Source organism: Cheilinus undulatus, linkage group 16, assembly GCF_018320785.1.
Source record: "Cheilinus undulatus linkage group 16, ASM1832078v1, whole genome shotgun sequence".
In the NCBI taxonomy this organism is placed as follows: domain Eukaryota; kingdom Metazoa; phylum Chordata; class Actinopteri; order Labriformes; family Labridae; genus Cheilinus; species Cheilinus undulatus.
The window spans coordinates 234705-378883 of record NC_054880.1 but is presented as its reverse complement, the minus strand read 5'-3'; the positions used below and the strand labels follow the sequence as shown (position 1 = coordinate 378883).

The 144179-nt window shown below is 41.4% G+C and overlaps 6 protein-coding genes across 9 annotated transcripts; 4 read left to right on the top strand and 2 right to left on the bottom strand.

The window, feature by feature from the left end:
• Window positions 1-29822: 29822 nt before the first annotated feature.
• hsf1 (heat shock transcription factor 1) lies at window positions 29823-44003 on the bottom strand. The gene is made up of 14 exons (XM_041809033.1): window positions 43614-44003; window positions 40575-40683; window positions 39942-40078; window positions 38316-38440; window positions 37561-37636; window positions 37360-37421; window positions 36848-36926; window positions 36655-36773; window positions 34544-34719; window positions 34119-34287; window positions 32049-32154; window positions 30810-30863; window positions 30388-30445; window positions 29823-30300 (listed from the first exon to the last, which is right to left on the bottom strand). The coding sequence occupies exons 1-14, from the start codon at window positions 43731-43733 to the stop codon at window positions 30137-30139; spliced, it is 1554 nt and encodes a 517-aa protein (XP_041664967.1). The 5' UTR covers window positions 43734-44003; the 3' UTR covers window positions 29823-30136.
• Window positions 44004-45516: 1513 nt separating this feature from the next.
• bop1 (BOP1 ribosomal biogenesis factor) lies at window positions 45517-74448 on the top strand. Its single transcript, XM_041809287.1, has 15 exons — window positions 45517-45640; window positions 58785-58997; window positions 59100-59159; window positions 61646-61800; window positions 63157-63274; window positions 63354-63668; window positions 64215-64376; window positions 66008-66088; window positions 66431-66500; window positions 69342-69474; window positions 69589-69772; window positions 70596-70887; window positions 71006-71090; window positions 73222-73329; window positions 73849-74448. Exons 1-15 carry the CDS (start codon window positions 45533-45535, stop codon window positions 74000-74002), a joined length of 2238 nt encoding a protein of 745 aa, XP_041665221.1. The 5' UTR covers window positions 45517-45532; the 3' UTR covers window positions 74003-74448.
• Window positions 74449-75491: 1043 nt separating this feature from the next.
• wdyhv1 (WDYHV motif containing 1) lies at window positions 75492-101852 on the top strand. The gene is made up of 6 exons (XM_041808126.1): window positions 75492-75598; window positions 94170-94269; window positions 100118-100168; window positions 100452-100600; window positions 100701-100825; window positions 100909-101852. Exons 1-6 carry the CDS (start codon window positions 75537-75539, stop codon window positions 101028-101030), a joined length of 609 nt encoding a protein of 202 aa, XP_041664060.1. The 5' UTR covers window positions 75492-75536; the 3' UTR covers window positions 101031-101852.
• A 4718-nt stretch (window positions 101853-106570) lies between these two features.
• On the top strand, window positions 106571-127338 carry lrp12 (low density lipoprotein receptor-related protein 12). The gene is made up of 11 exons (XM_041808960.1): window positions 106571-107312; window positions 113959-114015; window positions 114092-114227; window positions 119689-119891; window positions 120580-120827; window positions 120961-121110; window positions 121194-121415; window positions 121642-121908; window positions 122923-123125; window positions 123253-123385; window positions 125998-127338. The coding sequence occupies exons 1-11, from the start codon at window positions 107246-107248 to the stop codon at window positions 126916-126918; spliced, it is 2607 nt and encodes an 868-aa protein (XP_041664894.1). The 5' UTR covers window positions 106571-107245; the 3' UTR covers window positions 126919-127338.
• LOC121523430 (coagulation factor V-like) lies at window positions 126948-137723 on the top strand. Its single transcript, XM_041808333.1, has 5 exons — window positions 126948-127023; window positions 128915-129789; window positions 130559-131245; window positions 132781-133068; window positions 133812-137723. Exons 1-5 carry the CDS (start codon window positions 126948-126950, stop codon window positions 134787-134789), a joined length of 2904 nt encoding a protein of 967 aa, XP_041664267.1. The 3' UTR covers window positions 134790-137723.
• On the bottom strand, window positions 135216-136028 carry LOC121523900 (sporozoite surface protein 2-like). Of its 4 annotated transcripts, none has more exons than XM_041808961.1 (2): window positions 135312-136028; window positions 135216-135281 (listed from the first exon to the last, which is right to left on the bottom strand). In XM_041808961.1, exons 1-2 carry the CDS (start codon window positions 136026-136028, stop codon window positions 135237-135239), a joined length of 762 nt encoding a protein of 253 aa, XP_041664895.1. In that variant the 3' UTR covers window positions 135216-135236. The 4 variants fall into 4 exon arrangements, with proteins under 4 accessions (XP_041664895.1, XP_041664896.1, XP_041664897.1 ...); XM_041808962.1 differs by having other exon boundaries at window positions 135230-135281; window positions 135342-136028; XM_041808963.1 differs by having other exon boundaries at window positions 135237-135401; window positions 135498-136028.
• Window positions 137724-144179: the final 6456 nt, after the last annotated feature.

Genomic DNA, 144179 nt, shown 5'->3' with positions numbered 1-144179 from the left:
TCATCTGTTACACCCCATCTATAATTCTTCATCTGTTACACACCATCTGTATCTCTTCATCTGTTACATCCCATCTATAACTCTTCATCTGTTACACCCCATCTTTAAATCTTCATCTGTTACATCCCATTTATGACACTTCATCTGTTACACCCCATCTGTAACTCTTCATCTGTTACACACATCTGTAACTCTTCATCTGTTACACCCTTTCTGTCACACCCCATCTGTTACATCCCATCTATTACTCTTTAGCTGTTCCTTCCCATCTGTAACTCCTCATCTGTTACACCCCAGCTGTTACACACCATCTGTTACATTCCATCTATAACTCATCTGTTACACCCATCTATAACTCTTCATCTGTTACACTCTTTCTGTCACACCCCATCTGTGACATCCCATCTATTACTCTTTAGCTGTTCCTTCCCATCTGTAACTCCTCATCTGTTACACCCCAGCTGTTACACACCATCTGTTACATTCCATTTATAACTCATCTGTTACACCCCATCTCTAACTCCTCATCTGTTACACCCATCTGTAACTATTCATCTGTTACATCCCATCTATATCTCTTCATCTGTTACACCCCATCTGTAACTCTTCATCTGTTACACCCCATCTGTAACACTTCATCTGTTACTCTATCTGGTGTTACACCCCATCTGTAACACCCCATCTGTTACATCCCAGCTATGACCTTTCATCTGTTACACCCATCTGTAACTCTTCATCTGTTACATCCCATCTTTAATTCTACCTGGTGTTACACCCCATCTATAACTCTAGCTGGTATTACACCCCATCTGTAACTCTTCATCTGTTACATCTCCTCTGTAACTTTTCATCTCTTACACCCCATTTGTAACTCTTCATCAGTTAGATCCAATCTAATACTCTACCTGGTGTTACACCCCATCTGTAACTCTACATCTGTTACACCATATCTGTAACACCCCATCTGTAAATATATCTGGTTTTACATCGCATCTGTAAGTCTTCAACTGGTACACCCTATCTGTAACACCCCATTTGTAACAGCCCAGCTATAACCTTTTATCTGTTACACCCATCTGTAACTCTTAATCTGTTACACCCCATCTGTCACACCCCATCTGTAACATCCCATCTATAACTCTTCATCTGTTACACTCTATCTAAAACTTCTCATCTGTTACACCCCATCTGTAACTCTTTATCTGTTACACCCCATCTGTAACTCCTCATCTGTTCGACCACATTTGTAACACCCAATAAATAATTCTTCATCTGTTACACTCCATCTGAACTCTTCATCTGTTACACCGCATCTGTTACAACCATCAGTTACATCTTATCTATAACTCTACCTGGTGTTACACCCCATCTGTAACTCTTCATCTGTTACACCCCATCTGTAACACTTCATCTGTTACTCTATCTGGTGTTACACCCCATCTGTAACACCCCATCTGTTACATCCCAGCTATGACCTTTCATCTGTTACACACATCTGTAACTCTTCATCAGTTACATCCCATCTTTAATCCTACCTGGTGTTACACCTCATCTGTAACTCTTCATCTGTTACACCCCATCTGTAACACCCCATCAGTTACTCTATCTGGTGTTACACCCCATTTATTAGTCTATCTGGTGTTACACACAATCTGTTACATCCCAGCTAAAACCTTTCTTCTTTTACACCTATCTGTAACTCTTCATCTGTTACACCGCATCTATAACTCTTGATCTGTCACACCCCATCTGTAACATCCCATCTATATCTCGTCATTTGTCCCACCCCATCTGTAACTTCTCATCTGTTACACCTAATCTGTAACACCCCATCTATAACTCTTCATCTGTTACACCGAATCTGTAACTCTTAAACTGTTACATCCCATCTTTAACACCCCATTTGTTACATCCCATCTATAATTCTTCATCTGGTACACCTCATCTGTTTTACCCCATCTGTAACACCCCATCTGTTACACCCCATCTGTTACATCCCATCTGTTACATCCCATCTATATCTCTTCATCTGTTACACCCCATCTATAATTCTTCATCTGTTACACACCATCTGTATCTCTTCATCTGTTACATCCCATCTATAATTCTTCATCTGTTACACACCATCTGTATCTCTTCATCTGTTACATCCCATCTATAACTCTTCATCTGTTACATCCCATCTTTAAATCTTCATCTGTTACATCCCATTTATGACACTTCATCTGTTACACCCCATCTGTAACTCTTCATCTGTTACACACATCTGTAACTCTTCATCTGTTACACCCTTTCTGTCACACCCCATCTATTACATCCCATCTATTACTCTTTAGCTGTTCCTTCCCATCTGTAACTCCTCATCTGTTACACCCCAGCTGTTACACACCATCTGTTACATTCCATCTTTAACTCATCTGTTACACACCATCTGTAACTCCTCATCTGTTACACCCATCTGTAACTCTTCATCTGTTACACACATCTGTAACTCTTTATCTGTTACATCCCATCTATATCTCTTCATCTGTTACACCCATCTGTAACACCCCATCTGTTACACTCTTTCTGTCACACCCCATCTGTTACATCCCATCTATTACTCTTTAGCTGTTCCTTCCCATCTGTAACTCCTCATCTGTTACACCCCAGCTGTTACACACCATCTGTTACATTCCATTTATAACTCATCTGTTACACCCCATCTCTAACTCCTCATCTGTTACACCCATCTGTAACTATTCATCTGTTACATCCCATCTATATCTCTTCATCTGTTACACCCCATATGTAACTCTTCATCTGTTACACACCATCTATAACACCCCATCTGTTACACCCATCTATAACTCTTCATCTGTTACACCCTTTCTGTCACACCCCATCTGTTACATCTCATCTTTAACTCTTTATCTGTTCATTCCCATCTAAAACTCCTCATCTGTTACACCCCACCTGTAACACCCCATCTGTTACACCCCATCTGTTACATCCCATCTATATCTCTTCATCTGTTACACCCCATCTTTAACTCTTCATCTGTTACACCCCATCTGTAACTCCTCATATGTTACACCCCATCTGTAACTCCTCATATGTTACACCCCATCTGTAACTCTTCATCTGTTACACACCATCTGTAACTCTTCATCTGTTACACCCCATCTGTAACTCTTCATCTGTTACACCCCATCTGTAACTCTTCATCTGTTACACCCCATCAGTAACACTTCATCTGTTACTCTACCTGGTGTTACACCCCATCTGTGACTCTTCAGCTGTTACACCTGTCAGCTGAGATCCAAACCGAAATCTTGATGTTTCTGAAATGTCTCTTTATGTGGAGTTGTTGATGTTCGGGGGGGGTTTTTTCATCCTGGTTGCGTTTCAGTGATCAGTTCTGGTGTGACTGTGCTGCCACCTGCACATCTAAACACGGACTCCAATGTGGACTTAACTGCAGGTACTAACGCCAACCATGTGTCATTTGAATTGATAAAATTGTTAATTTTTTTTAATGATGAAAGTTTTCATTTTTCTGAACAAGAAGTGATGCCATCAGTTAAAAAATTAAAGAATATCCTTCTTTTGATCTTTGTTTACATCTATGTTGCCATGGTTTCATTTCATTGCAGTTGATGGTCATCGACATGACATTAGCATTGACCAATCAGGAGCAGCTGTCACTTCTCTGAGTTTGGACCAATCCCTGTTCAGCTCTGTTTCAGACTCCGCCCACTCAGGGGCCCATGGAGGTCAGCATTGATAAGACTTTTATGGTGAAAAGACAAAAAGACTTTTACTTTGAAGTCCTGGTGCACTCTGTTCCTCTTTCAGGTTTGGCTTCCGGAGGCAGTCACAGCGATGGTCACGGTGAGCACCCAGGTAAACATGCTCACCTGTACAGGTGATATGCTGTGTCCAGGGGCTGTTTTAGGCATGTGGGGGCCCCACACAAAGACCAGAATGAGCTCCAACAGTTTAATCAGAATCAATTACAAACTCAACAATGCCTGCCAGCCTTTTTCAGCGGCTCAGGTTTCTGAAGTAAAATTGACCAACCAGATTGTCTGTAGAACTTCCACAGAGTCCTGATTAAGGACTGATAAAAGAACTGCATATCCCACAACCCATTGTGATTAATTTTATTCCCTGTCAATGATAGATTTCAACCATGTATGTCCCTTTTTCTAAGTAATTCGGTCAGGAAAATCCTCAGCATAAATGAAACCATTCTATCTTATTTCGATCTAAAATCTTACTTGAAGGAGAAGGTTCTGCTCTAAAGATGCTCTCTGGGTTAGTCAGCAGCATTCTTTGACTTAAAAACCCCATATGGATAGAAACATTAATGGCAGTGTGTACTGAATACAAAAAAAATCCAAAAGCACTTAATGCATGGTAGCATGAATCTGAATATGAGGGTGCAACAAGCTTGATGGTATAAAGGAGGCGGCTGGGGTGGAGGAGCTGAAGCTTTAGGGTGCTTTCACATTAGGCCCAGCTGTTTCAAACCATGCCAGGCACGATTCCTCCCCCTCCCCCTTCCTCCCCACTGGCTTGCTTCACACTACCATAACAAACCAGACTTTGGGCTCAAGCGCACTCAGATCCAGGACCAGGTCCAGTGGTTCCCCTACCATTATATTGGGAGGGCACCCCGCCCTGCCAATGGCACCCCCTGCCCCCCTTGAACATCAAGTCAATTTTATTTGTTTTTTCTATATAGCGCCAGATCACAACAGAAGCCATTTAAGGATAACTTTCCTATAGAGCAGGTTTTTACTTGGTCTTTTTATTAAACAAACTAAATAGCCTAAAGTTATTTATTATTATTATTTATTTATATATGATTTATTTATGTTTATATTAATGTATTTAATTTCTAAGTCCTGGTTTTCTGCTCATTCCCTCTGACTACATGAGCAGAGAGCCCCGCCCCCTCCTGTCTGTGTCAGAGCTGAGGTCTGTGTATGCTGGGATGCTTTGACTCAGTATCATGAGAGAGACTTCTCCAATGCAACTAATTTATCCTCTAAAGCTGTGTATGAACCATAGACTGTGGAAAGAATTGGACAAACCCCGTGTGACATCAGTCGTCTGCTTACAATAGGCGGACACAAACGACTTTTTAAGCCCATTCATGGAGGCTTCCATATTGAAATTGCAGTCTCAACCGAACTTTAGATCAACCTAACAGCCCGCCCACTAAGCACGACTTCCTGTCGACCTGCTAGCTAGCATTCTGGTTGACAGAGACGGAGCCTCTGCTTGCCGAGCTATCTGTCAATCAAATGAGATGCACCAATCACCTTGAAGTGAGGTTTATCCTAAATATAATTCAAACGATCATGGTTAAAAAAAAATAAAAAATTCACCCCCCCTGTACAGTGGGAGCACAATAAGACACTAGCTAATGAGACATGTTTGGTGTTTTGAACCAGGCAGTAAACCAGTTTATTTCTAGTGTCAAAACCAGCTGTTTAACATGTGTGCAGACGAAACTTCCAGTGTTCCTGCAGCCAGCCTCTAGTGGACACTCGCGGTATAGCAATTTTTTGCACTTCTGCATTGGCTTCATTTTTCAGGACCGGAGGTTGCCGCTTGGTATGAACCGATGTCCTGCTTGTTTAACATCTGGGTTAGTTAAACGAGCGCTGAATTTCGGCTCGAGATTGCAGCAATTGCACACAATGTATTAAATTCTTGAAACAAGTCTGACACATGTAATGCAGGAAAACGCTGCAAACTGACAAACTGCTGGGAAACGTGGTCAGAATCAGCAACAGTGGGTTCATGTCCACACTGGCTCCCTCTGGTCTTCTCATCACAGAAGGCAGAAATACGCACGGCCCCTCACAGGTGTGTGGGGGCAGGCGAGCCGTGAATATTGGAGGGGATCAGTTTCTCTACAGACTGAGCAGCCCTCTGCGGGTCATCTGATGATCATTTTATCACTTTAAAATTCATTCATCTGGGATCAATAAACTGGTGGACGATCCCTTTTGTCCTTTCATTCCTCGTGTGCATGTTTCTCATAGCGCCTGGTGCTATTGGCGATATTTATGAGTGTTATTACACTCATAAATAAACCTCATCAACGCGCAGATTACGACAGAATCTCTTCAACCTTTATAAATGTAGGAGTGTTGACAAAAGATCACACAGGACAGTGACAACAGAAGAAGAGGAGACATGAAATGTGTGTGAAAAATAATATGGAAGAAAGGAAATGAGTAGATAAAGTCAGTGGAGGAAAATCAATCATCATTAAGAACATTTACCAAAATACATAATCTAACCTAGCTGTTATAAATATGTTATATGTTACAATCAACGGTTTCCTAAAAAATCTGTTTTGGTTATTTATTAGTTAAAACTTTCAGATGTCAGAAAGGCAAAAAACTTCATTTCCAAATCTGTCATTTATCCATGCATGCATAAATGAATTATGATAGATAGATAGATGGATAGATAGATCGATAGATCGATAGATCGATAGATAGATAGATAGATCGATAGATCGATAGATAGATAGAAAGATCGATAGATCGATAGATAGATAGATATCATTATTCCTCTAAATGTTTGTGTTGGTGTCTGGCAGTTTGACCGGGCCCCTAGTGTGAAAGCACCCTTAGTCTATAAGAAATTAGTTTTCATCAGAGTGACTCTGTGACTGCTGAGCGATCATCAGAGTGACTCTGTGACTGCTGAGCGATCATCAGAGTGACTCTGTGACTGTTGAGCGATCATCAGAGTGACTCTGTGACTGCTGAGCGATCATCAGAGTGACTCTGTGACTGCTGAGCAATCATCAGAGTGACTCTGTGACTGTTGAGCGATCATCAGAGTGACTCTGTGACTGTTGAGCGATCATCAGAGTGACTCTGTGACTGCTAAGCGATCATCAGAGTGACTCTGTGACTGTTGAGCGATCATCAGAGTGACTCTGTGACTGCTGAGCGATCATCTGAGTGACTCTGTGACTGTTGAGCGATCATCAGAGTGACTCTGTGACTGTTGAGCGATCATCAGAGTGACTCTGTGACTGCTGAGCGATCATCTGAGTGACTCTGTGACTGTTGAGCGATCATCAGAGTGACTCTGTGACTGTTGAGTGATCATCAGAGTGACTCTGTGACTGCTGAGCGATCATCTGAGTGACTCTGTGACTGTTCAGCGATCATCAGAGTGACTCTGTGACTGCTGAGCGATCATCTGAGTGACTCTGTGACTGTTCAGTGATCATCTGAGTGACTCTGTGACTGTTTAGCGATCATCAGAGTGACTCTGTGACTGTTGAGCGATCATCAGAGTGACTCTGTGACTGTTGAGCGATCATCAGAGTGACTCTGTGACTGTTGAGCGATCATCTGAGTGACTCTGTGACTGTGTAGCGATCATCAGAGTGACTCTGTGACTGTTGAGCGATCATCAGAGTGACTCTGTGACTGCTGAGCGATCATCAGAGTGACTCTGTGACTGCTGAGCGATCATCAGAGTGACTCTGGGACTGCTGAGTGATCATCAGAGTGACTCTGTGACTGTTGAGCGATCATCAGAGTGACTCTGTGACTGCTGAGTGATCATCAGAGTGACTCTGTGACTGTTGAGCGATCATCAGAGTGACTCTGTGACTGTTGAGCGATCATCAGAGTGACTCTGTGACTGCCTAGCGATCATCTGAGTGACTCTGTGACTGTTGAGCGATCATCAGAGTGACTCTGTGACTGTTGAGCGATCATCAGAGTGACTCTGTGACTGCTGAGCGATCATCAGAGTGACTCTGTGACTGTTGAGCGATCATCAGAGTGACTCTGTGACTGTTGAGCGATCATCTGAGTGACTCTGTGACTGTTGAGCGATCATCAGAGTGACTCTGTGACTGCTGAGCAATCATCTGAGTGACTCTGTGACTGTTCAGCGATTATCTGAGTGACTCTGTGACTGTTTAGCGATCATCTGAGTGACTCTGTGGCTGTTGAGCGATCATCAGAGTGACTCTGTGACTGTTGAGCGATCATCAGAGTGACTCTGTGACTGCTGAGCGATCATCTGAGTGACTCTGTGACTGTTGAGCGATCATCTGAGTGACTCTGTGACTGTTGAGCGATCATCTGAGTGACTCTGTGACTGTTGAGCGATCATCAGAGTGACTCTGTGACTGTTGAGTGATCATCAGAGTGACTCTGTGACTGCTGAGCAATCATCTGAGTGACTCTGTGACTGTGTAGCGATCATCAGAGTGACTCTGTGACTGTTGAGCGATCATCAGAGTGACTCTGTGACTGCTGAGCGATCATCAGAGTGACTCTGTGACTGCTGAGCGATCATCAGAGTGACTCTGTGACTGCTGAGTGATCATCAGAGTGACTCTGTGACTGTTCAGCGATCATCAGAGTGACTCTGTGACTGCTGAGTGATCATCAGAGTGACTCTGTGACTGTTGAGCGATCATCAGAGTGACTCTGTGACTGTTGAGCGATCATCAGAGTGACTCTGTGACTGCCTAGCGATCATCTGAGTGACTCTGTGACTGTTGAGCGATCATCAGAGTGACTCTGTGACTGTTGAGTGATCATCAGAGTGACTCTGTGACTGTTGAGCGATCATCAGAGTGACTCTGTGACTGCTGAGTGATCATCAGAGTGACTCTGTGACTGTTCAGCGATCATCAGAGTGACTCTGTGACTGCTGAGTGATCATCAGAGTGACTCTGTGACTGTTGAGCGATCATCAGAGTGACTCTGTGACTGTTGAGCGATCATCAGAGTGACTCTGTGACTGCCTAGCGATCATCTGAGTGACTCTGTGACTGTTGAGCGATCATCAGAGTGACTCTGTGACTGTTGAGCGATCATCAGAGTGACTCTGTGACTGTTGAGTGATCATCAGAGTGACTCTGTGACTGTTGAGCGATCATCAGAGTGACTCTTTGGCTGTTATATGTAGAAGCCCAACCTTACTTTTCTGTTTATCACATCTCACATGTATCCTTTTGCCTGCTAACGTTTGTGACCAGATCGTCCAGTTAAAATTAGACCCTCTGACAGAATACTGTTATTATCAAAAATGATTACGGACATGATTGATTGTGATGTAGTTTAATCATTCATGGTTAACATGGTAATGACTCAGATTAATTGATTATTGATGGCTGATTATTGTGTCTCAGGAAATGGCAGACAGACATTGCTGATGGACACAAATGGAGGTAAACTGATTAGAGTTGTTAATCTTAATTGACCTGATCAATCAGCATGATCAGCACACACATTGTATGAGACAGCTGAGTGATGTTTCAAGTGGTGAGTGATCAATAACTGGTTTATTTATCTAATAATAAATCTGTATTGATAACTATAATTATGTTTAATCAGTTACCAATACACATAATTCAAGTCATTGATCTTTATTGATCTGATCGATCAACCTAATCACATCCTCTGAGACAGCTGAGTGATGTTTCTGTTGAGTGATCAATTCTTGCTGAATTTACCTGGTAATAGATTAGTATTGATAACCACTCAGCAATGTTTATGATCATGTTTAATCGATTATCAATACATCTGATCAGTGATATCATCAGGAGCAGAGGAGTCACTGACCGGTCCACACATCGACCATACAGGTGAGGGTTAGGGGGAGGGGCAACCAGGTAAGGGTAGGGGCAGGCACTCTTTATTTAGGGGGAGGGACAACAGGTTCCCTGATCAGTCACCGATCTCCTTTCTGATTGGTTCCAGCTCCAGGTGTGGGTCCCAGCCAGGATGTCACAGGTGAGTGTTGCTATGACGACAACAGCTGAGTTTAGTCACTTTATATGTGCCTTTAAGTAACTCTCACTTCCTGTCACATGACCACCCAGAGTCATCATCTGTTATCAGTGCCACGCACCTGCTACAGACAGGTAAGCCCCGCCTACCTTTCTGCCAAGAAGCCTTTTCAACCCTCTCCATGCTCCCTCCTCCAGCCTCTCCTTACTCCCTCCTCCTGCATCCACTCCTTACTCCCTCCTCCTCCTCCTCCTCCACCCTCTCCTTACTCCCTCCTCTTCCTCCTCCTCCTCCTCCATCCTCTCCTTACTCCCTCCTCCTCCTCCTCCTTACTCCCTCCTCCTCTACCTCCACACTCTTCATACTCCCTCCTCCTCCTCCTCCTCCTCCTCCTCCTCCACCCTCTCCTTACTCCCTCCTCCTCCTCCTCCTTACTCCCTCCTCCTCCTCCTCCACCATCTTCTTACTCCTCCTCCTCCTCCTCCACCTTCTTCATACTCCATCCTCCTCCAACACCCTCTACGTGCTCCCTCCTTCTCATTAACCCTCTCCTTACTCCCTCCTCCTCCTCCTCCCTCTCCATGCTCCCTCCTCCACGGTCTCCATACTCCCTCTTCCTCCTCCACCCTCTTCATACTCCCTCCTCCTCCTCCTCCTCCACCCTCTTCATACTCCCTCCTCCTCCCTCTCCTTACTCCCTCCTCCTCTACCTCCACACTCTTAATACTCCCTCCTCCTCCTCCTCCACCCTCTTCTTATTCCCTCTTCCTCCTCCTCCTCCTCCTCCTCCTCCTCCACCCTCTTCATACTCCCTCCTCCTCCACCCTCTCCTTACTCCCTCCTCCTCCTCCTCCACCCTCCTCCTCCTCCTCCCCCACCCTCTTCATACTCCCTCCTCCTCCTCCTCCACCCTCTTCTTATTCCCTCTTCCTCCTCCTCCTCCTCCTCCACCCTCTTCATACTCCCTCCTCCTGCATCCTCTCCTTACTCCCTCCTCATCCTCCACCCTCTCCTTACTCCCTCCTCCTGCATCCTCTCCTTACTCCCTCCTCATCCTCCACCCTCTCCTTACTCCCTCCTCCTTCTCCTCCACCCTCTACATACTCCCACCTCCTCCTCCTCCTCCTCCTCCCTCTCCTTACTCCCTCCTCCTCCTCCTCCACCCTCCTCTTCCTCCTCCTCCTCCTCCTCCTCCTTTACCCTCTCCTTACTCCCTCCTCCTCCTTCTCCTCCACCCTCTTTATACTCCCTCCTCCACCACCCTCTCCTTACTCCCTCCTCCTCCTCCTCCTCCTCCCTCTCCTTACTCCCTCCTCCTCCTCCTCCTCCACCCTCTCCCCTCCTCCTCCTCCTCCACCCTCTTCCTCCTCCTCCTCCAACCGTTCCTTACTCCCTCCTCCTCCTCCTCCTCCACCCTCTCCATGCTCCCTCCTCCACGGTCTCCATACTCCCTCTTCCTCCTCCACCCTCTTCATACTCCCTCCTCCTCCTCCTCCTCCCTCTCCATGCTCCCTCCTCCGCGGTCTCTATACTCCCTCCTCCTCTACCTCCACACTCTTAATACTCCCTCCTCCTCCTCCTCCACCCTCTTCTTATTCCCTCTTCCTCCTCCTCCTCCTCCTCCTCCTCCTCCTCCACCATCTTCTTACTCCTCCTCCTCCTCCTCCACCTTCTTCATACTCCCTCCTCCTCCACCCTCTCCTTACTCCCTCCTCCTGCATCCTCTCCTTACTCCCTCCTCATCCTCCACCCTCTTCATACTCCCTCCTCCACCCTCTCCTTACTCCCTCCTCCTCCTCCTCCACCCTCTCCCTCTCCCTCCTCCTCCTCCACCCTCTCCCTCCTCCTCCTCCACCCTCTTCATACTCCCTCCTCCTCCACCCTCTCCTTACTCCCTCCTCCTGCATCCTCTCCTTACTCCCTCCTCATCCTCCACCCTCTTCATACTCCCTCCTCCACCCTCTCCTTACTCCCTCCTCCTCCTCCTCCACCCTCTCCCTCGCCCTCCTCCTCCTCCCCCCTCTCCCTCCTCCTCCTCCTCCACCCTCTCCTTACTCCCTCCTCCTCCACCCTCTCCCTCCTCCCCCTCTCCTCCTCCACCCTCTCCCTTCTCCTCCTCCACCCTCTCCCTCCTCCTCCTCCTCCACCCTCCTCCTCCACCCTCTTCATACTCCCTCCTCCACCCTCTCCTTACTCCCTCCTCCTCCTCCTCCTCCACCCTCTCCCTCCTCCACCCTCTCCTCCTCCTCCTCCTCCTCCACCCTCTCCTTACTCCTCCTCCTCCTCCTCCTCCTCCTCCTCCACCCTCTCCCTCCTCCACTCTCCCCCTCCACCCTCTCCCTTCTCCTCCTCCACCCTCTCCCTCCTCCTCCTCCCCCCTCTTCCTACCCTCCTCCTCCACCCTCTCCTTACTCCCTCCTCCCCCTCCTCCACCCTCTCCCTCCTCCACCCTCTCCCTCCTCCTCCACCTCCTCCACCCTCTCCTTACTCCCTCCTCCTCCTCCTCCTCCTCCTCCCCCCTCTCCTCCTCCACCCTCTCCCTTCTCCTCCTCCACCCTCTCCCTCCTCCTCCTCCTCTACCCTCCTCCTCCACCCTCTTCTTACTCCTCCTATGGATCCATACATTGATCCATCTTGTCATCTTTCACTGATTTTTTTCTGATCTGAAGAAGAAAACTAAACCTTACCTGTCTATGCTTAAGTTTCAGATGGCTCCTCCCACATTGATCTGGTCACCATGGTAACAGACGCAACAGTAACAGTTGGTATGTAGCTAATATGGCTAACACATGGGTGAGGATGCCTGTGAACAAGAAAGTTAAACTTGCTATTTTAAGTTTCAGCTGACTCAGCAGGAACTCTGCCAGATAACAGTAAGTGGCATTAATTATACCAACGAAGAAGAGCTCAGTGGATCTTTTTCTTCACGTCTTACTGCTGTGTTTCTGTTAAGGTCATCCAGCTGCTGTGACGGATCACATACACACGAGTGGTAAGTTTTACACATGTACACCGCCATCTCAGTGTCATAAATCTGACTCCACAAAAACGCGTTCTCCTTTTTTATCCAATCATCTCTCACCTCCAGCTGTTAGCTGTTAGCATCCTACCTCCATGGTGGTGATTTTAGTCCAGCTCCTCCCCTTAATACCCGAGGACGCACAAACACGGGACTCGAGCTGTCCTCTGCCACGGATCAGGAAGATGGTCCGCTGGTTCTGACGTCCAGCTGTTAGAGGGACCAGACATAGACCTGCACCCTGCCTCACCCCCACCGTGTCATGGCATGTCAAACTAGTACCAGGTCCTGAACTCCTGCTAATGGTCCTACTCAGTACCAGGTCTTGAACTCCTGCTCATGGTCCTACTCAGTACCAGGTCCTGAACTCCTGCTCATGGTCCTACTCAGTACCAGGTCCTGAATTCCTGTTCATGTTCCTACCTGGTACCAGGTCCTGAACTGCTGTTCTCGGTCCCTTTAGAACCAGGTTCTGGACTAGTTTACTCGGTCCCTCTGGTACCAGGTGCTGAACTGGTGTTCTCGGTCCTTCCGGTACCAGGTAATGAACTGGTGTTCTCGGTCCCTCTGGTACCAGGTGCTGAACCGGTGTTCTCGGTCCCTCTGGTACCAGGTGCTAAACCAGTGTTCTCGGTCCCTCCGGTACCAGGTGCTAAACCGGTGTTCTCGGTCCCTCCGGTACCAGGTGCTAAACTGGGGTTCTCGGTCCCTCCGGTACCAGGTGCTGAACTGGAGTTCCCGATCTCTCTGGTACCAGGTGCTGAACTGGTGTTCTCGGTCCCTCTGGTACCAGGTGCTGAACTGGTGTTCTATGTCCCTCTGGTACCAGGTGCTGAACTGGTGTTCTCGGTCCCTCTGGTACCAGGTGCTGAACTGGTGTTCTATGTCCCTCTGGTACCAGTTGCTGAACTGGTGTTCTCGGTCTCTCTGGTACCAGGTGCTGAACTGGTGTTCTATGTCCCTCTGGTACCAGGTGCTGAACCGGTGTTCTCGGTCCCTCCGGTACCAGGTGCTGAACCGGTGTTCTCGGTCCCTGTGGTACCAGGTGCTAAACTGGTGTTCTCGGTCCCTCTGGTACCAGGTGCTGAACCGGTGTTCTCGGTCCCTCTGGTACCAGGTGTTGAACCGGTGTTCTCGGTCCCTGTGGTACCAGGTGCTGAACTGGTGTTCTATGTCCCTCTGGTACCAGGTGCTGAACCGATGTTCTCGGTCCCTCTGGTACCAGGTGCTGAACCAGTGTTCTCGGTCCCTGTGGTACCAGGTGCTGAACTGGTGTTCTATGTCCCTCTGGTACCAGGTGCTGAACCGATGTTCTCGGTCCCTCTGGTACCAGGTGCTGAACCAGTGTTCCCGGTCTCTCTGGTACCAGGTGCTGAACTGGTGTTCTCGGTCCCTCCGGTACCAGGTGCTGAACTGGTGTTCTATGTCCCTCTGGTACCAGTTGCTGAACTGGTGTTCTATGTCCCTCTGGTACCAGGTGCTGAACCGGTGTTCTCGGTCCCTCTGGTACCAGGTGCTGAACCGGTGTTCTCGGTCCCTCCGGTACCAGGTGCTGAACTGGTGTTCCCGGTCTCTCTGGTACCAGGTGCTGAACCGGTGTTCTCGGTCCCTGTGGTACCAGGTGCTGAACCGGTGTTATCGGTCCCTCTGGTACCAGGTGCTGAACTGGTGTTCCCGGTCTCTCTGGTACCAGGTGCTGAACCGGTGTTCTCGGTCCCTCTGGTACCAGGTGCTGAACTGGTGTTCTATGTCCCTCTGGTACCAGGTGCTGAACTGGTGTTCTGGGTCCCTCTGGTACCAGGTGCTAAACCGATGTTCTCAGTCCCTCTGGTACCAGGTGCTGAACTGGTGTTCTCGGTCCCTCTGGTACCAGGTGCTAAACTGGTGTTCTATGTCCCTCTGGTACCAGGTGCTGAACTGGTGTTCTTTCTCTTCTCTTGGTTCTTCTTGTTCTCTTCAGGTTCAGTCACTGAACGATTCCACACACCTGGTCCGGGTCCTGAAGGTAAGCCACACCCTTCATTTCCTTTTAGATCTTTTACACTAGAATGAGTAGATGTGGGTTTTTTTGGAGTTTGACTGTTGTCATGGTTACCTCGTTGGTTATCACATTGATGACATAATCGATGACATCATTGATGCATTTATGATCATTCAGGTTCTTCACCGACCCAGGAAGCTGCAGAAACTCTGCGTCCATGTTTGATTCTCTCACTAACAATCATCACTTTTGGTTTTTTAAGGGACGCCTCAGTTTTTCAGATAAAAGCCTCAAACGGTCATTTCATGGTAAAAGTACCAGAAAAGGAAGAATTTCTCTAGAATGTTATGTTCTCAGGAAGTTAAAAACACTCATTTAAAATATTATAATTTTACAGTCAAAATGTGGAAACCTTACAAACCACGGTGAAATATTCTATTTCGGTGCAGCTGCACAGATCCACGTCTGATAGTCCACAGCACAGAATGTTGCCGGTTTGCATTTAAAACTCTCGATATTGCAAAATATACCTAAATGTAACCTGAATGATATTTGCATTTCAGCGGACCTCCGAGCATGGTTCAGGACAGCAGATCTACTTGTAGTTTGGGTACATTAGATCCAAATTTGTGGTGTGAATGCTCTAAAGAGGACGTCCTCACTTTAAAAGAGAGGAACAAACAGCACTCAGAACCTCACACTTGATGATACTGCAACAGTAAAACTGTTCTCAGGGTCTGGAATGCTCTTTATTTCTCACGCTATGCTCCAAAGCATTCCTGTTTTCTATTCAATCATGGCATTCCCATCCTGACCCGCTGGACAGAGGCTGCACCGTCCCCTCAGTGAAGTGGTCAGTGTCCAAAGACACAATGACGCACATCTGCCCATGTCCCAGTTGTGATGGCGTCGGGGTACAGCATCTCTGATGAGGTGCTAGAGAGCAGGATGGTGGTTGGCCAACTTTGGACCCTTTGCTCTTTTTTTTTTTTTTTTACTTTGTTCAAACGTTGGCATTGGTTTCTAGAAGACCACAGTCCCTCTTGTACACCAGCCAGGCGTTTGTAATGTGGAGGTCAGGGATGTATCCACAGAGGGGAACATACCATCCCACTGACTTGGCAGGGGTCTTCTACAGGTGGACCAGCATATCAGAAAGACTCACTCCTCATGTGCTCCCTGGAAGCAGGGATGATGGATGGGCACAGGATGGAAATCTGTGTGATGAGCTCTTTGTTCTGTTAGTTGAAACATTTGTTGTCATGTGATCACCTGATAGACCTGTAATCAAATGCTCCACGCCCTCATTTCATTGGACACTCCTCCCTCCGTGATACTCTAAAAGTGTGTTACTTAACCCTGCTCAACCAAAGAGCCAAATTGTTGAAAAATAACTTTGCTAGAGCCACAATTGAGGTGGTGAAAAGTGGCAAAAAAGGGGAATAAGTAACAAAAAATAAACAAGTTACAGGTCAAAAAGAGGTTAAGAAAAAAGGTTAAAAAACATAGTGAAAAGTGACTAAAACAGGCAAAAAGCAGCAAAATGGTGGGGAAAATGGGCAAAAAGTAGCAAAGAGTGGCAAAAATGAGGGGGAAAGTGGCATTTATTTTCAAAAAGCAGCTTAATTGGTTGATAAGTGGCAAAAAAGGGGAAAATTGTAAAAAAAAACAAAAAAAGGGGGGGATAAAACAGGTTAAAAAGGGCAAAATAGGATAAACATGGCAAACATGGTCAAAAAGTAGCAAATTTAAGTGGCAAAAGTGGGCTTAAAGAAGTAAAATTTGATTAAAAGTGGCAACAAAATTGGAAGAAAAGGGCAAAACATTTCAAATAAGGGCAATTTATTAAAATAACCTTGAACCACTGGAGGGCAAATCCTTAGCTACCAAGCCAAGAGAGTATTCCGAGAGCAGGATGAAGACTATGCGCTCCAGTATTTTTTAAACAAATGCTATCAGGAATGCTCCATGGATGAAATGTTGGGAGACGTTCCAAAACCAGTGGGGGCATTCTCTCTTTGGGGTTGGTTTGTTCGGACAGATGTGAACTGAGTTCAGTTTTTATGTGTCTGACCTAAAATCAAAACCAAAGATATTTCAAATATCAAACCAAATTAGTAGGAGGAACAAACCAGCAACCCGAGCTGTTTCGCCTGTAGCTGCTAGTCTGCAGTGAGAATGTGTTCCACTTAGGAACCAAACCAACTGCAAAAAAAAAGGTTAACTCATACTCAGACTACAGTCACTGTCTGAAGAAACACGTGAAGTCTTTATGATGATGTTCCTCTGGTTCCTAATGAGCTCCTCAGATGTTAGTCATCATTGTAACGTGGTCTAATTCTTTATGATGATGTTCCTCTGGTTCCTAATGAGCTCCTCAGATGTTAGTCATCATTGTAACACGGTCTAATTCTTTATGATGTTCCTCTGGTTCCTAATGAGCTCCTTAGATGTTAGTCATCATTGTAACGTGGTCTAATTCTTTATGATGTTCCTCTGGTTCCTAATGAGCTCCTCAGATGTTAGTCATCATTGTAACGTGGTCTAATTCTTTATGATGTTCCTCTGGTTCCTAATGAGCTCCTCAGATGTTAGTCATCATTGTAACGTGGTCTAATTCTTTATGATGTTCCTCTGGTTCCTAATGAGCTCCTTAGATGTTAGTCATCATTGTAACGCGGTCTTATTTTTCATAGTGTTCTGAAGATGTTCCTCTGGTTCCTAATGAGCTCCTCAGATGTTAGTCATCATTGTAACATGGTCTAATTCTTTATGATGTTCCTCTGGTTCCTAATGAGCTCCTCAGATGTTAGTCATCATTGTAACGTGGTCTAATTCTTTATGATGTTCCTCTGGTTCCTAATGAGCTCCTCAGATGTTAGTCATCATTGTAACGCGGTCTAATTCTTTATGATGTTTCTGATGATGTTCCTCTGGTTCCTCATGAGCTCCTCAGATGTTAGTCATCATTGTAACGCGGTCTAATTCTTTATGATGTTTCTGATGATGTTCCTCTGGTTCCTAATGAGCTCCTTAGGTGTTAGTTATTATTGTAACGTGGTCTAATTCTTTATGACGTTCCTGATGATGTTCCTCTGGTTCCTCATGAGCTCCTCAGATGTTAGTCATCATTGTAACGTGGTCTAATTCTTTATGATGTTCCTGATGATGTTCCTCTGGTTCCTAATGAGCTCCTTAGGTGTTAGTCATCATTGTAACGCGGTCTAATTCTTTATGACGTTCCTGATGATGTTCCTCTGGTTCCTCATGAGCTCCTCAGATGTTAGTCATCATTGTAACGTGGTCTAATTCTTTATGATGTTCCTGATGATGTTCCTCTGGTTCCTCATGAGCTCCTCAGATGTTAGTCATCATTGTAACGTGGTCTAATTCTTTATGATGTTCCTGATGATGTTCCTCTGGTTCCTCATGAGCTCCTCAGATGTTAGTCATCATTGTAACGCGGTCTAATTCTTTATGACGTTCCTGATGATGTTCCTCTGGTTCCTAATGAGCTCCTCAGATGTTAGTCATCATTGTAACGTGGTCTAATTCTTTATGATGTTCCTGATGATGTTCCTCTGGTTCCTAATGAGCTCCTTAGGTGTTAATTATCATTGTAATGTGGTTTTAATCCCAGATTTTTTTTCCAGGTGCAGAAAATGTGGAACTGGAGGATACCTGCTGACTTCCACATAAAGCCGCGAGTTCGATTCCTGCGCTACAGATTTCAGTGTACTGACCAATCAGAATGGCCTGGGAAACCAGACTCATCCCATTAGTTTTACCCCCCACCCCCATCCCTACCCCCACAACTGATGGTGTTCTGTTTTTCTATTTAAGAGTTTTGTTAATAGATCATTGTTTTTATTTTATTTTTTTCAGAGTTACTGAAATAAAGATGTTTTAAAGTTCAGTAATTCATTTTTACTTGATGACATCATACAGTATGTGACATCATTTCCTCTGTAAAATGGGATTTTTACATCTACAATAAATTTTTTATTTTGAACATCAAACAGAATTTGTCTTTTGTTCTACATGATCAGCTCAGACTCTGCTGATGAAGGAAATGTTCAAAATGACTGTGCTTTATCAAACAGGTTTCAGCAGAGTACATTCACTATCTCTAACAATAAAATTAGTATTTAGAACTATGATTATTGTAATTATCATAGTCATTACAATTAAAAGATTATGATATAATCTATGAATGTTGTAGAACTAATGTGGAAATGTTAAATTATATCATGAAAATATAATATTGTGCTGAGTGCATCTGGAAATAGTTGAAGGATTATTTGGACGATAATACAATTTCAATCTACATTAGAAAAGTTGAGTCTAAACTGCTAATGCTGCATATTAAAAGATGATGAATGTCAGTCTGAAGGGCTTGTAGCAAACCTATTCATTAATATCACTGAGCTCTGACTAGCTCATCTCTAACAGGTCTCTCTAACTACAGGAGGACCTTGGCAGGTCAGTAATGTATAACTTCCTGTTCTCTGGCGTCCCTCAGAAATGTCTGCCAGAACATTACATGAGTGTACTTGGAGGAGTTGGTGGTTTTACTCCAATCATTGGCTGTCTCCCAGCCAAAGGGTACATCCTATTGTTTATCTGGTCACCACAAGAAGAACAAGATCAGCTTTGGTTTGAAGCTTTGCTATTGTGTAGTGTTAGATTTGTGGTTTTAGTTACAATTTGTTGGTGATGTTACCAGGTTATCCCCAGCAGCCTCTTCACTGGAAGGGTGTGTGCCCTGCTTGAGTGACTAAACATTCTAGGTCATTGAATTAAATGGAAGTTGGGTTGAAGGGCTGAAGTGAATCAACTTGAAAGGTTAATGTGAAAAAAAAACACTGAATGGCAGAAAGAAGCTGAATTATACTGAAATAGCAGAAAATATCTAAGGGACGAATGGAGTCTCAGAGTTGAAGTATAAAACACTTGTTAGGGTTTAAATGAGTGTAAAACATAAGAGAAAGTGCTTAGCAGCACCCATGGCAAAAGCAACAACAAAGAACATGTGATGAAAATGCTAAGCAGCACTCACAGCAACAACACTGGAGAACATGTACTAAGAATGCTTAGCAGTAAAAACAACAACAACATTAAGAACGTGCTGAGAATGCTAAGCAGCTCTCACAAAAAAAAACAACACTAAAGAACATGTGCTGAGAATGCTTAGCAGCACTCACAGCTACAACAACACTGGAAAACATGTGCTGAGAATGCTTAGCAGCACTCACAGCAACAAAAACAAAAAAGAACATGTGCTGAAAATACTTAGCAGCATTCACAGCAACAACAACACTGGAAAACGTGCTGAGAATGCTTAGCAGCGCTCAAGACAAAAACAACAGTAAAGAACATGTGCTAAGAATGCTTAGCAGTAAAAAAACAACAACATTAAGAACGTGCTGAGAATGCTAAGCAGTACTCACAACAAAAACAGCACTAAAGAACATGTGCTAAGAATGCTTCACAGCACTCACAGCAACAACAACACTGGAAAACGTGCTGAGAATGCTTAGCAGCACTCAAGACAAAAACATTAATTAAGAACATGTGCTAAGAATGCTTAGCGGTAAAATAAAAAACAAAATTAAGAACGTGCTGAGAATGCTAAGCAGCACTCACAACAAAAACAACACTAAAGAACATGTGCTAAGAATGCTTAGAAGCACTCACAGCAACAACAACACTGGAAAACATGTGCTGAGAATGCTTAGCAGCACTCACAGCAACAAAAACAAAAAAGAACATGTGCTGAGAATACTTAGCAGCACTCACAACAAAAACAACACTGGAAAACATGCTGAGAACGCTTAGTAGCGCTCACAGCAACAAAAACAAAAAAGAACGTGCTGAGAATGCTTCACAGCACTCACAACAAAAACAGCAGTAAAGAACTTGTGCTAAGAATGCTTAGCAGCACTCACACCAACAGCAACACTAGACAATATGTGCTTAGAATGCTTAGCAGGAAAAACAGCAACAACATTAAGAAAGTGCTGAGAATGCTTAGCAGCACTCACAACAAAAACAATGTAAAATATGCTGAGAATGCTTCGTGGCACTCACAGCAACAAAAACAATAAAGAACATATGCTGAGAATGCTTGGCACCACCCACAACAACAATAATACTGGTAAACATTTGCTGAGAATGCTTAGCAGCACTCACAACAAAAAAAGTAAAATGTGCTGAGAATGCTTTGCAGCTTTCACAGCAACAACAAGACTAAAGAACAGGTGCTGAGAATGCTTCGCAGCACTCACAGCAACAACAACACTGGAAAACATGTACTGAGAATGCTTAGCAGGAAAAACAGCAACAACATATTAAAAACAGCTTACAATTTTCGCAAAAGGATATTGATGACCTTAAAAAGAGATTCTCTGACCATGTTTCAAGTCTCAACAGTATCTCAAGCAAGTTTGCTTCTGTCCAAGATTCTATTGATAAACTCTCTGGAAAACAAGAGTTCCTGGAAAGTCCATCAAAGAAACACAACATCGTTACTGACGGAATCCCAGAAGAAAGGAGTGAGTCCTGGCAATGCACATAAGGTAAAGTCAGACAACTGCTTGTTGAAAAACTGGAACCTGACTCCAAATCAATTGAGTTTGAATTTGTGTATCATAAGGGGAAATATGAGGAGCAAGCTAATAGGCCAAGGTCCATTGTAATGAAGCTGCTCAGATTAAAGGACAAAGAAGAAATTCTGAAGGGAGGAAAAAAGCCAAGAGGCACCAGAATCTTCTTAAATGAAGATTTTACAGAAAATGTGAAACGGAAACAAATGGAGCTCCGGCCTAAACTTAAGGAAGCACGAGAAAAAGGTCAGATTGCTTTTCTATAATATTACCAGCTCATTGTTCACCAACCACGCTCTCAATGAATGATACAGCTTTCTGATGACATGCTTTTATCTTACTTCACTTGCTGTCTTTACATTCTTTTTATTTGAATATGAGTCAAAACAGCAAAAATTGTATCTGTTCTTCTCCAAAAATCTGCAGATTTTCCAGTAGGTGCAAGAGCTTAGTTTGTGACCATGATAAAGGTGAAAATCGTTACCAAATAACATGTTTAACCTCAAATTCCCCAGATCAAGTGAAGAGGATAAATGCAGATACACTGCAAAGTTTTTCTCTTTTCCATCTCAATGTCGGGAGCTTATCTAAAAATTCTGACACTTTAAGCCACTATCTCTCATGTCTGGATCTTAAGCATGGCTTAATGAATCCATAGTTTCATTTTATGAACTGCCTGATTACAAAGCCATTCACTGGACTAGAGAAACAAGAACAGGTGGAGGCGTGTCTCTCTTCATTCACAATGATAATCAAATTATTAGCAGAAGGGATCTTGGGAACTTTGAACCGAATGTTGCAGAATGTGTCTTTACTGAAATAGTTTCGTGCCCATCTTTAGGAGGATGCAACATAATTGTAGGAACTATTTACCACCCACCGAACACAGATATTGATCTTTTTAATCAGCATTTAACAGAAATGCTTGAAAAAATATCAAAGGAAGGTAAAGTCTGTTATCTTGTTGGAGATTTCAACATCAATCTCTTTGAGACAGAGAATCACCCTCAAACTACAGATCTTTTGAATGTGATGCATTCAAAAAAATTTTAAACTAGAATCTCAGATACATCTGCAACTTTAATCGACAACGTCTTCACTAATTTTTTTGATTGGGACTTGAATAGTGGTATATTGAACACTGACATTTCTGATCATGTGCCTATCTTTAGTATAGCACATAAAATTATACAAACAAAAAAGTCACCTGTCTTTAGTTAAAAAAGATCATACACCCAAAAAATATAGCCAATTTAAATCTAAGATGGCAGAAATCACATGGGAAAATATTCATCATGAAACAGATACTGAATTAGCCTACTCTTACTTCATAAATACAATAAGTACCTTGTTAAATCAGTGCTTCCCACTTAAAAAAAAAAAAAACAAGAAAAAGAAGCAAACTTTCACAAACCCTGGTTCACTTCAGGTCTTAAAAAATCCTCTTTTGTAAAAAATAAGTTATATAGAAAGTATATTTTAAATCCAACTCCTCTAAATTTAAAAGAATATAAAACATATAAAAATAGATACGTGCATATCTTACGCAAAGCTAAAAAAAAACATGTTTCTCAAAGAAGCTTGAAGACTCAACAAACAACATAAAATCTACATGAAATATTATAAACCAGCTGCTAAATAAAAAAGGTCCTGGTTTACAGTTTCCTAAAGGTAATAAATTGATCAGTGATCCATATGAAATCTCCTGTGGCTTCAATAACTTTTTTGCTGATGTAGGTACTTCTCTCTCAGAAAATCGACAACATTCCTGGCAGACATTTAGATTACTTAGGGAAACATTATCGCTACATCTTCCATTTTGAGCCCCCATCACTAAATGAAGTAAGAGATTTAATCAAAAACCTAAAACATACCTCAGCTGGTCATGATGAAATCAGTGGTTGGTTGGTGAAAGAGGTATCAAATTACATACTGGAGCCCCTCACTCATACTCTGAGTCTATCACTGGCAACAGGTGTTGTTCCTAAAGACCTTAAAAAAATTACACCTTTATTTAAAAACTGGTGACCAATGTAATTTTACAAACTACTGCCCTATATCAATTATACCATGTTTTTCAAAGATTCTGGAAAAATTGATCCATAGCAGAATTGTAACTCATCTACAGGAAAAAGATATTTTATTTGAACATCAATATGGATTTAGAAAGAATCATTCTACCTAATGGCACTTTTACAGCTAGTAGACAAACTACAGGTAGCTCTAAATGATAACAATTGTTCACTAAGTATTTTTTTAGACTTGTCTAAAGCGTTTGACACGGTCAATCATGAAATTTTGTTTACCAAATTGCAATACTACAGTTTTCAGGGTGACACACTGAAGTGGTTAACCAGTTATATGAGTGAAAGAGAACAGTATGTCAATGCTTATGCTTCTAGCACTCTTGGCATGTCATGTAGAGCACCACAAGGATCTGTATTAGGGCCTTTATTATTTTTTTATTTGTATATATGATTTTCCATCAGCTTGTAATTCTTCTTTTCCTATTTTGTTTGCTGATGATACCAACATGATTTTATCACATACTGACTTACATACTTTAGTGAATAATGCAAATAAGGAATTGGCAAGAGTTGTAAAATGGTTCAAACGTAATAAACTTTCATTAAATATTAAAAAGTCAAATTTCATAGTATTTGCAGGAAGAGGCAGGAGTTATGACAAGGACTACGTTAGAATTTCAATTGAGGGGAATGAAATTTCTCAAGTACCCCATGTCAAATTCTTAGGTATCCTAGTGGATGAGAATTTAGATTGGAAATATCATATTAATTTTATCCACAAAAAACTGTAAAGTTGTTGGGGGTCATCAGCAAACTTAGACATTTTGTAGACAAGGCTTGCTTATTGACCTTGTATTATTCCTTGATTTATCCCTATTTGATTTATGGTAACATAGTCTGGGCTAACACTTACCCGTCCAACCTTCTTCAAATTTACTCTGTGCAAAAAGGTTTTATAAGAATAGCAACTTTCTCTAATTCAATAGAAGCTTCTGCCCCACTTTTCAAAAAACTGAACATTCTTTCAGTTTATGATATAAACATTCATCAGATATGTGTGTTTATTTACAAATATATGTTTTTACCTTTATCTTTACCATCATCATTTAAAAACTTCTTCAAATTAAATTCTCAGATTCATTCATATAATACCAGACAGGTTAGTCATCTTCACTTCCTTTCTATAAAACTAAACACAGTCAGTTCTCCATTAGATATCGTGGTGTACAAATATGGAATGCTAAAAGACATGTAATCGAGGGCTCGTCATCATTACAAACCTTTAAAAGGAAACTGTCCTTACATTTAATTCATGAAGCCTAGTTTTGGGGGTTTTTTATGTTTTAAATTTGTTTAAATTTTGTTATCTCTTTTATAGCTTCTATTTTTCTATTTGTTTGTTAAAATTGTTTATGTTATGTACACATGAATAAAGTTATGTTTGTGTTCTCACTGAAATCCTGATTGATCTCTTTCTTGTCTTGTAGAAAGGTAAGGCCCATTGCATAAGCCTTATGGCTTCTACACCTCTCCTGACACATTTTTTGAGATGTTTTTTTTTTCTTATTCAATTTTATGTAATCCTATTTGTGTGCAAATGAAATAAATACATAAATAAACAGTAAGAACATGTGCTGAGAATGCTTAGCAGGAAAAACAGCAACAACATCAAGAACATGTGCTGAGAATGCTTAGCAGCACTCACAACAAAAACAATGTAAAACGTGCTGAGAATGTGCTGAGAATGCGTCGCAGCACTCACAACAAAACAATGTAAAAGGTGCGGAGAATGCTTAGCAGCACTCACAGCAACAACAACACTGAGGACATGTATTGAGAATGCTTAGCAGGAAAAACAGCAACAACAGCAAGAACATGTGCTGAGAATGCTTAGCAGCACTCACAACAAAAACAATGTAAAACGTGCTGAGAATGATCAGCAGCACTCACAGCAACAACAACACTGGATACCTTGTACTGAGAATGCTTATCAGCAGCCACAGAAATGACACTAAAGAACATGTGATGAGAATACTTCATATCACCCACAGCAAAAGAAACACTAAAGAACATGTTCTGAGAAAAGCTTAGAAGCAACCACAATAAGAACAACAATAAGGAACATTTGAGAATGCTTAGTAGCACTCACAGCAACAACAACATTGGACAATATGTGCTTAGAATGCTGAACAGTAAAAACAGCAACAACACTGGAGAACATGGGCTGAGAATGCTTAGCAGCACTCACAACAAAAACAATGCAAAATGTACTGAGAACGCGTCGCAGCGCTCTAAGCAACAACAACAATAGGGAACATGCTGAGAATGTTTAGCAGCATTCACAGCAACAACAACACTGGAAAACATGCTGAGAATGCCTCACAGCACTCACAGCAACAACAACAATAAAGAACATGTGCTGAGAATGCTTAGCAGCACTCACAGCAACAACACTGAATAACATGTACTGAGAATGTTTAGCAGCACTCACAACAAAAACAATGCAAAACGTGCTGAGAATACTTGGCAGCACTCACAGCAACAACAACACTGGAGAACATGTGCTGAGAATGCTTAGCAGTTAAAACAGCAACAACATTAAGAACATATGCTTAGAATGCTTCACAGCACTCACAGCAACAACAACACTGGATAACATGTACTGAGAATGTTTAGCAGCACTCACAACAAAAACAATTTAAAACATGCTGAGAATACTTCACAGCACTTACAGCAACAACAACACAGGAAAAAATGTGCTGAGAATGCTTAGCAGCACTCACAGCAACAACAACACAAGAGAACATGTGCTGAGAATGCTTAGCAGCACTCACAGCAACAACAATAAAGAACATGTGCTGAAAATGATTAGCAGTACTCACAGCAACAACATTAAGAACATCAGCTGAGAATGCTTAGCAACACTCACAACTCACAACAACACAATAACGTGCTGAGAACTCTTAGTTGCACTCACACCAACAATATAGAACATGTACTGAGAATGCTTAGCAGTCCTTACAGTAACAACAATGAAGAACATTTGCTGAGAATGCTTGGCAGTCTTCACAGCAACAGCAATGAAGAATGTGCTGAGAATGCAACATTACATGCATTTTATCATATCTGTGTGCCAATCATGGCTTTTGCCTTGGAAGTAATCATTTTTATAATCTCCACAAGATGACCATTTTGACCTTATTCGGCATATGGAGAAAAAACAGGCCAACCATAAAAACAAAACAAAAGAAAACAACAACAAAAAAAACCACAAAAAATCAATGTTGCTGCTAAAAATGACATATCCCAGGCTGTAATAAGTCAACACAAAAGTACTTTGCTAGTAGCATACTCAAACTTTTTTTTTTTTCATCTAAACACATGGTGGCATCACAACAGTAAACTAGCATTCAAAGGGTTAAAATCTTTAATAATGAGTTAAATATTTGATACCAATTATTAGGTCAGTTGTAGGCTAAAAACAGCTCAATAAATAAATTATTAATGTATGATATTTTTATATCTACTGTATAAGAAGTGCACTTTTTGCACTTGGCAGCTTGAGTATCAATCAAAAAAGAAAAAAAGACTGATGCAGGTTTAAATTTTTTTATTGATCAAATGTTTCTCAAGTCACTGTGACTCCTCCCTCACCTGTCTGACTGGACAGGTGAGCTCACCTAAACCTTAAACATGAATACAACATACAGTGATAAACAAGGTAAATCAGAGTTTAATATTGATAGTCTCCATGGTAACAGGGGTCATAATAAACTTCTCCAAAAATAGTCTTCTCTCTGTAGATACATTTAAAACAAAGACAACCAATCAGCATGCAGCACAGACAACAGCCCGGTCACATGGGACTGTGACATCACAGCTGCTGGTTACAGTCGTAACCTCAGAAACACGGGCTAAAATTAAAGAGTAGAAGAAGAAACGTGTTAAAAATGAAGAGAAGAGGAAACACGGGCTAAAATTAAACAGTAGAAGAAGAAACACTGGTTAAAATTAAACAGTAGAAGAAGAAACACGGGTTAAATATAAAGAGTAGAAGAAACACGGGCTAAAATTAAAGAGTAAAAGAGGAAACAGGTTAAAATTAAACAGGAGAAGTAAAATGTTTTGGACTCTCTCCTAAACCACATTCTGTCATTGTGAGTCCACATGGAGAACGTAGAACGTTCTAACAGATGTCAGAGCTGAAACCACCTCAGAGTTCTAACAACTCTGACACCGACTCCTGAGCAGACCTTTGGGGGCAATAAAAGGGATACTTCAACATTTTGGCAAAGTCGCCCATTGCCATAATCCCTATAGTCTTAGTAATAGGTTCGTTACCTTTAGTCGTCAGTGCAAATTATTTTTAGATCGGCGCTGCCGAGTTCGGACCTGCTGTGCCAACTCAATGTAAGCAGACGGTATTCTGGCTTTCCCTCATCCAACTCATCAAATACACAATCCAACAACTCCAAAATGCTCTGGTGGACAAGTCGTGACCCGCACATTCACCACGCTATGAAATAATCCTGGAACATTACAAGACGGAGATGTTTTAAAGCTAAATGCAAAGCCGGAACTACACTCCAGACATGGCTGCTGCACTGTGTCACTCCACCCAGTGGTTCACTCAAGAAATAATTCCGAGTATTTGCTTCATGTGTCGTAATGTTACATAATTATACGTTATTATTTCATAGCGTGGTGAATGTAAAGGTCACAACTTGTCCACGAGAGTGTTTTGGAGTTGTTGGATTGTGTATTTGATGAGTTTGATGAGGGAAAGCTGGAAATACATTAAGTTGGCACAGCAGGTCCGAACTCTATCGATCTAAAAGTAGTTTGCACCGACAACTGAAGGTAACGAACCTATTACTAAGACTATAGGGATTATGGCAATGGGCGAATTTGCCAAAATGTTTTAGTATCCCTTTAAGGATCAAGGATCAGACCAGAACCCTCCACGATCTAAAGTCCAGTTCAGACCAGAACCCTCCATGATCTAAAGTCCAGTTCAGAACAAAGCTTCATGAAGTGATAAGATGGTTTTAGAACATCGCTGGACAGAGTCCCATGGATCTGGACCAAGCTGGTAGAGCTGGATCAGACGGTCTAATGTCTGCAGAGATTTGTGAGGTTACAGGTAGATAAATGTGAAAAAGGGGAAAATCAGTCTGGTCTGAAAAGGCGGATTAAAGTCACATCATCACCATCCATCCATCCATCATCCATCCATCCATCCATGCATCATCCATCCATCCATCATCCATCCATCCATCATCCATCATCCATCCATCCATAATCCATCCATCATCCATCCATCCATCATCCATCATCCATCCATCTATAATCCATCCATCATCCATAAATTCATCATCCATCCATCATCCATCAATCATCCATCCATCCATCATCCATCATCATCCATCATCCATCATCCATCCATACATACATCCATCACCCATCTATCTATAATCCATCCATCATCTATCTATCTATAATCCATCCATCATCCATCTATAATCTATCCATCATCCATAAATTCATCATCCATCCATCATCCATCAATCATCCATCCATCCATCATCCATCATCATCCATCATCCAAAATCCATCCATCATCCATCCATACATACATCCATCATCCATCTATAATCCATCCATCATCCATCTATCTATAATCCATCCATCATCCATCTATCTATCATCCATCCATCATCCATCCATCAATCCATCATCCATCATCATCCATCATCAATCATCCACCCATCATCCACCCATCATACATCATACATCCATCATCCATCCATCATCCATCCATCATCCATACATCCATCATCTATCATCCATCCATCCATCCATCCATCATTCATCCATCCATCCATCATCTATCATCCATCCATCCATCCATCATTCATCCATCCATCCATCATCTATCATCCATCCATCCATCCATCATTCATCCATCCATCCATCATCTATCATCCATCCATCCTTCCATGGTTTGAAAAGGCTGAATAAAGTCGTATCATTCATGTTAGAAATAACTACATCTACAACTACATTATCATCTCTTCATGATAATCACCGTCATCACCACCGCAGTCTGGAGGTGAAATTTAACGGCACATATAAAAACTACAAAGTTTTTCTGGAACAGTCTTGTTCTAACTCAGATATCTGCAGACAATTGCTAGATTCCCATGGACAGATTTACCTCCTACAGACTTCACTTATCAAGATTATCAAGCATGGGACCGTGCATCCTCGCTAGAACCTCATCAAAACAACATCTCTGAGAAATCTCTTTATCATTCATCCACCATCCATCCATCATCCATTCATCCATCAATCATCCATCCATGTAGAGCAGACTGGTGAGGGTTAGGGTGAGTTCTGCTGGTCTGGTTGTTAATCCTCTGATTGAACTTGGAGATAGGAACCAGCAGAGGGAGACAAACAGCAGTCAGAACTACTCAGGAGTTTAACTCTGGAGGGGACAGGCATGAGGTCTGGGACAGAGACCAGGAGAGAACAGTAGAAGAAGAAACAAAGGTTAAAGAAACAGTAGAAGAAGAACCCATGAAAGGACGCCATCCTTATCATTTGTATAATAATAATAAATCTGATTGACAGCTGTCAATCAGCTGATCAACGGCTGATCCATCCACATAGTCTGGCTGTCCAGTTGCGATGGGGAGGGATATATTCCACACAGGATGATGTCAGAGGTCAGAGTCTGAGTGGGTGTGGCTAAGTAGGGCGGCAGCTGGGTCATTGGTGGGCGAGTCTAAGAAAGGCCCCGCCTCCAGCTCCAGCAGAGAGGGAAGGTCTGCCCCGCCCTCCCCTGAGCTGATTTGTGGAGAGGTGTACTGCACCAGCTGCTTCCCTGGACCAATCAGAGAGAGGCAAGTTACCATGACAGCAGGTCAATGGAGCATGGTCAAGTATCCATTCGTGAATAAGAGCGTGTTACCTTTGTGGTTGCCATGGCTAATGACATCACTTCCTTTAGGGGCGTCGCCAGACAGCAGCTGACAAGAAGCAGTGACACCACAGTCAGATGATGACATCATCAACAAACGCAACAGTGGTATTTTTACCAAGGTTTAAACAGTTTTCTATTTTGTATGTATTTAGTTTTTTGGTTAGGTTTAGTTTGTATTTAGAAAAAGCCTTGGTTTTAGTTTCGTCCATCTTAGATTTAGTTTTTACTGTTAAACAGAGAATACAGTTTCAGTTTCTCTTCTATTCTAACACCTAGTTTTATTTAGTTCCAGTTAACCTAAATGTTAGTTTTAGTATGAACTAACTTTAATGACCAGGATTTTCAAATTAAAAGACCAAAGCTTTATTATTAAACAAGCAGAATTTCATAATACTAGCAAGTGAACTCACATCCTCCAAAGAGTCCAGGTCCAGATCCCCGGATGGACAGGGGGAACCAAAGAACTGAAAACAGAGGAACAAGGGAGAAAGAAAAGAAGCATGAAAACAGGTATGACAACAGGTACAAAACTGGTGTGAAACTGGTATCAAACTGGTGTGAAACTGGTATCAAACTGGTGTGAAACTGGTATCAAACTGGTGTGAAACTGGTATCAAACTGGTGTGAAACTGGTGTGAAACTGGTATCAAACTGGTGTGAAACTGGTGTGAAACTGGTATCAAACTGGTGTGAAACTGGTATCAAACTGGTGTGAAACTGGTGTGAAACTGGTATCAAACTGGTGTGAAACTGGTATCAAACTGGTGTGAAACTGGTGTGAAACTGGTATCAAACTGGTGTGAAACTGGTATCAAACTGGTGTGAAACTGGTGTGAAACTGGTGTGAAACTGGTATCAAAGTGTTATGAAACAGGTATGAAATAAGTATGAACAGGAAATGAAACATGGATTTAACATGTACTCCACACGTATAGAGGATGAATGAAACACGGTCAAATCATTGATGAAATGTATGACGATTTCAGGAGAAAATGTCTGAAGAAAAGCAACATAATAACCCTGTATGCTGACATGAATGAAACACTTATGACAAATATCTGTAACATGCTATCATAATCCCTCTTTTAACATGCAAGTAACACGCTAACAGAAGGTTTCATGGTGACCACTGGGCTCGATCTGAGTGTTCTTGACTCCAGAGTTCTGTTCAGTGGATCAGTGTGAATGCAGGTGTACAGGCAGGTACTGGTCCTGAGTCTGACTGATGCGGTGGTCTCTGCTATGTGGAAACGACCGTGCTCGAGTACAGGTCAGTCATCAGTGAGTAGCGCTGTAAGACCTTCGGTCAGCTGGAGCCTGTTATAAATGTGCTGTAATAATAATGGTGACCTGATGAATACTTACACCCTTAGGGAACATCTGGATGTGTCTGTAGAATTATTCTGTATTGTTTTAGTCCACATGGATCTTTAGTGATGATGAGACAGGCCTGAGCTGAGTGGATGTGATGTTTTTTGACGTGAAGGACTGCTGTACTCACCGATGACTACCCCATACCACAGTCCAGCAGACTGGCAGACAGAGGCATGGCGGCTGAGCGCGGTATGCTCGTATCGAACGAGGCAGACTTGGCCCAGCCTGACCACTACGACAGATCAACATGGAGGTAGGTCATGTGACAGACATACCTCCATCAGCGGCGAGGTGTCAAAGCTGAAGCTCTGCGTGTTCAGGATGTTCTGCAGGTTCTCCAGACTGCTGTCAATGGTGTCCACGTGATCCGACAGCTGAGACCTGATGGACACAGACGGAGAGAACAGAGTCTCAGACCGGGACAACCAGACAAGATTTCAGCCCGCCAATGAGGGCAGCTGACCATTTCTGCTTCTGCTTATTGGAATCTGAATCTAATACCTTAATCCATCATATCTTATTAACCGTGAAGCTCAGCCATGGTGGCGCCTTCACTGGAAGAGACGGCCCTGACAGAGGCATGAGGTTGTTCTTCTCCAAGACCACCGACTGTTAGGAACACGTTTATCTAACACTGCCGGTTTAGGGTTGTTTTAGTTGGTTTTATTGTGCCTCTGTGATATTGGCTGCTACCTCAGCCTAGGGGTGGGCAATATGGTCAAAAAACGTAACACAATTTTTTCATGGCTAGATCACAATCTCAACTTTGTCATGATTTTTTCATTCAGTTTTTAAGACAAATTTGTCAGTTAGGGACAAGAAAAACAGTCTTTTCCCTATTTAATTGTTTTAAATGCATAAATACTGTGTCAAAAAGTCCGGTTTTTTTACCTTCTGCACCAACCTTTTGGCCAATGCATTAAATTGAAAAAATAATATTATATTTTAAAATTTCATAGTTGTAACCATCAAGTAAGGGAGTCTGGAGGTCTTCTCCCACAATATATTCAAGTTCCACTCTTTTATTTTCCTGCGTTCTGATCGATTTCATAAAACCAATTTCTGCATTTTCTGCACCACTTTAAAATGATTATTTTTATGTTCTCTATTGTGTTTGTAATTCTACTTTAGGGTTTATTAGGCTTATTTTAACACCTCGATTTTCATTATAGACACAGACTATAAATAGAATTTTACAGCTGAAGCTTTAAAGGAGTATCCTGATCATATGCATTTTTATACTGCAATTACTTCAGTCTTGTTTACAGACTGCCAAAGTAAAAATATATTCATATATTCCAGAATACGATGAATTTTTGAGACATGTAGTTATGCAGTAGTGACTGTAACTTATCTTAATGTATACTTGATTTTAATTTTAAAAAGGATGGTGGAAACATTAATTTACAGTGGTGAGTTAGGCTGCAGCAGTCTACCCGTCACTCTCGTACCTGCTGCTGCTCACAGTGGAGGAAAGAGGAGGAGGAGATGCAGGCTTAGATGCTGCAGCAACACCAAGTCAGCTAAAGAAATCAGTGGTTCTACTGTTTAAAACATCAGACATCGCCGACATCGCCGACTCCTTCTGTAAAAAGACGCTGATGTTATAAAGTTCCCCTCATGATTCCGTTATCCTGACATTTACCTGCCAGGTGGAGAGGCTTGTAAATAACTGAGGAAAACAATGGAAAGCAGAACAATGGCAGCTGTAACTGTTACAACAACAGTTGGCTATCTGCCCTTGCCAAACTTTGCTCCACTGACCCGGTATGGTTCATCTCTCTGAACCTCGGCAGTCCATTTAGGATGCTGTCTTTTGAGCTCCTCAAAAAAAAATTCATAAACTTTGTTCATATTGTGCAAATCAATGTTTTTGCACACTGATGGTTCATAAAACCAAGACACAGCTCCATATAAGACAGTCAGAAATATTCTTAAGGACTAAATCTTTAGTTTCACTTTCATATGCAGTGTGAATCACCGGGAGAGGGAGCAAAGAGCTAGAAGTAAAAGAGATGACTGGACAATAAAACAGCTTCAACAGATCACCAACACATTCTATTTTTTCATGATATCAGATCATCCTATCGCACACCCCTACCTCAGCCATATTTCTCCTGTTAAAGACGTCCTGCTTAAATTGAGGTAAACAAATAAATGATGACCCACGCATAAGCAGAGGGTTCACTGAAATGTTAATTCACCAATGGTGGAGCAACATCACATGTCAAAAACGGAGCGTTTCATACGATCACCTCTCTAAGAGCTGGCTCATTTCCTGAAGGACAGGAGTCTGGACCTGGACCACGTGGGGCGGATGTTTACAGGTGAACTAACACACTTACCTGTCAATACAGGCCACAGTCTGACATTTGTGCTTGGCTTTGGTCGGGCAGGGGATGGAGGTCGGATTGGGGATGGATGCTGAGGTGGGGATGGAGGAAGGTGACTGGCCGGCTGCTGTTGGTGAAAGTGGCCCAGTGGACGCAGGGCTCATCAGAATGATGGGACTGACTAAAGACAAAAGAGAACCAGAGAAATACTGGGTTAATGATGGACAGGCAACTGAAGAAGAAGAAGAAGACCAAAACTCCTCTGCAGCTACTGGAATCTCTGACTACCACAGAAGAAGACCAATACTCCACTCAGCTCTGACTACCACAGAAGAAGACCGACGCTCCACTCAGCTCTGACTACTTCAGTGATTTGTATTTAATTGTGGCATTTATCAGCAGGATTTAGGGAGGCGGAGCTCTCACTGCAGTGTTACCTGATGTCGGGGCGGAGCTGTTGGATGTCGGCTGTGTCTCATGTTCCAGCAGGATGGAGTTGATAAAAGTGGTTGGGGAGAGTGGTGTGTCTGCATGTGAAGCTCCACCCTCAAGAACAGCAACAGCTTCCACATCAGGGCTGGCTGGTTCCTGTTTGATAACTGACTGCATCTCTCTGAAGGGGAAGCAGCGACATGATTGGTTGGTTGTGCTCGGTAGCTAGTCAACACCCTACCCCTCCGTTCTAACATGATTTAGGACACCCCCACCCCTCCGTTCTAACATGATTTAGGACACCCCCACCCCTCCGTTCTAACATGATTTAGGACAACCTCAACCCTCCGTTCTAACATGATTTAGGACACCCCCACCCCTCCGTTCTAACATGATTTAGGACACCCCCACCCCTCCGTTCTAACATGATTTAGGACACCCCCACCCCTCCGTTCTAACATGATTTAGGACAACCTCAACCCTCCGTTCTAACATGATTTAGGACACCCCCACCCCTCCGTTCTAACAGGAATAAGGACAACCCCAACACACCGTTCTAACAACATTTAGGACAACCCCACCCTCCGTTCTAACATGATTTAGGACACCTCACCCTCCGTTCTAACATGAATTTAGGACAACCTCAACCCTCCGTTCTAACATGATTTAGGACAACCCCACCCCTCCGTTCTAACACGAATCAGGACACCCCCACCCCTCCGTTCTAACACGAATCAGGACAACCCCACCCCTCCGTTCTAACACGAATCAGGACACCCCCACCCCTCCGTTCTAACACGAATAAGGACACCCCCACCCCTCCGTTCTAACACGAATCAGGACACCCCCACCCCTCCGTTCTAACACGAATCAGGACACCCCCACCCCTCCGTTCTAACACGAATAAGGACAACCCCACCCCTCCGTTCTAACACGAATCAGGACACCCCCACCCCTCCGTTCTAACACGAATCAGGACACCCCCACCGCTCCGTTCTAACACGAATCAGGACACCCCCACCCCTCCGTTCTAACAAGAATCAGGACCCCCCCACCCCTCCGTTCTAACACGAATCAGGACACCCCCACCCCTCCGTTCTAACACGAATCAGGACAACCCCACCCCTCCGTTCTAACACGATTTAGGACACCCCCACCCCTCCGTTCTAACACGATTTAGGACACCCCCACCCCTCCGTTCTAACACGATTTAGGACAACCCCACCCCTCCCTTCTAACACGATTTAGGACAACCCCACCCCTCCGTTCTAACACGATTTAGGACAACCCCACCTCTCCGTTCTAACACGATTTAGGACAACCTCACCCCTCCGTTCTAACACGATTTAGGACAACCCCACCCCTCCGTTCTAACACGATTTAGGACAACCCCACCCCTCCGTTCTAACACGATTTAGGACAACCCCACCCCTCCGTTCTAACACGATTTAGGACAACCCCACCCCTCCGTTCTAACACGATTTAGGACAACCCCACCCCTCCGTTCTAACACGATTTAGGACAACCCCACCCCTCCGTTCTAACATGATTTAGGACAACCCCACCCCTCCGTTCTAACACGATTTAGGACAACCCCACCCCTCCGTTCTAACACGAATCAGGACACCCCCACCCCTCCGTTCTAACACGATTTAGGACAACCCCACCCCTCCGTTCTAACACGAATCAGGACCCCCACCCTCCTTTCTAACACGAATCAGACACCCCACCCTCCGTTCTAACACGAATCAGGACACCCCCACCCTCCGTTCTAACACGAATCAGGACACCCCCACCCCTCCGTTCTAACACGAATCAGGACACCCCCACCCCTCCGTTCTAACACGAATCAGGACACCCCCACCCCGCCGTTCTAACACGAATCAGGACACCCCCACCCCTCCGTTCTAACACGAATCAGGACACCCCCACGCCTCCGTTCTAACATGAATCAGGACACCCCCACCCCTCCGTTCTAACACGAATCAGGACACCCCCACCCCCATCAGTGAGGGTGAACAGCATGACTGTAGCGCCATGCTGTAGCTGACAGAGATGTTTTGGAACTCTGCTACTTTTGTTAGAACTTTGTTCTGCAGCTGATCACACATCTTACCCTTCTTCTGTCCAATCACTGTCTGCATCCTGTGCAGTGGGCGTGACTACGTCTGTGATGTCAGAGATGATTGGTCCGGAGGTTACCGGGGAGTCAGCTGAGAACAACGTGGCTGTTGCCTGATAAACACATTATTATTTGTGAACATCTGTAAGTAAAGAAACAAACATGCACTTTTCTACTGCCAGCATACCTGCATGTGCTCCAATGGGAATGGCCGGCTGTATTTAGGCATGGAGTGGGCGGAGCTAGAGTCATTCAGCATCAGAGGCCTGCAGACAGAAAGCACACACACTATTACCTTCAAATGAAAAAGCTGCCTTGTAAACATTACCTTGTTTCACAAATCTTCCCGCTTCCTTTTCTTGCTTGTCCTTGGTTTTATGGAGCCACCACAAAATTTTCTACTGAAGTCTCCCTGGTATATAAGCCCCTCACTCCATTTTCTTCAAATCTAGGATTTGCAGGACAATAGGCTGGCAAAAGTGCTACAGGACACTGCCAACTCTTAGATAAAAAAATCAGTATAAAAATGTGTCTTATACACCAGATTTTACTGTTCAGTGTTTTACCTGTGAGAGAAACACAGGGTTTAGTTCCTATGGGGTACCATGAGATTTTAGCTTGATCTAAGGTGTGCCTGAAATCACTAGTTCTGAGAATATATGAGGACGCAGGAGACAGAATGTCAGGATGTTAACTTACAACTTCCGCTTAAGTCCCATAATCCTGTTGGACTGGACCAGAGACACCAGGAACTGGATCAACTAGAGAGACAGAGAGAAGGTAGAAGTCAGGGTTAAGTACTCATGTTGTCATTCTGATAAACTCTGGATGAATAAGTGATCGTTAATTAAACACGATTTATGTCAATAATTTAAAATTAATGTACGGCTAATGAATTACCTTGTTGACGACTTTCTGCTGCTGAGCATGTTTCTGTCTCAAACTGGCGACTTCTCTCCACAAAGCCTCGTTCTCACTGACACAGACAGAAGAATGAGGACTGATATTAGACTCTATCAGACCAGTACCAGGGTAGAACTGATCCACTTTAGTGTAATACTTGATGAAGAAATTGTGCTATAAATGTGGTAAATGATTAATCTGACTTATGTTTAGTAGCCCTATCTACCTACTCGTACCTCTGACCTGATCCTTATCAAAGAACTTTTGAGACCCTCAAACAGCCAGGCCACACCAAGCCTCTTTTGCTGGCCTCCCTACTGTGACCCCTTTTGATCTTTGCACCTAGCCCTCCAGGCCCTTACGACACCCAGGTGTCGCTTCTTTTTCCTTTAGATGAACCCTCTTCAAGCTGGTCAGAACGCCCCCCCCCCCCTTTTTATGTCACTGTTTCTTTGTTTACCCTTTTGTTCTTTATCTTGTTTAAACATCCTGTTACCATGTATAAGAACCCTTGCTTTACTTTGCTCTGTGTTGGCTCACTGATGCAGCCCTGTGCTGCAGCCCTGTGCTGCATCAGTCAGTTCACCAGGATGCTCAGGCATTCTTTAATAAACCTCACCTCACCCACAGCAAATAAATTGGACTTTTGAGTTTTTCTTCAACATACTTCAACAGAAAGTATCGGACAGCCTACTCCTCTAGGATCCTCAGACTCTATCAGACCAGTACCATGGTAGGACTGATCCACCTACTGTCTCATGGCGATGATCCTGGAGTCGATGGTTTCCTGTTTTCCTTTCATCACCTGCACATCATTCAGGATCTTGTTTACGTCATCTGCAGATACCTTCATCTCCTCCTGACGTACAGATGAAACCTGGACCAATCACAGCACAGATCACGTTACCATGGACCCCAGAGCTACTACACAAGATCAGATATAGGAGTGTACAGCTGACTATCTCTGTTCTAATCCACTCATGGGGGGTGTTGACCATGATCGACTAACTCTCACAGAGCACTGTTACTATGAATGGATGGGTGGATGGATGCATGGATGATGCGTGGATGCATGTTGGATGGATGGATGGATGGATGCTTGTTGGATGGATGGATGGATGGATGCATGGATGGATGGATGGATGGATGGGTGGATGGATGCATGGATGATGCGTGGATGCATGTTGGATGGATGGATGGATGCTTGTTGGATGGATGGATGGATGGATGCATGGATGGATGGATGGATGGATGGGTGGATGGATGCATGGATGATGCGTGGATGCATGTTGGATGGATGGATGGATGCTTGTTGGATGGATGGATGGATGGATGCATGGATGGATGGATGGATGGATGGATGGATGGATGGATGCATGGATGGATGGATGGATGGATGGATGGATGCATGGATGGATGGATGGATGCATGTTGGATGGATGGATGGATGGATGCATGGATGCATGTTGGATGGATGGATGGATGGATGGATGCATGCATGGATGGATGGATGGATGCATGTTGGATGGATGGATGGATGCATGCATGGATGGATGGATGGATGCATGGATGGATGGATGGATGGATGCATGGATGCATGTTGGATGGTTGGATGGATGGATGGATGGATGCATGGATGGATGGACGGATGCATGGATGCATGTTGGATGGATGGATGCATGGATGGATGCATTGATGGATGGATGGATGGATGTTGGATAAATGGATGCATGGATGGATGCACTGATGGATGGATTGATGGATGGATGGATGGATGGATGGATGGATGGATGCATGGATGCATGGATGGATGCACTGATGGATGGATGCATAGATGCATGGATGGCTGGACAGATGCGTGGATTGATGGATAAATGGATGGCTGGATGGATGGATGCATGGTGGATGGATGGATGCATGGATGGCTGGACAGATCCGTGGATTGATGGATGCATGGATGGCTGGATGGATGGATGCATGGTGGATGGATGATGGATGGATGCATAGTTGATGGATGGATGCAGGGATGGATGCATGGATGGATGATGGATGGATGGATGCATAGATGCATGGATGGCTGGACAGATCCGTGGATTGATGGATGCATGGATGGCTGGATGGATGGATGCATGGTGGATGAATGCATGGATGGATGATGGATGGATGGATGGATGCATTGATGGATGAATGCATGGATGGATGATGGATGGATGCATAGTTGATGGATGGATGCAGGGATGGATGCATGGATGGATGATGGATGGATGGATGGATGGATGCTGAATGTTGTTGGTGAGTTCATGAGGAAAAATAACAGCCTGTGATTGGCCACATCACAGTCAAACTCTCAGGTGTGTGAAGTTCAGGTGGGCACATACCGTGGTCACTTTACGTTTAATGTTCTCCAGCAGATGTTCTTGTCCTCTGATGAAGAACGGATGTTGGAACTCTGTGTCGTCTCTCTCAGGTTTCACCAACCCACCCTGCTCGATGTGAACGACCTTACGGAAACCGTCTGTGACACAAAACACATCAGACTTGATGTCAAAGGGAAACAGAGTCTAGGAAAACTTTATTTCTGCAGCAGAGTTCAGACACAGGACAGAGCTAGTGCTCCACAATCAGTCCTTTGGTCAATCCTTACCAACGAAGCACCAAAATACATGATCTCAGGACTACTCACAGACAAAAAGCAGGTCTAGACCATACAGTTACAGTTGAATAACAATAATAATAATAATATTAATAATAATAACAATAATAATAATAATGATGATAATAATAACAGTTATAGTAGTAGTAGTAACAATAACTATAACAATAATAATAATAATAATATTAATAATAACAATAATAATGATGACGATGATAATAATAATAATAGTAGTAGTAGTAGTAACAATAACTATAACAATAATAATAATAATAATATTAATAAAAATATAACAGTAATGCATGATGAAAGAATGAATTACAAAAGAATGAATTGTAATGAATGAATAAACACTCACACATGTTGAGCTGTCTGATGAAGCTGGCCATATTGTTATGCTTGAAGAACTTTGGAAGAACCTCTTTGGAGAACCGAGCCTGATCGAAGACGTGGAAGCTGGTCCCACTCTGAAACACAGACATGAACCATCAGAGCCATGAGGATCAGGTGTGTATTTACTGTGTCCAGGTGGACAGCAGGGGTTTTAGGGATACGAAGGCCTGGGAAAGGCCCCTCTACTTATGAGCTAATGAAATCATAGCTAGTGAACAGGATGTTTACAATCATCAGGTACCAAAGAGCAGATAATGTAACCTCAGGTTTAAGCAGGATACACACTTAAGGACAAAATTATTGGCCCCCTATGGGATGGTTCCTGGTACTACAGACACAAACATGGTCTCATTTCAAAGTCCAGCCTCTAGTGAAAATTCTAGTCATGTTTGTGCAGTTTCCATTTGTTTCAACAGTTTCTTTTAGTTTCCTGAACTTCATTTGTGTTGTTTTTCTATGCCATTGAAAATAAATCTGCTCCTCTTGGTGTCAAACTCTAGTTCGTTTGTAAGTTTTCCTTTGAAAGGGAACTATATGGATGTCTGGGTGATTGGAGGGGAAAGAAAGAATTCCATGATGTAGTGACCACCTATAATGGCATATCAGTAAAAAAAAGTTTGATACCAGAGATTTTTCAAATGGCAGATAGTGCCAAATCGGGCCCAAATGGCACAAGAGGGGATTTCACCTGGATATTCTTTCCTAAAATCTCTCCTATTTTGTCCTGATAACCTTCTAGTGGCATAAAAGTTGGAAGAGGTAATGTCAAAAATAGGGCTGGGCAATTAATCACAAATTAGATCAAATCACAATATGACCTGGTAGTTTTGAAATGTGTCAAAATACCAATTCGATACCATTTTTTTGCAGCAGAGACTTCATGCTCACACATCGTGCATACATACAAGTGCCTTTTTTCGAAATAGTTTACGAAAATCCAGCTTTTTCTGATCCTGTTCATGAGTTTAATCAAAATGAGAAAAGCATTGAATAAATTATTATCCTTAAGTATAGCAATCAATGTCAAACTTGCTATATTAGCCAAAATCCCAGTTAGTTTTTTTTTTTAATCTTTCATCCCTAGTCTAATTTATCTAATATTGTATCGGTAACAAAATATAACAATTTATTGCTCATGTTTATTGAGTAATACATAAGATGAGGAAACTAAATATAATTGCATATTTTCTCAAATCATTCAGCCCCGGTCAAAATGTGGTGCTTTGGCCTACTGGAGATTTTTGGACTTCAACTGCATTATTTCTATGAAATATATATGATAAAATTGCAAAAAAATATTGGGCCAAAATCAAAATTTTCATTTGTCAGCTTGATTCTATTTGATCCAGTGGCATGTAAACACATATTTACACTTCTGAACAAATTTCACAAGTGTCCTCTCCATTATTGTAGCTTCAAATAGAACTTGTAGTTACACAGTTATAGACTACTACTTAAAGATGGGCTGTTCATTAAGAGCAGTAGCCTCTAAAAAGAGAATAGGTCTAACAGGTTAAGCTTATAAAACATTCCATCCTTGCCTGCAAGGATAAGTGTAAAACATTCCATCCTTGCCTGTAAAGATAAGTGTAAAACATTCCATCCTTGCCTGCAAGGATAAGTGTAAAACATTCCATCCTTGCCTGTAAAGGTAAGTGTAAAACATTCCATCCTTGCCTGTAAAGATAAGTGTAAAACATTCCATCCTTGCCTGCAAGGATAAGTGTAAAACATTCCATCCTTGCCTGTAAAGATAAGTGTAAAACATTCCATCCTTGCCTGTAAAGATGAGTGTAAAACATTCCATCCTTGCCTGTAAAGATGAGTGTAAAACATTCCATCCTTGCCTGTAAAGATGGGTGTAAAACATTCCATCCTTGCCTGTAAAGATGAGTGTAAAACATTCCATCCTTGCCTGTAAAGATGAGTGTAAAACATTCCATCCTTGCCTGTAAAGATGAGTGTAAAACATTCCATCCTTGCCTGTAAAGATGGGTGTAAAACATTCCATCCTTGCCTGTAAAGATGAGTGTAAAACATTCCATCCTTGCCTGTAAAGATGAGTGTAAAACATTCCATCCTTGCCTGTAAAGATGATTATTAAACATTCCATCCTTGCCTGTAAAGATGAGTGTAAAACATTCCATCCTTGCCTGTAAAGATGAGTGTAAAACATTCCATCCTTGCCTGTAAAGATGATTATTAAACATTCCATCCTTGCCTGTAAAGATGAGTGTAAAACATTCCATCCTTGCCTGTAAAGATGAGTGTAAAACATTCCATCCTTGCCTGTAAAGATGATTATTAAACATTCCATCCTTGCCTGTAAAGATGAGTGTAAAACATTCCATCCTTGCCTGTAAAGATGAGTGTAAAACATTCCATCCTTGCCTGTAAAGATGATTATTAAACATTCCATCCTTGCCTGTAAAGATGAGTGTAAAACATTCCATCCTTGCCTGTAAAGATGAGTGTAAAACATTCCATCCTTGCCTGTAAAGATGATTATTAAACATTCCATCCTTGCCTGTAAAGATGATTATTAAACATTCCATCCTTGCCTGTAAAGATGATTATTAAACATTCCATCCTTGCCTGTAAAGATGAGTGTAAAACATTCCATCCTTGCCTGTAAAGATGATTATTAAACATTCCATCCTTGCCTGTAAAGAGGAGTGTAAAACATTCCATCCTTGCCTGTAAAGATGAGTGTAAAACATTCCATCCTTGCCTGTAAAGATGATTATTAAACATTCCATCCTTGCCTGTAAAGATGAGTGTAAAACATTCTAACATGACCCTTCATCTCTCTTACTGCCATTAAGCGTTTTTGCAGTGTCCGCCCCCCACGTCGTTTGTTTTGATTGGGAGTAGCAGTTAGCTCCCTGTTAGCCTGTTAGCTCCCTGTTAGCCTGTTAGCTCCCTGTTAGCTCCCTGTTAACACTACTACACTACACTAGACTAGACTATGCTAAAATAAGCTAAGCTAGCACAGGATCCATACCGGGCTCCAGCAGATCAGCGGGTCTGTATCCGGGTCCTCCACCAGGGTCCACAGTTTGGTCAGGAAGGCAGGAACGTTCCCACTGATCCCCGCTCCCCCTCCTCCAGCGGGATACTCCATCCCAGGTCCAAACACACCCCGGATTATTCTCACCCACGGAGCTAATCTGAGCTAATGATGCTAACAGTTAGCCTGCTGCTGAGACGGGGAGATGAGGGCCCTGTGAGGGGGGAACACAGAGACCAGACTGGTTCTAACCTCCAAGGGTCTCCATGCTCTCTGTGTTCTGGTAGAAGGTTCTCTAAAATCTCTCTACACTCCGGAGAACCCCACGGACCAACTACAACAACAACTGCGCAAGGAACCGACTGTCGCACGGTGAAAACGTCATCTGTGGCGTACTGTGAACGTCTGATGACGTGGGGACGTCGCACTGTCGTCTGTGGTCTCGTCACCAACAGAGACGTTGATAAAATAACATGAAGACTGGAATACTTCACTAAAATGTGTTTAACCTCGGAATCATGAATGTAAACGAAGCCCGACAGCTTCCTGTTGCTGTTGTTTCCCTTCAGGGATTAATAAAGTTTGTCTTTCTTTAAACTTTCTAACCCTCATCAGTAAACTCTGGTAGCCTGAAAATGATTTACCAACCTCTCACCCTCAAACTTGTACATCTGGAACAATGGCAAACTTCTTAAAATCCTTATTTTACCGGAAATATTCTGGCAGGGATTATGTTAGTCAAACATGTTGATGCTGCATGGTGAAGACAGTTCCCGCTTACACCTGGAGAGGGCGCTGTTGTCTTTGATGCTGAACGCCCCTGTACCAACGCTGTACCCAGAGGCTCAGTAGTTCTGCTGATCCTATGATTAAACATGTTTTTTCCATTTTTATACCGAGATGAACTGGCGTTAGGTCTGGCTGCTTTCTGAGCAGTTCTGTCTGATGTGGAAGGTGAAACATATATTTTTAATATAACATGAAGTATACCCGACTATTAAAACACAGGAAAGATTCAACACTGGCACTGAACACTAGAGGATGAAATAATCCACATTTGTTTGTTCAGTTTTCAAAAATATTCTGGATTGATGTCCAACATTCTGTCAGGACTGGAGAAGAGTTTAGTTTCCAGGTAGAGAACATTTTAATTTTCCTTAGAAACAAGGACTTTTCTGTTTTGGGTCAACTGAGTTTAATGATGAGAATTTACATACAGCGGAAAACAAACCACAGTTAGAAAATTCCATTATAGAAATGCACAAATATAGCTGTACAATCAGAGATGTTAAAATAAGAAAACACCTAAAACTGACAGTAATTTAGACGATTCCATATAGGATCACATTAAATATGTTTGTTCAACATATCCAGTATGTAAAAGACCCCTGACATGGTACTCTCATGCTGTGTTGTAACATATGTGTCATCAAAATAAAATAAAATTAAAAAGTTGATCAAATGAAATCAGGTGTCTGTAATAATAGATTAAGAAATTATTCATCCGTTTTCATGCTGTCCAAATTTGTTTGATGTTTTAAAATCTCTGGATCTAGGGTACAATTATCTATATTTAAAATTATTATAACTATAATAATAAAAATGATCATTATTCTAGTCTGGAGAAACACAAAGAATCACTGTCACTGATGATAATACTGAGTTAACTCCAGCATTCATGTATTATTTATTTGTAATTATAATAATAATTATTATTATTATTATTAATATTATAATTATTATTATCATTATTATTATTATCATTATTACTACCGTCACTGATGATAATACTGAGTTAACTCCAGCATTCATATTAACGTTAACTGACCGGCCTGGCTGGGTCAGGATGACCACTAGATGGCGTCTCGGAATGTGATTTTGACTCCTTACTGCGCATGCTCCAAAGTGTCGTGATGGAGGAGAGCAGTGAAAACACGAGGCAGATGAAGAGAGGAGAGATGAAGAAAGTTCAGGAAAGACAGGAGAAACAGAAGAAGAGGAGTAAAGAGGAGGAAGAGGAGGTAAGACTTTCACATAATATACACGATAAACAACTACACAACTACACAACCACTACACAACAACTACACAACCACCGGGACAGGCTACTAGCATGCTAACAACATGGAGAGAGAGTGAGGGGGGTTTAACCTGGAGACGAGGCAGTCACGATAAATAACTACACAACTACACAACCACTACACAACCACTACACAACCACTACACAACAACTACACAACCACTACACAACAACTACACAACATCTACACAACAATTACACAATTACTACACAACAACTACACAACCACTACACAACCACTACACAACACCTACAAAACACCTACACAACCACTACACAACCACTACACAACAATTACACAATCACTACACAACAACTACACAACCACTACACAACCACTACACAACAATTACACAATCACTACACAACAACTACACAACCACTACACAACACCTACACAACCACTACACAACACCTACAAAACACCTACACAACCACTACACAACCACTACACAACACCTACAAAACACCTACACAACCACTACACAACACCTACACAACCACTACACAACCACTACACAACACCTACAAAACACCTACACAACCACTACACAACCACTACACAACCACTACACAACACCTACAAAACACCTACACAACCACTACACAGCCACTACACAACACCTACACAACCACTACACAGCCACTACACCACCACTACACCACCACTACACAACAACTACACAATCACTACACAACAACTACACAACCACCGGGACAGGCTACTAGCATGCTTACAACATGGAGAGAGAGTGAGGGGGGTTTAACCTGGAGACGAGGCAGTCACGATAAATAACTACACCACTACACAACCACTACACAACACCTACACAACCACTACACAACACCTACACAACAATTACACAATCACTACACAACAACTACACAACCACTACACAACCACTACACAACACCTACACAACCACTACACAACACCTACAAAACACCTACACAACCACTACACAACCACTACACAACAACTACACAACACCTACACAACAATTACACAATTACTACACAACAACTACACAACCACTACACAACCACTACACAACACCTACAAAACACCTACACAACAACTACACAACAACTACACAACAACTACACAACCACTACACAACACCTACAAAACACCTACACAACAACTACACAACCACTACACAACAACTACACAACCACTACACAACAACTACACAACATCTACACAACAATTACACAATTACTACACAACAACTACACAACCACTACACAACCACTACACAACACCTACAAAACACCTACACAACCACTACACAACCACTACACAACAATTACACAATCACTACACAACAACTACACAACCACTACACAACCACTACACAACCACTACACAACAATTACACAATCACTACACAACCACTACACAACCACTACACAACAATTACACAACCACTACACAACCACTACACAACCACTACACAACAATTACACAACACCTACACAACCACTACACAACCACTACACAACACCTACAAAACACCTACACAACCACTACACAACCACTACACAACCACTACACAACAATTACACAATCACTACACAACCACTACACAACCACTACACAACAACTACACAACAATTACACAACACCTACACAACCACTACACAACCACTACACAACCACTACACAACAACTACACAACCACTACACAACACCTACACAACCACTACACAACACCTACACAACAACTACACAACAACTACACAACACCTACAAAACACCTACACAACCACTACACAACCACTACACAACCACTACACAACCACTACACAACCACTACACAACACCTACACAACCACTACACAACCACTACACAACCACTACACAACACCTACACAACCACTACACAACAACTACACAACACCTACACAACAATTACACAATTACTACACAACAACTACACAACCACTACACAACCACTACACAACACCTACAAAACACCTACACAACCACTCCACAACCACTACACAACCACTACACAACAATTACACAATCACTACACAACAACTACACAACCACTACACAACCACTACACAACCACTACACAACCACTACACAACAACTACACAACCACTACACAACAACTACACAACATCTACACAACAATTACACAATTACTACACAACAACTACACAACCACTACACAACCACTACACAACACCTACAAAACACCTACACAACCACTACACAACCACTACACAACAATTACACAATCACTACACAACAACTACACAACCACTACACAACCACTACACAACAATTACACAATCACTACACAACCACTACACAACCACTACACAACACCTACACAACCACTACACAACACCTACAAAACACCTACACAACCACTACACAACCACTACACAACCACTACACAACACCTACAAAACACCTACACAACCACTACACAGCCACTACACCACCACTACACCACCACTACACAACAACTACACAATCACTACACAACAACTACACAACCACCGGGACAGGCTACTAGCATGCTTACAACATGGAGAGAGAGTGAGGGGGGTTTAACCTGGAGACGAGGCAGTCACGATAAATAACTACACCACTACACAACCACTACACAACCACTACACAACACCTACACAACCACTACACAACACCTACACAACAATTACACAATCACTACACAACAACTACACAACCACTACACAACCACTACACAACACCTACACAACCACTACACAACACCTACAAAACACCTACACAACCACTACACAACCACTACACAACCACTACACAACAACTACACAACACCTACACAACAATTACACAATTACTACACAACAACTACACAACCACTACACAACCACTACACAACACCTACAAAACACCTACACAACAACTACACAACAACTACACAACAACTACACAACCACTACACAACACCTACAAAACACCTACACAACAACTACACAACCACTACACAACAACTACACAACCACTACACAACAACTACACAACATCTACACAACAATTACACAATTACTACACAACAACTACACAACCACTACACAACCACTACACAACACCTACAAAACACCTACACAACCACTACACAACCACTACACAACAATTACACAATCACTACACAACAACTACACAACCACTACACAACCACTACACAACCACTACACAACAATTACACAATCACTACACAACCACTACACAACCACTACACAACAATTACACAACCACTACACAACCACTACACAACCACTACACAACAATTACACAACACCTACACAACCACTACACAACCACTACACAACACCTACAAAACACCTACACAACCACTACACAACCACTACACAACCACTACACAACAATTACACAATCACTACACAACCACTACACAACCACTACACAACAACTACACAACAATTACACAACACCTACACAACCACTACACAACCACTACACAACCACTACACAACACCTACACAACCACTACACAACCACTACACAACACCTACACAACCACTACACAACACCTACACAACAACTACACAACAACTACACAACACCTACAAAACACCTACACAACCACTACACAACCACTACACAACCACTACACAACCACTACACAACAACTACACAACCACTACACAACCACTACACAACCACTACACAACACCTACACAACCACTACACAACCACTACACAACACCTACACAACCACTACACAACCACTACACAACCACTACACAACACCTACACAACCACTACACAACAACTACACAACACCTACACAACAATTACACAATTACTACACAACAACTACACAACCACTGCACAGCCACTGCACAGCACCTACAAAACACCTGCACAACCACTCCACAACCACTGCACAACCACTACACAACAATTGCACAATCACTGCACAACAACTGCACAGCCACTGCACAACCACTACACAACCACTGCACAACAATTGCACAATCACTGCACAACCACTGCACAACCACTGCACAACAGTTGCACAGCCACTGCACAACCACTGCACAAGCCACTGCACAACAATTGCACAACACCTGCACAAGCCACTGCACAACCGCTACACAACACCTGCACAAAACGCCTGCACAGCCACTGCACAGCCACTGCACAGCCACTGCACAGCAGTTGCACAATCGCTACACAACCACTGCACACCACTGCACAACAACTGCACAACAATTACACACACCTGCACAACCACTGCACAGCCACTGCACACCACTGCACAGCAACTGCACAAGCCACTGCACAGCCACTGCACAACACCTACACAGCCACTGCACCACCACTGCACAACACCTGCACAACCACTGCACAACCACTGCACAACCACTGCACAACCACTGCACACAACTACACAACCACTGCACAACCACTACACAGCCACTACACAGCACCTACTGCACAGCCACTGCACAACCACTACACAACACCTGCACAACCACTGCACAACCACTGCACAACAACTGCACAGCCACTGCACAGCCACTGCACAACAACTACACAACCACTACACAACCACTGCACAACACCTGCACAACACCTACACAATCACTGCACAGCAACTGCACAACCACTACACAACCACTACACAACAACTACACAACACCTACACAACAATTACACAATCACTACACAACAACTACACAACCACTACACAACCACTACACAACACCTACACAACCACTACACAACCACTACACAACACCTACAAAACACCTACACAACCACTACACAACCACTACACAACCACTACACAACACCTACAAAACACCTACACAACCACTACACAGCCACTACACAACACCTACACAACCACTACACAGCCACTACACCACCACTACACAACAACTACACAATCACTACACAACAACTACACAACCACCGGGACAGGCTACTAGCATGCTAACAACATGGAGAGAGAGTGAGGGGGGTTTAACCTGGAGACGAGGCAGTCACGATAAATAACTACACCACTACACAACCACTACACAACACCTACACAACAATTACACAATCACTACACAACAACTACACAACCACTACACAACCACTACACAACACCTACACAACCACTACACAACACCTACAAAACACCTACACAACCACTACACAACCACTACACAACCACTACACAACCACTACACAACACCTACACAACCACTACACAGCCACTACACAACAACTACACAACACCTACACAACAATTACACAATCACTACACAACCACTACACAACCACTACACAACCACTACACAACAACTACACAACACCTACACAACAATTACACAATCACTACACAACAACTACACAACCACTACACAACCACTACACAACAACTACACAACCACTACACAACCACTACACAACACCTACACAACCACTACACAACCACTACACAACAACTACACAACACCTACACAACAATTACACAATCACTACACAACAACTACACAACCACTACACAACACCTACACAACCACTACACAACCACTACACAACACCTACAAAACACCTACACAACCACTACACAACCACTACACAACCACTACACAACACCTACAAAACACCTACACAACCACTACACAGCCACTACACAACACCTACACAACCACTACACAGCCACTACACCACCACTACACCACCACTACACAACAACTACACAATCACTACACAACAACTACACAACCACCGGGACAGGCTACTAGCATGCTTACAACATGGAGAGAGAGTGAGGGGGGTTTAACCTGGAGACGAGGCAGTCACGATAAATAACTACACCACTACACAACCACTACACAACCACTACACAACACCTACACAACCACTACACAACACCTACACAACAATTACACAATCACTACACAACAACTACACAACCACTACACAACCACTACACAACACCTACACAACCACTACACAACCACTACACAACACCTACACAACCATTACACAGCCACTACACAACAACTACACAACACCTACACAACAATTACACAATCACTACACAACAACTACACAACCACTACACAACCACTACACAACCACTACACAACAACTACACAACACCTACACAACAATTACACAATCACTACACAACCACTACACAACCACTACACAACAACTACACAACCACTACACAACCACTACACAACACCTACACAACCACTACACAACCACTACACACAACTGCACTACACTGCACACACCTGCACAACCACTACACAACCACTGCACAACCACTGCACACACCTACACAACACCTACACAACCACTGCACAGCCACTGCAACTGCAGCCACTGCACACCTACACCTACCACTGCACAACCACTACACACCCACTACACAACAACTACACAACCACTACACAGCTACACAACAACTACACCACCACTACACAACAACTACACAACAACTACACAACCACTACACAACACCTACAAAACACCTACACAACAATTACACAATCACTACACAACAACTACACAACCACTACACAACCACTACACAACACCTACAAAACACCTACACAACCACTACACAACAACTACACAACACCTACACAACCACTACACAACCACTACACAACAACTACACAACCACTACACAACCACTACACAACAACACACACACAACACTGCACACAACTACTGCACAACTACACAGCCACTACACAGCAACTACACAAGCCACTACACAACACTACAACCACTGCAACCACTACACAACAACTACACAACCACTACACAGCCACTACACCACCACTACACAACCACTACACAGCAACTACACAACCACTACACAACCATTACACAACACCTAGAAAACACCTACACAACCACTACACAACTACTACACAACACCTACACAACCACTACACAGCCACTACACCACCACTACACAACCACTACACAACAACTACACAACCACTACACAACAACTACACAACAACTACACAGCTACACAACAACTACACAACAACTACACAACACCTACACAACCACTACACAACAACTACACAACCACTACACAACAACTACACAACAACTACACAACCGAGGCAGAGGCAGTCACAGAGTCATTATTATTATAACTATGGTCACTCTAACATTATTGGGATCTACCTCATTAACCAGTCACTCTCCAGCTGATCCACCGAGTCACTCCCTCACTAGTCACTGATCAGGTCACTAGTCACTGATCAGGTCACTAGTCACTGATCAGGTCACTAGTCACTGATCAGGTTGTTAAGGTGTGGAGGATAGAGGGTCTGTCATACAGGATGTTAGAGCATCTCTGGGTGTCTGAGGTAATATATGACTGAAAACGTGGCTCAGATCATTACAGAATTTTTTAATGAAGTAGGGAATAGAATGTTACCATTGTAGATAATTATGAAGTATGGTAAGAGAATGTTAAAAATCCAGAGAATAATGATAAAGTCATATAATAGAATGTAACTATATAGATTATTATGAAGTCAGAGAACAGAATGAAACTATTCTAGATGTTGAAGTTAGAGAACAGAATGTAAACATATAGATTATTATGAAGTCAGAGAACAGAATGAAACTATTCTAGATGTTGAAGTCAGAGAACAGAATGTAAACATATAGATTATTATGAAGTCAGAGAATAGAATGTAACCAAATAGATTATTATGAAGTCAGAGAACAGAATGTAACCATATAGATTATTATGAAGTCAGAGAACAGAATGTAACCATATAGATTATTATGAAGTCAGAAAACAGAATGTAACTATTCTAGATGTTGAAGTCAGAGAACAGAATGTAAACATATAGATTATTATGAAGGCAGAGAATAGAATGTAACTATTGTAGATGTTGAAGTCAGAGAACAGAATGTAACCATATAGATTATTATGAAGTCAGGGAATAGAATGTAACTATTCTAGATGTTGAAGTCAGAGAACAGAATGTAACCATATAGATTATTATGAAGTAGGGAATAGAATGTAACTATTCTAGATGTTGAAGTCAGAGAACAGAATGTAACCATATAGATTATTATGAAGTCAGAGAACAGAATGTAACCAAATAGATTATTATGAAGTCAGAGAACAGAATGTAACCATATAGATTATGAAGTCAGAGAACAGAATGTAACCATATAGATTATTATGAAGTCAGAGAACAGAATGTAACCATATAGATTATTATGAAGTCAGAGAATAGAATGTAACCAAATAGATTATTATGAAGTCAGAGAACAGAATGTAACCATATAGATTATTATGAAGTCAGAGAACAGAATGTAACCATATAGATTATTATGAAGTCAGAGAACAGAATGTAACCATATAGATTATTATGAAGGCAGAGAATAGAATGTAACTATTCTAGATGTTGAAGTTAGAGAACAGAATGTAACCATATAGATTATTATGAAGGCAGAGAATAGAATGTAACTATTCTAGATGTTGAAGTCAGAGAACAGAATGTAACCATATAGATAATTATGAAGGCAGAGAACAGAATGTAACCATATAGATTATTATGTAGTCAGAGAATAGAATGTAACCATATAGATTATTATGAAGTCAGAGAATAGAATGTAACCATATAGATTATTATGAAGTCAGAGAACAGAATGTAACCATATAGATTATAATGAAGACAGAGAATAGAATGTAACCATATGGATTATTATGAAGTCAGAGAATAGAATGTAACCATATAGATTATTATGAAGTCAGAGAATAGAATGTAACCATATGGATTATTATGAAGTCAGAGAATAGAATGTAACCATATAGATTATAATGAAGACAGAGAATAGAATGTAACCATATAGATTATTATGAAGTCAGAGAATAGAATGTAACCATATAGATTATTATGAAGTCAGAGAACAGAATGTAACCATATAGATTATTATGAAGTCAGAGAACAGAATGTAACCATATAGATTATAATGAAGACAGAGAACAGAATGTAACCATATAGATTATTATGAAGTCAGAGAACAGAATGTAACCATATAGATTATAATGAAGACAGAGAATAGAATGTAACCATATAGATTATTATGAAGTCAGAGAATAGAATGTAACCATATGGATTATTATGAAGTCAGATAATAGAATGTAACCATATAGATTATTATGAAGACGGAGAATAGAATGTTACAATTCTGGGTAGTGAAGTCAGAGAATAGAATGTAACCTAAGGGTTATTATGAAGACAGAGAATAGAATGTAACCATATAGATTATTATGAAGTCAGAGAATAGAATGTAACCATATAGATTGTTATGAAGTCAGAAAACAGAATGTAACCATATAGATTATTATGAAGGCAGAGATTAGAATGTAACTATTCTAGATGTTGAAGGCAGAGAATAGAATACTATTAGAGATTGAAGTCAGAGAATAGAATGTAACCATATAGATTATTATGAAGTCAGAGAACAGAATGTAACCATATAGATTATTATGAAGGCAGAGAATAGAATGTTAATATTATCGATATTGAAGTCAGAGAAAAGAATGTAACCATATAGATTATTATGAAGTCAGAGAACAGAATGTAACCATATAGATTATTATGAAGGCAGAGAACAGAATGTAACCATATAGATTATTATGAAGGCAGAGAACAGAATGTAACCATATAGATTATTATGAAGTCAGAGAACAGAATGTAACCATATAGATTATTATGAAGTCAGAGAACAGAATGTAACCATATAGATTATTATGAAGTCAGAGAACAGAATGTAACCATATAGATTATTATGAAGTCAGAGAACAGAATGTAACCATATAGATTATTATGAAGTCAGAGAACAGAATGTAACCATATAGATTATTATGAAGGCAGAGAATAGAATGGTAATATTCTAGATGTTGAAGTCAGAGAAAAGAATGTAACCATATAGATTATTATGAAGTCAGAGAACAGAATGTAACCATATAGATTATTATGAAGTCAGAGAACAGAATGTAACCATATAGATTATTATGAAGGCAGAGAATAGAATGTTAATATTATCGATATTGAAGTCAGAGAAAAGAATGTAACCATATAGATTATTATGAAGTCAGAGAACAGAATGTAACCATATAGATTATTATGAAGGCAGAGAACAGAATGTAACCATATAGATTATTATGAAGGCAGAGAACAGAATGTAACCATATAGATTATTATGAAGTCAGAGAACAGAATGTAACCATATAGATTATTATGAAGGCAGAGAACAGAATGTAACCATATAGATTATTATGAAGTCAGAGAACAGAATGTAACCATATAGATTATTATGAAGTCAGAGAACAGAATGTAACCATATAGATTATTATGAAGTCAGAGAACAGAATGTAACCATATAGATTATTATGAAGTCAGAGAACAGAATGTAACCATATAGATTATTATGAAGGCAGAGAATAGAATGGTAATATTCTAGATGTTGAAGTCAGAGAAAAGAATGTAACCATATAGATTATTATGAAGTCAGAGAACAGAATGTAACCATATAGATTATTATGAAGTCAGAGAACAGAATGTAACCATATAGATTATTATGAAGTCAGAGAACAGAATGTAACCATATAGATTATTATGAAGGCAGAGAATAGAATGTTAATATTCTAGATATTGAAGTCAGAGAAAAGAATGTAACCATATAGATTATTATGAAGTCAGAGAACAGAATGTAACCATATAGATTATTATGAAGTCAGAGAACAGAATGTAACCATATAGATTATTATGAAGGCAGAGAATAGAATGTTAATATTCTAGATATTGAAGTCAGAGAAAAGAATGTAACCATATAGATTATTATGAAGTCAGAGAATAAAATGTAACTATTCTAGATATTGAAGTCAGAGAATAGAATGTACCCATATAGAGTATTATGAAGACAGAGAATAAAATGTTAATATTCTAGATATTGAAGTCAGAGAATAGAATGTACCCATATAGAGTATTATGAAGGCAGAGAACAGAATGTAACCATATAGATTATTATGAAGTCAGAGAACAGAATGTAACCATATAGATTATTATGAAGTCAGAGAACAGAATGTAACCATATAGATTATTATGAAGTCAGAGAACAGAATGTAACCATATAGATTATTATGAAGGCAGAGAATAGAATGTTAATATTCTAGATATTGAAGTCAGAGAAAAGAATGTAACCATATAGATTATTATGAAGTCAGAGAATAAAATGTAACTATTCTAGATATTGAAGTCAGAGAATAGAATGTACCCATATAGAGTATTATAAAGACAGAGAATAGAATGTACCCATATAGAGTATTATGAAGACAGAGAATAGAATGTTAATATTCTAGATATTGAAGTCAGAGAATAGAATGTACCCATATAGAGTATTATGAAGACAGAGAACAGAATGTAACCATATAGATTATTATGAAGTCAGAGAACAGAATGTAACCATATAGATTATTATGAAGTCAGAGAACAGAATGTAACCATATAGATTATTATGAAGTCAGAGAACAGAATGTAACCATATAGATTATTATGAAGTCAGAGAACAGAATGTAACCATATAGATTATTATGAAGTCAGAGAACAGAATGTAACCATATAGATTATTATGAAGGCAGAGAATAGAATGTTAATATTCTAGATATTGAAGTCAGAGAACAGAATGTAACCATATAGATTATTATGAAGGCAGAGAACAGAATGTAACCATATAGATTATTATGAAGTCAGAGAACAGAATGTAACCATATAGATTATTATGAAGTCAGAGAATAGAATGTTAATATTCTAGATATTGAAGTCAGAGAAAAGAATGTAACCATATAGATTATTATGAAGTCAGAGAACAGAATGTAACCATATAGATTATTATGAAGTCAGAGAACAGAATGTAACCATATAGATTATTATGAAGTCAGAGAATAGAATGTTAATATTCTAGATATTGAAGTCAGAGAAAAGAATGTAACCATATAGATTATTATGAAGTCAGAGAATAAAATGTAACTATTCTAGATATTGAAGTCAGAGAATAGAATGTACCCATATAGAGTATTATGAAGACAGAGAATAAAATGTTAATATTCTAGATATTGAAGTCAGAGAGTAGAATGTACCCATATAGATTATTATGAAGTCAGAGAACAGAATGTAACCATATAGATTATTATGAAGGCAGAGAACAGAATGTAACCATATAGATTATTATGAAGGCAGAGAACAGAATGTAACCATATAGATTATTATGAAGTCAGAGAACAGAATGTAACCATATAGATTATTATGAAGTCAGAGAATAGAATGTTAATATTTTAGATATTGAAGTCAGAGAAAAGAATGTAACCATATAGATTATTATGAAGACAGAGAATAGAATGTTAATATTCTAGATATTGAAGTCAGAGAATAGAATGTACCCATATAGAGTATTATGAAGACAGAGAATAAAATGTTAATATTCTAGATATTGAAGTCAGAGAATAGAATGTACCCATATAGAGTATTATGAAGACAGAGAATAAAATGTTAATATTCTAGATATTGAAGTCAGAGAACAGAATGTAACCATATAGATTATTATGAAGTCAGAGAACAGAATGTAACCATATAGATTATTATGAAGGCAGAGAACAGAATGTAACCATATAGATTATTATGAAGTCAGAGAACAGAATGTAACCATATAGATTATTATGAAGTCAGAGAATAGAATGTTAATATTCTAGATATTGAAGTCAGAGAATAGAATGTACCCATATAGAGTATTATGAAGACAGAGAATAAAATGTTAATATTCTAGATATTGAAGTCAGAGAATAGAATGTACCCATATAGAGTATTATGAAGACAGAGAATAAAATGTTAATATTCTAGATATTGAAGTCAGAGAGTAGAATGTACCCATATAGAGTATTATGAAGACAGAGAATAAAATGTTAATATTCTAGATATTGAAGACAGAGAAATGGTACGTTCTGTTGTGGTGTAAATCCTGAGGGACCTGAAGCGACTGTTCTGTTCTTCTTCAGGTGTTCATCTTCAACAGCAAACGTTCTGAGGATGAGAACAAACAGAACGACGACTACGATGAAGATCTGAGTGACAGTGAGGACAGCGTCTACTCAGGACTGGAGGATTCTGGGAGTGACAGTGAGGACGACGACAACCAGGAGAATGGTGATGAGAACGATGTTGAAGATGTGGAGGATGACGATGATGAAGATGTGGAGCATACTCAGAAGGTGGGGCTACCTGAATGTCTGACAGCTGATTGGCTGATTATAAAACATATGATACCTTCAGCTGTTCTCCTTTAGAAAATCCTCTGTGTTTTCTGTCTGCAGGAGAACGTGGGGGGAGAACGCCAAGAAGATGAATACCAGCACGACTCCTCAGATGAAGAGGTGAGACGGGGTCTAAAGGGTTCTAACACTATCTCTGAGCCGCTCTGCCTTTACTTTGTTGTCTAGTATGTTCTCCTGGGGTTCTAAAAGCTCTCATTTAACATTCTGTCTGGTTCTTTTGTTTCCCTGTAACTCTTTGTAATTCCTCAGAGTTTAAATCATGTTCCCTGTCCTGTTCTCTAAATCACCTTCTTAGTCGTATGTTGTCATGTTCTCTGCCTTGTTCCCTGCCTATTCTCAGTCTTATTCTGCCATGTTCTCACTCTTGTCCTCAGAGAAGTTCTGTAAGTGGCTTCATGTTCTGTTCTATTCTCCAGAGGTCTGGTCAGTAAGTTATGTCCTGAAGGTTCTCTATCTGATGTTCTCAGTGATGTCCTCTCTGATATTCTTTCTGATGTTCTCAGAGATGTTCTATCTGATATTCTTTCTGATGTTCTCAGAGATGTTCTATCTGATATTCTTTCTGATGTTCTCAGAGATGTTCTATCTGATATTCTTTCTGATGTTCTCAGAGATGTCCTATCTGATATTCTTTCTGATGTTCTCAGAGATGTCCTATGTGATATTCTTTCTGATGTTCTCAGAGATGTTCTATCTGATATTCTTTCTGATGTTCTCAGAGATGTCCTATCTGATATTCTTTCTGATGTTCTCAGAGATGTCCTATGTGATATTCTTTCTGATGTTCTCAGAGATGTCCTATGTGATATTCTTTCTGATGTTCTCAATGATGTCCTATCTGATATTCTTTCTGATGTTCTCAGAGATGTTCTATCTGATGTTCTCAGTGATGTCCTACCTGATATTCTTTCTGATGTTCTCAGAGATGTCCTATCTGATATTCTTTCTGATGTTCTCAGAGATGTTCTATCTGATGTTCTCAGAGATGTTCTGTCTGATGTTCTCAGAGATGTTCTATCTGATGTTCTCAGAGATGTTCTATCTGATGTTCTCAATGATGTCCTATCTGATATTCTTTCTGATGTTCTCAGAGATGTTCTATCTGATATTCTTTCTGATGTTCTCAGAGATGTCCTATCTGATATTCTTTCTGATGTTCTCAGAGATGTCCTATCTGATATTCTTTCTGATGTTCTCAGAGATGTTCTATCTGATGTTCTCAGAGATGTTCTATCTTATGTTCTCAGAGATGTTCTGTCTGATGTTCTCAGAGATGTTCTATTTGATGTTCTCAGAGATGTTCTATCTGATGTTCTCAATGATGTCCTATCTGATATTCTTTCTGATGTTCTCAGAGATGTTCTATCTGATATTCTTTCTGATGTTCTCAGAGATGTTCTATCTGATATTCTTTCTGATGTTCTCAGAGATGTTCTATCTGATGTTCTCAATGATGTCCTATCTGATATTCTTTCTGATGTTCTCAGAGATGTTCTATCTGATGTTCTCAGAGATGTCCTATCTGATATTCTTTCTGATGTTCTCAGAGATGTCCTGTCTGATATTCTTTCTGATGTTCTCAGAGATGTTCTATCTGATATTCTTTCTGATGTTCTCAGAGATGTCCTATCTGATATTCTTTCTGATGTTCTCAGAGATGTCCTATCTGATATTCTTTCTGATGTTCTCAGAGATGTCCTATCTGATATTCTTTCTGATGTTCTCAGAGATGTCCTATGTGATATTCTTTCTGATGTTCTCAGAGATGTTCTATCTGATATTCTTTCTGATGTTCTCAATGATGTCCTATCTGATATTCTTTCTGATGTTCTCAGAGATGTCCTATCTGATATTCTTTCTGATGTTCTCAGAGATGTTCTATCTGATGTTCTCAGAGATGTTCTATCTGATGTTCTCAGAGATGTTCTGTCTGATGTTCTCAGAGATGTTCTATTTGATGTTCTCAGAGATGTTCTATCTGATGTTCTCAATGATGTCCTATCTGATATTCTTTCTGATGTTCTCAGAGATGTTCTATCTGATATTCTTTCTGATGTTCTCAGAGATGTTCTATCTGATATTCTTTCTGATGTTCTCAGAGATGTTCTATCTGATGTTCTCAATGATGTCCTATCTGATATTCTTTCTGATGTTCTCAGAGATGTTCTATCTGATGTTCTCAGAGATGTCCTATCTGATATTCTTTCTGATGTTCTCAGAGATGTTCTATCTGATGTTCTCAGAGATGTCCTGTCTGATATTCTTTCTGATGTTCTCAGAGATGTTCTCTCTGATATTCTTTCTGATGTTCTCAGAGATGTCCTATCTGATATTCTTTCTGATGTTCTCAGAGATGTCCTATCTGATATTCTTTCTGATGTTCTCAGAGATGTCCTATCTGATATTCTTTCTGATGTTCTCAGAGATGTTCTATCTGATATTCTTTCTGATGTTCTCAGAGATGTTCTATCTGATATTCTTTCTGATGTTCTCAGTAATATTCTTCATGTTCCAGTCTTTCCCAGCCATCTTTTCAGAGACGAATGATCTGCCGGTTCTCTAATGTTTTTTTTAAATTCCTACAGGACATCAGGAATACGGTGGGGAATGTTCCTTTGGAGTGGTACAAAGACTTCCCTCACATTGGCTACGACTTGGACGGGAAGAAGATCTCCAGACCAATCAGGAACAAGGACGAGCTCGATAACTTCCTGGACAAGATGGAGAACCCAGACTATTGGTTAGCATGATGTCATGATGCTAATGTTGAAGGCAGGGCTGCTAATGATGCTAAGCTAACCACTGTCTCTTTGCTACTGATGCTAAGCTAACAGCTGTCTCTGTACTAACAATGCTAAGCTAACAGCTGTCTGTTTGCTAACGATGTTAAGCTAACAGCTGTCTCTTTGCTAAGGATGCTAAGCTAACAGCTGTCTCTTTGCTAACGATGCTAAGCTAACAGCTGTCTCTTTGCTAACGATGCTAAGCTAACAGCTGTCTGTTTGCTAATGATGCTAAGCTAACAGCTGTCTCTTTGCTAACGATGCTAAGTTAACAGCTGTCTCTTTGCTAACGATGCTAAGCTAACAGCTGTCTGTTTGCTAACGATGCTAAGCTAACAGCTGTCTGTTTGCTAACGATGCTGAGCTAACTGCTGTCTGTTTGCTAACGATGCTAAGCTAACAGCTGTCTCTTTGCTAACGATGCTAAGCTAACAGCTGTCTCTTTGCTAACAATGCTAAGCTAACAGCTGTCTGTTTGCTAACGATGCTAAGCTAACTGCTGTCTGTTTGCTAACGATGCTGAGCTAACTGCTGTCTGTTTGCTAATGATGCTAAGCTAACAGCTGTCTCTTTGTTAACGATGCTAAGCTAACAGCTGTCTGTTTGCTAACGATGCTGAGCTAACTGCTGTCTGTTTGCTAATGATGCTAAGCTAACAGCTGTCTCTTTGCTAATGATGCTAAGCTAACAGCTGTCTCTTTGCTAACGATGCTAAGCTAACAGCTGTCTGTTTGCTAATGATGCTAAGCTAACAGCTGTCTCTTTGCTAACGATGCTAAGCTAACAGCTGTCTGTTTGCTAATGATGCTAAGCTAACAGCTGTCTCTTTGCTAACGATGCTAAGCTAACAGCTGTCTCTTTGCTAACGATGCTAAGCTAACAGCTGTCTCTTTGCTAACGATGCTAAGCTAACAGCTGTCTCTTTGCTAACGATGCTAAGCTAACAGCTGTCTGTTTGCTAATGATGCTAAGCTAACTGCTGTCTGTTTGCTAATGATGCTAAGCTAACTGCTGTCTCTTTGCTAACGATGCTAAGCTAACAGCTGTCTGTTTGCTAACGATGCTAAGCTAACAGCTGTCTGTTTGCTATTGATGCTAAGCTAACTGCTGTCTGTTTGCTAATGATGCTAAGCTAACAGCTGTCTCTTTGCTAACGATGCTAAGCTAACAGCTGTCTGTTTGCTAAGGATGCTAAGCTAACAGCTGTCGGTTTGCTAACGATGCTAAGCTAACAGCTGTCGGTTTGCTAACGATGCTAAGCTAACAGCTGTCTGTTTGCTAACGATGCTAAGCTAACTGTTGTCTGTCTTTAGGAGGACAGTGGAGGACGGTCAGACTGGTGCTGACGTGGTCCTGTCAGATGAGCAGGTGGAGCTGGTGCAGCGCCTGCAGAGAGGACAGTTTGGAGACGTCAACTTTAACGAGTACCAGGTGAGCTCCTCTGACCTGTTTTTAGCCCCGCCCCCTTTTTGATGTCGGTCTTATCAGGTGTTGGTGTCTCTGTCCCCAGCCTCAGGTGGAGTTCTTCAGTCAGGACGTGATGCTTCACCCTGTCACAAACCGGCCGGCTGACAAACGCTCGTTCATCCCATCTCTGCTGGAGAAAGAGAAGGTGTCCAAACTTGTCCACGCCATCAAGATGGGCTGGATCAAACCGCGGCGAGAACGCAGAGACACAGGGGGGCGCTACTATGACCTGTGGGCCAACGACGACGCCTCCATCCTCGCAAAACACAGGATGCACCTGCCCGCCCCCAAAATCCCTCTACCCGGACACCACGAGTCCTACAATCCACCGCCAGAGTACCTGTTCACCGATGAGGAGGTGAAGCCACATGCCACTGAAATTCACAAAGAACGCCAAACAACAGGAAGAATACAACCACATAGAGCCTGAATACACAGAACATCAACCGCCTAGAACGAGATAATGAATCTGGAGTACCTGATCACAGACAAGGAGTTGAATGTTGTACACCACAATGAATACATGTGGAAAACAATAACATAGAACAAGAGGGTAGACGACAAATTACGTAAAGAACACATCCACATAGAACCTGAATAACTGTAGAACAACAACTCTATAGAACCGTAGAGTACCTTAACAAAGCTTACCTCTGGGAAGGGTTTTTAATCATTCCTGTTAAAGTTTGATGAGGATTTTGGCTCTCAGACTTTTACATGCGTGTGTATGCGATAGAATGTTGGGACTCTTAGTGAGGTCGTCTGTGGTCAGGTCTCTTCAGCCGTATTTTTGAACCAATGCTGCCTTAAAGAGACAGTCCCCTCATCCCCACTACTCTGACTTTTTCAATAGTTGACAGCACAGTTGTATCATATCCACTCAGCTGTCTGTATCTGTTTGCAGCGAGCTCTGTGGGAGCAGCAGGATCCAGCTGACAGGAAGTACCCGTTTATTCCTCGCACGTTCTCCAGCCTTCGCCACGTTCCAGCCTTTCCTCGGTTCATCCACGAACGCTTTGAACGCTGCCTTGACCTCTACCTGTGCCCCCGCCAGAGGAAGATGAGGGTGAGACTGACCATCTTCAGCCAATCAGACCACACCACTGTCATTACAGCCAATCAGACCACACCACTGTCATTACAGCCAATCAGACCACACCACTGTCATTACAGCCAATCAGCCACTGACACACTCGACCATAATAGATTACTTGATTGACTGGAAAACTGGGCGGGACTGTCTGGCACAGTTCTTGATTGGTTTGCAACCTACTTAAAGGGCAGGGATTATTTTGTGTCAGTAGGTAACTTAAAATCTGAGCAGACCAGAATTACATGTGGAGTCCCTCAAGGCTCCATCCTGGGGCCTCTTCTGTTTAACATCTACATGCTTCCACTTGCTCAGATCATAGAAAACAACAAAATAAACTACCATAACTATGCAGATGACACACAGCTCTACATTTCAATGTCCCCAGGTGACTATAGCCCCTTACAAGCACTGGGTAAATGCATGGAACAAATTACCGAATGGATGTGCCATAATTTTCTCCAGTTAAACAGAGAAAAAACTGAGGTGGTTGTTTTTGGACCCAAGGAGGACTCTCTGAAAATCAGCATGCAGCTCCAGTCACTTCAGTTAAAAACCTCAGACCAGGCCAGAAATCTGGGTGCTGTCATGGATTCAGACCTAAATTTCAAAACCACATAAAAACAATGACAAAGTCAGCGTATTATCACCTCAAGAATATTTCTAGGATTAAAGGACTAATGTCACAGTAGGACCTTGAAAACTGGTTCATGCATTTATCTTCAGTCCAGTTGACTACTGGAACAGGATCTTTACTGGTCTGCCTATAAAGTCTATCAGACAGCTGCAGCTGATCCAGAACGCTGCTGCTCGAGTCCTCACTAAGACTAGGAGAGTGGACCACATCAGTCCTAGTCTGAGGTCTTTACACTGGCTCCCTGTCTCTCAGAGAGTAGACTTTAAGATCCTCCTGTTGGCTTATAAAGCTCCGAATGGTTTAGGCCCAAAATACATCAGAGACCTTCTAGTCCAGTATGAACCATCCAGACCGCTCAGGTGGTCTGGTGCAGGTCTGCTCTGTGTCCCTAAAGTCAGAACCAAACATGGAGGATCAGCGTTCAGTTTCTATGCTCCATATATCTGGAACAAACTCCCAGAAAACATCAGGTCTGCTGAGAGTTTGAGTTCTTTTAAATCAAGGTTGAAGACTCACCTGTTCACTGCTGCCTTTGACTAAAAACTTTTTACCTTTTACCTTCCATTTTTGCTCAAACTCTGCACTGTAGCTTTTACTTTAATATCTGTTTTTATCTTTGTTGAGGTTTTTTTGCCGTTTTAAAAAAACTTTCTATGTGTGTTTTTATCTTTTTTGGATTTTATACATATAAAATTCAGACAAATGGCACTAGGGATGTGTCTATCTTGTGTGGGTCTTATTTGCTGTTTTTAATCACCTTTTACATGCTTTGTTTAAAATGTTTTCATTTTGTTTCTTTTTCCCTTTGTCAATCAATTTTAATGACCTGTGTGAAGCACTTTGAAGTGCCTTGTTGCTGAAATGTGCAATACAAATAAACTTGCCTTGCCTTGCCTTGCCTTACCACTGTCATTACAGCCAATCAGACCACACCACTGTCTTCAAACTTACCTGTCTGTCTGTTTTGCAGGTGAACGTCAATCCAGAGGATCTGATCCCCAAACTTCCCAAACCTAAAGACCTGCAGCCGTTTCCGACCACGCAGTCCCTGGTAACACGATCACACTCAGTTATAACAAATTCAGTGTTCTTTATCTCTCTATCATCATTCGATTACAGGTATACCAACAATCTTTCCCTCATGTTGACTACTTTTGGAAAAGTGGGTGGAGCTGGTGAGGAGCTGCTCCACCCACATCTTGCCAACTATGGCCTTGTCTTTGACAAAAATGGAGGGGAGAGCCTCCAACACCCCCAGCCTCATGAATGTTCTGCCCTTTGTCTTTGAATATGTCATCCTGTAAACTCTAAAACGTTCCATCCTTGCCTTTAAAGCTAGCAGAGAGAATCATGGCGCTGAGCTAACCCATCTGAACCGTCTGTGTCACTCCAGGTATATCGTGGTCACAGCGGCCTGGTTCGCTCCATCAGCGTGTCTCCATCAGGACAGTGGCTCGCCTCAGGTAACAACCACCATGATGATGTCATCTGATGAATTCTGATCGGGTTACCTGGACAGGTGTGCTCGTTAACTCCCCCCTATGTGTGTGTTTAACTGTGTTGGGAACAGCTTTGGTTAATCTGATTATTGTTACTGGTCTTTGGCACCAGGAATGTCTCCTCTCTGGAGCTGGTGCCGGAGGTGGAGGACCACCTACTAGACATAGGTGGGCTTTCCTCCACACACAGAACTTCAGAGGAGGGACTGGACTCTTTCACGCAGGAGTTGCCCAGGGTAAGAGTGAGTCGCCTCTTTGTGGTTGAGGAAGACTCTGACTGTTGTTGGTGCGGAGTTAACGGACAGTTTGGGGTCTCTGGGTGGGGTCCTGAAAAGGGTGCCTCCTGGGGACACCGCTGTTCTACTGGGAGACTTCAAGGCTCACGTGGACAATAATGGAGACACCTGGAGGGGGGTAGGCGGGGGGGGACTGCCAGCCTGATCTCAGTCTAAGAGGTGTGTTATTATCGGACCTCTGTGCTAGTCAAGGATCGGCCATACCAATCACCATGTTCAAGCACAGGTGTGCTAATAAGAGTACCTGGTACCAGGGCACCCTAGGCCAAAGATCTATGAACGACTTCACTGTCCTTTCATCAGATCTGTGGTCGTATGTCCTAGACATTGAAGATAGGAGCTGTCATGATCACCATCAAGTGGTGAGTTTGGGTGGCAGCTGGACAGACATATTAAACCTAAACGAGTCGTATGGGCAAAGTTGGAGCGTCCTTTGGTGAGATCTTCAACTCCCACCTCTGGGACGAACTTCTTGTGCGTCCCATGGGAGGCTTGGGACATGGAGTCTGAGTGGTCTATGTTCAAAGCCTTTGTGAAAGCGGCGGCTGGAAGCTGTGGCCAGAAGGTCACTGATGCCTGCTGTGGTGGCAACCCCTGAAGAGAGACCGAAGAAGGAGGCCTTTTAGTCTTGGTTAGCCCCGGGGCCTCTGGAGGCAGCTGACAGGTACCGGATGGCTTGGAGGGCTGCGGCTCCAGCTGTTGCAGAAGCAAAACCCTGGGTGTGGGAGGAGTTTGGAGAGGCTATGGAGAAGAAGTTTCGGCTGGCCCCAAAGATGCTCTGGTAAACTGTTCACATCTCAGGAGGGAAGGGCAGGGCTCTTCTCAGGCTGTTACCAGCAGGAGTAAACTGCTGGCCCAGACTGGGGACATCATTGAGCCTTGGAAGGAACACTTTAAGGAACTCCTGAACCTATCAAACACGTCCTCCTCTGAGGAGCCTGAGGATCTGTGGGAATCATCTACATCTTTGGGGAAGTCACTGAGGTGGTCAAAAAGCTCCCCAGTGGGAAGGCGCAGGGTGTGGTTGACATTTTCCCTATGATGGTAAAGGCTTTGGATATTGTTGGGCTGCCATGGCTGACCAGCCTTTTCAGTTTCACATGGAGGTCTGGGACAGTGCCTGTGGAGTGGCAGACAGTCTAGTCTAGTCCATCTACTGGTGTTAATAAACCTGTGTTTAACTTCCTGTGTATTTCTCTACCTGTGTTAAACTTCTTGTGTATTTCTCTACCTGTGTTAAACGTCCTGTGTATTTATCTACCTGTGTTTAACTTCTTGTGTATTTCTCTACCTGTGTTTAACTTCTTGTGTATTTCTCTACCTGTGTTTAACTTCTTGTGTATTTCTCTACCTGTGTTTAACTTCTTGTGTATTTCTCTACCTGTGTTAAACTTCTTGTGTATTTCTCTACCTGTGTTAAACGTCCTGTGTATTTATCTATGTTTAACTTCTTGTGTATTTCTCTACCTGTGTTTAACTTCTTGTGTATTTCTCTACCTGTGTTTAACTTCTTGTGTATTTCTCTACCTGTGTTTAACTTCTTGTGTATTTCTCTACCTGTGTTTAACTTCTTGTGTATTTCTCTACCTGCGTTAAACTTCCTGTGTATTTCTCTACCTGTGTTTAACTTCCTGTGTATTTCTCTACCTGTGTTTAACTTCTTGTGTATTTCTCTACCTGTGTTAAACGTCCTGTGTATTTATCTATGTTTAACTTCCTGTGTATTTCTCTACCTGTGTTTAACTTCTTGTGTATTTCTCTACCTGTGTTAAACTTCCTGTGTATTTATCTACCTGTGTTAAACTTCTTGTGTATTTATCTACCTGTGTTAAACTTCCTGTGTATTTCTCTATGTTTAACTTCCTGTGTATTTCTCTATCTATGTTTAACTTCCTGTGTATTTCTCTATGTTTAACTTCCTGTGTATTTCTCTACCTGTGTTTAACTTCTTGTATATTTATCTACCTGTGTTTAACTTCTTGTATATTTATCTACCTGTGTTAAACTTCCTGTGTATTTCTCTATGTTTAACTTCCTGTGTATTTCTCTATCTATGTTTAACTTCCTGTGTATTTCTCTACCTGTGTTAAACTTCTTGTGTATTTCTCTACCTGTGTTAAACTTCCTGTGTATTTCTCTACCTGCGTTAAACTTCTTGTGTATTTCTCTACCTGTGTTAAACTTCTTGTGTATTTCTCTACCTGTGTTAAACTTCTTGTGTATTTCTCTACCTGTGTTAAACTTCTTGTGTATTTATCTACCTGTGTTAAACTTCTTGTGTATTTATCTACTTGTGTTAAACTTCCTGTGTATTTCTCTACCTGTGTTAAACTTCCTGTGTATTTCTCTACCTGTGTTTAACTTCCTGTGTATTTCTCTATCTATGTTTAACTTCCTGTGTATTTATCTACCTGTGTTTAACTTCTTGTATATTTATCTACCTGTGTTAAACTTCTTGTGTATTTCTCTACCTGTGTTTAACTTCCTGTGTATTTATTTACCGGTCCAGGTAGTGATGACGGCTCCGTCAGGTTCTGGGAGGTTTGTTCGTCTCGCTGTCTGAAGACGGTCCAGGTTGGCGGTCCTGTGAAGAGTGTGGCCTGGAACCCCAACCCCTCAGTCTGCCTGCTGGCTGTCTCCCAGTAAGCATCCGCCTGTCTTCATCAGGGCCATTATTGATTATTGATTATAAAGGTCATCTGTCTTTATCAGGGCTATTATTGATTATAAATGTCGTCCGTCTGTCTGCCCTTCAGGGACTCTGTAGTCGTGATCCTGGCTCCCTTCCTGGCGGACCGTCAGGTAATCTCGTCATCAGATCATCTCTTAACAAGCCATGAAGAGGAGGAGGCTTTGGAGGGGGAGAGTATAGTCACATGGATTGATGCAGAGGGGGAGGAGCTTAACCAGGGCATCCGCCTTAAAATCCAACACCCCAAGGTGAGTTCACCTGTAGGATTAGGCAGACCAGAGATGTACTTCCTTTCACTTCCTGTTAGCTGCATGATGATGGCATCCTCTGTGTCGCTTCAGCTGTGAACATCCTCAGAAATGAACGGACATGAGGCCTGACACTATGATCCACATCCTTCAGGTGTCACGGTCTCTACAGAGACAAACATGGCTGTCAGGCCAGGTGAGGCGGATCAGTCTGACTTGAAGTCCATGTTTAAACCTGTAAAAATAACAAAGATTGCATCAGTTTAACCAGCAACCATGGTAACTGGTGACTTAACGCTGACCGGGACTGTGGAGGTGACATCACCACTGACTTAGTCTTACAAACCTGCAGACTTGGACTTGGACCAAACCAGACCTTAGACCAGATATTGAGTCTAAACTTCTAATCTTTAAACACTTTTCTCCTTTGTTTGGTCATAAAATGCTTTCAATGGAACCACTGAAGAACTACTAAGATGATAAACCTGGTGGGGTACTGGTCAGACTGGAATGACAACTGGGAGCCTGGACTGGCTGAATGTCACCAGTTAGCACAGTCACCACTGAAACTGTAACACCACGGCCATTCTGTTCTCAGAGGAGTTTTATTCATGTCTGTATGACTGGTAGTTTCATACAGCCCGCGCTCTCTGCTTCCCCCTGGTGGTTTATCCAGGAACCTCGGGTGTGTACATATGAGCATATTAAGTACCTCCTGACCCAGACACGTACCTGAACACCAGGTGAACCGGCGAGCATACCTGTGGACTAACCTGGCCGTGTATGTGGTCAGCTGACCTGATCAGTGTCTGTTTTTCTGCAGGCCGTCCAGCAGGTGGTGTGGCACGCCAAAGGAGATTACCTGGCCTCCGTGATGCCAGATCACTCGAGTCACCTGCAGGTGTTGATCCACCAGGTGAGCCGGAGGCGGAGCCAGAACCCCTTCAGGAAGAACAAAGGCCTGGTACAGAGCGTATCCTTCCACCCCATCAGGCCCTACTTCTTTGTAGCGACGCAGCGCTCCGTCCGGATCTACAACCTGGTCAAACAGGAAATGACTAAAAAACTACAGGCCAACTCCAAATGGATCTCCAGCATGGCGGTCCACCCCACAGGTACGCCACGAGTCCTAGGGAACAGGGACCAATAGAGAACAGGGTCTAATGTAGATACTAAGAAGGTGACATCACTGATGAGGGCGGAGTCTGTGTTAGCCTCTGTGTCTGTGTGCAGGTGATCATGTGATCTGTGGGAGCTACGACTGCAGACTGAGCTGGTTTGACCTTGACCTCTCCACCAAGCCCTACAGGATGCTACGGTAAGTGCCTTTCAATCATCTTAAGCTGTCAATCATTCCTGTCAATCATCCTCAGCTATCAAACATTCCTGTCAATCATTCCTAACTGTCAATCATTCTTGTCAATCATTCCTAACTGTCAATCATTCTTGTCAATCATTCCTAACTGTCAATCTTCCTCAGCTGTCAATCATTCCTGTCAATCATCCTCAGCTATCAACTATTCCTGTCAATCATCTTCAGCTATCAATCATTCCTGTCAATCACCCTCAGCTGTCAATCATTCCTGTCAATCATCCTCAACTGTCAATCATCCTCAGCTATCAATCATACCTGTCAATCACCCTCAGCTGTCAATCATTCCTGTCAATCATCCTCAACTGTCAATCATCCTCAGCTATCAATCATACCTGTCAATCACCCTCAGCTGTCAATCATTCCTGTCAATCATCCTCAACTGTCAATCATCCTCAGCTATCAATCATACCTGTCAATCACCCTCAGCTATCAATCATTCCTGTCAATCATCCTCAACTGTCAATCATCCTCAGCTATCAATCATCCTCAGCTATCAATCATACCTGTCAATCACCCTCAGCTATCAATCATTCCTGTCAATCATCCTCAACTGTCAATCATCCTCAGCTATCAATCATACCTGTCAATCATCCTCAGCTATCAATCATTCCTGTCAATCATCCTCAACTGTCAATCATCCTCAGCTATCAATCATACCTGTCAATCATCCTCAGCTATAAATCATACCTGTCAATCATCCTCAGCGATCAGTCACACCTGTCAATCATCCTCAACTGTCAATCATCCTCACCTATCAATCATACCTGTCAATCATCCTCAACTGTCAATTATCCTCAGCTATCAATCATACCTGTCAATCATCCTCAGCTGTCAATCATTCCTGTCAATCATTCCTGTCAATCATCCTCAACTGTCAATCATCTTCAGCTATCAATCATACCTGTCAATCACCCTCAGCTGTCAATCATTCCTGTCAATCATCCTCAACTGTCAATCATCCTCAGCTTTCAATCATTCCTAACTGTCAATCATCCTCAGCTGTCAATCATTCCTAACTGTCAATCATCCTCAGCTGTCAATCATTCCTAACTGTCAATCATCCTCAGCTGTCAATCATTCCTAACTGTCAATCATCCTCAACTGTCAATTATCCTCAGCTATCAATCATACCTGTCAATCATCCTCAGCTGTCAATCATTCCTGTCAATCATTCCTGTCAATCATCCTCAACTGTCAATCATCCTCAGCTATCAATCATACCTGTCAATCACCCTCAGCTGTCAATCATTCCTGTCAATCATCCTCAACTGTCAATCATCCTCAGCTATCAATCATACCTGTCAATCATCCTCAGCTGTCAATCATTCCTGTCAATCATCCTCAACTTTCAATCATTCCTAACTGTCAATCATCCTCAGCTGTCAATCATTCCTAACTGTCAATCATCCTCAGCTGTCAATCATTCCTGTCAATCATCCTCAGCTGTCAATCATTCCTAACTGTCAATCATCCTCAGCTGTCAATCATTCCTAACTGTCAATCATCCTCAGCTGTCAATCATTCCTGTCAATCATTCCTGTCAATCATCCTCAACTGTCAATCATCCTCAGCTATCAATCATACCTGTCAATCACCCTCAGCTGTCAATCATTCCTGTCAATCATCCTCAACTGTCAATCATCCTCAGCTTTCAATCATTCCTAACTGTCAATCATCCTCAGCTATCAATCATTCCTATCTGTCAATCATCCTCAGCTGTCAATCATTCCTATCTGTCAATCATCCTCAGCTTTCAAACATTCCTAACTGTCAATCATCCTCAGCTGTCAATCATTCCTGTCAATCATTCCTGTTTATCATTCCTGTCAATCATCCTCAGCTGTCAATCATTCCTGTCAATCATTCCTGTCAATCATTCCTGTCAATCATCCTCAGCTGTCAATCATTCCTGTCAATCATTCCTGTCAATCATCCTCAGCTGTCAATCATTCCTGTCAATCATGACAGCTGTTTCTGTAGTCAGATATGAGGCGATGCTGAGATTTCGGAGCATGTCTGTATCTGCAGCTTGTCAGGCTGGTCTGATGATGTCATGATCACTTCCTGTCTACAGGCACCATAAGAAAGCCGTGAGGGGTGTGGCCTTTCACAGACAGTACCCATTGTTTGCTTCAGCGTCAGACGATGGATCAGTCATCGTCTGCCATGGGACCGTTTACAAGTAATAATTGCCAGAACACGCTACGACACGCCAGAACACGCTAAGACATGCCAGAACACGCTACTACACGCCAGAACATGCTTCCACATGCCACAACACGCTACTACATGCCAGAACACGCTACTACACGCCAGAACACGCTACGACACACCACAACACGCTACTACATGCCAGAACACACTACTACATGCTAGAACATGCTTCGACACGCCACAACACGCTACTACATGCCAGAACACACTACTACATGCTAGAACATGCTTCGACACGCCACAACACGCTACTACATGCCAGAACACACTACTACATGCTAGAACATGCTTCGACACGCCACAACACGCTACTACATGCCAGAACACACTACTACATGCTAGAACATGTTGCTCCATGTCAAATATGCCACCACAGGATAACACATGATAATAACAGAACCAGTAGCATGTTGTCCGTTCTCAACCACGTGTCTAAGCTGTCAGACCGCGTTGCTACCACGCTAACTCATCTCTCTCTCTCTGTCAGTGATCTGCTCCAGAACCCACTCATTGTTCCAGTGAAGGTTCTCAAAGGTCATGTGATCACTCATGACCTCGGTGTTCTGGACATGACCTTTCATCCCACACAGCCATGGATCTTCTCCTCTGGAGCTGACGCTACCATCAGACTCTTCACCTAGCCATTTGCCTGGCTACCAGTCAGCTAACCTGGCTACCAACCAACTAGCCTGGCTACCAACCAACTAGCCCAGCTACTCACCAACTAGCCCGGTTACCAACTAGCCTGGCTACCAACCAACTAGCCCGGTTACTCACCAACTAGCCTGACTACCAACCAACAAGCCTGGCTATCAACCAACCAACCAACTATCCTGGCTACTAACCATCTAATCTGGCTACCAACCAGTTAGCCTGGGTACCAACCAGCCAGCCCAGCTACCACAACCAGTCTGACCACCAACGTGGCTACCAGAACATGGATGTTGTTCTGTAATTCTTCCTGTGGTCTCCTAGCAACCTACTTGAAGGGGTGATGGTTGCTAGGAGACTTACAGCTGGTTGTTCTGTAATTTTTGTGACTTTGACCCCAATGTTGTTATTTTTTATTAAACTGAAACCTCCTGGACCCTTTGTTTGTTTGCTTGTTTGTTTAGCTAACACAGACTAGTCGGTATATTAAGTTTTACAGATTTTATGTGGATTTTGGAAAGGACAGTTTCTCAGAAATGTCTGTTCAAAGACCAGACTGATGTTCACACTCCTAAATAAGTGGGAGAAACTAAAAATGCATTCTACACAAAGCTCAGGTGTCAGAAGGCAGACAGTGGAGAGGTATGAAACGCGACATTTTTATTTATTCAGCTCTCCTGGATCAGACATTCATGACAGGCAGTGGAGACAGAATCCAGATTTAAAAATCAGTCCACATTTCACGAAGTTAAAGGTCATTAAAGGTCACATTATACAAAACTCACTTTTAGGCTTTTCTAACAAAAATGTAAAAATATGTGCCCCTGGCCTGTCCACAATCCTCCAGGAATCAGAAAAATCCCCCCACCTTTCAGAAAATGTGCTGAAACAAGCCGTTCTCAGATTTTACTCTCATGATGTCATGTGGGGAGTTAGCCCCGCCCCCAGGTTCAGTTGGCTCTCCCTGTTTAGAAATAAGTTCTGCCCTCCTCTCTTGATCCTATCAGGAGAGCATTTAAAGACACAGACACAGAAACAGCTGGTTCGGAAACAGAGGGGCTTTTAGACATGCAGACATCAACACTGGAGTGTTTTTACAGAAACGAACTTTACAGGCATGTTTTAGGACCTCTGAGACCGATGTAGACTTATCCTAAATGGGTCAAAATATGTGACCTTCAATAAGGGTTATAATAATACATTTTATTTATTAGTACCTTTCTCAACACTCAAGGTCATGTTACAGATAAAAACAAGTACAATAAATCATCAGATAAAAACTAACGCATTTTAAAATGGGACAAAGTAATGACAGTGAAGAAGCTGTCCTGGACAGGTGAGTCTGGACCTGAAGAGAGTCAGTATGGTGGGAATAAGGAGAGACCTGCTTTAAACAGGGTTACCCCTCTCCAAGATGGCGCCCGAGTAGCTGCGCCTCATCCATAGAGCTCACCGAGCCTTGAGGAGACAACGGCCTTCGTGGTCATGTGACTTCCGGCGGAGTCTTTTGGATGTGACACCGACATGAGCCGAGATGAGGGGATCACACGGAGCAGAGAGAGCTGCGACTACACGAGCTGTTACTGGTAAATACTCTCTGTTATGGTCATATCACAGTAGGAGACTGTTACCGGATAAACTCCGGGAAAATCCACCTTATCGGTCTTTGTCAGTCACGTGACCGACACGCCCCCCCGCGCCATTTTAGTGGGTTAGCAGAGGTAACGGCAGAGGCAGTGAGTGTAGTCATACGGCGTTACAACGAAAAACTGGAGAAACAAAAGAAATACGAGCAAAAGCCTTAAAGAGACAAACTTAGAAAGAAACCAGGAAAGGTGTTTAGTTAAATAGTCAACAATTAACAAAGTAGAGCCGCAGATGTAGCAGCTAGCACTTAGCAGACAGCACTGCTACCTCCAACCTCATCCTGATATTACAGTAGTTAACCTTATATTACAGTAGTTAACTCTATATTACAGTAGTTAACTCTATATTACAGTAGTTAACTCTATATTACAGTAGTTAACTCTATATTACAGTAGTTAACCTTATATTACAGTAGTTAACTCTATATTACAGTAGTTAACTCTATATTACAGTAGTTAACCTTATATTACAGTAGTTAACTCTATATTACAGTAGTTAACCTTATATTACAGTAGTTAACTCTATATTACAGTAGTTAACTCTATATTACAGTAGTTAACCTTATATTACAGTAGTTAACTCTATATTACAGTAGTTAACTCTATATTACAGTAGTTAACCTTATATTACAGTAGTTAACTCTATATTACAGTAGTTAACTCTATATTACAGTAGTTAACCTTATATTACAGTAGTTAACTCTATATTACAGTAGTTAACTCTATATTACAGTAGTTAACTCTATATTACAGTAGTTAACCTTATATTACAGTAGTTAACTCTATATTACAGTAGTTAACTCTATATTACAGTAGTTAACTCTATATTACAGTAGTTAACTCTATATTACAGTAGTTAACCTTATATTACAGTAGTTAACTCTATATTACAGTAGTTAACTCTATATTACAGTAGTTAACCTTATATTACAGTAGTTAACTCTATATTACAGTAGTTAACTCTATATTACAGTAGTTAACTCTATATTACAGTAGTTAACCTTATATTACAGTAGTTAACTCTATATTACAGTAGTTAACTCTATATTACAGTAGTTAACCTTATATTACAGTAGTTAACTCTATATTACAGTAGTTAACTCTATATTACAGTAGTTAACCTTATATTACAGTAGTTAACTCTATATTACAGTAGTTAACCTTATATTACAGTAGTTAACCTTATATTACAGTAGTTAACTCTATATTACAGTAGTTAACCTTATATTACAGTAGTTAACTCTATATTACAGTAGTTAACTCTATATTACAGTAGTTACCTCTATATTACAGTAGTTAACCTTATATTACAGTAGTTAACTCTATATTACAGTAGTTAACTCTATATTACAGTAGTTACCTCTATATTACAGTAGTTAACTCTATATTACAGTAGTTAACTCTATATTACAGTAGTTAACCTTATATTACAGTAGTTAACTCTATATTACAGTAGTTAACTCTATATTACAGTAGTTAACCTTATATTACAGTAGTTAACCTTATTTTACAGTAGTTAACTCTATATTACAGTAGTTAACCTTATATTACAGTAGTTAACTCTATATTACAGTAGTTAACTCTATATTACAGTAGTTAACCTTATATTACAGTAGTTAACTCTATATTACAGTAGTTAACCTTATATTACAGTAGTTAACCTAATATTACAGTAGTTAACTCTATATTACATTAGTTAACTCTATATTACAGTAGTTAACCTAATATTACAGTAGTTAACTCTATATTACAGTAGTAAACTCTATATTTCAGTAGTTAACTCTATATTACGGTAGTTAACTCTATATAACAGTAATTAACTCTATATTACAGTAGTTAACTCTATATTACAAAAGTTAACTTTATCGGTTATTAACTCTATATTACAGTAGTTAACTCTATATTACATTAGTTAACTCTATATTACAGTAGTTAACCTTATATTACAGTAGTTACCTCTATATTACAGTAGTTAACTCTATATTACAGTAGTTAACTCTATATTACAGTAGTTAACTCTATATTACAGTAGTTAACCTTATATTACAGTAGTTAACTCTATATTACAGTAGTTAACTATATTACAAAAGTTAACTTTATCGGTTATTAACTCTATATTACGGTAGTTAACTCTATATTACAGTAGTTAACTCTATATTACAGTAGTTAACTTTATATTACGGTTATTAACTCGATATTATGATAGTTAACTCTATATTACAGTAGTTAACTCTATATTACAGTAGTTAACTCTATATTACAGTAGTTAACCTTATATTACAGTAGTTAACTCTATATTACAGTAGTTAACCTAATATTACAGTAGTTAACTCTATATTACAGTAGTTAACTCTATATTACGATAGTTAACTCTATATTACAGTAGTTAACTCTATATTACAGTAGTTAACTCTATATTACGGTAGTTAACTCTATATTACAGTAGTTAACTCTATATTACAGTAGTTAACCTAATATTACAGTAGTTAACTCTATATTACAGTAGTTAACCTAATATTACAGTAGTTAACTCTATATTACAGTAGTTAACTTTATATTAAATTAGTTAACTCTATATTACAGTACTTAACTCTATATTACAGTAGTTAACTCTATATTACAGTAGTTAACCTTATATTACAGTAGTTAACTCTATATTACAGTAGTTAACTCTATATTACAGTAGTTAACCTTATATTACAGTAGTTAACCTTATATTACAGTAGTTAACTCTATATTACAGTAGTTAACCTTATATTACAGTAGTTAACTCTATATTACAGTAGTTAACTCTATATTACAGTAGTTACCTCTATATTACAGTAGTTAACCTTATATTACAGTAGTTAACTCTATATTACAGTAGTTACCTCTATATTACAGTAGTTAACTCTATATTACAGTAGTTAACTCTATATTACAGTAGTTAACCTTATATTACAGTAGTTAACTCTATATTACAGTAGTTAACTCTATATTACAGTAGTTAACCTTATATTACAGTAGTTAACCTTATTTTACAGTAGTTAACTCTATATTACAGTAGTTAACCTTATATTACAGTAGTTAACTCTATATTACAGTAGTTAACTCTATATTACAGTAGTTAACCTTATATTACAGTAGTTAACTCTATATTACAGTAGTTAACCTTATATTACAGTAGTTAACCTAATATTACAGTAGTTAACTCTATATTACATTAGTTAACTCTATATTACAGAAGTTAACCTAATATTACAGTAGTTAACTCTATATTACAGTAGTAAACTCTATATTTCAGTAGTTAACTCTATATAACAGTAATTAACTCTATATTACAGTAGTTAACTCTATATTACAAAAGTTAACTTTATCGGTTATTAACTCTATATTACAGTAGTTAACTCTATATTACATTAGTTAACTCTATATTACAGTAGTTAACCTTATATTACAGTAGTTAACTCTATATTACAGTAGTTAACTCTATATTACAGTAGTTAACTCTATATTACAGTAGTTAACTCTATATTACAGTAGTTAACCTTATATTACAGTAGTTAACTCTATATTACAGTAGTTAACTATATTACAAAAGTTAACTTTATCGGTTATTAACTCTATATTACGGTAGTTAACTCTATATTACAGTAGTTAACTCTATATTACAGTAGTTAACTTTATATTACGGTTATTAACTCGATATTATGATAGTTAACTCTATATTACAGTAGTTAACTCTATATTACAGTAGTTAACTCTATATTACAGTAGTTAACCTTATATTTCAGTAGTTAACTCTATATTACAGTAGTTAACCTAATATTACAGTAGTTAACTCTATATTACAGTAGTTAACTCTATATTACGATAGTTAACTCTATATTACAGTAGTTAACTCTATATTACAGTAGTTAACTCTATATTACGGTAGTTAACTCTATATTACAGTAGTTAACTCTATATTACAGTAGTTAACCTAATATTACAGTAGTTAACTCTATATTACAGTAGTTAACCTAATATTACAGTAGTTAACTCTATATTACAGTAGTTAACTTTATATTAAATTAGTTAACTCTATATTACAGTAGTTAACTCTATATTACAGTAGTTAACTCTATATTACAGTAGTTAACTTTATTACAGTAGTTAACTTTATATTACGGTTATTAACTCTATATTACAGTAGTTAACTCTATATTACATTAGTTAACTCTATATTACAGTAGTTAACCTTATATTACAGTAGTTAACTCTATATTACAGTAGTTAACCTAATATTACAGTAGTTAACTCTGAATTACAGTAGTTAACCTTATATTACAGTAGTTAACCTAATATTACAGTAGTTAACTCTATATTACAGTAGTTAACCTAATATTACAGTAGTTCACCTTATATTACAGTAGTTAACCTAATATTACAGTAGTTAACTCTATATTACAGTAGTTAACCTAATATTGAAGTAGTTAACTCTATATTACAGTAGTTAACCTTATATTACAGTAGTTAACTCTATATTACAGTAGTTAACTCTATATTACAGTAGTTAACTCTATATTACAGTAGTTAACCTTATATTACGGTTATTAACTCTATATTACGGTAGTTAACTCTATATTACATTAGTTAACTCTATATTACAGTAGTTAACCTTATGTTACAGTAGTTAACTCTATATTACAGTAGTTAACCTAATATTACAGTAGTTAACTCTGAATTACAGTAGTTAACCTTATATTACAGTAGTTAACCTAATATTACAGTAGTTAACTCTATATTACAGTAGTTAACCTAATATTACAGTAGTTAACCTTATATTACAGTAGTTAACTCTATATTACAGTAGTTAACTCTATATTACAGTAGTTAACCTTATATTACAGTAGTTAACTCTATATTACAGTAGTTAACTCTATATTACAGTAGTTAACCTTATATTACAGTAGTTAACTCTATATTACAGTAGTTAACTCTATATTACAGAGGTTACCTTATATTACAGTAGTTAACTCTATATTACAGTAGTTAACTCTATATTACAGTAGTTAACTCTATATTACAGTAGTTAACCTTATATTACAGTAGTTAACTCTATATTACAGTAGTTAACTCTATATTACAGTAGTTAACCTTATATTACAGTAGTTAACTCTATATTACAGTAGTTAACTCTATATTACAGTAGTTAACTCTATATTACAGTAGTTAACCTAATATTACAGTAGTTAACTCTATATTACAGTAGTTAACTCTATATTACAGTAGTTAACCTAATATTACAGGAGTTAACTCTATATTACAGTAGTTAACCTTATATTACAGTAGTTAACTTTATATTACAGTAGTTAACTCTATATTACAGTAGTTAACCTAATATTACAGTAGTTAACTCTATATTACATTAGTTAACTCTATATTACAGTAGTTAACCTTATATTACAATAGTTAACTCTATATTACAGTAGTTAACCTAATATTACAGTAGTTAACTCTGAATTACAGTAGTTAACCTTATATTACAGTAGTTAACCTAATATTACAGTAGTTAACTCTATATTACAGTAGTTAACCTAATATTACAGTAGTTCACCTTATATTACAGTAGTTAACCTAATATTACAGTAGTTAACTCTATATTACAGTAGTTAACCTAATATTGAAGTAGTTAACTCTATATTACAGTAGTTAACCTTATATTACAGTAGTTAACTCTATATTACAGTAGTTAACTCTATATTACAGTAGTTAACTCTATATTACAGTAGTTAACCTTATATTACGGTTATTAACTCTATATTACGGTAGTTAACTCTATATTACATTAGTTAACTCTATATTACAGTAGTTAACCTTATGTTACAGTAGTTAACTCTATATTACAGTAGTTAACCTAATATTACAGTAGTTAACTCTGAATTACAGTAGTTAACCTTATATTACAGTAGTTAACCTAATATTACAGTAGTTAACTCTATATTACAGTAGTTAACCTAATATTACAGTAGTTAACCTTATATTACAGTAGTTAACTCTATATTACAGTAGTTAACTCTATATTACAGAGGTTACCTTATATTACAGTAGTTAACTCTATATTACAGTAGTTAACTCTATATTACAGTAGTTAACCTTATATTACAGTAGTTAACTCTATATTACAGTAGTTAACTCTATATTACAGAGGTTACCTTATATTACAGTAGTTAACTCTATATTACAGTAGTTAACTCTATATTACAGTAGTTAACTCTATATTACAGTAGTTAACCTTATATTACAGTAGTTAACTCTATATTACAGTAGTTAACTCTATATTACAGTAGTTAACCTTATATTACAGTAGTTAACTCTATATTACAGTAGTTAACTCTATATTACAGTAGTTAACTCTATATTACAGTAGTTAACCTAATATTACAGTAGTTAACTCTATATTACAGTAGTTAACCTTATATTACAGTAGTTAACTCTATATTACAGTAGTTAACTCTATATTACAGTAGTTAACTCTATATTACAGTAGTTAACCTTATATTACAGTAGTTAACTCTATATTACAGTAGTTAACTCTATATTACAGTAGTTAACCTTATATTACAGTAGTTAACTCTATATTACAGTAGTTAACTCTATATTACAGTAGTTAACTCGATATTACAGTAGTTAACTCTATATTACAGTAGTTAACCTTATATTACAGTAGTTAACTCTATATTACAGTAGTTAACTCTATATTACAGTAGTTAACCTTATATTACAGTAGTTAACTCTATATTACAGTAGTTAACCTTATATTACAGTAGTTAACTCTATATTACAGTAGTTAACTCTATATTACAGTAGTTAACTCTATATTACAGTATTTATCTCTATATTACAGTAGTTAACCTTATATTACAGTAGGTAACTCTATATTACAGTAGTTAACTCTATATTACAGTAGTTAACTCTATATTACAGTAGTTAACCTTATATTACAGTAGTTAACTCTATATTACAGTAGTTAACTCTATATTACAGTAGTTAACTCTATATTACAGTAGTTAACCTTATATTACAGTAGTTAACTCTATATTACAGTAGTTAACTCTATATTACAGTAGTTAACTCTATATTACAGTAGTTAACCTTATATTACAGTAGTTAACTCTATATTACAGTAGTTAACTCTATATTACAGTAGTTAACTCTATATTACAGTAGTTAACCTTATATTACAGTAGTTAACTCTATATTACAGTAGTTAACCTTATATTACAGTAGTTAACTCTATATTACAGTAGTTAACTCTATATTACAGTAGTTAACCTAATATTACAGTAGTTAACTCTATATTACAGGAGTAAACTCTATATTTCAGTAGTTAACTCTATATTACGGTAGTTAACTCTATATAACAGTTATTAACTCTATATTACAGTAGTTAACTCTATATTACAAAAGTTAACTTTATCGGTTATTAACTCTATATTACAGTAGTTAACTTTATCGGTTATTAACTCTATATTACGGTAGTTAACTCTATATTACAGTAGTTAACTCTATATTACAGTTGTTAACTCTATATTACGGTAGTTAACTCTATATTACGGTAGTTAACTCTATATTACAGTAGTTAACTCTATATTACAGTAGTTAACTCTATATTACAGTAAATAACTCTATATTACAGTAGTTAACTCTATATTACAAAAGTTAACTTTATCGGTTATTAACTCTATATTACGGTAGTTAACTCTATATTACAGTAGTTAACTCTATATTACAGTAGTTAACTTTATATTACGGTTATTAACTCGATATTATGATAGTTAACTCTATATTACAGTAGTTAACTCTATATTACAGTTGTTAACTCTATATTACAGTAGTTAACCTTATATTACAGTAGTTAACTCTATATTACAGTAGTTAACCTAATATTACAGTAGTTAACTCTATATTACAGTAGTTAACTCTATATTACGATAGTTAACTCTATATTACAGTAGTTAACTCTATATTACAGTAGTTAACTCTATATTACGGTAGTTAACTCTATATTACAGTAGTTAACTCTATATTATAGTAGTTAACCTAATATTACAGTAGTTAACTCTATATTACAGTAGTTAACCTAATATTACAGTAGTTAACTCTATATTACAGTAGTTAACTTTATATTAAATTAGTTAACTCTATATTACAGTAGTTAACTCTATATTACAGTAGTTAACTTTATTACAGTAGTTAACTTTATATTACGGTTATTAACTCTATATTACGGTAGTTAACTCTATATTACATTAGTTAACTCTATATTACAGTAGTTAACCTTGTATTACAGTAGTTAACTCTATATTACAGTAGTTAACCTAATATTACAGTAGTTAACTCTGAATTACAGTAGTTAACCTTATATTACAGTAGTTAACCTAATATTACAGTAGTTAACTCTATATTACAGTAGTTAATTTTTTATTACGGTTATTAACTCTATATTATGGTAGTTAACTCTATATTACATTAGTTAACTCTATATTACAGTAGTTAACCTTATATTACAGTAGTTAACTCTATATTACAGTAGTTAACCTAATATTACAGTAGTTAACTCTGAATTACAGTAGTTAACCTTATATTACAGTAGTTAACCTAATATTACAGTAGTTAACTCTATATTACAGTAGTTAACCTAATATTACAGTAGTTAACTCTATATTACAGTAGTTAACTCTATATTACAGTAGTTAACTTTATATTACGGTTATTAACTCTATATTACGATAGTTAACTCTATATTACAGTGGTTAACTCTATATTACAGTAGTTAACTCTATATTACAGTAGTTAACTTTATCGGTTATTAACTCTATATTACGGTAGTTAACTCTATATTACAGTAGTTAACTCTATATTACAGTAGTTAACTCTATATTACAGTAGTTAACTCTATATTATGGTAGTTAACTCTATATTACAGTAGTTAACTCTATATTACGGTAGTTAACTCTATATTACGGTAGTTAACTCTATATTACAGTAGTTAACTCTATATTACAGTAGTTAACTCTATATTACAGTAGTTAACTTTATCGGTTATTAACTCTATATTACGGTAGTTAACTCTATATTACAGGAGTTAACTCTATATTACAGTAGTTAACTCTATATTACAGTAGTTAACTTTATCGGTTATTAACTCTATATTACGGTAGTTAACTCTATATTACAGTAGTTAACTCTATATTACAGTAGTTAACTCTATATTACAGTAGTTAACTCTATATTATGGTAGTTAACTCTATATTACAGTAGTTAACTCTATATCACGGTAGTTAACTCTATATTACGGTAGTTAACTCTATATTACAGTAGTTAACTCTATATTACAGTAGTTAACTCTATATTACAGTAGTTAACTTTATCGGTTATTAACTCTATATTACGGTAGTTAACTCTATATTACAGGAGTTAACTCTATATTACAGTAGTTAACTCTATATTACAGTAGTTAACTTTATCGGTTATTAACTCTATATTACGGTAGTTAACTCTATATTACAGTAGTTAACTTTATATTACGGTTATTAACTCTATATTACGGTAGTTAACTCTATAGTACAGTAGTTAACTCTATAATACAGTAGTTAACTATTTTACAGTAGTTAACTCTATATTACAGTAGTTAACTTAATATTACGGTAGTTAACTCTATATTACGGTAGTTAATTCTATATTACAATAGTTAACTCTATATTACAGTAGTTAACTCTATATTACAGTTGTTAACTTTATCGGTTATTAACTCTATATTACGGTAGTTAACTCTATATTACAGTAGTTAACTCTATATTACAGTAGTTAACTCTATATTATGGTAGTTAACTCTATATTATAGTAGTTAACTCTATATTACGGTAGTTAACTCTATATTACGGTAGTTAACTCTATTTTACAGTAGTTAACTCTATATTACAGTAGTTAACTCTATATTACGGTAGTTAACTTTATTTTACAGTAGTTAACTCTATATTACAGTAGTTAACTCTATTTTACAGTAGTTAACTCTATTTTACAGTAGTTAACTCTATATTACAGTAGTTAACTCTATATTACGGTAGTTAACTTTATATTACGGTAGTTAACTCTATATTACGGTAGTTAACTCTGTATTACAGTAGTTAACTCTATATTACAGTAGTTAACTCTATATTACGGTAGTTAACTTTATATTACAGTAGTTAACTCTATATTATGGTAGTTAACTCTATATTACAGTAGTTAACTCTATATTACGGTAGTTAACTCTATATTACGGTAGTTAACTCTATTTTACGGTAGTTAACTCTATATTACGGTAGTTAACTCTATATTATGGTAGTTAACTCCATATTACAGTAGTTAACCTAATATTACAGTAGTTAACTCTATATTACAGTAGTAAACTCTATATTTCAGTAGTTAACTCTATATTACGGTAGTTAACTCTATATAACAGTAATTAACTCTATATTACAGTAGTTCACTCTATATTACAAAAGTTAACTTTATCGGTTATTAACTCTATATTACAGTAGTTAACTCTATATTACATTAGTTAACTCTATATTACAGTAGTTAACCTTATATTACAGTAGTTAACTCTATATTACAGTAGTTAACTCTATATTACAGTAGTTAACTCTATATTACAGTAGTTAACTCTATTTTACAGTAGTTAACTCTATATTACAGTAGTTAACTCTATATTATGGTAGTTAACTTTATATTACGGTAGTTAACTCTATATTACGGTAGTTAACTCTGTATTACAGTAGTTAACTCTATATTACAGTAGTTAACTCTATATTACGGTAGTTAACTTTATATTACGGTAGTTAACTCTATATTACGGTAGTTAACTCTGTATTACAGTAGTTAACTCTATATTACGGTAGTTAACTCTATATTATGGTAGTTAACTCTATATTACAGTAGTTAACTCTATATTACGGTAGTTAACTCTATATTACGGTAGTTAACTCTATATTACGGTAGTTAACTCTATATTACGGTAGTTAACTCTATATTATGGTAGTTAACTCTATATTACAGTAGTTAACTCTATAGTACGGTAGTTAACTCTATATTATGGTAGTTAACTCTATATTACAGTAGTTAACTCTATATTACAGTAGTTAACTCTATATTACAGTTGTTAACTTTATCGGTTATTAACTCTATATTACGGTAGTTAACTCTATATTACAGTAGTTAACTCTATATTACAGTAGTTAACTCTATATTATGGTAGTTAACTCTATATTATAGTAGTTAACATTATATTACGGTAGTTAACTCTATATTACGGTAGTTAACTCTATTTTACAGTAGTTAACTCTATATTACAGTAGTTAACTCTATATTACGGTAGTTAACTTTATTTTACAGTAGTTAACTCTATATTACAGTAGTTAACTCTATTTTACAGTAGTTAACTCTATTTTACAGTAGTTAACTCTATATTACAGTAGTTAACTCTATATTACGGTAGTTAACTTTATATTACGGTAGTTAACTCTATATTACGGTAGTTAACTCTGTATTACAGTAGTTAACTCTATATTACAGTAGTTAACTCTATATTACGGTAGTTAACTTTATATTACAGTAGTTAACTCTATATTATGGTAGTTAACTCTATATTACAGTAGTTAACTCTATATTACGGTAGTTAACTCTATATTACGGTAGTTAACTCTATATTATGGTAGTTAACTCCATATTACAGTAGTTAACCTAATATTACAGTAGTTAACTCTATATTACAGTAGTAAACTCTATATTTCAGTAGTTAACTCTATATTACGGTAGTTAACTCTATATAACAGTAATTAACTCTATATTACAGTAGTTAACTCTATATTACAAAAGTTAACTTTATCGGTTATTAACTCTATATTACAGTAGTTAACTCTATATTACATTAGTTAACTCTATATTACAGTAGTTAACCTTATATTACAGTAGTTAACTCTATATTACAGTAGTTAACTCTATATTACAGTAGTTAACTCTATATTACAGTAGTTAACTCTATTTTACAGTAGTTAACTCTATATTACAGTAGTTAACTCTATATTATGGTAGTTAACTTTATATTACGGTAGTTAACTCTATATTACGGTAGTTAACTCTGTATTACAGTAGTTAACTCTATATTACAGTAGTTAACTCTATATTACGGTAGTTAACTTTATATTACGGTAGTTAACTCTATATTACGGTAGTTAACTCTGTATTACAGTAGTTAACTCTATATTACAGTAGTTAACTCTATATTATGGTAGTTAACTCTATATTACAGTAGTTAACTCTATATTACGGTAGTTAACTCTATATTACGGTAGTTAACTCTATATTACGGTAGTTAACTCTATATTATGGTAGTTAACTCTATATTACAGTAGTTAACTCTATAGTACGGTAGTTAACTCTATATTATGGTAGTTAACTCTATATTACAGTAGTTAACTCTATATTACGGTAGTTAACTCTATGTTACGGTAGTTAACTCTATTTTACGGTAGTTAACTCTATATTACGGTAGTTAACTCTATATTACGGTAGTTAACTCTATATTACAGTAGTTAACTCTATATTACAGTAGTTAACTCTATATTATGGTAGTTAACTCTATATTACAGTAGTTAACTTTATATTACGGTAGTTAACTCTATATTACGGTAGTTAACTCTATTTTACAGTAGTTAACTCTATATTACAGTTGTTAACTCTATATTACAGTAGTTAACTCTATATTACGGTAGTTAACTCTATATTACGGTAGTTAACTCTGTATTACAGTAGTTAACTCTATATTACAGTAGTTAACTCTATATTACGGTAGTTAACTCTATATTACGGTAGTTAACTCTATATTACGGTAGTTAACTCTGTATTACAGTAGTTAACTCTATATTACAGTAGTTAACTCTCCTTCACTTTACTAATTCTGTCACAGCGTGTAAATCGGCATTGTTCCTCACCTGCTTATACTAAGCCCACACGATGGACTACGGACCCTAAAGTCAACAGCTGCTAGCTCCGACTAGCTATTTTTAGCATCAGACCTAACCTGTTGAACTGACCGTAAAAAGAGGTTACCAACCTTAAAGAGGACATTCAGCGGCTTTCAGAGGAGCTCCAGAAGAAGGACACCCTACTTTCCAGTTATATCGACATGGCAGCTTCAGAGTCGAAGAGGATGCTGGCAATTCATTCGGAAATATCAGACACACTGCTCTGGGACCCTATGCGCCTTCATCCATCCTCCTGCTCCACTCCTAATCCCTGGGAGTCCTGGACGGAGGTGACGGTCCGAGGGAGAAAAGGTAGCTGCAAACGGCCGCGTTCTCCCCCACCGCTCCTCCTCAGCAACCACTTTGCAGCGCTGCAGGACGAGGCTCCTAACGGCTCAGGCGGGGCTGGCATGCCCGGCTCGGACTCTGGCCGAGCTCTCGGTCACTCCGGAAGCTGTCCCCCCCGGGCCTGCACACTGTGCATCGGATGCTGCCTGTGCCGTCGCCGATTCCTCTCCTCCTGTCCCTGCTACTACTGCATCTTCCTCCTCAACTGTCGCTGCCTCTTCCGCACCAGCAGCTGGTCCTGCCTCATCCTCGTCGCTCCCTATGGACTCCTCTTCACCCACCGCGGGATCCCTGGCTCCCGCCGACGCTGCAGCTGTTGACCACACGGCTTCCCGGTCGACAGAACAGCGGAGCCAACATCAAGAGAAGCTTGCCTCCTCTCACCGCCGTAGACTGCTATTGGAAGCCGTTAACAGACGCTCTGGTGGTCTCCCTCGCCCCCAGCTTCCTCTGGAACTGCGTCTACCTGCCGAGACCCCCCCCCCCCAAGGGCACACACACCCCTCTCCTGACAACACGCAGCCTTCATGTCCTCGTCCACTCTTTGAACCCCCCACTCTGCTAATTGGTGACTCCATAATCAGAAATGTCAGGTTTTTTAACGTCACTACTCTCTGCTTGCCTGGTGCAACAGTCCCAGTCATCCTGGAAAAACTCCGGAACATTCTCCCTTCTCTCCCCTCCTCCATCACCCGCCTCATCGTTCACGCAGGCACCAATGACACCTCCCACCAACAGTCCGAAATGACAAAATCCCACTTCACTGAACTTTTCCACTTCCTAAAACAAACTGGCAAATCCATCTTCATCTCCGGTCCTACTGCACCTCTCTACAACGCCGCCCGTTTCAGTAGAGTTCTTTATCTTCACCACTGGCTTCAGGCCGCCTGCAGGACCAACGATCTGTCATTTATCCCAAACTTTGATCTTCTTTGGAATAAAAACTCTCTTTTCAAATCAGATGGACTTCACCCAAACAAAGCTGGCTCCCAGTTACTCACCACCAACATTCAACTCTCCATACAGTTCGCACCCCCTCACTGACTGTCCAAAACTACTGCCACTCACTCACCAGCTCCACCTCAACAGCCAACTGCCTCCCCCACCAGCCCTCCCAACTGTCCGCCGTTCAGCTCCTTCTCCTCCCCAGTAATCTCATGGAACAATAGCTCCCTCTTGTGGCCACCTACATCACCATCAAACTCACAGCTCACATTTCCAATAGAGACCATCTTTTCAAGCAGACGTGTAACGAGCAAAAGAATCACAAGAAATCCAGTCAATTCATCCAACCTGTTAATTATTTCCCATCTGCCAATGCCCCCCCCCCCATGCTGCACACCATAATAGCCTTCAAAATCATCTAAAACTATCTTTATTCAACACTCGCTCATTAAACAATAAAAGTCTCCTCCTTCATGATTTCATCACTGACAATAACCTGGACTTTCTCTGTCTTACTGAAACCTGGCATCAACCCATGGACTACCTCTCACTGAACCAGACCACTCCCTCAGGATACACCTACACTGACAAACCCCGTCCCAATGGGCGGGGGGTGGTGTTGCTGCTGTATAAAGGAAGGACTTCAAAATTACTGCCATCTCAACCCCTGTTTTCCTCTCTTTTGAACACCTTGCCCTTAACCTCCCCGGTCCCACACCCCTTGTTACTGCTATCATTTATCACCCCCCCAAGCCAAACCCCAGCTTTTTCACAGAATTTCCAGACCTCCTGACGCAATTATGCTCCACTTCATCCTCTGTTCTCCCCCTTGGGGATTTTAATTTCCATATTGACAACCCACTCTCCAAACCCGCCAAGGACCTTCTTGACTTATTACACTGCCTCAATTTCACACAGCACGTCAACTTCCCCACCCACAGCCACATACTGGACTTAGTTTGCATCACCGCCCTCACCATCCATAATCTCTCTAGTCTCAACCTCCACATCTCTGACCACCTAGCAGTTATAATGGACATTGACCTTCCCATCCCCACCCCAAGACAAAAACGTACTATTTCCTCCAGAAACATTAACACAATCTCCCTCTCTGCCCTGTCTGCTTTAATTTCTAATCATGTTTCAACTCCTCTCTCCACACCGGTACTGTTCTCCAATCCCTAAAACTTGCAGCTGTTACCCCCATCCTCAAAAAAACCTGGACTCAACCCTGATCACATGTCTAACTTCCAGCACATCTCCAACCTCCCATTTCTGCCAAAAATCCTGGAATGCGTCATTGCCACACAACTCAAGTCCCACCTCTCCCATAACAACCTCTATGAACCTTTCCAATCCGGCTTCCGACCCCAACACAGCACCGAAACAGCGCTACTGAAAGTTACCAGTGACCTCCTTCTCTCATCAGACTCCGGCCACGTTAACCTCCTCATCCTCCTGGACCTCTCAGCTGCATTCGACACCATCAACAACTCCATCCTGCTTTCCCGTCTGGAACATTCACTTAACATCACTGGCACAGCACTCTCCTGGATTAAATCTTATCTCACGGACAGACAACAATTCATCCACATCAATAACTGCTCCTCCTCCACTGCTCCCCTGACACAAGGCATCCCCCAAGGTTCGGTGCTTGGACTCCTCCTTTTCACAATCTATCTGCTCCCCCTTGGTCATATCATCCGCCACCATGGACTCAACTTTCACTGTTATGCCGATGATATCCAATTATATATCTCCACCACCTCCATCACCCCAGACACACACTCCACACTAACCAACTGCCTCTCTGACATAAAAACATGGTTGAACAACAATTTCCTCTCTCTTAACTACAATAAATCTGAACTTATGATCATTGGCCCCAAATCCCTCACCAAATCCATCCATAACTTCAGCCTCCAAATTGAGACCCTTCACCCTGTCCACCTCCCCTCACACCCGCAATCTTGGTATCATTTTTGACAGTCACCTCTCTTTTGATCAACACGTCACCCAAAAAACGCCCTTCTTCCACTTGAAAAACATAGCCCGCATCCGTCCACTACTCTCCTTCCCTGCAGCCGAAATCCTCATCCACGCCTTCATCACATCCAGACTAGATTACTGCAACAGCATCCTCTATGGCACATCCTCTACAGTCCTCAATAAACTTCAATACATCCAGAACTCTGCAGCACGCCTCCTAACACACACCCGCTCCCATGACCACATCACCCCCATCCTTCAAAACCTCCACTGGCTCCCTGTTCCCTACCGCATCAAATTTAAAATCCTCCTCCTCACCCACAAAGCCCTAAACCATAAGGCCTCTCCTTACCTTACTGACCTCCTGCACCATCACACCCCCTCCCGTAATCTCCGCTCATCAAATCTCAATCTCCTCTCTCCACCAACAAGAACCAAGCACCGAACCTGGGGGGACAGAGCCTTCTCCATAGCCGCCCCCTCCCTCTGGAACTCACTCCTTAAACACATCCAAGACTGTAAGGACTCATCTACATTCAAATCACTGCTCAAAACTCACCTCTTTAAAATGGCTTTCAATGTTTGACTCTGTTGTTGTTGTCTCGTCACTTTGTCTGCATGTTTGTCTGTTTGTTTGCTTGTTTGCTTGATCATGTCACTGTCCTGTTCTTGGCTTCTTTGCAATGCATTTTATTATTTTTGTACAGTGTCTTTGAGTTCTTGAAAAGCGCTCTATAAATAAAATGTATTATTATTATTATTATTATTATTATTTGTTTATTCAGTGCTTTTATATCTTATCTCATTTTGGCAATTGACCTTATATTCATGGATAGACAGAAGTATACTTTGTAATGTGTTGTTTGCTGTTTGGACCCTGTCCTTAAATATAGTGCAATGCTGTGTATCACCAAAAGATGGCAGCAAAGCCTTAGTTTCAGTTCCATTAAGAGAGGACAGAGTTTTGAACATTTCAACATGGAAAATGACAAAAATAGACTTGCTTTTGTTTTACAATTTGGGTCCAAGAGATCCTGAGATGACAGAAATGCAGAAGCATTTTCAAACACCTAGGTAATATCAACTGCAGGGGCTGATTTTTGAAATATTGTAGGGGCGCCACTGAGCCAAATAGCCACGCCCACTAACAATCATCCTATCAATCTTCTCATTTCCTAATTTGGTATTTTTCTGCCAAGTTTGATGGCTTCATAAGTTTTGTAAGCCTAGAATAATTCTACTTCCTTTTCATGGGGAAGAAAAAAATTCTCCATGGCCCCGCCTTTTAACGTAGATGTTTGACTATTATATATATGTAAGGCCAACTCCTTGGGAACAGCCAGAGTGAATTTTCAGAATGATCTGCCCAACCATGTAGGTACTGCGATGTGAAATTCAGAAGTAGTGACTTTCTGTTGCCAGAGGGTGGCGCTGTACAGTTTTTCAAAATTTCCAGCATGGATGTGTTCTGGCCTGGACTGTTATCAAGCAATGAAATCTGTCTCAGATATGACCATGTATACTAGAGTTATGGCTGTTATAAAATTTTTGGCGAGACAAAATGGCGACTCTTGACTTTGTCGCTCCGCTGAGGCCACACCCTCTGACGAAAAGTCAATTTTATTTTTTTTACAAAGCCAAATCCACTTCTTTAGTCCTTCCTGACACAAATTTGAAGTGGATATCTTGGATAATTTTTAAACTGTAGCTTGCACTATAAAACTTGACATTTCCTGTCACCACTAGGTGGCACTTTGATCTGTAAAAAATCTGACCATAAGAATGGGTGCAGGCCATGACCGTCAATATACCAGATCAATATGAGTCCAATCGGACAATGCAAGGCTGAGTTATTAACTACTTCCTGTTTACCACAATCATATGTAAATTTGAGGGCTCGCCATGGCCACACCTTTCGACTAATGAGAAAACCCCAAATAAATTTTCATCAGCCATGTCTCATGTAGCTCTGCGCTGAAGTACAAGTCGATCAGACGAAATCCCTCAGAGGAGTTAATCCAGATATGACCCCTGGAACAGGGCAAAAATACCCCAATTTTCACTAATTTATTCAAAATGGCGGATTTCCTGTTGGAGATAGAGTGTGGATCAGAGTTGCAGTTAAATGAAAATGTGCCAGTTCTGCTGTAGGCAGGTTCTTGACACTAACAGCTGGTTCTGCTGTTCTTGTTCCACAGTGAAGAGAACGTCTGGAAGCTCTGTGAGTATGTGAGGACAGAGGGAACCGCTCCACTACAGGAACTGTTTGTGGTCTTCATCTCTAATGAGAACCGGATGGTGAGAACGATCAGAACATGGGGATAAGAATGCTGGAACAAGTCAGGGCTAGAACATGTTAGGACTGGGACAGATTAAATTAGCTAAAGAATATGAGGACTGGAACAAAACAGGGCTGGACCACATCAAGGCTGGAACAAATCAGGGCTACAACATGTCAGGGCTAGAACACGTTAGGGCCAGAACAAATCAGGGCAAGAACATGTTAGGGGCAGTTCAAATCGGGGCAAGAACACGTTCGGGTCAGAACAAGTAAGGGCTGGAACACGCTAGGGCGAGAGCAAATCAGAGCTAGAACACATTAGGGCCAGAACAAATCAGGGCTAGAACAAATCAGAGCTAGAACACATTAGGGCTAGAACAAATCAGGGCTAGAACAAATCAGAGCTAGAACACATTAGGGCCAGAACAAATCAGGGCTAGAACAAATCAGAGCTAGAACACATTAGGGCCAGAACAAATCAGGGCTAGAACAAATCGGAGCTAGAACACATTAGGGCCAGAACAAATCAGGGCTAGAACAAATCAGAGCTAGAACACATTAGGGCTAGAACAAATCAGGGCTAGAACAAATCAGAGCTAGAACACATTAGGGCCAGAACAAATCAGGGCAAGAACACATTAGGGCCAGAACAAGTCAGGGCTAGAACACGCTAGGGCCAGAGCAAATCAGAGCTAGAACACATGAGGGCCAGAACAAATCAGGGCAAGAACATGTTAGGGCCAGAGCAAATCAGAGCTAGAACACATTAGGGCCAGAACAAGTCAGGGCTAGAACACGCTAGGGCCAGAGCAAATCAGAGCTAGAACACATTAGGGCCAGAACAAATCAGAGCTAGAACATGTTAGGGCCAGAGCAAATCAGAGCTAGAACACATTAGGGCTAGAGCAAATCAGAGCTAGAACACATTAGGGCCAGAACAAATCAGAGCTAGAACATGTTAGGGCCAGAACAAATCAGAGCTAGAACACATTAGGGCCAGAACAAGTCAGGGCTAGAACACGCTAGGGCCAGAGCAAATCAGAGCTAGAACACATTAGGGCCAGAACAAATCAGAGCTAGAACACATTAGGGCCAGAACAAATCAGAGCTAGAACACATTAGGGCCAGAACAAATCAGAGCTAGAACACATTAGGGCCAGAACAAATCAGGGCAAGAACATGTTAGGGCCAGAGCAAATCATAGCTAGAACACATGAGGGCCAGAACAAATCAGAGCTAGAACACATTAGGGCTAGAACAAATCAGGGCTAGAACAAATCAGGGCTAGAAAAAATCAGGGCTAGAACACCTCAGGGCTAGAACACGTTAGGGCCAGAACAAATCAGGGCTAGAACACATTAGGGCCAGAACAAATCAGGGCTAGAACACATTAGGGCCAGAACATATCAAGGCTAGAACATATCAGGGCTAGAACACGCTGGGGCCAGAACAAATCAGGGCCAGAACACGTTAGGGTCAGAACAAGTCAGGGCTACAACACATCAGGGCTAGAACACGTTAGGGCCAGAACAAATCAGGGCTAGAACACATTAGGGCTAGAACAAATCAGAGCTAGAACACATTAGGGCCAGAACATATCAGGGCTAGAACAAATCAGAGCTAGAACACATTAGGGCCAGAACAAATCAGAGCTAGAACACATTAGGGCCAGAACAAATCAGAGCTAATACACATTAGGGCAAGAACAAATCAGAGCTAGAACACATTAGGGCCAGAACATATCAGGGCTAGAACACATTAGGTCCAGAACATATCAGGGCTAGAGAAAATAAGGGCTAGAACATGTTAGGGTCAGATCAAATCGGGGCAAGAACACGTTCGGGTCAGAACAAGTCGGGGCTAGAACACGCTAGGGCCAGAAGAAATCAGGGCTAGAACACATCAGGGCTAGAACACGCTAGGGCCAGAGCAAATCAGAGCTAGAACACATTAGGGCCAGAACAAGTCAGGGCTAGAACACGCTAGGGCCAGAGCAAATCAGAGCTAGAACACATTAGGGCCAGAACAAATCAGGGCAAGAACACGTTAGGGTCAGAACAAGTCAGGGCTACAACACATCAGGGCTAGAACACATCAGGGCTAGAACAAATCAGGGCTAGAAAAAATCAGGGCTAGAACACCTCAGGGCTAGAACACGTTAGGGCCAGAACAAATCAGGGCTAGAACACATTAGGGCCAGAACAAATCAGGGCTAGAACACATTAGGGCCAGAACATATCAAGGCTAGAACATATCAGGGCTAGAACACGCTGGGGCCAGAACAAATCAGGGCCAGAACACGTTCAGGTCAGAACAAATCAGGGCTAGAACACGCTAGGGCCAGAACACGCTAGGCCCAGAGCAAATCAGAGCTAGAACACATTAGGGCCAGAACAAATCAGGGCTAGAAAAAATCAGGGCTAGAACACCTCAGGGCTAGAACACATTAGGGCCAGAACATATCATGGCTAGAACATATCAGGGCTAGAACAACTCAGGGCTGGAAAAAATCAGGGCTAGAACACATTAGGGCCAGAACATGTTAGGGTCAGAACAAGTCAGGCTAGAACACATTAGGGCCAGAACAAATCAGGGCTAGAAAAAATCAGGGCTAGAACACATTAGGGCCAGAACATATCAGGGCTAGAAAAAATCAGGGCTAGAACACATTAGGGCAAGAACACGTTCGGGTCAGAACAAGTCAGGGCTAGAACACGCTAGGGCCAGAAGAAATCAGGGCTACAACACATCAGGGCTAGAACTCGCTAGGGCCAGAGCAAATCAGAGCTAGAACACATTAGGGCCAGAACAAGTCAGGGTTAGAACACGCTAGGGCCAGAGCAAATCAGAGCTAGAACACATTAGGGTCAGAACAAATCAGGGCAAGAACACGTTAAGGTCAGAACAAGTCAGGGCTACAACACATCAGGGCTAGAACAAATCAGGGCTAGAAAAAATCAGGGCTAGAATACCTCGGGGCTAGAACACGTTAGGGCCAGAACAAATCAGGGCTAGAACACATTAGGGCCAGAACAAATCAGGGCTAGAACACATTAGGGCCAGAACATATCAAGGCTAGAACATATCAGGGCTAGAACAAATCAGGGCTAGAAAAAATCAGGGCTAGAACACATTAGGGCCAGAACATGTTAGGGTCAGAACAAGTCAGGGCTAGAACATGCTAGGGCCAGAAAATATCAGGGCTAGAACACCCTAGGGCCAGAACACGCTAGGGCCAGAGCAAATCAGAGCTAGAACACATGAGGGCCAGAACAAATCAGGGCAAGAACACGTTCAGGTCAGAACAAATCAGGGCTAGAACACGCTAGGGCCAGAACACGCTAGGGCCAGAGCAAATCAGAGCTAGAACACACTAGAGCCAGAACACGCTAGGGCCAGAACAAATCAGGGCTAGAACACGTTAGGGCCAGAACAAATCAGGGCTAGAACACATTAGGGCCAGAACAAATCAGGGCTAGAACACGTTAGGGCCAGAACAAATCAGGGCTAGAACACATTAGGGCCATAACAAATCAGGGCTAGAACACATTAGGGCCAGAAAATATCAAGGCTAGAACATATCAGGGCTAGAACAAATCAGGGCTAGAAAAAATCAAGGCTAGAACACATTAGGGCCAGAACATGTTAGGGTCAGAACAAGTCAGGGCTAGAACACATTAGGGCCAGAACATATCAGGGCTAGAAAAAATCAGGGCTAGAACACATTAGGGCAAGAACATGTTAGGGTCAGATCAAATCGGGGCAAGAACACATTCGGGTCAGAACAAGTCAGGGCTAGAACACGCTAGGGCCAGAGCAAATCAGAGCTAGAACACATTAGGGCCAGAACAAGTCAGGGCTAGAACACGCTAGGGCCAGAGCAAATCAGAGCTAGAACACATTAGGGCCAGAACAAATCAGGGCAAGAACACGTTAAGGTCAGAACAAGTCAGGGCTACAACACATCAGGGCTAGAACACATCAGGGCTAGAAAAAATCAGGGCTAGAATACCTCAGGGCTAGAACACGTTAGGGCCAGAACAAATCAGGGCTAGAACACATTAGGGCCAGAACAAATCAGGGCTAGAACACATTAGGGCCAGAACATGTTAGGGTCAGAACAAGTCAGGGCTAGAACATGCTAGGGCCAGAAAATATCAGGGCTAGAACACGCTAGGGCCAGAACACGCTAGGGCCAGAGCAAATCAGAGCTAGAACACGTTAGGGCCAGAACAAATCAGGGCAAGAACACGTTAGGGTCAGAACAAGTCAGGGCTACAACACATCAGGGCTAGAACACATCAGGGCTAGAACAAATCAGGGCTAGAAAAAATCAGGGCTAGAACACCTCAGGGCTAGAACACGTTAGGGCCAGAACAAATCAGGGCTAGAACACATTAGGGCCAGAACAAATCAGGGCTAGAACACATTAGGGCCAGAACATATCAAGGCTAGAACATATCAGGGCTAGAACACGCTGGGGCCAGAACAAATCAGGGCCAGAACACGTTCAGGTCAGAACAAATCAGGGCTAGAACACGCTAGGGCCAGAACACGCTAGGGCCAGAGCAAATCAGAGCTAGAACACATTAGGGCCAGAACAAATCAGGGCTAGAAAAAATCAGGGCTAGAACACCTCAGGGCTAGAACACATTAGGGCCAGAACATATCATGGCTAGAACATATCAGGGCTAGAACACATTAGGGCAAGAACATGTTAGGGTCAGATCAAATCGGGGCAAGAACACATTCGGGTCAGAACAAGTCAGGGCTAGAACACGCTAGGGCCAGAGCAAATCAGAGCTAGAACACATTAGGGCCAGAACAAGTCAGGGCTAGAACACGCTAGGGCCAGAGCAAATCAGAGCTAGAACACATTAGGGTCAGAACAAATCAGGGCAAGAACACGTTAAGGTCAGAACAAGTCAGGGCTACAACACATCAGGGCTAGAACAAATCAGGGCTAGAAAAAATCAGGGCTAGAACACCTCAGGGCTAGAACACGTTAGGGCCAGAACAAATCAGGGCTAGAACACATTAGGGCCAGAACAAATCAGGGCTAGAACACATTAGGGCCAGAACATATCAAGGCTAGAACATATCAGGGCTAGAACACGCTGGGGCCAGAGCAAATCAGAGCTAGAACACGTTAGGGCCAGAACAAATCAGGGCTAGAACACATTAGGGCCAGAACAAATCAGGGCTAGAACACATTAGGGCCAGAACATATCAAGGCTAGAACATATCAGGGCTAGAACACGCTGGGGCCAGAGCAAATCAGAGCTAGAACACACTAGAGCCAGAACACGCTAGGGCCAGAACACGCTAGGGCCAGAACAAATCAGGGCTAGAACACGCTAGGGCCAGAACAAATCAGGGCTAGAACACATTAGGACCAGAACAAATCGGGGCTAGAACACACTAGAGCCAGAACACGCTAGGGCTAGAACAAATCAGGGCAAGAACAAATCAGGGCCAGAACAAATCAGGGCCAGAACACATTAGGGCCAGAATAAATCAGGGCTAGAACACATAAGGACAAGAACAAATCGGGGCTATAACACGCTAGGGCCAGAAAAAATCAGGGCTAGAACACACTAGAGCCAGAACACGCTAGGGCTACAACAAATCGGGGCTAGAACACGCTAGGGCCAGAAGAAATCAGGGCTAGAACATATTAGGGACAGAACTTATTAGGGCCAGAACATGTTAGGGCTAGAACACATCAGGAGAAGAACACGTTAGGACTGGGATCCATGTTTTTCAGATAGCTGATTTACTAGTCAGCTCGAACTTCTCTTGAACCTCCTGAGAAAACTTCTGTGTATTTCCTGATGTTCTACTCTGTTCTCGGTTCTCGCTCAGGTTCCTCTGTGGAAGCAGAAGTCTGGTCGTGGGGATCAGCCAGTGATCTGGGTCAGTCACACGTCTTAAGCCACCATCTTTGATAATGACCCATTTTAAACGTGACGTCATTGAGTGTGTCTGCGTTGACTTCCTGTCCCTGCTATGAGCCTGATCCTGGTTTTGATCCTATCTAGGATTCTGTGTTTACATGGTCAAAGATAAACCTGGATTCTTTAGACCTGAAAGAAACTGGGATACTGAGTCCATGTTAACACAGTCATTGTGTTATTGATGATGTTGATTTAATGTCACTGATGTCATCATTGATGATGTCATCAATCATTTGTTCTAGGACTACCACGTGATCCTGCTCCAGGTCCGTCCTCAGTCTGGTGCCCTGATCTACGACCTGGACTCAGAGCTGTCATTTCCCTGCAGCCTCCGCCTCTACGTCAGCCAAGCTCTCCGCTCAGACCGCCATGTTAACCCTGCCTACCACAGGTAACATTAGACCCCGCCTACAGTCAGAGACTTCACAGGAAGTGAAGCTTTTCCTACAGGATGTGACATCACAGTGGTGACTTCCTGTCTTGTCCCACAGGAAGTTGCGTGTGGTCCCTGCTGACAGCTTCCTGTCCAATTTTGCATGTGATCGTTCTCACATGAAAAACACCGACGGATCCTGGAGGATGCCACCCCCACCCTATCCCCCCATCCACACTGCAGGTCACATGACCTCTCTGTAACCGATGATGACATCAGCATGTCTGTGACCTCATGATGACATCACTGCTTTGCTTCCTCCTCAGAAAGTCACATGAACCTGGATGACTTCATCAGTATGGACCCTCAGGTGGGCTGGGGGGCGGTGCTTAGCCTGGACGACTTTGTGAAGAGATTCGCTCCAGAGTCTTCGTCATCACAGCCATGATGATCGTGGTCATCAGAACGACCATCTTCATCGTCATCACTGCTGTGGTTGTCATGGAAACATGGGTGTTTGGTCCTAGGGTATCATCTCACATGTATAAGGGGGCGTGTCCTGTCTCTGTGCTATGATTGGTGGATATCATCTGTCTCTAACGGCGTTGGTTCATGTTTATTAACTCGAGATGTCAGAGTTTGTTAACTCTGTGGGGATCAGACTGGAGCCTAAATCATGACCTTTGACCTCTACAATCAGTTCACCCTCAAATCCAGGTCCAGGTCTATTTTGAACCAAATCTGACTAAAATCCTCGGTCTGTTATTGATCTGATCATCTGGATAGGTGCCACACCTGTTCTAGTTACGTTTGAGTAACACAGGTGTAGGCTCAGCCTCAACATTCACTTTTTTATTTGTTCTAGGGGTCGGGTCATTATACCTGAGACCCCGCCCACAGCATTTAGATTGGATAAAGACATGTTTTGTCCTTTTATCTGTTATTAAAGTTTAATTTTTGTGAAGGAAAAAAAATCCAGTCAGTCCTGCTTCATTTAAAAATATGTCTTACCTTATCCCCCAACATGAAAAATAACTCTACTGTATCTATTGAACATTAGGGGGGTCTAGGACTAGTAGACCATGAACATTAAGGGGGTCTATGACTAGTAGACCATGAACAGTAGGGGGTTTTAGGACTAGTAGACTATGAACATTAGGGGGGTTTAGGACTAGTAGACCATGAACAGGGGTCTACGACTACTAGAGCATGAACATTAGGGGGGTCTAGGACTAGTAGACCATGAACATTAGGGGGGTCTAGGACTAGTAGACCATGAACAGGGGTCTACGACTACTAGAGCATGAACATTAGGGGGGTCTAGGACTAGTAGACCATGAATATTAGGGGGGTTTAGGACTAGTAGACCATGTACATTAGGGGGGTTTAGGACTAGAAGACCATGAACATTAGGGGGGTTTAGGAATAGTAGACCATTAACATTAGGGGGGGTCTAGGACTAGTAGACTATGAATATTAGGGGGTCTAGGACTACTAGACCATGAATATTAGGGGGGTCTAGGACTAGTAGACCATGAACATTAGGGGGGTTTAGGACTAGACGACCATGAACATTGGGGGGGGGGGGGGGTAGGAATAGTAGACCATGAACATTAGGGGGGTCTAGGAATTGAAGACCATGAACATTAGGGGGGTTTAGGACTAGTAAACCATGAACATTAGGGGGGTTAAGGACTAATGGACCATGAACATTAGGGGGGTCTAGAACGTAGACCATGAACATTAGGGGGGTCTAGGACTAGTAGACCATGAACATTAGAGGGGGCCTAGGACTAGTAGACCATGAACATTGGGGGGTCTAGGACTAGTAGACCATGATCATTAGGGGGGTTTAGGACTAGAAGACCATGAACATTAGGGGGGTTTAGGACAAGTAGACCATGAACATTAGGGGGGTTTAGGACTAATAGACCATGAACATTAGGGGGGTCTAGAACGTAGACCATGAACATTAGGGGGGTCTAGGACTAGTAGACCATGAACATTAGAGGGGGCCTAGGACTATTAGACCATGAACATTGGGGGGTCTAAGACTAGAAGACCATGAACATTAGGGGGGTTTAGGACTAGTAGACCATGAACATTAGGGGGGTTTAGGACTGGAAGACTATGAACATTAGGAGGGTCTACGACTACTAGACCATGAACATTAAGGGGGTTTAGGACTAGTAAACCATGAACATTGGGGGGTCTAGGACTAGTAGACCATGAACATTAGGGGGGTCTAGGACTAGAAGACCATGAACATTAGAGGGGGTCTAGAACTACTAGACCATGAACATTGGGGGGTCTAGGACTAGAAAACCATGTACATTAGGGGGGTTGAGGACTAGAAGACCATGAACATTAGGGGGGTTTAGGAATAGAAGACCATGAACATTAGGGGGGTCTAGGACTATTAGACCATGAACATTGGGGGGTCTAGGACTAGTAGACCATGAACATTAGGGGGGTCTAGGACTAGAAGACCATGAACATTAGAGGGGGTCTAGAACTACTAGACCATGAACATTGGGGGGTCTAGGACTAGAAAACCATGTACATTAGGGGGGTTTAGGACTAGAAGACCATGAACATTAGGGGGGTTAAGGACTAATGGACCATGAACATTAGGGGGGTCTAGAACGTAGACCATGAACATTAGGGGGGTCTAGGACTAGTAGACCATGAACATTAGAGGGGGCCTAGGACTAGTAGACCATGAACATTGGGGGGTCTAGGACTAGTAGACCATGAACATTAGGGGGGTTTAGGAATAGAAGACCATGAACATTAGGGGGGTCTAGGACAAGTAGACCATGAACATTAGGGGGGTTTAGGACTAATAGACCATGAACATAAGGGGGTTTAGGACTAGAAGACCATGAACATTAGGGGGGTCTAGGACTAGAAGACCATGAACATTAGGGGGGTTTAGGTCTAGTAGACTATGAACATAAGGGGGTTTAGGACTAGTAGACCATGAACATTAGGGGGGTCTAGGACTAGAAGACCATGAACATTAGAGGGGGCCTATGACTAGTAGACCATGAACATTGGGGGGTCTAGGACTAGTAGACCATGAACATTAGGGGGGTTTAGGACTAGAAGACCATGAACATTAAGGGGGTTTAGGACTAGTAGACCATGAACATTGGGGGGGTCTAGGACTAGTAGACTATGAACATTAGGGGGTCTAGGATTACTAGACCATGAATATTAGGGGGGTCTAGGACTAGTAGGCCATGAACATTAGGAGGGTCTACGACTACTAGACCATGAACATTAGGGGGGTCTAGGACTAGTAGACCATGTACATTAGGGGGTTTAGGACTAGTAGACCATGAACATTAGGGGGGTTTAGGACTCAGCTCTTAGGGGGTAGACTGGTCAGACCAGGATTTGGGCCTTAAGGTTGGTTGAACTTATTGTTGTTTTTTTCAGTTATTTATCTCTGTAGTATTCTGACTTTAGTCCAGTGTTGACTCCAGACTTAGCTACTCTGACAGATCTGAGTGCATTCATTAGGTTCTCTTTTATTTGTCTGTCTGTTTGTCTGTTTGTTTGTCTGTCTGTTTGTTGGTTTGTCTGTTTTTTGTTTGTTTGTTTGTCTGTCTGTTTGTTTGTTTGTTTGTCTGTTTGTTTGTCTGTTTGTTTGTCTGTTTGTTTGTTTGTCTGTTTGTTTGTCTGTTTGTTTGTTTGTCTGTCTGTCTGTCTGTTTGTTTGTTTGTCTGTCTGTTTGTTTGTTTGTTCGTCTGTTTGTTTGTTTGTCTGTTTATTTGTTTGTCTGTTTGTTTGTTTGTCTTTTTGTTGATTTTTTTTTCTGGCATCCTTTTTGGGGACATTGATGTTTATTTATTCCTCAAAGTTTTGAAAAATAAAGTTAAAACCATGAATGTTTTCATAAATAAAGTAGTTGTCTCTGTATTTATCATCATGTGCTCAAAGATCCAGTTTTAGTGTCAGAGATAGTTTGAACCCTAGATCTGCTTCAGCACATAAATCAATCTAAGGTTGACCAGGGCTACGCAGGTCTTTAGTAATCCCAGCATGAATGTTCATCGTCCTTTTACTGCACTCTAAAATGAAACGGCGTACGCAGGAATGAACTGGTCAGGGCTTTTTAGTGTGACAGGTATGTGGAGATCTGCGGCCCTCAGAGGGATTATGGGTAAAAAGCCTTTATATCATGAGGGCTACAGAATCAGAAAAACACGCCAACATGTTTCAACAAGCACACCTTCATCAGGACAGGGACAACATGGCCGCCAAGTTGCTTCCTTTAAAGGTTCTCCACAGATCACATGATGAGGTCAAAGGTTACACAATTACAGCTGTAAAGCAGCCGGTTAAATCTACCCATGATTCCTCAGATCATTAAAGACGGCAGCATTAAAAATCTGTATTCACTTTCCACTGAGCAGACAATAATGTTCTCTCTCACTAGTGTTGACATGATTGAGGACTAGAAGAGCTACAGGAGACAAGTCCAGTTCCCCATGTAGACCAGGAAACTGCTGCTTTTCAGGTAGACCTCCAGAAAGTCTGTTTTAGAGCATCTGTAGTCCGCCCCCCCTTTGGTTGGACCTTGGATGTGCTCAGTGATAATTTCAGAGAGCTGCAGCTGCCATGATCGGCCTCTTTAACGTACAGCCTCAGGAGATTGTGGATTTCCCGTTTTAGTGGCGTGTTTCTGTTGGGCCAGTCTGGCCTTCAGGCACTGACTACTCCCGATGTAAAAACACCCGCAGAGACGTCCAAGTGTGTAAACTCCACTAGGTATTAGAGTTTCTAGAAGACTTCATGTGTAAAGTAGCTGTACCCATAGTCCTCTCTGAATAGCCTCTCTCCTCTCAGATCTGGGGCATTGTTCTCAAAGTTCTCTGCGTCAGCATGCCTGCTGAACCTCAGCAGAACAGAGAAACTGACGGACAGGCTGATGGGTGGTTGTCGAGAGCTACGGCCCCTGGGGGGGGTGAAAACTGGACCTTGTTTTCTTTATAAGTACACAGTTTAGGCACAGCCCTTCATTGATAGGGGGTTAAATAAAGTTAGCTGAACATGCGTACCGAGGTCTGAGCTCATTTCTCCATCCTCTAGCAGAGGCAGGAGAAACTATAATGTTATCTTGTTTGAGGTGTAACAGATGAAGTTTACATATTTTCATCTTCAAATTGCTCCAATAATCACGTTTTCCATCTCATTTCTAAGCGGTCGGGCTCTAAACAGAAAGGAAGCATCATGGGGAAAGGGAATCAGGTGGGGATGGGGAATCAGGTGGGGATGAGGAATCAGGTGGGGATGGGGAATCAGGTGGGGATGAGGAATCAGGTGGGGATGGGGAATCAGGTGGGGATGAGGAATCAGGTGGGGATGGGGAATCAGGTGGGGATGGGGAATCAGGTGGGGATGAGGAATCAGGTGGGGATGGGGAATCAGGTGGGGATGGGGAATCAGGTGGGGATGAGGAATCAGGTGGGGATGGGGAATCAGGTGGGGATGTGGAATCAGGTGGGGATGGGGAATCAGGTGGGGATGGGGAATCAGGTGGGGATGAGGAATCAGGTGGGGATGGGGAATCAGGTGGGGATGGGGAATCAGGTGGGGATGGGGAATCAGGTGGGGATGGGGAATCAGGTGGGGATGGGCGCGTCAGCCACAGACTTCTTTCTAAAATAATCTTTTTTTTTCTAGGACCCTCTGAAAACACCTCCACGGCCACTTTTCTGTCCCTAGCCACCAGTTGAAAAGCACTGATTTAGATTTTTCTACTACAGCGGCGGTTAGGGGGTCAGCAGATGGCCTGAACGGGGGGGGGTCAAACTAAGGGAACAGCTGTTCGAGAAGGGGGGGTGTTAAACAAAGGGAACGGCTGCTGTCCGCCATGTTGTCTCTGTTATAACTCTACCGTGTCTATGAGGAGGCTAAAGCTAACAGCTAACTGTTTACTAGGGTTTAAAGGATTAAACTGTGACGTCAGGACCAGTGACGTCACATTAACGGAGGGGCTAGCCGTCTGCGGACTGTTGTTGTTCCTCTCTGTTAGCAGCTAAAGGCTAACAGCTAACACTAGGAGATGACTCGGTGCTAGTCTTTAACTCGGTTACCTTGGTCTGTTTGTTAGCTCGCGTCAGCTCTGTTTGACCCGGGTTAGCTCCGTTTAACCCGGGTTAGCGGTGGAAGGATGAGGACCGTGTCAGGACAGTTGCTTAGCATCGTTAGCATGTCGGGGCTAGTACCGTTATATCTGTTAGCTGTTAGCTTTATTCTCCAATGATTAGCCTGGTAGCTAGAGACTGATTAGTTCCCTGTTAGTCCTCTAGTTTGTTTATATCTATGTTGAAGCTGATTAACAATGAAAATGTCTGATTTAAGGATCAACACTGCCAGCTAACAGCTAGCGAACACTAGCTGTTAGCATCCTGGCTCTTTGTTTCCATCAGGGGAGCTGTTAGCTTGCACTGGTAGCTCTGTTAGCAGCGCTGGTACACTGATAGATGATTAACGGACTGTAGGGAGTTTCTGGGTCTAATGCTAAGCTTACAAATCTGACTGTACTGGTGTGAGTGTATCTCCTGCTTAGCTAACAGCTAGCTGTAGTATTGTTAGTGTTGTAGCAGCTCAAAAAGGTGATATGCAGCAGTCATCTGACCCAGGTGTGCTATGATCTTCATCATCTTCATCATCATGGCGCTAAGGTCACCTGTCATCTACCTGGTCCTCCTGTCAGGTGAGTTCATGTCATCATGTCTTCTCTAATAAGATTTACTGAAACACGTCCTGATTGATCAATGCTGATCAATAAATACTGATCTGAAATGGATGTTTCTGCCAGTCTATATCAGCTGTATATATCAGTCTATATCAGCTGTAAATATCAGTCTATATCAGCTGTTAATATCAGTCTATATCAGCTGTAAATATCAGTCTATATCAGCTGTAAATATCAGTCTATATCAGCTGTTAATATCAGTCTATATCAGCTGTAAATATCAGTCTATATCAGCTGTTAATATCAGTCTATATCAGCTGTAAATATCAGTCTATATCAGCTGTTAATATCAGTCTATATCAGCTGTTAATATCAGTCTATATCAGCTGTTAATATCAGTCTATATCAGCTGTTAATATCAGTCTATATCAGCTGTTAATATCAGTCTATATCAGCTGTTAATATCAGTCTATATCAGCTGTAAATATCAGTCTATATCAGCTGTTAATATCAGTCTATATCAGCTGTAAATATCAGTCTATATCAGCTGTTAATATCAGTCTATATCAGCTGTAAATATCAGTCTACATCAGCTGTAAATATCAGTCTATATCAGCTGTAAATATCAGTCTATATCAGCTGTAAATATCAGTCTACATCAGCTGTAAATATCAGTCTATATCAGCTGTAAATATCAGTCTATATCAGCTGTAAATATCAGTCTATATCAGCTGTTAATATCAGTCTATATCAGCTGTAAATATCAGTCTATATCAGCTGTAAATATCAGTATATATCAGCTGTACATATCAGACTACATAAGCTGTAAATATCAGTCTATATCAGCTCAGCTGTAAATATCAGTCTACATCAGCTGTAAATATCAGTCTATATCAGCTGTAAATATCAGTCTACATCAGCTGTAAATATCAGTCTACATCAGCTGTTAATATCAGTCTACATCAGCTGTTAATATCAGTCTATATCAGCTGTAAATATCAGTCTATATCAGCTGTAAATATCAGTCTATATCAGCTGTAAATATCAGTCTACATCAGCTGTTAATATCAGTCTACATCAGCTGTTAATATCAGTCTATATCAGCTGTAAATATCAGTCTATATCAGCTGTAAATATCAGTCTATATCAGCTGTAAATATCAGTCTATATCAGCTGTAAATATCAGTCTACATCAGCTGTAAATATCAGTCTATATCAGCTCTAAATATCAGTCTATATCAGCTGTAAATATCAGTCTATATCAGCTGTAAATATCATTCTCTATCAGCTGTAAATATCAGTCTATGTAAGCTGTAGATATCAGGCTGTATCAGCTGTAAATATCAGTCTACATCAGCTGTAAATATCAGACTACATAAGCTGTAAATATCAGTCTATATCAGCTCAGCTGTAAATATCAGTCTATATCAGCTGTAAATATCAGTCTCTCTACGCTGTAAATATCAGTCTACATCAGCTGTAAATATCAGTCTATATCAGCTGTAAATATCAGTCTACATCAGCTGTAAATATCAGTCTATATCAGCTGTAAATATCATTCTCTATCAGCTGTAAATATCAGTCTATGTAAGCTGTAGATATCAGTCTGTATCAGCTGTAAATATCAGTCTACATCAGCTGTAAATATCAGACTACATAAGCTGTAAATATCAGTCTATATCAGCTCAGCTGTAAATATCAGTCTATATCAGCTGTAAATATCAGTCTCTCTACGCTGTAAATATCAGTCTACATCAGCTGTAAATATCAGTCTATATCAGCTGTAAATATCAGTCTACATCAGCTGTAAATATCAGTCTATATCAGCTGTAAATATCAGTCTATATCAGCTGTAAATATCAGTCTATATCAGCTGTAAATATCAGACTACATAAGCTGTAAATATCAGTCTATATCAGCTCAGCTGTAAATATCAGTCTACATCAGCTGTAAATATCAGTCTCTCTACGCTGTAAATATCAGTCTATATCAGCTGTAAATATCAGTCTGTATCAGCTGTAAAAATCAGTCTATATCAGCTGTAAATATCAGTCTGTATCAGCTGTAAATATCAGTCTTTTTCAGCTGTAAATATCAGTCTATATCAGCTGTAAAAATCAGTCTACATCAGCTGTGAATATCAGTCTAAATCACCGGAAAATATCAGTCTGTATCAGCTGTAAATATCAGTCTCTATACGCTGTAAATATCAGTCTATATCAGCTGTAAATATCAGTCTACATAAGCTGTAAATATCAGTCTATATCAGCTCAGCTGTAAATATCAGTCTGTATCAGCTGTAAATATCAGTCTACATCAGCTGTAAATATCAGTCTATATCAGCTGTAAATATCAGTCTATATCAGCTGTAAATATCAGTCTATATCAGCTGTAAATATCAGTCTACATCAGCTGTAAATATCAGTCTACATCAGCTGTAAATATCAGACTACATAAGCTGTAAATATCAGTCTATATCAGCTCAGCTGTAAATATCAGTCTATATCAGCTGTAAATATCAGTCTCTCTACGCTGTAAATATCAGTCTACATCAGCTGTAAATATCAGTCTATATCAGCTGTAAATATCAGTCTACATCAGCTGTAAATATCAGTCTCTCTACGCTGTAAATATCAGTCTATATCAGCTGTAAATATCAGTCTATATCAGCTGTAAATATCAGACTACATAAGCTGTAAATATCAGTCTATATCAGCTCAGCTGTAAATATCAGTCTACATCAGCTGTAAATATCAGTCTCTCTACGCTGTAAATATCAGTCTATATCAGCTGTTAATATCAGTCTGTATCAGCTGTAAAAATCAGTCTATATCAGCTGTAAATATCAGTCTGTATCAGCTGTAAATATCAGTCTTTTTCAGCTGTAAATATCAGTCTATATCAGCTGTAAAAATCAGTCTACATCAGCTGTGAATATCAGTCTAAATCACCGGAAAATATCAGTCTGTATCAGCTGTAAATATCAGTCTTCATCAGCTGTAAATATCAGTCTATATCAGCTCAGCTGTAAATATCAGTCTGTATCAGCTGTAAATATCAGTCTATATCAGCTGTAAATATCAGTCTACATCAGCTGTAAATATCAGTCTATATCAGCTGTAAATATCAGTCTATATCAGCTGTAAATATCAGTCTATATCAGCTGTAAATATCAGTCTATATCAGCTGTAAATATCAGTCTACATCAGCTGTAAATATCAGTCTACATCAGCTGTAAATATCAGTCTACATCAGCTGTAAATATCAGTCTACATCAGCTGTAAATATCAGTCTATATCAGCTGTAAATATCAGTCTGTATCAGCTGTAATTATCAGTCTATATCAGCTGTAAATATCAGTCTATATCAGCTGTAAATATCAGTCTGTATCAGCTGTAAATATCAGTCTATATCAGCTGTAAATATCAGTCTATATCAGCTGTAAATATCAGTCTATATCAGCTGTTAATATTAGTTTATATCAGCTGTAAATATCAGTCTACATCAGCCGTAAATATCAGTCTACATCAGCTGTAAATATCAGTCTATATCAGCTCAGTTGTAAATATCAGTCTATATCAGCTGTAAATATCAGTCTACATCAGCTGTAAATATCAGTCTACATCAGCTATAAATATCAGTCTATATCAGCTCAGCTGTAAATATCAGTCTACATCAGCTGTAAATATCAGTCTCTATACGCTGTAAATATCAGTCTATATCAGCTGTAAATATCAGTCTACATCAGCTGTAAATATCAGTCTACATCAGCTGTAAATATCAGTCTACATCAGCTGTAAATACCAGTCTATATCACCGGAAAATATCAGTCTGTATCAGCTGTAAATATCAGTCTTCATCAGCTGTAAATATCAGTCTGTATCAGCTGTAAATATCAGTCTTCATCAGCTGTAAATATCAGTCTGTATCAGCTGTAAATATCAGTCTTCATCAGCTTTAAATATCAGTCTATATCAGCTGTGAATATCAGTCTTCATCAGCTGTAAATATCAGTCTGTATCAGCTGTAAATATCAGTCTTCATCAGCTGTAAATATCAGTCTGTATCAGCTGTAAATATCAGTCTTCATCAGCTGTAAATATCAGTCTATATCAGCTGTAAATATCAGTCTTTATAAGCTGTAAATATCAGTCTGTATCAGCTGTAAATATCAGTCTATATCAGCTGTAAATATCAGTCTTTATAAGCTGTAAAGATCAGTCTTTATCAGCTGTACATATCAGTCTATATCAGCTGTAAATATCAGTCTATATCAGCTGTAAAAATCAGTCTTTATAAGCTTTATATATCAGACTGTGTCAGCTCTAAATATCAGTCTATGTAAGCTGTAAATATCAGTCTGTAAAAATCAGCTGTAAATATCAGTCTATGTAAGCTGTAAATATCAGTCTGTATCAGCTGTAAATATCAGTCTGTATCAGCTGTAAAAATCAGTCTTTATAAGCTTTATATATCAGACTGTGTCAGCTCTAAATATCAGTCTATGTAAGCTGTAAATATCAGTCTGTAAAAATCAGCTGTAAATATCAGTCTATGTAAGCTGTAAATATCAGTCTCCATCAGCTGTAAATATCAGTCTACATCAGCTGTAAATATCAGTCTACATCAGCTGTAAATATCAGTCTACATCAGCTGTAAATATCAGTCTACATCAGCTGTAAATATCAGTCTGTATCAGCTGTAAATATCAGTCTGTATCAGCTGTAAATATCAGTCTATATCAGCTGTAAATATCAGTCTGTATCAGCTGTAAATATCAGTCTATATCAGCTGTAAATATCAGTCTGTATCAGCTGTAAATATCAGTCTGTATCAGCTGTAAATATCAGTCTACATCAGCTGTAAATATCAGTCTACATCAGCTGTAAATATCAGTCTCCATCAGCTGTAAATATCAGTCTCCATCAGCTGTAAATATCAGTCTACATCAGCTGTAAATATCAGTCTACATCAGCTGTAAATATCAGTCTACATCAGCTGTAAATATCAGTCTACATCAGCTGTAAATATCAGTCTACATCAGCTGTAAATATCAGTCTACATCAGCTGTAAATATCAGTCTATATCAGCTGTAGAGGTCTGATGTATGAATAAGCGAGTCTCTGTAGTTTTAGTTAGGACCAGCAGACCTATGTCAGATGAAGTCTAAAGCCCTTTTCAGACTGGCAGTGTGTTTTACTGCTTGCGTGTGCCACGCGTGTCAGCTCCGGCTTCTTCCAGGGCGGCTTTCACACAGGGGGCGAGTTTGCTGCATGTCAGCTTCATTTTCCTGCTCTCAAAGCTCTGTCCTTCTTTATGAGTTTTACCTGAGTAACACCCCCCTACAAGCTTATTGATTCAGCATATTGAGGAAGTTTGTCGGGAACTATTCAAGACAAAAGCATTCTGTACAATTGAAAGGAGTTTCTCTACAGAAATCCTAAACCAGGCTTTTAATTTGAAAAGCACAAACCAGAAAAGCATTCATAGGTGTTTATCTTTCCTGTGACATATTCTCCCAGTGTGGAGACAGAAAGCTTCACTAATAGTTGCTCTTTAGAGAACAACTTTATCAATCAGGCACATTTAATCTTGTGGCCTTCCTCAGCGTTATCAAGAAACACACTGTAAACTTATTCTATGTGCATATTTGCCACAATGATGTAAATATGGCTCTCCACTTATGATTTTCCTGTCTAATATGGTCCACAGCCACACGCGGTGCACAGAAAAAATAGGCGAGACTTCCAATCTCTGAACTCTCCGTACCTGAGCCGTGCGTATCAGCCGTGCGAGACGCAGCGCACATGCAGGCAGTCTGAAAGCCCTGACCTGTTTACATGCAATCAAACTGAAAATCCACGCGTCGTGGTCGAGACGCGCGCGCACGCTCCCAGTCTGAAACAGGCTTACGTGTTTATTCATCATCATTCCTGACTCTTTAAAGTCTCTTTGAATTACTGACATCCGATGACATATTAGGCCTGAAACTTTAAATGGATTGTTTTATAGACTCAAGGTTGAGGTCTGAACTATATTTAAATTTCAGCTACATTAATTTGTAAATGGACATGGGAAGAATTTCAGTTTTGTGTGTGAAAATGAGTGTTCTTCAGATGAGAACAGCTTTGGATAACCATACCCACCAGCAGAGTTCATGCTCCTGTTGGCCTTTACCAGTGATTGATGGAGTTTTAACACCTGAGCTAGTTCTGTAACCAAGGGGCGTGTCTTCTTCATTAGGACAGGTGAGGGCAGCCAGGCTGATTGAGAACCAAACAGCTGAATCGAGGTGAGGAGGTCTCTCCATCACTGTAACTCTGACTGAGCTGGTCCTGTTTGAAGATCTCTGTCAGGATGGATAGAGCCAGGGTGATTTGAAGGATTCACAGAGCCACAGAATAATCTTCACTTTTCTCTTCACGCGACCAAACGCTACAACGTGTTCCACGTGTTTCCTCTGTTGATACAGAGTTAAAGTGAAAATATTGATCAGTTAGTACATTTGCAGACAGTTAAGCTAACGTTATAGCTCCATGAGGATGACTAACTGGACTACTGTCCTTCTCTCAGTATAAAGCACTGGGAGGAGGACACTATACCACCTTTAAACACTCATCATCTTGTGCACCACTTCATGTTAACCTTGTCTGCCTTTTCCCAGGATACCTTGCTGCGTCTCAGAGGAATGACAACGTGTATGTGTCAGGGATTTCTAATGGTGAGGCTCTACCTACTGTTCAACCATACTGAGCTATACTGTAATAAACTAACCCCTCCCCCTCCTCTGTGAGCAGCCTGTGGTGAGGGGGCGGAGCTTCTCAGAGCATCTAGTGGTGTCATCACAAGCCCCGGCTGGCCCTTCCAGTACCCATCCAGACTGAACTGTAGTTGGAACATCAGAGCCCGACCTGGGGACACCATCACCATCAGGTAGGAGAGAACCAGCCTGTGGGCGTGGTCATGCCATTATATGCCAAGCAGTCAATCCTTAATTTATAAGGTCAATTCCTGTTTACATTCATCACATTTACCATTTAAATGCATCATATTTAAACCATATACTTACATTTTCAAATACCAGAATATCAGCTGTAAATATCAGTCTATGTAAGCTGTAAATATCAGTCTGTATCAGCTGTAAATATCAGTCTATATCAGCTGTAAATATCAGTCTGTATCAGCTGTAAATATCAGTCTATATCAGCTGTAAATATGAGTCTATATCAGCTGTAAATATCAGTCTATATCAGCTGTAAATATCAGTCTGTATCAGCTGTAAATATCAGTCTATATCAGCTGTAAATATCAGTCTATATCAGCTGTAAATATCAGTCTATATCAGCTGTAAATATCAGTCTACATCAGCTGTAAATTTTAGTCTATATCAGCTTTAAATATCAGTCTACATCAGCTGTGAATATCAGTCTGTATCAGCTCTAAATATCAGTCTATGTAAGCTGTAAATATCAGTCTATATAAGCTGTAAATATCAGTCTGTAAAAATCAGCTGTAATTATCAGTCTGTATCAGCTGTAATTATCAGTCTATATCAGCTGTAAATATCAGTCTGTATTAGCTGTAAATATCAGTCTACATCAGCTGTAATTATCAGTCTATATCAGCTGTAAATATCAGTCTTTATCAGCTGTAAATATCAGTCTACATCAGCTGTAAATATCAGTCTATATCAGCTTTAAATATCAGTCTACATCAGCTGTAAATATCAGTCTACATCAGCTGTAAATATCAGTCTATATCAGCTGTAAATATCAGTCTATATCAGCTGTAAATATCATTCTATATCAGCTGTAAATATCAGTCTACATCAGCTGTGAATATCAGTCTGTATCAGCTCTAAATATCAGTCTATGTAAGCTGTAAATATCAGTCTATATAAGCTGTAAATATCAGTCTGTAAAAATCAGCTGTAATTATCAGTCTGTATCAGCTGTAATTATCAGTCTATATCAGCTGTAAATATCAGTCTGTATTAGCTGTAATTATCAGTCTTTATCAGCTGTAATTATCAGTCTATATCAGCTGTAAATATCAGTCTTTATCAGCTGTAAATATCAGTCTGTATCAGCTGTAAATATCAGTCTACATCAGCTGTAAATATCAGTCTATATCAGCTGTAAATATCAGTCTACATCAGCTGTGAATATCAGTCTATATCAGCTGTAAATATCAGTCTGTATCAGCTGTAAATATCAGTCTGTATCAGCTGTAAATATCAGTCTTCATCAGCTGTAAATATCAGTCTACATCAGCTGTTAATATCAGTCTATATCAGCTGTAAATATCAGTCTATATCAGCTGTAAATATCAGTCTGTATCAGCTGTAAATATCAGTCTATATAAGCTGTAAATATCAGTCTATATCAGCTGTAAATATCAGTCTGTATCAGCTGTAAATATCAGTCTATATAAGCTGTAAATATCAGTCTGTATCAGCTGTAAATATCAGTCTATATAAGCTGTAAATATCAGTCTACATCAGCTGTTAATATCAGTCTATATAAGCTGTAAATATCAGTCTATATCAGCTGTAAATATCAGTCTACATCAGCTGTAAATATCAGTCTATATAAGCTGTAAATATCAGTCTACATCAGCTGTAAATATCAGTCTATATAAGCTGTAAATATCAGTCTGTATCAGCTGTAAATATCAGTCTATATAAGCTGTAAATATCAGTCTACATCAGCTGTTAATATCAGTCTATGTAAGCTGTAAATATCAGTCTATATCAGCTGTAAATATCAGTCTATATAAGCTGTAAATATCAGTCTATATCAGCTGTAAATATCAGTCTGTATCAGCTGTAAATATCAGTCTATATAAGCTGTAAATATCAGTCTGTATCAGCTGTAAATATCAGTCTATATAAGCTGTAAATATCAGTCTATATCAGCTGTAAATATGAGTCTATATCAGCTGTAAATATCAGTCTATATCAGCTGTAAATATCAGTCTACATCAGCTGTAAATATCAGTCTATATCAGCTGTAAATATCAGTCTATATCAGCTGTAAATATCATTCTATATCAGCTGTAAATATCAGTCTATGTAAGCTGTAGATATCAGTCTGTATCAGCTGTAAATATCAGTCTATATAAGCTGTATATATCAGTCTGGATCAGCTGTAAATATCAGTCTATATAAGCTTTATATATCAGACTGTGTCAGCTCTAAATATCAGTCCATGTAAGCTGTAAATATCAGTCTGTAAAAATCAGCTGTAAATATCAGTCTATGTAAGCTGTTAATATCAGTCTATATCAGCTGTAAATATCAGTCTGTAAAAATCAGCTGTAAATATCAGTCTGTAAAAATCAGCTGTAAATATCAGTCTATATAAGCTGTAAATATGAGTCTATATCAGCTGTAAATATCAGTCTACATCAGCTGTAAATTTTAGTCTATATCAGCTTTAAATATCAGTCTACATCAGCTGTGAATATCAGTCTGTATCAGCTCTAAATATCAGTCTATGTAAGCTGTAAATATCAGTCTATATAAGCTGTAAATATCAGTCTGTAAAAATCAGCTGTAATTATCAGTCTGTATCAGCTGTAATTATCAGTCTACATAAGCTGTAAATATCAGTCTATATCAGCTCAGCTGTAAATATCAGTCTGTATCAGCTGTAAATATCAGTCTACATCAACTGTAAATATCAGTCTATATCAGCTGTAAATATCAGTCTATATCAGCTGTAAATATCAGTCTATATCAGCTGTAAATATCAGTCTACATCAACTGTAAATATCAGTCTATATCAGCTGTAAATATCAGTCTATATCAGCTGTAAATATCAGTCTATATCAGCTGTAAATATCAGTCTATATCAGCTGTAAATATCAGTCTATATCAGCTGTAAATATCAGTCTATATAAGCTGTAAATATCAGTCTATATCAGCTGTAAATATCAGTCTGTATCAGCTGTAAATATCAGTCTATATAAGCTGTAAATATCAGTCTATATCAGCTGTAAATATCAGTCTGTATCAGCTGTAAATATCAGTCTATATAAGCTGTAAATATCAGTCTGTATCAGCTGTAAATATCAGTCTATATCAGCTGTAAATATCAGTCTACATCAGCTGTAAATATCAGTCTATATCAGCTGTAAATATCAGTCTATATCAGCTGTAAATATCAGTCTACATCAGCTGTTAATATTACTTTATATCAGCTGTAAATATCAGTCTATATAAGCTGTAAATATCAGTCTATATCAGCTGTAAATATCAGTCTGTATCAGCTGTAAATATCAGTCTATATAAGCTGTATATATCAGTCTGGATCAGCTGTAAATATCAGTCTATATAAGCTTTATATATCAGACTGTGTCAGCTCTAAATATCAGTCTATGTAAGCTGTAAATATCAGTCTATATAAGCTGTAAATATCAGTCTGTAAAAATCAGCTGTAAATATCAGTCTATGTAAGCTGTAAATATCAGTCTATATAAGCTGTAAATATCAGTCTGTAAAAATCAGCTGTAAATATCAGTCTATGTAAGCTGTAAATATCAGTCTATATAAGCTGTAAATATCAGTCTGTAAAAATCAGCTGTAATTATCAGTCTGTATCAGCTGTAAATATCAGTCTGTATTAGCTGTAATTATCAGTCTACATCAGCTGTAAATATCAGTCTGTATCAGTTGTAAATATCAGTCTATATCAGCTGTAAATATCAGTCTGTATCAGCTGTAAATATCAGTCTATATCAGCTGTAAATATCAGTCTATATCAGCTGTAAATATCAGCCTGTATCAGCTGTAAATATCAGTCTGTATCAGCTGTAGAGGTCTGATGTATGAATAAGTGAGTCTCTCTAGTTTTAGTTAGGACCAGCAGACCTATGTCAGATGAAGTCTAATGCCCATTTCAGACTGGGAGCGTGTTTTACTGCTTGCGTGTGCCACGCGTGTCAGCTCCGGCTCCTTCCAGGGCGGCTTTCACACAGGGGGAAATATCAGTCTATATCAGCTGGAAATGCTCACTACATCTCCAGGTTCCTGCTCCTGGGTTCAATCAGAATTATATTACCAGAAGTATTGGCTCACCTGCCTTGACTCACATATGAACTTCAGTGACATCCCATTTTTGATCCATAGTTTTTAATCTGACGTGGGTCGACCCTTTGCAGCTATAACAGCTTCAACTCTTCTGGGAAGGCTTTCCACAAGGTTCAGAAGTGTGTTTAAGGGAATTTTTGGCCATTCTTCCAGAAGAGCATTTGTGAGGTCACACACTGATGTTGGACCAGAAGGCCTGGCTCTCAGTCTCCAATCTAATTCATCCCAAAGGTGTTCTGTGGGGTTGAGGTCAGGACTCTGTGCAGGCCAGCCAAGTTGATTTACACCAAACTTGACACTTGGCACAGTGCAGTCAGACAAGTACCGTTCTACTGGCTACCACCAAACCCAAACTGGTCCATCAGTTTGCCAGATGGAGAAGTGTGATTGGTCACTCCAGAGAAGGAGTCTCCACTGCTCTAGAGTCCAGTGGCGGCGTGCTTTACACCACTGGCTTGGATGCAGCTGTTACCATGGAAGCCCATTCCATGAAGCTCTCTACCACTGTTCTTGAGCTAATCTGAAGGCCACATGAAGTTTGGAGGTCTGTAGCCATTGACTCTGCAGAAAGTTGGTGACCTCTGCGCACTATGACCCCAGCATCCTCTGACCCTTCTCCATCATTTTACGTGGCCTACCACTTGGTGGCTGAGTTGCTGTGGTTCCCAATGGCTTCCACTTTGTTCTAATACCACTGACAGCTGACTGTGGAATATTTAGGAGCCAGGAAATTTCATCACTGGACTTGTTGCACAGGTGGCATCCTATCACAGTACCACGCTGGAATTCACTGAGCTCCTGAGAGCGAGCCATTCTTTCACTAATGTTTGTAGAAACAGTCTGCATGCCTAGGTGATGATTTTATACACCTGTGGACATGGAAGTGACTGGAACACCTGATTTACATTATCTGGATGGGTGAGTGAATACTTTTGGCAACATAGTGTATCTTCTCTCTGTCTCTAGTTTCCAGGACTTTGAACTGCGGGGTTCTAACAGAACTATGTTCTCTCTGTCTCTAGTTTCCAGGACTTTTAACTGCGGGGTTCTAACAGAACTATGTTCTCTCTGTCTCTAGTTTCCAGGACTTTGAACTGCAGGGTTCTAACAGAACTATGTTCTCTCTGTCTGTAGTTTCCAGGACTTTGAACTGCAGGGTTCTAACAGAACTATGTTCTCTCTGTCTCTAGTTTCCAGGACTTTGAACTGCAGGGTTCTAACAGAACTGTGTTCTCTCTGTCTCTAGTTTCCAGGACTTTGAACTGCAGGGTTCTAACAGAACTATGTTCTCTCTGTCTCTAGTTTCCAGGACTTTGAACTGCAGGGTTCCCATCGCTGCTCAGCAGACTGGATGTCCATCAGCAGCTACAGGAGCCTGGATGGTTTGAGGGTCTGTGGTTCCTCCCTGCCGCCCCCCTACATCTCCACCCAGGACCATGTGTGGATCCACTTCCACTCTGACGACAACCTGACGGGGAAAGGCTTCAGACTGTCCTACATCAGTGGTGAGACGACTCTCTGCAGTCAGCTGATCCGTTACATCACAGACTAACAGTGGGGGGGGTGGTTATGTAATCTGGATTAGATGCTGGAGTAAATCCTCTGAGGCTGCAGGCCTCGTGGACCTGGGCTTTCTTAATAATCTGGTCTTACCCTGGTGGACACACCGTGTACAGGTGTGATGAGTCCTGCCCACTTTAAAGTCCTCTCAGACACTTTAATGTTGTGCAGACAGAAAGAAAGTAAACCAGCATGAATCAGAGGTCAGACCTCAATCAGGATCAGCTGATCTGAAGTCTGAGAGCTGGCAGAGGAAGTGGCTGATGATACACTGTACTGATAAAATGACTGATTTGCAGGACTGATAGGAAACTCTGCAGCCGATTGGTCAGGATATAACATGATTTTGGTTTCAAGTCTGACCTCAGAATAACAGTGGTGGGATAGTTTCACCTGTTAGCTCCCAGCACCAGGGCCATGAAGACCCTGACTGGTCCCAGCTTTTAAAATAAAAGCCTAACTGGTCTCTGTTTCCACAGTAAGAGCCTGACTGATCCAACTTCTATTGCTATTAGTAATAATGAGATAGTGATAATACTAATCTGACATGATAATATTGATCTCAGTAATGAGAACAACCATAATGATACTAATGTTAACACTAATAACTCTGATGTGGTCGTGTTGATGCAGGGAAGGCTGAGGCGTCCAGCTGTGAGGTGGATCAGTTCCACTGTTCTAATGGGAAGTGTGTTCCTGATTGGTGGCGCTGTAACTCCATGGATGAGTGTGGGGATAACTCTGATGAGGAGCTCTGTGTGGACTCTCCCTTCTCCTTCCAGCCCTGCAGTCTGAACCAGTTCCCCTGCCTATCCCGCTACACCCGGATCTACACCTGCCTGCCTCACAGCCTGCGCTGTGATGGCAGCATCGACTGCCAGGTAACAACCACTTCCTGTTTGCAGCTGGGGTTCAGTCATCACTGCTGGCTGAAGAGATCGGCCGTGCCGTTTCAGGATCCGGGTTAGGGTCGTTGATCTAGTTAATCTGTTCTTGTGTCGTTGTTCTGGTTAGGACCTGGGTGATGAGATAGACTGTGACGTTCCAACCTGTGGAGAACTGTTGAGGAACTTCTACGGCTCTTTCAGCTCTCCTAACTACCCGGACTTTTACCCCCCGGGGAGTAACTGTACCTGGCTGATCGACACCGGAGACCACAGGAAGGTAAAGCAGCTCACCTGGGGGAGGTCAAAAGTCAGAAATAGACTTACTCTGTGATAACTCCTCCTCCCTCTGCTCCCCTGAAGGTCATCCTGAGATTCACAGACTTTAAACTCGATGGGACGGGTTATGGTGACTATGTGAAGGTGTACGACGGCCTGGAGGAGAACCCCCGCCGCCTCCTCAGGGTGCTGACTGCCTTCGACTCCAGGGCGCCGGTCGCTGTGGTGTCATCATCGGGTCAGCTCCGAGTTCACTTCTACGCTGATAAGATTAACGCCGCCAGGGGCTTCAATGTCACCTACCAGGTGAGATCTCACCTGTCCATAGTGTTTAAAGGTGGAGCACTAGTGTCCATGTGTGGAGAGACAGGTACTTCTGTTACCTCACCATGATGGCTGACACGTTAACATCCTGATTGTAACAGGATGATAACAGGTGATAACTGTACTTCCGTTGTGTCGTCGTTTCTGATGCAGTGTCAGAGAACAAAGACCTACTGATGTCGGTCTGGATCATGTCTGTGTTCTTCAGGTGGACGGGTTCTGCCTGCCCTGGGAGGTTCCGTGTGGGGGGAACTGGGGCTGTTACACAGAGCAGCAGCGCTGTGACGGGTACTGGCACTGCCCCAACGGCCGTGACGAGCTCAACTGTTCATCTTGTCAGGAGGACGAGTTCCCCTGTTCTAGAAACGGAGCCTGTTACCCTCGATCGGACCGCTGCAACTACCAGAACCGCTGCCCTAATGGTTCTGATGAGAAGAACTGCTTCTTCTGCCAGCCCGGGAACTTCCACTGCAAGGTACTAAGAAGAACTGCAGAACTTTCACTGTGATGATCTTTAGAACTTCTGAGGTTAGATGAACTAGTGAGGAACACCTCTCTGAGGTTCTCAGTTGTGGCCAAAGAGCAGAACGCCTCCAAACAGACACATTTCTAAAATCAGAGTCATTCATGCTGGCAGACCATCAGTTTGTTTGAGAATACTGAAAAACATTTAGGAACAGTTACAACTTACAGGAACAGTTAGAACATTCGGCTAAAGTTTGGAACATCCAGGAAAACTTAGAGTTTCTGGAACATTTAAAATTTTCAGAATCATTTAGAGTATCCAGAAAAATTAAGAACATTCAGGAATGTATTTAATGCACAGGCAGTAGGAATATTCAGGAATAGATAGAACAGTCAGGAACATTTAGAACATGAAGGAAGAGTTATATGTAATGTGCAGTTTTAAACATGGTCATCAATGTTCCTTTAGGTTCCTTCAGACTGATCTAGGGTTCTCCAAGGTCATGGTTCGTCTCTGAGGAGTTGAGCTGCAGTCAGAGGAACTCCTCCCTAAAACTGATGATGTAGAGACGTTCTATTGGGCTGATTTACAGAACAGTGTTCCACAGTGTACCATTTTATGACCTCTGACCTCTCTCTGACATCCCTCTCACCTCTGACCTCTCTCTGACCTCCCTCTCACCTCTGACATCCCTCTCACCTCTGACCTCCCTCTCACCTCTGACATCCCTCTCACCTCTGACCTCCCTCTCACCTCTGACCTCTCTCTGACCTCCCTCTCACCTTTGACCTCCCTTTCACCTCTGACCTCTCTCTGACCTCCCTCTCACCTCTGACATCCCTCTCACCTCTGACCTCCCTCTCACCTCTGACCTCTCTCTGACCTCCCTCTCACCTCTGACATCCCTCTCACCTCTGACCTCCCTCTCACCTCTGACCTCCCTCTCACCTCTGATCTCTCCCTGACCTCCCTCTGACCTCTCTCTCTCTCTGACCTTTGACCCCTCCCCCTGACCTCTTGTAGAACAACCGCTGTGTGTTTGAGTCGTGGGTGTGCGATGCTCAGGACGACTGCGGCGATGGCAGTGATGAGGAGAGCTGTCCCGTCATCGTTCCCACCAGGGTCATCACGGCTGCCGTCATTGGTAGTCTCATCTGTGGCCTCTTATTGGTCATTGCCCTTGGCTGTACCTGCAAGCTGTACTCACTACGCATGTTTGAACGCAGGTGAGCTCACCTGTTCCCCAAACGCCTTAGAAGAATTCTTACTGATCCCTTAGAGCACACGGTCTGGTTCAGTGGTGGTCTAGAGGTCTGAGCTGGGTTATGTTAGCCCTGTTATTGGTCATTGCAGGTCATTTGAGACTCAGCTGTCCCGTGTGGAGGCGGAGCTACTGAGGAGGGAAGCCCCACCCTCTTATGGTCAGCTGATCGCCCAGGGACTGATCCCTCCCGTGGAGGATTTCCCAGTGTGCTCCGGGAGTCAGGTACGTTTCTTCCTGTCAGTCTTTAATAGCACAGAGGTCACCTGAGTGTCAGAGTGTCAGCCATAAGCCCCGCCCCCTACTGAAAATGAGGATCTGGTCCGAAAAGATTCAAACGGTGCTTATGTTCTGATAGATATGTGGATATAAAGGTGTTTAATGATACAGAGAAACAAACCCAGCTGAAATGTCTGTGATTACGCGGATTAGACATCGAGTGTTCTCCCGTCGTTTGTTTGGCGGGCTAACTCTGAATATCTGAGCCGGGTCTGTACGGGTCATCTTTAAAACCCACACGTTTCCAAAGTGAGACCAATCCTCTCTGAGCAAAACTGAGACTAACACCACTAACAGGTCTCCTCTGTGGTCTACCAAAGAATACCAAAAATCTGCGCCAGCTCACTCAGAAGTCTGCAGCAAGAGTACTGACTGAGACCAGAAGGACACCTACACTATATTGCCAAAAGTATTCGCTCACCTGCCTTGACGGGCATATGAATTTTAATGACATCCTGTTCTTAATCCATAGGGTATAATATAACATGGGTCCACCCTTTGCAGCTATAACAGCTTCAACTCTTCTGGGAAGGCTTTCCACAAGGTTTAGGAGTGTGTTTATGGGAATTTTTGACCATTCTTCCAGAAGCACATCTGTGAGGTCCCACACTGATGTTGAACCAGAAGGCCTGGCTCTCAGTCTCCGCTCTAATTCATCCCAAAGGTGTTCTGTGGGGTTGAGGTCAGGACTCTGTGCAGGCCAGTCAAGTTGATCCACTCCAAACTCTCTCCTCCATGTCTTTATGGACCTGGCTTTGTGCACTGGTGCACAGTCATGTTGGAACAGGAAGGGGCCATCCCCAAACTGTTCCCACAAAGTTGGGAGCATGGAATTGTCCAGAATCTCTTGGTATGCTGAAGCATTCAGAGTTCCTTTGACTGGAACTAAGGGGCCAAGCCAAGCTCCTGAGGAACATGCCCACACCATAATCCCCCCTCCACCAAACTTTACACTTGGCACAATGCAGTCAGACAAGTACCGTTCTCCTGGCAACCCCCAAACCCAGACTGGTCCATCAGATTGCCAGATGTTCTCCACTGCTCTAGAGTCCAGTGGCGGCGTGCTTTACACCACTGGCTTGGATGCAGCTGTTACCATGGAAACCCATTCCATGAAGCTCTCTACCACTGTTCTTGAGCTAATCTGAAGGCCACATGAAGTTTGGAGGTCTGTAGCCATTGACTCTGCAGAAAGTTGACCACCTCTGTGCACTATGACCTCAGCATCCTCTGACCCCGCCCATCATTTTACGTGGCCTACCACTTGGTGGCTGAGTTGCTGTCGTTCCCAATGGCTTCCACTTTGTTCTAATACCACTGACAGCTGACTGTGGAATATTTAGGAGCCAGGAAATTTCACCACTGGACTTGTTGCACACGTGGCATCCTATCACAGTACCACGCTGGAATTCACTGAGCTCCTGAGAGCGAGCCATTCTTTCACTAATGTTTGTAGAAACAGTCTGCATGCCTAGGTGATGATTTTATACACCTGTGGACATGGAAGTGACTGGAACACCTGATTTACATTATCTGGATGGGTGAGTGAATACTTTTGGCAATATAGTGTATTTTAACCCTTTAAAGCCTGAATACACAAATTAAAGCCAGAAAATTCTCATTTTTTGGAACTGAAATGTTTATTTCACTTTCTACTGAAATCCAAAAAATCGAAATTTCTGTAAAATTTAACATTTATATTTTTATTTCTCATTTGATACATTAGGTGTTTTTGGTAACTAACAATCCACTTGAGGGCACTTTTATCATTTATCAGATTTATCAGACAGTAATTTATTGATCATATTGATTAAATAGAGGTATCGTATATGATACAACAGGCTTTAAGGGTTTAAAGTCTGTGCTCTTGCCTGTTAGTTTCCATATTGATTTAAAAATCTGTTACTGGTTTATAAAGCTCTATGTGGCCTCGCTCCAGACTCAGAGGTGGTTTTGGTCTCTGAGCCCAGACAGACCCTCAGACCCTCTGTTGGCGGTTCTACAGAGAAGAACTAAAGAGTGTGGTGAGCTTTTACACTCAGACACGGTGGAACAGGCTGAGAACAGGCAGATGTTTAAACACTCCTTTATTGATGTGGTACTTTATAGTTTTATGACTGTTTCTGCTATCACAGTCGTATTTTATTCTGTTTCTAATCTTTGGGTTTTTAGGCTTTTCTTTAACTCTGGTCATGATCATCTGTGTTTTTATGTCCAGTTTTAAAGGCTTTAATTATTGGGAGTGTTAAGTCTTTTATCATGTTTTATTGTCATTATTATTATTTTTTATGCTGATTTAAATGTTTTTTATATTTAAATGATTTCCTCTACTGCTTTGTCTTTTCTTTATGTCTCTTTTTGATTATTTTAGTGAAGACTTCCTGTGTGCATTGGTCTTTAAACCTTTTTACCCTTTGACCTCCGTCAGTCCCTTTAGTCCAATCCTGTAAAGCCCTTTGACCTGTTTCTGTCTCTAAAGGTCAGCTGATCTGAGACTTCCTGTTTCCTGTCTGACGTTCTTTACGGTTCCACTCATGTCTGTGTCTCTCCGTGTTCAGGCCTCCGTCTTGGAGAACCTCCGCCTGGCGGTCCGCTCTCAGCTCGGCTTCACCTCGCTCAGACTTCCCTCCTCTGGTCGTCACAGTAACCTTTGGCGGCGTCTCTTCACGTTCTCGCGGTCGCGGCGCTCCGGCTCTCTGGCCCTGGTGTCAGCCGACCTAGAGGACAGCGCCGGTACTGGGAGCACTGGGAGTTCTGGTTCAGACCTGCTGTCCCCAGACTCTGACGACACAGACACGGAGGGCGAGCGAGGGAGGGAGCGAGGGGTCGGCGCCGTGGGCGGGCCTGTGGCCCCTCTACCAAACAAAACTCCGCCCTCCTCTGCCGTGGAGGCGGTGCTGTCGGTCACGACCTCGGCGACCCCTGTGACACCGACGCGGGGCCGCGACAGAGTCAGAGACCGGGCCAGAGAAGTCCCGCCGCCCTCCAGCCCTGTTCCCATGGTAACAGCCAGTCCTGATCCTGAGTGTCACAGCGAGGCAGAGCTCCAGGCCCCACCCACTTCAGCTCTGCAGCGATTGGCCCAGAACCTTCACCGATTGGCCAGGAACCTGACCAGAACAAACCCTGTCCAGGAGGACCAGCCATGGACCAATCACAGCCCCCTCCACCAGCTGGAGACAGGAAGGGGTGGGGCCGAAGGAGCAGAGCGAAGAGCCAGCAGAGAAGAAGAAGAAGACGTGGAGCTGCTGATCCCCGCCTCTGACTCCTCCCCCTCCTCCTCCTCTTCCTCATTGGTCAGTGACGTCAGGCAGCCGCTGCTAGATCACCACCGCCATCACCACGGAAACAGTATTCGGGGGCGGGACGGCCCATGTGAACACTGCGGGATGGTCCACACAGCTCAGATCCCGGATGCCTGTCTGGACGCCCGGGGCCGCACGGAAAGCAGCGATGACGAGCTGCTGCTGCTGTGCTAGAGGGCGGGGCCAAGACCTAACATGCTAACATGCTAACGGAGATATCACTGAGGATAGTGTCAGCCATTAGCTCCGCCTCCTTACCTCATTCCAATCATCTGATTGGTTATTTTTAGCAATGTGCATCATCAGATTTTAAATTGAGCGAGAGAGAGAGAGAGAGAGAGAGAGAGAGACCGTCTGATTGGACGAAAACACAGAGAGGTTAAAAGGCCATGTTTCAGACATAGACCAGGATCCTGACATAGACCAGGATCCCCTAAAACCAGACTTAGACCAGGATACCCTAAAACCTGACATAGACCAGGATACTCTAAAAACTGACATAGACCAGGATAATCTAAAACCTGACATAGACCAGGATACCCTAAAACCTGACATAGACCAGGATCCCCTAAAACCAGACATAGACCAGGATACCCTAAAACCAGACATAGACCAGGATACTCTAAAAACTGACATAGACCAGGATACCCTAAAACCTGACATAGACCAGGATACCCTAAAACCTGACATAGACCAGGATAATCTAAAACCAGACATAGACCAGGATACCCTAAAACCTGACATAGACCAGGATACCCTAAGACCTGACATAGACCAGGATACTCTAAAAACTGACATAGACCAGGATACCCTAAAACCTGACATAGACCAGGATACTCTAAAAACTGACATAGACCAGGATACCCTAAAACCTGACATAGACCAGGATACTCTAAAAACTGATATAGACCAGGATACCCTAAAACCAGACATAGACCAGGATACCCTAAAACCTGACATAGACCAGGATCCCCTAAAACCAGACATAGACCAGGATACCCTAAAACCTGACATAGTCCAGGATCCCCTAAAACCAGACTTAGACCAGGATACCCTAAAACCTGACACAGACCAGGATACTCTAAAACCTGACATAGACCAGGATAATCTAAAACCTGACATAGACCAGGATACCCTAAAACCTGACATAGACCAGGATACCCTAAAACCAGACATAGACCAGGATACCCTAAAACCTGACATAGACCAGGATACCCTAAAACCTGACATAGACCAGGATACTCTAAAAACTGACATAGACCAGGATACCCTAAAACCAGACATAGACCAGGATACCCTAAAACCTGACATAGACCAGGATCCCCTAAAACCAGACATAGACCAGGATACCCTAAAACCTGACATAGTCCAGGATCCCCTAAAACCAGACTTAGACCAGGATACCCTAAAACCTGACACAGACCAGGATACTCTAAAAACTGACATAGACCAGGATAATCTAAAACCTGACATAGACCAGGATACCCTAAAACCAGACATAGACCAGGATACCCTAAAACCTGACATAGACCAGGATACCCTAAAACCAGACATAGACCAGGATAACCTAAAACCTGACATAGACCAGGATACCCTAAAACCAGACATAGACCAGGATACCCTAAAACCTGACATAGTCCAGGATACCCTAAAACCAGACATAGACCAGGATACCCTAAAACCTGACATAGACCAGGATACCCTAAAACCAGACATAGACCAGGATAACCTAAAACCTGACATAGACCAGGATACCCTAAAACCAGACATAGACCAGGATACCCTAAAACCTGACATAGACCAGGATACCCTAAAACCAGACATAGACCAGGATACCCTAAAACCTGACATAGACCAGGATACCCTAAAACCAGACATAGACCAGGATAACCTAAAACCTGACATAGACCAGGATACCCTAAAACCAGACATAGACCAGGATACCCTAAAACCTGACATAGACCAGGATACCCTAAAACCTGACATAGACCAGGATACCCTAAAACCAGACATAGACCAGGATACCCTAAAACCTGACATAGACCAGGATACCCTAAAACCAGACATAGACCAGGATAACCTAAAACCTGACATAGACCAGGATAACCTAAACCTGACATAGACCAGGATACCCTAAAACCTGACATAGTCCAGGATAATCTAAAACCAGACATAGACCAGGATACCCTAAAACCTGACATAGACCAGGATACCCTAAGACCTGACATAGACCAGGATACTCTAAAAACTGACATAGACCAGGATACCCTAAAACCTGACATAGACCAGGATACTCTAAAAACTGACATAGACCAGGATACCCTAAAACCTGACATAGACCAGGATACTCTAAAAACTGACATAGACCAGGATACCCTAAAACCAGACATAGACCAGGATACCCTAAAACCTGACATAGACCAGGATCCCCTAAAACCAGACATAGACCAGGATACCCTAAAACCTGACATAGTCCAGGATCCCCTAAAACCAGACTTAGACCAGGATACCCTAAAACCTGACACAGACCAGGATACTCTAAAAACTGACATAGACCAGGATACCCTAAAACCAGACATAGACCAGGATTCTCTAAAACCTGACATAGACCAGGATCCTGACATAGACCAGGATACCCTAAAACCAGACATAGACCAGGATACCCTGAAACCAGACATAGACCAGGATACCCTGAAACCAGACATAGACCAGGATCCTGACATAGACCAGGATACCCTGAAACCAGACATAGACCAGGATCCTTACATAGACCTGGATAGCCTGAAACCAGACATAGACCAGGATCCTGACATAGACCTGGATACCCTAAAACCTGACATAGACCAGGATACCCTGAAACCTGACATAGACCAGGATACTCTAAAACCTGACATAGACCAGGATCCTGACATAGACCAGGATACCCTTAATCCTGTCATAGACCAGGATACCCTGAAACCTGACATAGACCAGGATCCTGACTTAGACCAGAATACCTTCAAACCTGACATAGACCAGGATCCCCTAAAACCTGACATAAACCAGGTTCCCCTAAAACCTGACATAGACCAGGATCCTGACATAGACCAGGATACCCTAAAACCTGACATAGACCAGGATACCCTAAAACCTGATATAGACCAGGATACCCTGAAACCTGACATAGACCAGGATACTCTAAAACCTGACATAGACCAGGATACCCTGAAACCAGACATAGACCAGGATACCCTAAAACCTGACATAGACCAGGATAACCTGAAACCTGACATAGACCAGGATCCTAACATAGACCTGGATACCCTGAAACCTGACATAGACCAGGTTCCCCTAAAACCTGACATAGACCAGGATCCTGACATAGAGTAGGATCCCCTAAAACCAGACATGGACCAGGATCCCCTGAAACCAGACATAGACCAGGATCCCCTAAAACCTGACATAGACCAGGATACTCTAAAACCTGACATAGACCAGGATCCTGACATAGACCAGGATCCCCTAAAACCAGACATAGACCAGGATCCCCTAAAACCTGACATAGACCAGGATACTCTAAAACCAGGGATAGACTAGGATACTCTAAAACCTGGCATAGACCAGGATCCTGACATAGACCAGGATCCTGTCATAGACCAGGATCCTGACATAGTCCAGGATCCTGAGATAGACCAGGATCCCATAAAACCAGACATAGACCAGGATCCCCTTAAGCCTGACATAGACCAGGATACTCTAAAACCAGTGATAGACTAGGATACTCTAAAACCTGGCATAGACCAGGATCCTGACATAGACCAGGATCCTGTCATAGACCAGGATCCAGACAGACCAGGATCCTGACATAGTCCAGGATCCTGAGATAGACCAGGATACTTTAAAACAAGACATAGACCAGGATCCTGACATAGACCAGGATACCCTAAAACCAGACATAGACCAGGATCTCCTCAAACCAGACATAGTTCAGGAACCTCTAAAACCTGATTTAGACCAGGATACCCTGAACCCAGACATAGACCAGGATCCTGACATAGACCAGGATCCTGTCATAGACCAGGATCCAGACATAGACCAGGATCCTGACATAGTCCAGGATCCTGAGATAGACCAGGATACTTTAAAACAAGACATAGACCAGGATCCTGACATAGACCAGGATACCCTAAAACCAGACATAGACCAGGATCCTGACATAGACCAGGATCCTGACATAGTCCAGGATCCTGAGATAGACCAGGATACTTTAAAACAAGACATATACCAGGATCCTCTAAAACCTGACATAGATCAGGATCCTCTAAAACCTGACATAGACCAGGATCCTCTAAAACCTGACATAGATCAGGATACCCTTAAACCAGACATAGACCAGGATCCTGTCATAGACCAGGATCCTGACATAGACCAGGATCCTGACATAGACCAGGATACCCTAAATCCAGACATAGACCAGGATCCTGACATAGACCAGGATCCTGTCATAGACCAGGATCCAGACATAGACCAGGATCCTGACATAGTCCAGGATCCTGAGATAGACCAGGATACTTTAAAACAAGACATAGACCAGGATCCTCTAAAACCTGCCATAGACCAGGATCCTGACATAGACCTGGATACCCTGAAACCAGACATAGACCAGGATCCTGACATAGACCTGGATACCCTAAAACCTGACATAGACCAGGATACCCTGAAACCTGACATAGACCAGGATACTCTAAAACCTGACATAGACCAGGATCCTGACATAGACCAGGATACCCTTAATCCTGTCATAGACCAGGATACCCTGAAACCTGACATAGACCAGGATCCTGACTTAGATCAGAATACCTTCAAACCTGACATAGACCAGGATACCCTAAAACCTGACATAAACCAGGTTCCCCTAAAACCTGACATAGACCAGGATCCTGACATAGACCAGGATACCCTAAAACCTGACATAGACCAGGATACCCTAAAACCTGATATAGACCAGGATACCCTGAAACCTGACATAGACCAGGATACTCTAAAACCTGACATAGACCAGGATACCCTGAAACCAGACATAGACCAGGATACCCTAAAACCTGACATAGACCAGGATAACCTGAAACCTGACATAGACCAGGATCCTAACATAGACCTGGATACCCTGAAACCTGACATAGACCAGGTTCCCCTAAAACCTGACATAGACCAGGATCCTGACATAGAGTAGGATCCCCTAAAACCAGACATGGACCAGGATCCCCTGAAACCAGACATAGACCAGGATCCCCTAAAACCTGACATAGACCAGGATACTCTAAAACCTGACATAGACCAGGATCCTGACATAGACCAGGATCCCCTAAAACCAGACATAGACCAGGATCCCCTAAAACCTGACATAGACCAGGATACTCTAAAACCAGGGATAGACTAGGATACTCTAAAACCTGGCATAGACCAGGATCCTGACATAGACCAGGATCCTGTCATAGACCAGAATCCAGACAGACCAGGATCCTGACATAGTCCAGGATCCTGAGATAGACCAGGATCCCATAAAACCAGACATAGACCAGGATCCCCTAAAGTCTGACATAGACCAGGATACTCTAAAACCAGGGATAGACTAGGATACTCTAAAACCTGGCATAGACCAGGATCCTGACATAGACCAGGATCCTGTCATAGACCAGGATCCAGACAGACCAGGATCCTGACATAGTCCAGGATCCTGAGATAGACCAGGATACTTTAAAACAAGACATAGACCAGGATCCTGACATAGACCAGGATACCCTAAAACCAGACATAGACCAGGATCTCCTCAAACCAGACATAGTTCAGGAACCTCTAAAACCTGATTTAGACCAGGATACCCTGAACCCAGACATAGACCAGGATCCTGTCATAGACCAGGATCCAGACATAGACCAGGATCCTGACATAGTCCAGGATCCTGAGATAGACCAGGATACTTTAAAACAAGACATAGACCAGGATCCTGACAAAGACCAGGATACCCTAAAACCAGACATAGACCAGGATCCTGACATAGACCAGGATCCTGACATAGTCCAGGATCCTGAGATAGACCAGGATACTTTAAAACAAGACATATACCAGGATCCTCTAAAACCTGACATAGATCAGGATCCTCTAAAACCTGACATAGATCAGGATCCTCTAAAACCTGACATAGACCAGGATCCTCTAAAACCTGACATAGATCAGGATACCCTTAAACCAGACATAGACCAGGATCCTGACATAGACCAGGATCCTGACATAGACCAGGATCCTGACATAGACCAGGATCCTGTCATAGACCAGGATCCAGACATAGACCAGGATCCTGACATAGTCCAGGATCCTGAGATAGACCAGGATACTTTAAAACAAGACATAGACCAGGATCCCCTAAAACCTGACATAGACCAGGATACTCTAAAACCAGGGATAGACTAGGATACTCTAAAACCTGGCATAGACCAGGATCCTGACATAGACCAGGATCCTGTCATAGACCAGAATCCAGACAGACCAGGATCCTGACATAGTCCAGGATCCTGAGATAGACCAGGATCCCATAAAACCAGACATAGACCAGGATCCCCTAAAGTCTGACATAGACCAGGATACTCTAAAACCAGGGATAGACTAGGATACTCTAAAACCTGGCATAGACCAGGATCCTGACATAGACCAGGATCCTGTCATAGACCAGGATCCAGACAGACCAGGATCCTGACATAGTCCAGGATCCTGAGATAGACCAGGATACTTTAAAACAAGACATAGACCAGGATCCTGACATAGACCAGGATACCCTAAAACCAGACATAGACCAGGATCTCCTCAAACCAGACATAGTTCAGGAACCTCTAAAACCTGATTTAGACCAGGATACCCTGAACCCAGACATAGACCAGGATCCTGTCATAGACCAGGATCCAGACATAGACCAGGATCCTGACATAGTCCAGGATCCTGAGATAGACCAGGATACTTTAAAACAAGACATAGACCAGGATCCTGACATAGACCAGGATACCCTAAAACCAGACATAGACCAGGATCCTGACATAGACCAGGATCCTGACATAGTCCAGGATCCTGAGATAGACCAGGATACTTTAAAACAAGACATATACCAGGATCCTCTAAAACCTGACATAGATCAGGATCCTCTAAAACCTGACATAGATCAGGATCCTCTAAAACCTGACATAGACCAGGATCCTCTAAAACCTGACATAGATCAGGATACCCTTAAACCAGACATAGACCAGGATCCTGACATAGACCAGGATCCTGACATAGACCAGGATCCTGACATAGACCAGGATCCTGTCATAGACCAGGATCCAGACATAGACCAGGATCCTGACATAGTCCAGGATCCTGAGATAGACCAGGATACTTTAAAACAAGACATAGACCAGGATCCTCTAAAACCTGCCATAGACCAGGATCCTGACATAGACCAGGATACCCTAAAACCAGACATAGATCAGGATCCTCTAAAACCTGACATAGACCAGGATCCTCTAAAACCTGACATAGATCAGGATACCCTTAAACCAGACATAGACCAGGATCCTGTCATAGACCAGGATCCTGACATAGACCAGTATCCTGTCATAGACCAGGATCCTGACATAGACCAGGATCCTGACATAGACCAGGATACTCTAAAACCCGACATAGAACAGGATCCTGACATAGACCAGGATACCCTGAAACCAGACATAGACCAGGATCATGACAAAGACCAGGATACCCTAAAACCAGACATAGACCAGGATCCTGACAAAGACCAGGATACCCTAAAACCCGACATAGACCAGGATCCTGACATAGACCAGGATACCCTAAAACCCGACGTAGACCAGGATCCTGACATAGACCAGGATACCCTAAAACCCGATGAAGACCTGGATCCTGACATAGACCATGATACCCTTAAACCTGACATAGACCAGGATTCTGACATCATAGACCAGGATACCCTAAAACCTGACATAGACCAGGATCCGGACACAGACCAGGACATCTGTTAGCCATGTTAGCATGTTAGCTTGGTCTTTCCCCTCAGTGATCTTAGAGATAAACGGACCAATCAGAGACAAGCTGGTGTGATGTCACTGGTGATGATGATGTTGGTAGGATGTTTAACGCTCCCTCCTTGTTCCACTGGTCCGTCCATGAAATCACTCCCAGGTGAACTCTGAAAACTCTGGGTACAACCCTGTGACTTCCTGTTGGTACGACTGTAAAATGAGTCCTTACTGAACGAGCTCTGGTTCTCCGTTCCTAAGATCCTCTGGACAAACTCTTTGACTTCCTGTTGGTACGACTGTAAAATCAGTCCTGACTGAACGAGTGCTGGTAGTCTGTTCCGTCTGGTCGTAGGAGGACGGCGTGTTGGACTGGTGTATTAGTGAAATTGATCTCACTGTCTCAGCTGATGAGAATGATGGCGGTCACCTGACCAGAAGAGGGAGCCGTTACATCAGCTGCTGGGCTGAAATGTCATCTACTGTTAGGGTGACCTCAGACTCATGAGGACGGTTTGGGGTGACCTCAGACTCATGAGGACGGTTTGGGGTGACCTCAGACTCATGAGGACGGTTTGGGGTGACCTCAGACTCATGAGGACGGTTTGGGGTGACCTCAGACGTCTCATGAGGACGGTTTGGGGTGACCTCAGACGCCTCATGAGGACGGTTTGGGGTGACCTCAGACTCATGAAGACGGTTTCGGGTGACCTCAGACTCATGAGGACGGTTTGGGGTGACCTCAGACTCATGAGGACGGTTTGGGGTGACCTCAGACGTCTCATGAGGACGGTTTGGGGTGACCTCAGACGCCTCATGAGGACGGTTTGGGAAGACCTCAGATGCCTCATGAGGACGGTTTGGGGTGACCTCAGACGCCTCATGAGGACGGTTTGGGGTGACCTCAGACGCCTCATGAGGACGGTTTGGGGTGACCTCAGACTCATGAGGACGGTTTGGGAAGACCTCAGATGTCTCATGAGGACGGTTTGGGGTGACCTCAGACGCCTCATGAGGACGGTTTGGGGTGACCTCAGACGCCTCATGAGGACGGTTTGGGGTGACCTCAGACTCATGAGGACGGTTTGGGAAGACCTCAGATGTCTCATGAGGACGGTTTGGGGTGACCTCAGACGTCTCATGAGGACGGTTTTGGGGTGACCTCAGACGTCTCATCAGGGCAGTTTGGGGTGACCTCAGATGTCTCATGAGGACGGTTTGGGGTGACCTCAGACGTCTCATGAGGACGGTTTTGGGGTGACCTCAGACGTCTCATCAGGGCAGTTTGGGGTGACCTCAGATGTCTCATGAGGACGGTTTGGGGTGACCTCAGACGTCTCATGAGGACGGTTTGGGGTGACCTCAGACGCCTCATGAGGACGGTTTGGGGTGACCTCAGACGCCTCATGAGGACGGTTTCGGGTGACCTCAGACTCATGAAGACGGTTTCGGTTGACCTCAGACGCCTCATGAGGACGGTTTGGGGTGACCTCAGATGTCTCATGAGGACGGTTTGGGTTGACCTCAGACGCACCATGTAGATGGTGTGGGGTTTGACCTCAGACTCATGAGGACGGTTTCGGGTGACCTCAGACTCATGAGGACAGTTTGGGGTTACCTCAGACGCCTCATGTAGATGGTGTGGGGTTTGACCTCGGACTCATGAGGACGGTTTGGCGTGACCTCAAACGTCTCATGAGGACAGTTTGGGGTGACCTCAGACTCATGAGGACGGTTTGGGGTGACCTCAGTCATCTCATGAGGACGGTTTGGGGTGACCTCAGTCGTCTCATGAGGACGGTTTGGGGTGACCTCAGACGCCTCATGAGGACAGTTTGGGGTGACCTCAGTCGTCTCATGAAGACGGTTTGGGGAGACCTCAGACTCATGAAGACGGTTTGGGGTGACCTCAGACTCATGAGGACGGTTTGGGGAGACCTCAGACTCATGAGGACGGTTTGGGGTGACCTCAGACTCATGAGGACGGTTTGGGGTGACCTCAGACTCATGAGGACGGTTTGGGGTGACCTCAGACTCATGAGGACGGTTTGGGGTGACCTCAGACTCATGAGGACGGTTTGGGGTGACCTCAGACTCATGAGGACGGTTTGGGGTGACCTCAGACTCATGAGGACGGTTTGGGGTGACCTCACTGCCTCATGAGGACGGTTTGGGGTGACCTCATACTCATGAGGACGGTTTGGGGTGACCTCATACTCATGAGGACGGTTTGTTTGGTCATTTCACCCTAATCCAGATTCCTATGGTCTCATGTTCAGTCCAAAGACCTGTTTGCGTTCAGAAAGGACCAGAGTCCTGATGGAGTGTCCAAGAATATGTTCTGGCTTTAGTAAGAAACAGGCTTAAGGCTGGTTTATCAGTGACCTGGACCTGGGTTCACTAGACCCCAAAGTCTAATTCATCTGATCAGCGTGAACACCAGTGTACCGTACTGGCCCAGACGTCTGGCTCTGCTGGTATAGGTGGTCTCAGGTCCAGTGCTCCAGTACAGGTTACCTCTGTCATCATGTGACCGTCATCATCCTCATCACTGCTCTCTGCTCTCAAACGTGGCGTGGAGTCTGACCCTGATGGTAGAGGTTTTCTGGTTGTTGTGGACAGAGAACCAGGTGGTGTACGGAACCTCAAAGATGGCGGTGGTCCTGTAAACGTTTCAACCGAGAAACCATGAACTCTTTTAGTTCCCCCCACCCCCGTTTTTGGTACTCTGGTCTAGGCTGACCTGTGTGAGTGTGACTCTATATTTATTATTATTATTATTATTATTATTATTATTAATATGGCTGGTTGTCGTTGTTATTGTTGTTGTTGATTGGTTGTTGTGTTGATCTGTTGTTTTTCTAACCTGCATGATTCGATGGTTCGCTGTTTTCCTTTCAGTCTGTAGTGTTTGATTGCACTAAAGGGAAAACCTCACACTTCTCTGAGTCTGTTTTTATTTACGTCCACATCAGTGCTGCACCGCTAGCAGCCAGGGAACCATGGCTGCATTTGTTTGGTTATCAGTGAGAATTCAGAGAACAATGGCAGTCCCAGAAACTAAAACAGACAAATATTCAGTGGCATCATAGATACGGAACCCACGTTTTTTATAGCACTGCTTTTTTTTTTTTTTTTTTTTTTTACTTTTTATTTATAGTTTTTTAAATAGAACAAGAGGCAGGTATAGTAAAACATAACAGTAAAAAAAACAAAAAAAAAAACAAAAAAAAAAACAGATAATCGTGAGGTCTTGGGTTGGTCCAAACTAGAGGGCAGCAAAACTGCCTCATTCAAATGCGGAGTGCAAGACCTTGTGGTTACAATATACACATATCTTTATATGTAAACACATACCCTGATATACATATCCGTACAAACATACAAACATGTGTGGCAGTTATCAAAACTCCAGTAAAGCATTAGCTGGCCAAATAAAAGTTCCATTTTTCCCATCGTTTCTCTCCAAGCTCTTTTTGAAGTCGTATAGAATGAGTCATCTGTTCCAAAATATGCAGCTGTTTTACAATGCTAACAAAGAGACCAGCCGATGGGCAATTTTTCTGTAACCAGCACTTTGTAATGGCTTTTTTGCTTGCAACAAGCAAGATTTTTAGAAGATAGGTATCATTACTATTGAGACCATTGGGAAGATGTCCAAGATAGAGGGATGTAAATGTTGTACTGATAGTAAAACCCAAAATTTTTGAAATAATTGCTGCCACCTCCTTCCAGAAAGACTGAATAAGGGGACAAGTCCAAAACACATGGGCGTGGTCAACCTCAGTCTCTCCACAATCCCTCCAGCAGGGAAGCTGGTTGCCTGTTTGCTTTGATCTCTGTTTAGGAGTAAGGAAAAAACTTATCCAGTTCTTCCAACAGAAGTCCCTCCATGTCCAGGAGTTTGTTGAAGATGACCGTGTCTCCCACGCTTTTAGCCACATTTCCTCTGTTACTGTAATGTCCAGTTCTTTTTCCCATCTTTGTTTAACATAATCCGTATTATCATTTTTAAGTAATAAGATACCTTTGTACAATTTACCTATGAGGCCTTTGTTGCTACTGGAGTTCTAAGCATCAATAAACAGCTGAACAAGTATTGGTGGTTCTCTTGTACCAGGGCCTTTCACCTTTTTACAAAAGTAATCATGGAGCTGTAAATATCTAAAAAAGTCAGCCCCAACTAGTCCAAATGACCGACATATGGTATCAAAACTGTTAAATTCCCCCTTTTTAACAATCTTACACAGTGAAGAGATACCTTTATAAGCCCATTCTCTAAATCTAAGATCTTGCGATGCCGGTGTAAAGTCTGGATCATACGCTGGCCATCGAAGTAGCTTAATCTCATTTTGGAGTTGAAACTTTTTGACTACCTCTGCCCATACTTTTAATGAATGATTTACCCATTTACTTGTTGTTTGTGACAAATCCTTTTCCCTCATTACATATCCAAGCACTGATTGAATAGGTATATCCATCAGGCTCAACTCCATATTCTTCCATTTGGCTGTATAGGTTGGATTACACCAGTGTAGAAGGGGTCTTAATTGTGCTGACATGTAATAATCCCTTAAAGATGGAAGAGCCATGCCCCCCCTCTCTCCCGGCAGCTGAAGGGTGGTAAATTTTATTCTTGGTCTTTTCTTATCCCAAATGAATCGTGAAATATGTTTATTCCATTCTCTGAACTGTTTTTGAGGTATAATAATCTGGGAAGAATGTTCATTTTCACTGATCTAATTCTGCTGCCGAAATCAAGAGGGAGCAAGCTCCAGCCACTGAGGTCCCTGTATATTTCTTTGTTAATGGGGTGATAGTTGATATTATACAACTGCGACAGGTCTTTGGGGAGGTTTACTCCAAGATATTTGATATGCGAGGAGTGCCATTTAAAGTTATATTCCGCCAAAAGTCCTTGTGATGGGGCATAATTAAATATCATGACCTGAGTTTTATGAACATTAAGAACAACCTGAATATAGACCGTATGTTTCAAGTCTTTTCATAAGTAAAGGCAGACCTGTATCTGGGTCCACAAGCGTGACCAGAACATCGTCTGCGTACAGACTCACTTTATGTTCTTCTCCTCCCATCATAATTCCTTTTAATTCTTTATCCTGTCGAATCATTTGGGCCAAAGGTTTAATAAACAAGTTGAAGAGGCTAGGGCTGGCAGGGCAGCCCCGCCTACAGCCCCTTTGCAAGGTTACAGAGTTAGAGAGACTACCATTTATCTTTATTCTTGCAGTAGGAGAGGAGTAAAGTACCTGTATGCATCGGATGAAATTCAGGCTAAAACCAAATCTTTTCATAACAAGGAAGAGGAATTCCTACCCAACGGAATCAAAAGCCTTTTCAGCGTCCAAACTCGGAATAATAGAGCTAATTTTTCCTTCATGTATTTCCTCAATTACATATAATGCTCTTCTTATATTGTCTTGAGTTTGTCTGTTCTTTATAAAACCCGTTTGGTCCTCATCAATTAACAGAGGCATCACTGCCTCCATCCTCTTTGTTAAGATAGTTGCATATAATTTATAATCTGTGTTTAAGACACTTATAGGTCTGTATCCCCGACAATCCATCCTCTCCTTTTCCTCTTTTGGGATAACCGATATAAGAGCCTCTCCCCAAGAGGGAGGGGGAGATCCCCCCCTCAATATAAAATTAAAGCATGCTTCTAATAAGGGAAGTAGGTGGTTTCTCCTTGATTTATACCATTCGGGGGAAACCCGTCTGTACCGGGAGATTTGTTAGTGTTCAGACTTGAGATAGCCCTCTCTATCTCCTCTGTTGTTATTGGTAGGCTAAGTTTATCGTTAGCTTCTTTACCTAGCATAGGAAGGTCTAGGGAGTTCAAGAACTCATTAATGGTTTGTCTATTTGGCTGTTCTGACTGTGAATAAAGGGACTTGTAGTAACATCTCAAACACTTTTTGTATATCATCTAAGTTGCTAGTAATCTTATTTGTTTCTGGGTCTCTAATCTTATGAATGCAATTGTTTGCTTGTTGTTTTCTAAGCCTCCAGGCTAACAATTTAGAAGCTTTTGGGCCTGCTTCATAATATCTTTGCTTCATAAACCTAATGTTTTTCTCAACTTCCTCGCTTAATATTTTATCTATTTCCTGTTTCACATTTCTGATTTGTTGTGTTATAGATGGATCCTTATTAGTAATGCTCATTTTTTCTAAATCTCTCAGTTTTTCCTGCAATGTTAATAGCTTCTGGGTTTTAGTTTTGTTCAATAAAGCCATTCTGGCTATGATTTTCCCCCTGAGAACAGCTTTAGCTGCATCCCACAATATACAAGGATTCACCTTACCATTGTTATTATCCTGCATATAAAGATTTAGGTCTTTCACCATAGCATTTCTGAAAGGAGTGTCATTTAGCATTCCAGTGTTTAACCTCCATAGTGTTTTACGTCGTCTGCATGTGTAATGTTAAGTTAATGTTAAGTAAACACCAGAATGATCCGAGAGGTCTCTCTGGCCTATTCTACAATCTTTCAGACGATGCATATCTTTTTTATACATAAAAAAGTAGTCCAATCTTGAATAAGCCTTATGCCGAGCAGAATAAAAGGTATACCCTGGGGATGACCTCCACACATCAACCAATCCCAAATCTTTTAAAATCCTATTTATACATTTTTCAGTTGAGTTCCTCTTTCTTTTCCTATTAGTTGTGTCTAGGGAGGGGTTTAGAAGCATGTTAAAGTCTCCTGCACATATCAGGGTCCCAACCGTCTCCGAAGCAATCAGGTTAAAGATCTTTTTATAAAAACAAATATCAGTCCCAGGAGGAGAATAGACATTAAGCAGTGTCACTTCCTTTTCATCTAATTTCCCTTTTATTAGGAAAAATCTACCCTCTTTATCTCTTATTTCTGATAAAAATTCAAAGCGAGTTGAGTTTGAGATTAAAATGGCAACTACTCTTTTTTTTCCATTCCTATAAGATGAAAAGAAAGGGGTTTCTAAAGCCTGTTTTTTTCAATTTATCATGTTCGACATCGGAAAGATGTGTTTCCTGCCAGAATGCAATGTTTATCCTCTCCTTTTTTGTTTTAGATATCATTTTACTCCTTTTAATCGGATTATTTAGCCCATTAACATTCAATGACATTATATTATAATACTGGTACTGCATTTAAATATTTTTGTTTGTAATTTTACCACGGTGACCTTCCAGACCTCAAAAACAGAAAGGAAAACATAAGAAAAGATACCTGCCGAACTATAATACAAAACAAAGAACTGTGCTTCCAACATAATAGGTATTGTGTCACCTCGAACAGTGAGGGGGGACGGCCACGGGGTGGGGCCCCTCATCTACTAGGTAAAGTGTGTGGCTATTTATTTGTTGTCGACAGGTGCCAGCCTCCACCGTTAATAAAGAAAAGAGCTATATATATTTTTATATACAGCCTGTACAAATAGAAAGGGTAGGATAGGGTTATTTTAAATGACACTGACTCAATCCCTGGTGATAGTAGAGCAGCCTCGAATCCAAAACAAACGTAAACAAAGTTTTCTCACCATCATATTCACTCTATACAGAATAGTCCATGCCTCACTCATCCTCTGCTGCTGCTCCCGGTTCCGTTCTACGGAATCCTTTCAGTTTTTCCCGAACCTGCTGCTGGGACCGGTCCTTTTCTCCGCCGTGTCGGTTGTCGGTCGTTTCCCACGGCAGAAGTCGAGCCAGCATCTCCTCCGTTACAGCTTTCTTCTTGGTGCTTTGCTTTACTTCACCCACTGTGAATCCTCGCTTGCGCAGGTCCTCTGCTGCTTGTGCCGCGCTGTTGTGCTGGACCGTGCCCGACTCATAAAAGATGCGGATTTTCGTCAAAGGAGTTTGAAAGCGTATTCCGTTTTCTTTCAGTGCCCTTTTATTCTTTCCTCCTGATCTGCACGTCTGCTGCGTAATCATGATCGAAGTACACTCGTTTGTTTTGAACACGTAGCCCCTTCTTCCATGCTGTGTAGAGTATTTTCTCTTTAACCAAGAACTTAAGGAACCGGACCACAATAGACCGTGGCGCTGCACTTGCGGGAGGTTTTGACACCAGGGCTCGGTGAGCCTGTTCAATCCCCAAGTCACAGTCCGGGCCAAGATCAGCTCCAAGTTCTGACTTGATGAAGTTTTCCACAAACACTGCAACAGACGTGCCCTCAGCTTCCTCCGGGACACCATAGATCCTAATATTATTGCGCCGAGAGCGTCCTTCCAAGTCTGCTACTTTATCCTGCATTGCTCGTTGATCACTCAGTAGCTGCGTTAAGGCATCTTTCACTCTGATATCCCACCGCTCCGTGTCTGCCATTCTCCTCTCCAGCTCACCGATGCGTTTCACTGTGCCATCGATCTTGTTTGTTGTATCTTGTATCTTTTTATTAATTTCTGACGCGAATTCGTCCATTTGTTTTTTAATGTCCTCCCGAAAACACGTTCAGAATTCCATAAGATCGCTTTTCAGCTCGGCTTGGAGTGCTGCCATCCCCGTAGATACGGCTTCACTCACCACCTTACGGATCGAGTCCAAAGTTTCGTTTTCAGTAGCACCACCATCTTGTTTTGCTAATCCCTCGCTAGCCACGACTTCTTTGTCAATTTCTCTCTCGGTGTAGGTTCTCAACCCATATCCTCCTTTCTTGATTTTGTCCCCGTTCATTGTTAGGTCCGAATGTATCACTTTTAAATGGATTCGAGTTCTATATTAGGGGAAAACTCCCAGCTGGTACCGGAGCTCTATTTCTAAGCTGCCATACTGTGTAGGGCGCCACCGGAAGTCCCATAGCACTGCTTTTTAAACTAGTTTTTAAAAACAGTTTTGGAAATGAAGGTTCTTCTAAGAAGGTCAGTAATGGTTCTGCCATGTTTAGTCCTCATGTTTGCTGACCTTCATTTCTTCTCTTTTCACGTGTAGAACACATGGAGGAGCTCTGCCTCCCTCTGCTGGTCACACCCAAGTGTTTCTTAGAGGAGGCATGGGGCCTCCCACTTCACCTGAAGGTGGCTGAACACAGACTTGAACATTCTAGAATAGTCATGTGGAGACAAGGCCATCCATGAGGAGGGGTAAAGGGGGAGGTTTCTGGGACCCAGCCAAACTGGGGGTCTACGGAGGTCAGCAAAACCATGGTCCACTGTGAAGTTAAGCTATGAAAACCATATTTTATATTTTACCTGAAAATTAACCGCTCTTATCAAGGAAACAAACATCTCTAATCATTTGTGTAAAATATAGCCTTCTTAAATGAAAATAACTTTTGTTAAAAACATAAAATCGGTTAATAACGGCAAAAAATGGTGGAAAATGTGGTGAAATTGGATTCTTAACGATGATTAGTGGGTTAGAAGTGGCAAAAATTAGATTAAACT

Excerpts from the sequence above, each read along its gene's own strand:
- wdyhv1 (XM_041808126.1), top strand. The coding sequence starts at position 75,537 with ATGAGCCGAGATGAGGGGATCACACGGAGCAGAGAGAGCTGCGACTAC. Across the intron at positions 100,601-100,700 it reads GTTAACCCTGCCTACCACAG|GAAGTTGCGTGTGGTCCCTG; the intron begins GTAACATTAGAC and ends CTTGTCCCACAG. Across the intron at positions 100,826-100,908 it reads TCCCCCCATCCACACTGCAG|AAAGTCACATGAACCTGGAT; the intron begins GTCACATGACCT and ends CTTCCTCCTCAG.
- LOC121523430 (XM_041808333.1), top strand. The coding sequence starts at position 126,948 with ATGCTAACGGAGATATCACTGAGGATAGTGTCAGCCATTAGCTCCGCC. Across the intron at positions 127,024-128,914 it reads TCATTCCAATCATCTGATTG|ACATAGACCAGGATACCCTA; the intron begins GTTATTTTTAGC and ends ATCTAAAACCAG. Across the intron at positions 131,246-132,780 it reads TCATAGACCAGGATCCAGAC|ATAGACCAGGATCCTGACAT; the intron begins ATAGACCAGGAT and ends CAGGATCCTGAC.
- lrp12 (XM_041808960.1), top strand. The coding sequence starts at position 107,246 with ATGATCTTCATCATCTTCATCATCATGGCGCTAAGGTCACCTGTCATC. Across the intron at positions 120,828-120,960 it reads ATGGCAGCATCGACTGCCAG|GACCTGGGTGATGAGATAGA; the intron begins GTAACAACCACT and ends TGTTCTGGTTAG. Across the intron at positions 121,111-121,193 it reads ACACCGGAGACCACAGGAAG|GTCATCCTGAGATTCACAGA; the intron begins GTAAAGCAGCTC and ends GCTCCCCTGAAG.
- bop1 (XM_041809287.1), top strand. The coding sequence starts at position 45,533 with ATGGAGGAGAGCAGTGAAAACACGAGGCAGATGAAGAGAGGAGAGATG. Across the intron at positions 69,475-69,588 it reads TGCCTGCTGGCTGTCTCCCA|GGACTCTGTAGTCGTGATCC; the intron begins GTAAGCATCCGC and ends TCTGCCCTTCAG. Across the intron at positions 71,091-73,221 it reads AAGCCCTACAGGATGCTACG|GCACCATAAGAAAGCCGTGA; the intron begins GTAAGTGCCTTT and ends TCCTGTCTACAG.
- LOC121523900 (XM_041808961.1), bottom strand. The coding sequence starts at position 136,028 with ATGAGACGTCTGAGGTCACCCCAAACCGTCCTCATGAGACATCTGAGG. Across the intron at positions 135,282-135,311 it reads ACCGTCCTCATGAGTCTGAG|GTCACCCTAACAGTAGATGA; the intron begins GTCACCCCAAAC and ends CATGAGTCTGAG.
- hsf1 (XM_041809033.1), bottom strand. The coding sequence starts at position 43,733 with ATGGAGTATCCCGCTGGAGGAGGGGGAGCGGGGATCAGTGGGAACGTT. Across the intron at positions 37,637-38,315 it reads AGGATCATCGCCATGAGACA|TGAGAACGAGGCTTTGTGGA; the intron begins GTAGGTGGATCA and ends TGTCTGTGTCAG. Across the intron at positions 36,774-36,847 it reads TCCCATTGGAGCACATGCAG|GCAACAGCCACGTTGTTCTC; the intron begins GTATGCTGGCAG and ends TGTGTTTATCAG.